At 40.1% G+C, this 115,197-nt stretch overlaps 3 protein-coding genes across 5 annotated transcripts in view; all 3 read right to left on the bottom strand.

Moving 5' to 3' along the window:
- Positions 1 to 8,754: 8,754 nt before the first annotated feature.
- On the bottom strand, positions 8,755 to 38,410 carry ipo8 (importin 8). 2 transcript variants are annotated; one of them, XM_042511354.1, is made up of 25 exons: positions 37,997 to 38,410; positions 35,523 to 35,604; positions 33,609 to 33,765; positions 33,205 to 33,363; positions 31,023 to 31,179; positions 29,464 to 29,553; positions 28,313 to 28,407; positions 28,132 to 28,216; positions 26,451 to 26,585; positions 23,776 to 23,875; positions 22,987 to 23,063; positions 21,713 to 21,829; positions 21,424 to 21,513; positions 20,412 to 20,577; positions 19,990 to 20,150; positions 19,203 to 19,328; positions 19,011 to 19,086; positions 18,526 to 18,651; positions 16,814 to 16,911; positions 16,614 to 16,709; positions 15,149 to 15,369; positions 12,883 to 13,088; positions 11,756 to 11,980; positions 11,320 to 11,449; positions 8,755 to 9,042 (listed from the first exon to the last, which is right to left on the bottom strand). In XM_042511354.1, coding segments are annotated over exons 1-25 (3,060 nt in total). In that variant the 5' UTR covers positions 38,081 to 38,410; the 3' UTR covers positions 8,755 to 9,041. The 2 variants fall into 2 exon arrangements, with proteins under 2 accessions (XP_042367288.1, XP_042367289.1); XM_042511355.1 differs by having other exon boundaries at positions 19,020 to 19,086.
- Positions 38,411 to 43,199: 4,789 nt separating this feature from the next.
- caprin2 (caprin family member 2) lies at positions 43,200 to 66,384 on the bottom strand. 2 transcript variants are annotated; one of them, XM_042511785.1, is made up of 21 exons: positions 66,300 to 66,384; positions 63,394 to 63,646; positions 63,250 to 63,312; positions 62,946 to 63,032; positions 61,607 to 61,845; positions 60,064 to 60,146; positions 58,519 to 58,623; positions 58,391 to 58,428; positions 58,071 to 58,298; positions 56,384 to 56,425; positions 56,070 to 56,198; positions 55,876 to 55,960; positions 52,333 to 52,382; positions 52,132 to 52,239; positions 51,953 to 52,045; positions 51,719 to 51,859; positions 48,432 to 48,576; positions 48,217 to 48,333; positions 47,913 to 47,974; positions 47,192 to 47,246; positions 43,200 to 44,398 (listed from the first exon to the last, which is right to left on the bottom strand). In XM_042511785.1, the coding sequence occupies exons 1-21, from the start codon at positions 66,350 to 66,352 to the stop codon at positions 43,827 to 43,829; spliced, it is 2,748 nt and encodes a 915-aa protein (XP_042367719.1). In that variant the 5' UTR covers positions 66,353 to 66,384; the 3' UTR covers positions 43,200 to 43,826. The 2 variants fall into 2 exon arrangements, with proteins under 2 accessions (XP_042367719.1, XP_042367720.1); XM_042511786.1 differs by having other exon boundaries at positions 58,071 to 58,250.
- A 39,274-nt stretch (positions 66,385 to 105,658) lies between these two features.
- Positions 105,659 to 115,197, bottom strand: part of LOC121961720 (deleted in malignant brain tumors 1 protein-like) — an 18,472-nt gene continuing 8,933 nt past the window's right edge. The window contains exons 6-11 of the mRNA XM_042511780.1: positions 111,256 to 111,564; positions 110,936 to 111,162; positions 109,395 to 109,521; positions 107,693 to 108,022; positions 106,938 to 107,026; positions 105,659 to 106,821 (exon numbers count right to left, since the gene is read on the bottom strand). Coding sequence (XP_042367714.1) covers positions 106,717 to 106,821; positions 106,938 to 107,026; positions 107,693 to 108,022; positions 109,395 to 109,521; positions 110,936 to 111,162; positions 111,256 to 111,564 — 1,187 coding nt within the window. The 3' untranslated portion in view covers positions 105,659 to 106,716. The remainder of the gene's footprint in view (positions 106,822 to 106,937; positions 107,027 to 107,692; positions 108,023 to 109,394; positions 109,522 to 110,935; positions 111,163 to 111,255; positions 111,565 to 115,197) is intronic.

The following is a 115,197-nucleotide window of genomic DNA, read 5'->3' as shown; positions in this document are numbered from 1 at the left end:
TTAATGTATTTACACCCTTTACCCTTTAACAGCCACATGATGAAATGCGTTGTATGTACATTACAGACTGTATAATATATTAACAAAATGCACCAATTTATTAACAACAACAACATAAAAACATTTGCCAGTGTTTTGCATTGTAAAATGTGTAAGAGTCGATGTAATAAAATAGAAATTAATAGAAAATAAAAGTAACTTTATGCAGTAATCAAATAAGATTAAATAAACAAGAATAAATAGATACAAACAAAACTAAATCTGATTAAAAAAGGTAAAATATATATGAAAAAACAAATTGTCAATGCTTTATAATAAATATTCTGTGTAAAATGGACTGTAAAAAATAAAGTCAAAGTCAAGTTTTTAGAAAAGCAATTTGATCGCAAAAAAGTAAACTCTGTGGTGACAATATCTGTTAAAGGGTTAATAAATGAACGAATGAATGAATGAATAAATAAATAAATAAATAAATAAGATAGTTCTTAAATAAATGGTTATAAGTGAATGCTTAATAAATCAATCAAATAAATCAAGATCTATCCTTTGGAATTTAGACCACAAGATATTCTTTGATTGTTTCATTTCTCCTTTTATATTATATGTGGAGTTTAGTCTTTGTAGTCATATTTGAAATTAATTGTTTGATGCTTTGTAATTTAAATAATTTCATAATAAATCATCACTAGAGATAATATAATATTGTGTATACCTTTTAAGAGTATACATCAACAGGAAATACAAAACACAGCGTAACTTCCTGCTAAGCAACAGAGTTCCTAATGATGTGCCATTCATGAAAAGTTCACTTTAGAATCAGCTATCTGATATATTTTTTTTTTTTTTTTTTTTGTGATTTATTGTGTGTGTGCACACAGAGTAGATCATACACTGTATTTTGTGACAGGCATAAACACACTGATAAATGAGGAGAAAGCAGTTAGGATATGCAGGTGGCAGTTACAACAAAGGCTGGCACTTATTTATCTTCAGGAAAGAGGGCTGTGGAATAAACAGACCTAAAGTCTTTCCAAATCAGAGTGGACACTTCTCTTGTGATAAGGGGCTGAAGTGCTCCTAGAAAAACACACAGCGATGTCAGATAAGCTCTCCTCCTCACTGGGAGCCTCGCCTACTTCCTCAGGTTCTCCTGGCTCCTCCTGGTTTCTCTCCCTAGGACCGCTCCTGCTCTCCTCTTCATCCAGCAGCTGCTGATTGCTGATTGTCTTCATCTAGGCTCTCTGCAGCGCTGGCTGAGCTGAAATTCTTCGGATTGATTATCATATGCAGCTGGTGTTGTTTCCACCCTGTTCTCCAGCTCCCTCTGCTGAAGGTCAGGCAACAGGATTGGGGAGTTTACGCCTTATACATGTGTATATTTTTGGCCTTGATCAACTGTTAAGTCATCTGTACCAATCATTGTGAATGTCAATCATACTTACATTTCTTCTGTCTTTACAGTGAAAAAAGCATGGATTCCAAATCTTTATTTATACACATTATTTAAACTCGGGAGCCGTTGAGGGAGACCCTCATTTTCAGTGGCACTGAGTGTACATAGCATTTCATCGACAGGACACACTCATTCAATTTAAAACAGTAGAACAAACACCAATACATATTCAAAATAAAAATACTACTACTACTACCACTACTACTACTACTACTAATAATAATAATAATAATAACAATAAATAAATAAATAAATAAATAGTTCATAAGTAAAAGCCATTGGCAAAAACAACTACATGTTGACGGAGGACGATTATTGCATATTTGAGCTCATATCTGGTTTTACACACACAGACACACACACATATACATATATGTATATACAGCTGTTCCACACTACAGGGACCACGGCAAGGACTAGCAAGGACTACTAGCAGAATAGCTGGTCCCGTTACATAAAACAGCAACATACAGCACAACAATAACACTATCTGCATAATAATGGAGTGTACTTATTAGAAAAAGTGATCTCTGACGTTTCTTCGGTTAACAGCATTGCTGACACAACAAGAAAAGGCACAATGTGGATTAGGACCACAGAGACCACAGACAACTTAATAACTGGTCCGGACCATGAGTGTTAGCACCCCTGTTAGTCTAGCCTCTGTGCTAGTGGTGCATGGTCAGTGGACAGACCCCTGACTTGGCTACAACCCCTGCTGACTGGCATCCTAGCATCCCAGTCAGCAGGGGTACCAGCAGGATATCCATCAGGATATCAGGAACTATAAAATCCTTTGATTCACCAAGACTCAACTAAATCCCTGACAGCGTCAACCAGGAGGCTCTTCTCTATATACTGATCTGACAGAGCAGAGGACTGTGGAAGAGAGGGAGAGGAGGAGTGTGCTTTACAGTAATGAAGGACTGGTGTGACAGTGGGAATGTGAGGTGCTGTCCTGTTTCTGCTGTGATCGCTGCTGTACACCACATAATGGTGTCTGCAGAAGATTGTTGTTGCCTGTGTGGCAACGTGGTAGTGGGTACTTTTATATTATAAAGGGGCTGTAACAGAATGATACAAATTGCAAGCCAGACAACGCCACCTAGGGACTTTCACCCAAGGAGTTTTACCCAGTTCTAAGCAGTAAGCCAAACACAGGTTCAAGCACTACAAGACAGAGACATGGTTCAAAAGCAAATCAGAATTTATTTATTACTAATTATTTAAGCAAAAATAATCATTAAAACTGGAAGTGTCTGTGGAGGGAAAAGAAGGAATTAGTAGTGAGCAATGAATGCGGGTCAAAATTACGGTAGGAGGTATGAAAATTTATTACAATTTATGCTCTCAATAACTCTTTTCAATTAATAAAAACACTTCCAAAGTAAATTATTAAAACTATCAAAAAACAAGGGAAAGGGGGAGTGAGTGGAAGCTAGCAAGGGGGAGGCAAACTACCAAAGGAAGTGTCCCAGGAATGCACTTACCCACCACTCGTGAACTCACAGCAAACACACAGCAAACAGGTGCAAACTATCGTGTCCCAGTGCCCTTATCACTACAACAGAAAGGTGCTGGGAACCACCCTGAGTGCCTAGCCTCCACCGCTAGCCAGCAACCACTGCACTGTAAGGGAGAAGAAAGGAAATGTTACTAAAGAAACGGTTAAAACTGTATTAAACCAGTTGGTTCAAGCTAAAAAGGCAAATTGTAATAGCACTTACAAAAACCAAACCTAAGACAAACACTCATCTCAACAGAACAAACAGAACAAAACAAAACAGCCCAAAACAAAACAGCAGCTGATTGTGTCTGAGCAGGTACTACAATTACCCTGATGTCCTTCAATCAGTCTGGAACAATTCACCACTACGAAAGAGGCAAACACGATGTTAACACATTTTGTGTGGTTTGTGGAAGTTAAACATTGTTGAAAAAGTTAACAAACCTCAAATCGTTTTAATGGACACCACGACGACCAGGCCATCAGTGCACAACAGACAGTAAACTATTAAACACAAACACAATGTATGCACACAATGCTTCTGTTAAAATAAAAGTCACTACTCAAGATAAAAGTCTAAAATGACCTCCAGGCCACATTACCCACCTCAGAGACATGACCATGTGGCAGCTACCAGGCACAGACAAAGAGAAAGGCAGCCTTCATGCCACACCTGTGTTGTGTGAGGAGTAACCATGTGTCCTGGAGGCTGGGATGTGATGACAGTTAAATTATTCCACAAACAGAAAGTAAAGTAAAGCAGCAGCAACAATGTAAGAAGAAGCAAAAAAAGACTAAATTACAGAGAACAAGTTAAAGGTGCTGTTGGGATCACATGTGACTGGAGTTGTGTGTTGTATGATGCCACGTGACTAATTATTGATTGACCGATTGATTGATAGATTGATTGATTGAGTGCTTCAACACCAAGAACATACAGGGGAAGGGTGCTTCTGTGGAACCCTCTCCTGTTGAAGAAGACATTGACAGATGGAAGGCCACAGAACCAAGACACTTTGCCTTCTACCAGGAAACAAATGCTTTATTTTATGGTTTATTACTTCAGCACAGCTTCTTCTTCTTCTAACTTCTTGGCTTTTAGAGTAGCATAATCCATCCGTGTTTGTCCAAGACTAGCAAAACAGCACAATCAGTATGCAGAGGAGTTGTTGGTATAATTTGTTGTATGAGGATGAGTTCCTTGTCTACAGTGTCCACAGTTTGCTACACCTTGCAATCGATACAAACTTTCATGGCAGTCTTAATAAGTGCAGTGCTTTCTCTATCAAGAATGACTTGCATCAGCTGAAAAGACTGGTGTGTTCTGGGCAAAGTCTCAGAATGAAGAGGCCTGAGAATACAGGCAAAGTGAAGAGGATAGATCAGCCCGTTCTGATCACCAAGTTATGAAATAACACAACTTTTCAGTGATTATGGTGTAAAACCCCGATGCCAAAAGCACCTTTTGAGTGTGCATGATACGCTGCTGAATGGCGTCAGCTGAGAATTGAGTCAGACAGAACTATTCATATTGTGTTATTTTATGCTAGCAGACAGCCGGACGGCACCTGCAGCAGCAGCATGATTCGGGGAGCACTGAGACGGCAGCATCGGCTGAGACTGTGGTCGGATAGGACCTGTCATGTCCGTGTGATATGCTGCTGAAAGATGTTAAGTTGAAAAGCTCCCAGTAACGACATAACACAAATGTAGTTTAAAATATTATAAAAAAAGAAAGAAAATGTTGAACATTTTTGCAGACGGTTACAGTAAAGCTTAACTCTGTGTTGTTGCTGTTTAGGCATGTGAGGGTCAAGTTTTGTCAAGTCAACATTATAGAACAAGTTCTGACCAAGAAATCTGATCAGCAAGGTCAGCAAGACCTTTTGAACGTGCTCAAAGCAGCATGACAGCATGCCTTCCTCATCACTGCAAATATCTCTCCGCCATTTCCACAGCAACGTCGTAGCAGAACTGCCAAAGCTGGATCAAGACACGACTGAAATACTGATACAAAATGGATCGATTTGTTGTTCATTTTCATTTATTTGATGGTCTCAGTTTTGATGAAGAGGATGAGAGGAACCAAAAAATGAGATCTGCGGCAGATTAGATAAAAGAGCTCAATACACTTGAAATGTCCAGGAATGCACAGAGTACATCAACAAGCTGTCAGATGTCTCCAGAACTTTCTGAAAAACACTAAACAGGATGTGGATTCTGCAGCTGTGACAAAAAAAGAGCTCAACGGGATTCTTCAGTGAATTTTATGGCTCAGTAAGAAAAAACTAGGGTCAGCACTACTCCATCAGTGGCTACATCGGGTTGAGGTGAGGCATCAACGTTTTCACAGCGACCCTCATCTCATGGTGTCTCATGCAAGACACTGAGCTCACAACATCAATGTTTTTAGAGGAGTCATTAAGTTTCTCAGGAAAATCCCTCATGGTTTTCTTGAGATATTGCATTCACAAGTATGAAACAGACAAGGTGAGCCAAAGTGGACGTTTGTGCTAAATTTGGAGAAATTCCCTAAAGGTGAATGGGCAGACAACCTGGAAACACAATGCTCCTGGCCTCTGCTATCGCCAGCATGTATGCATAATAAAATATGGAGTGTATTTACAATAGTTACATGTTTAAATAAGTAAACAGTCCCAGTGCTGCAAATCAAAGCCATGCTGACAGTGCAGAGGATCTGCTGTTTATTCTCTGATTCTTCCTTTCCCCTCTGCAGCTCTCTCCTTGATATCATCTCGTGTTTCTTCTTCCAGTGTGGGAATGCCTGTTACCACATTCTCACTTGGCCCAGATACGTCAGCCAAAAACCATCTTCCACCTACCCGAGTCATTCGCATGCAGGACAAATGGTCTCAGAGACAGCAGGGGAGAGATCCTGAGGCAGAGACAGACAGCTAATCATGGAGGAGTGGATTCCACCACAGCACAGCCAATTTCCCACAATGCTTCATGAGCAAGGAGCACATCTGTCCATCCCAGGACATCTGTTCACCCCGGGACAGCTCCTCTGTACTCAGCTGCTCTCTGCTGTCCTGCACATCGACTCAATGAGGAAAAGAAGCATTACGACACAAAAGCTGCAACAGAACACAGGAGGAATACCAAATCAGAGGGAACAAGACTGAGTTCACAGTGAGCAATGAGGGGAACCAAGGAACAACTGCCCACTGGACATCACCTTCTGTTTTTTGTGTGGCTTCAATCATCACTAAAATCCTCCAAATTAAAATTGGGATTATAAAATACACCAATGGAAACATGTCAATTTTCGAAAAAACTCCCATTTATTGCAAAAAAAAAAAAAAAAAAAAAAAAAAAATCTGCTTGCCTGAGTGGTATTTCAGGCAATTGGAAAAAGCTCCCTCAGGAAAAACTGGCTCCCTCATGCTGCAGCAGGCACTACAAGAAGTGCTATTGCATCACATAACTATTCAAAAGTTGAGTGGATCATCTGGAAGTTTTGAATCCACAATTCCTCTGTGAAATTGTGGAGTATCACCTCCCAGAAATCCCTCATACGTGGCTGCTCCCTCGTATAAGGACCTCGCCTTTTCATCATGGCTTCATAACACGCCTACATGGCCTTGGATTGGAAATAATGGCGGATAGTGTGGTGGCTGCAACAGAAATAAAGCTGCTAACGTTTTGGACGTCCATCACCATGCTTCTTAGAATGTTATCACCAGAGGAGAAGCCACAGAACATCACTCAGCGGAAACACAGTCATCTCACAGTTGTGTCTTACTGACATTTAGAAAATATCACGTAAGTTTTGAATAAATCTGTAATGGAAACCCGCCTACTGACAGCCTGTCACTCAAGTGTCCCGCTCTTAAATACATGTAACTTTAAGCCTTAATTAAATGTAAAAAGTGAGTTATAAAAAAAGTAACCCCCTGTCCCATTGTCATGAATGCTGTTTTTTTATTATCAGGCTGTAAACATGTTTACTTTAGATGCTGTCGTCGGGCATTTTAACATGGGTCTATGTGATTGACAGTTTTTGGAGCCAGCCTCAAGTGGACATTAGAGGAACTGCAGTGTTTAGCACTTCAGCATTGGCTTCATTTTCAGCCTTAGAGGTTGTAACTTGCTAAATTCCTGCAGAACTTATCACAATCCTTTCAGCCTCAGCTTTAGTTTGTGTTCAGCGCTGATTGAACAAGACAGAAACTCACAAAGTTCCTGATTCACCAATAGCCCTTTGGGAAAAGATTCTTCTTAAAACCCACTGACACAGTTTTTAATGAAGATTCTAACATTTACCAGTGTTTTAGTTTTTGGATTTGTTCTTAGGTGAGAACAGAATCTACGCACACAAATGAGCACTTGTACGCACCTTTTGTTTATTGCATTTTCTTCAGATCTATTAGGTTATAGGGTTTAAAGTACTATCATAGTTTCTCATTAATAAGATATTTTATTCAGTTTACAAAAAAACATTGTGTTCTTTTATAAATCCACATGACGCTCACACGCACACTCAGCTTAGAGAATGCCATGGTGCTTGTCTTTTTCCTGTCTTGCTATTAATGCATAAAATTTGCAGGTCAGGTAGTTGATTAGTGCATATTTTTGGCGTCTTTTTATGTACCTTCCTGACGCTACTAAATATGATTGTTGGTTTGGCATTCACATGTTTGGCATTAATCCCCTTGAATGTTTCTAATCTTGAATGTATGTGTTTACTTATGCTAATGAGGATAAACTCTTTCAACTTATGAGGGCAATAGGCCTTTTTCACCAGACATTTTGACGTGTCACAGTACACTGTAAAATGAAATAAACTGTTTCAAATTAGAAAAGCTAGTGTCTGGGCTGCCTTAAGCTTTTAAGTTTGAATTTGAGATTACAAGTCGAGGTTATTGTGTGATGATTCAAGTTGTCTTCTCAAATTCAGTCAACAGGCAGCACAGACTAACTTTTTTAAGTAAAAACTTGAAAACAGTGTTTTTTTTACAGCGTAGTTACATGAATCTGATGGAGACTTTGATTTCAACGTTTCTTAGAACAAACTATATATCTTTGGGAGATATTGGTGAATGAGGCCCAAAGTTCCTTGGAGCTAAATGCTAACATTAGCATGCTAATATTCTTAAAATGAAAAAGCTCACACACCAATGTTCAGCAGGTACATTTGGAAAATTTGCCCAGACGCACAAACACAGCAAAAACACCAGAGTAATGTTAGCTGAGTAGGATGAAATAACAACTCCAAAAAATGTTACATGAACTTTATGATTTTCTTAAATTAGTTGTGAAAACCCTTACAAATACAAAACCCAGGGAAAAACAGAATGACAAAAAATGCTTCTTTCGAGATGCCTCTACAATTTTACATTTCATGTGCGTGACACACAGCTGGAGGCCACAAGTCTTTGACCCTTGACCTTCTTGTCTGTCTGCTTCCTGTATACAAGGCACCCTGACAGAAATTGGGCTCTTCTTGCCTCATGAGATGATAAAAAGTGTTTGACTAGAGAGAGACGAAGACAAGCGCTTACAGTACAAACTCACACTGATGTCTTTTTATTTATTACAGTTTCTCAGACACACACACACACACACACTCACACACTCACACACAAACACACAAACACAGTTACTTAGTCACAGACCAAAGGACTGCACTGTACAAGAACTTAAAACTTATTTTGCTGGTCAAAGACAATTATAATTATAATGCAGACCTTTCTCTGGAGTCCACACACACACACACCCCTACACACACCTACACATACACACACACACACACACACACCTACACACCTACACACACACACACACACACACACACACACACACACACACACACACAGGCCAGCGGTCCTGTCCTGGTGATAGGAATATTCCAGTCGGGGCTCTTTACAGTGCACCAGGTCCAAAATGATGACATCACCCTGGGACCTGGTTTTGATGGGTTCTAGTAAGTCTGATGTGGTCTGATCTGGACTGAGATAATTCACATTACATTGAAATCCACCTTAGGTCAGGTCAGACCAGCTCCTCTCTTCTTCGTGCCCCCTCTCTGACACTACAGTCCGTCACTCTCCTCAGCACTCTGAAAACACACAAAGATTCACTCTCACTCAAAATCATGTAAAATATCAATAACATTACAAAGATAGACAGTGAATTCACCTGTAACTGTGAACAACCAAAAAAAAATTTTTTAAATAGAAAATTGATGTTTCTCATATTAAAAGAATTAATCTTAAATTTATCGTAATTCATACAAAAAATACAAAAAAGAATAGCTGTAACTTAAATTCAGGTTTAACTCTGTAAATATATCCCTAAAATTAATTACAATTACTGACAATAAAAAGTAAAAGTATTGGTTCTGTAATTTTACAGTATTGTCCTGTATAACTGAGACACATGTACAATTAAAATAAAATTACAAAAACAGACAATCTAATGTCACATGTCTACTGTTAAATAACTTTAACTTTAGATCTTTAGAATGTTCTTATAGAAACAAGTTTTTCTCACATAAAATACTGTTGAAATACATTCTCAAATTGATCATGATTTCACAAATATTTATTTCTTTTAATTGAATACATGCAATGGTTAAATTCAAGGCTTATACTGTAAATACATATCTAACGTGAGAAACAATTACTGACAGTTGTCAGAAAAATAAGTATTGGTTCTTCAATTTTACATAGATTTGTTGGTTAACTGACAGATATTTTGTGGAATTCTGAAAGTTTTCACAAAAATGAATGAACTTTTGATTTTCAGTTGAATGAATAAGTTTATATTTCCATATTTAACAGATGATGACTTAGAGTATAGTTCTGTGATATTTAAAATTTAGATTAACATAAAACAATGACATAAAGTGGTAAATTACACAACAACAACAACAACAATAATAATAACAATAATAATAATAAGAACATTCTAAAGATCTCATAAATTATTCTGGTACTATATATATTTTGTTAACTAACAGGTATTCACAACTTTAAAATTACAGGTTAATGTGATAAAAAAAAATGCCTACAAATTCTTAGTAATTATATACCACCTTAAATCTAGATTAATATTGTAAATTATTAAAAGTTGTAAAATTGAATGATATTTTATTTTGTAAGAATGAAAATAAAATGTGAGAAAGTAAGAAACAGTACAAGGTCAGGCCCACACCAAAAAGAAAAAAAAAAAAAAAAATCCAATCACTTCCTGAAAAAAGTCTAAAATGTTTTTATGAACAAATAGCTTAAATGAATTGAAAGGGTTAAATCAGGAATCTTTCTGGAGCCAATCAGAACAGATGCATAAAGCTATGCAACAAACTGCCATGTCTGCAAAGATGCTGCCAGTTAACGGATGTTACAGAACGAGCTGTGGAAGATTTTCGGAACAAATTTGAGGAGACTCTTCTGTGGAACCTTCTAACAGACAACAGCAACATTTGGAGAGGGATCTACAGAAAGAGTAATGAAGGGAAAGAAGAGGGACGCGATACACATGAGATCTGTTGCATGTCCGTCTGTCCAGTTGCTCTTCCTATGGTTTCTTCCTTTTTTCACCATTATAGGTTTATTTTTGGGGGGTTTTTTCCTTATGCTTATCTGTCTTACAGCAGAGAGGGGCGTGTGCTCACTGTTGTCAAAATACACATTTATTGATACATATCAATTGTGCCTGTTTACAAAAGTGTCAGTCCTCATTTTCCACAGTAAAAATTAGGGCTGTCCCGAATACTGACCTGCAGGGCGGGGCTCACATTTTTGCGCTCTGGTGCTGCTCACACCGACACTGAAATGACTCGACTCAGTTAATAAACCCGTTTACAACTGCCTGAAGCGTTGACTTCAATGAGCACCCAATGCACTGCTCTTTGCACACAGAGGCAGAGCATACTAACTCCAACAAATCCAAGACCTAACATGTTTTTAGGCGTTTTATTTTTTTTTTCTCACAGACATTGCAACAACATTCATCCTCTGCAAAAAAAAAAACAACAAAACAAACAAAAAAATGAATATCCGAATCCTAAATTGAAAAACAAATACCTAACCAATTAACGAATATCTGAATATCCGAATATTTGGGTCCAGCCCTAGTATAAAAACGCTGAGAGCAGCTGGTCTGTCTGGCTCTCTCTTATTGTTCATGTTTCCTACAGTCATTTTGCCGTTTTCTGCTCCTGACCAACAAAGGAAGACTTGTTGTAATAAAACCTGGTTATATTTATCTTTTCATTGAAACTTTACATTTTATACCCTGAATGTCAAATATTCCCTGTGGTATCAAATTTTTTTTCTAAAGTGAGTGCGCGCGTGTGTGTGTGTGTGTGTGTGTGTGTGTGTGTGTGTCTCACCACTGGCCCTTGCTGGCGGTGCTCCCTCTCTGCTGTGAGATGCTGTAGATCTCCTGCAGCTGTTTCCTCTGGTCTTCACTGAGCGGAGCCGTCAAACACTGGTACCAGGCTGTATCACTGCTCTGGACCCCTGAAACAAACAAACAAACAAACAAACAAACACACACACACACACACACACACACACACACACACACACACACACACACACACACACACACACACACACACACACACACACACACACACACACACACACACACACACACACACAGGGTTCGGTTGCAATGATGAGCTGTCGTGCTGATAAGTGGACATCATGTTTCAGATAGATGAGCAGCTCTGGCTGAAATAAAGCAGTGTGTAAATACAGCGCAGAGATGAAAAGATGTGAGGAGTAGTTTGAGGCAACACGTGGACAACAGTGTTGACATACGGAGCAGGGCCGAGGTGAAGAAGCGATACTCGTCCTCTCCGTTGTCGTAGTCTAAAGGCGTGCTGTACTCTTCCAGGGGCGTTCCCTCCAGGCAGTCATCGTCCCAGTAGTCATCGTCATCATCGTCGTCATCATCCTCACCGGCCTGGCTCGTCGGTATGCTGGCCTGCTGCTGCATGGCACTGTGGTTCTCGTTCACCTCGTCTTCATCACTGGGAATCTCCTCTGCACATAGACACATTTAGAAATTATCACTGTAACATTTAATTATGAAATTAAGGCATTTTTTTATAAAGAGAAAGAAACCTTTCCTGGACAAGCACACAGAACCACATCATACAGAGATTTATCTCCTGACTGAAAAAAACAATAGGAATATACGTGATTTTAATCAGTTTTAATCAATTTTATTAGTGAACTGGACTTTTGTGGTCTTCACAATCCAGGTAGATATATATATATATATATATATATATATATATATATGTGTGTGTGTGTGTGTGTGTGTGTGTGTGTGTGTATATATGTAGATATACTCCTCTATAGGGTTATTCCAATGACATTGTAGCTGACAGTCAGGTGACATTATACAGTTAAAGGCCAGAAAAAGTTCCTCTGATGTCCACTTGGCTCATGCATCGCTCACTGTTCAGACTCTGATGACTCACTTCACCTTTTTTTTCTGGGTACAAATTTGGTTGCCATTTGCTTCAAAAGGCCAAAATGCTCAAGAAAACACGGTGTTGGAGTTATAACAGATGACTATGTGGATATGTAAAAAGCTAGATAACTTGGATTTAAACTGGAGATTTTATAGTTTACCAGTTTGAAGAAAACAAAGCTTGGTATGTTGAGATAAAGATCTACTTTATCAGTCTGGTCTACACACAACAGACAAGGTTGAGGAATTCCTTCATTCAGGTCAGGGCTGAATGATGACTCGACTGATGGAAGATCCTTTGGCAGAAATGGACAATCTCATTTTATTATTAAACCTACTTCTTTTCTCTTCTCTGCTTTCTTTCATGTGACATTCGTTTCTCCAAATCCACCCTGCACTCCATTCTCCCAATTTCTATTCTGCTCTTTTAACTTCTCTCAGATCATCCCGCTGTGATCTTCCTCACCATTCTGGTCTTCATCCTGGGCCCCTGCGTGGGTGAGCAGGTCCGGTTTGTTGATGAGGCGTGAGGCGTAGAGGTGTTTGAGGCCCAGGAACAGGAGCAGGATGGAGGGAACGATCTGAGCAGCCACTCCCTCCAGCACCGCCGGCCGACTGGGGACCTCCATCAGCACGCTCAGGCCGATTATACACATCTTACGGTCATGGAGGCTGGAGAGAGGAGCAGAGAGAGGAACAGAGAGAGGAGCAGAGAGAGGAACAGAGAGAGGAGCAGAGAGAGGAGCAGAGAGAGAAGCAGAGAGAGAAGCAGAGAGAGGAGCAGAGAGAGGAGCAGAGAGAGGAACAGAGAGAAGAACAGAGAGAGGAGCAGAGAGAAGAGAAGAGAAGAGAAGAGAAGAGAAGAGAAGAGAAGAGAAGAGAGAGGAGCAGAGAGAGGAGAAGAGAGAGGAGCAGAGAGAGGAACAGAGAGAAGAGAAGAGAGGGGAGCAGAGAGAAGAGAAGAGAAGAGAAGAGAAGAGAGAGGAGAGAGAGAGGAGCAGGAGAGAGGAAGCAGAGAGAGGAGCAGAGAGAGAACAGAGAGAGGAGCAGAGAGAGGAACAGAGAGAAGAGAGAGGAGCAGAGAGAAGAGGAGAAGAGAAGAGAAGAGAAGAGAAGAGAAAGAGAAGAAAGAGAGAGAGAGGAGCAGAGAGAGGAGCAGAGAGAGGAGCAGAGAGAGGAGCAGAGAGAAGAGAAGAGAAGAGAAGAGAAGAGAGAGGAGGCAGAGAGAGAAGCAGAGAGAGGAGCAGAGAGAGAGAGAGAAGAGAGAGGAACAGAGAGAGAAGAAGAGAGAGAGAGGAGCAGAGAGAGGAGCAGAGAGAAGAGAGAGAGAAGAGAAGAGAGAGGAGCAGAGAGGAACAGAGGAGGAACAGAGAGAGAGAAGAGAAGAGAAGAGAAGCAGAGAGAGAGCAGAGAGAGAAGCAGAGAGAGGAAGACAGAGGAGAGAGAGAGAAGAGAGAGGAGCAGAGAGAGAAGCAGAGAGAGGAGCAGAGAGAGAAGCAGAGAGAGGAGCAGAGAGAGGAGCAGAGAGAGGAGCAGAGAGAGGAACAGAGAGAGGAGCAGAGAGAACAGAGAGGAACAGAGAGAGAAGCAGAGAGAGAGAAGCAGAGAGAGGAGCAGAGAGAGGAGCAGAGAGAGGAGCAGCGAGAGACACACTGACTGTATCAATTCCATAATGTCTTTTTAATTTACAAAACGTCGAATGTTGAATGTCAAAATATTTGCAGGTTTTGGGAACTCATGATTAAAAGTATTAAAATGGTTATGTAAAATAATCAATGACTAATAAAAATAACTATTAATTATATTAAATAATGTGGTTTCATTGACATAAAATAACCTTGTGAGACACATTGAAATAGGAAAAAGGTAGCCAATTAAATTAGGGGCCGTTTACATGGCAACGGATCTTGCATGAAGTTTAGTTGCGGTTTGGTCTTTCATCCGAATGACAGCAGGGTTTTGGAGGCCTGAAAATGCAAATTTTTTAAACTGGGTTCCAGAGTGTCATTTTTTGAAAACACATCCCCTTCTGTCGCTGTGTAAACTGGCCATGCGTGGATCTTGTGAGAACAGTGACATTGCAGCTGCTCTTCATGTACGTGCTTTATGTTTCAGACAAACAGCCATGTGCGAGCGACAACGGCCGACTACCGAGCTGTGCTGTTTGTGCTGCTGACTCTACTGAGGTTATTAACACTGTTGGTTCTCGTACTTGCATTCGCCATCATCTTCTTGTTTGTTTAAACTCACCGCTCTGTGGAAGAGCGCCTTTAAGTGCAGGAATGTGGTCTTCTTCTATGGTGTGTCATTACAAAGTTACGACGCCAGCTACTGGCCTGGCATGCATACTACAGCGTTTTCGGCTGTTTTTGTGGATCTGTGTACATGAAGATCGTTCTCACAATGTTATCATATGAATGCAGCGATATCTCGATGTCTTTGCAATGGGACGTACCTATGTACCTCCACACCACATACAAACGGACGGACAACTGGAAAACATAAAGCCTCAGCATAACAAACAAACAATGAATGCAGCTTCACAACTGTTGCTTTGATTTTCATCAAAGTATCAAATTAGTTGTCAGTTACATGTCCTGGTAATTCTGTTTGCCACAAACATCTGTAGGAAATTGATTTTACATCATGAATGACCCGAAACTTGTGGCTTTGATTTGATCCTACATCATTATACACTAACTAGCTGAAAACAACAGAAGCGTCCTTCTCACCCGAGGAAGAACTCGGTGTCGTTCATCCACTGGTTGATGAAGTGTGCGGTGATGGGCTGCGGGTTGTGTTGGAAGTGCATGTTGTCCAGGGTGTGCATGAGCAGGGCGGGGTTGTAGTACAGAGCAGCGATGGCCACCTGCAGGCACATGGTCCTCAGCTCGCTGGACTTCACCCCCCGCATCAAACGCTCCAGGACTGCCTCCACAAACAGAGGGATGCACTGCAGAGGAGGAGGCACAGATAAAGGAGGCTGCTGGTACTCCTACAGCTTAACTTCTTATATTTAATACAACAACTATTAAACATTTCCTTTATGTAATTATACGTTTTTTTTGTGTGTCTGGAAAAGTTTATAAAATTAAAGTTGTCAGCTGCTAAACAAAAAAAAATAATTGCTATTTAAGAAAAAAATGTCACTAGAAGCTTGGCCCATTACAAGGTTTAACCCTTTGAAACCTGAAACAACATCAGTTTTTCTTGTGCTGTATCCAGACACCTTTCACATGCATTTAACCCTTTGAAACCTGAGCACATTGGTTTGATTCCATTTGAAAAAATGGCGAAGTACGCAGTGAGCAACCTGGCAAGAGATGTCTCACAAACTACGATAAATTTTCGACCTGAAAAGACCTGAAAATTAGTTTCAAAAAGGCAGAGAGAGAGAAAGCGAGAGAGATAGGGAGAGATGGAGCGAGAGAGAGAGAGAGAGAGAGAGAGAGAGGTTTTTTGCTCCATTTCAGGTAATTTTCTTGTAACAGGTTTCAGAGGGTTAATAGTCAAGACTTTGATCTTTTAAAGTACATATTCTCCACATAACTGAAGTGCAAAAATATAATCCTCCATCATGTGCTTCTGTTCAAATTCTCAAGAAGGACTGAAATACATATTAATAGTGTTTAAAAAGCATCCAGATTAAAATGCATTCAAATGACTACATTTGGAACATGACATGTCAGTGAAGGGGTCATTAAGATTATACAACAAGACTGTGAGGGTGTGTCCAAAAAAGACAGTTGGGAAGTACTGGGGTGAATGTATGATGATTTGTTTTGGTTAGTGATTCCAAAGAAGTGACTGTGAGGACTGTGGGGACTGTGGGGACTGTGGGGACTGTGGGAACTGTGTGGGGTGTGAGGATTGTGTGGACTGTGAGGACTGTGAGGACTGTGAGGACTGCGTGGACTGCGAGGACTGCGAGGACTACGTGGACTGTGGGGACTGTGGGGACTGTGGGGACTGTGGGGACTTTGAGGACTGTGTGGACTGTGTGGACTGTGTGGACTGTGTGGACTGTGAGGACTGTGGGAACTGTGTGGGGTGTGAGGACTGTGTGGACTGTGTGGACTGTGAGGACTGCGTGGACTGCGAGGACAGCGTGGACAGCGTGGACTGCGAGGACTGTGAGGACTGTGAGGACTGTGTGGACTTTGAGGACTATGTGGACTGTGTGGTGCTGCTTTTGACCTGGTCGATGCCTCTGCCTCTGCACTGCAAGATGATGACCTCCAACAGTTTGGCAGCGTGACACTCTGCATCCTCACCTGCATCTACAGTCAGCACCTACAACAGGTCAGAGGTCAGAACAGTTGCCCAGTTAAGACTCAGCAGCAGCGGTCAGAGAGCAGAGGCTCGCGCTCAGCGGGTGAAGACATTTACAGCCGTACCTTTCTGCACATGCTATAGATGACCTCTAAGTGCTTTGGGTTGGACAGAAGCATGTCTGTATCCACTGTAACATAATTGTGCAAAAGAGGCATCATATCTGTAACACAAACAAAGACCATCATTATCATCAGCTGTGACGCCTGCATCCAGATCCTCCAGCGATACAGAAGTTTGGCACAGCTGTGTTTGTCATAGAGCCAGGCTATCTTTCACTGTTTTTCAAGGCTAACTATGGTAGCTTTACAGTCATCTGACCAGAGAGAAAACGACTTCATTTTTCATTTTTATTAAACACATGTTTAACCTTTAGGGACTGTTTGGCACATTTTACACACTTTTCATTCTTCATTTTTAATAATTTTGGCTGTGTTCATGCATATGGCATACATTTTGGCAAGATTGTGTATTTTTGTTGAATCTGTGAATTTCCAGCTCAGCTCCTACAATAAGTCTAAAATAAACTGTGGAAACCAAATAGTTACATTCAGACTGTTAAGGGCAAAAAATGCTCCATTGAAGTCCATTCAAACTGACATTTTTGATCCCCCAGCCATCAAAGCATAAAAACATGCATTGTATTATTTCTGGGTGTCATTCTGGGCTTTTGACTTGGAATTTGTCATTTTGACTATTTTCCACCTGATTACATCATTTTTACCATATTTGGCATATGGAGAAAATAAATGATACTTCCACCAGGTGTACTGTCACAATGTTGCTGCTAATCATTGACATATCCCAGACTGTCATTATCAAAGAAAAAAACAACAACTTTGCATGCAGGATCAGGAAACGAGAAAAACAAACAAAACAAAACAAAACAAAAACAAGCAAACAAAAAAAAACAAAAACAAAAAAAAACAACAAATATATATATATATTTATACTACCTCATGCACAGTGGTTTTTGCACTAAACTGTTCATACTGTATATTTTTGAATTACATACTGTACATTTTGTATATATTCTCTATCTCTTCCTTTTGTGAATACAATTACATGTCTATGTCTGTCTTTTTTTCTATTTTTCTTATCCCTAACTTATTTCCCTCCCCTGTACTGTGAGCATTGCCAACCCGGAAAAAATTCCTTGTTCCTCATTTGTTGAACTTGGCCAATAAACGTGATTCTGATTCTGATTCTGATTCTGTAGTATATTGAAAAAAAAAATACTTTTTGTGTTTTTTTTCATCGAAAAACATAGTGGCATCATAAAAAAAAACTGGCATTTAAAGGGTTAAAGGAGGAGCAAGGACTTCAAAAATAAGGGGCATTAATCCAAATAGCAAGACACCACATGTATCTCTACAAATCTTTCTTGTTATTTTACTAGAGTGCATTTTCTTAATTGATGAGAAGAATATTTCAAAGTCATTTATAAACCAAATGAAGGAGGGCTTTTTCCATTTGCTGCAATGAATATATTGACCCAGAGAAAGGATCACTTCTATCATGCCAGAGAAAGAGGAGTTTAAATTATCCACATAATAGAGAACATGAAAAATGTCAAGTGTTAGAATCTTGTGCTATGCAACCAAAATCTTTTGGACACAGAGCATTAGAAACAAAACAAACATGCGATGTCATGTTTTGTCTGTCACACTACAGAAGGTGCAGGTGAATTGTCCACTTCAAACTCAAACTTAAAAAAAAAAGAAATTCTGCAACCCAGTCAACATTTTTCGTGGGTGCATGTTCACATGAGACGTACCAGTGAAGTAGTTGAAGCAGTCGTGCTGGAAGACCTCGTACAAGACGCCCAGAAGCTGCCACATCTGGGGGGAGATGGTCTGACAGGTGAGGCCAAATGCCAGTGACAAGATCTCCTCGTAGAACTCTGCAGAGGACAGAACAGCACTGGTCATCTATCTCACACACACACACCCTGAATAACTTCATCTATGTGAGCCACCATGTGCTGACTTCTGATGAGGCTGCACACTACCACACACCAATAAAAAACAGCTTCACATGATACCAAGCCTGAGGTGCATGTCAGCACCACTTCAAGATGACTTGAAAAAAAAAGTGGGACAATATGACACTGCAGGGTGTCACTGAGCAGGAAAAGATACATGTCAACTGTATTGATAAAGCCCAACATCATAATTGATGCATTGGCATTATAGGAAACTGATTGAAAGTATGTGTGTGTAAGTGGGTTTGGACATGTAAAAACCGCCTGTGCACACACACCTGCCATACCTATGATGGGCTTCTGCAAGACCAGACCGATCACCTGCAAACAGATCCCCTCCAGCTGCTGAGTGATCTGAGAGGGAGGATGGAAAAAATGTATCAAATATCACACACAATACTCTACCATGTTCTGAGGATTTTCTGTGATGACTGTGTGTGTGTCTGTGTGTGTGTGAGTGAGAGGGAGACCTCCTTGTGGTCCTCCATGACGGTGAGGATGGTGTCGATGGTGCTGAGAATGCCCAGGGCCATGACGGTCTTGTCCTCGTTCTCCTCGTACTCCTCACTCTGAAGGACCCTGGTGAAAATCTCTGCCTGCCAAACGCATGCACACACACACACACACACACACACACACACACACACACACACACACACACACACACACACACACACACAGTTTTAAGATTAGTGTCACCAATTCAGCATCTGACCAAAAGTCTTTCCTTCTGTTGCTGAGTTATGATGCAGAGTAATAGACAGAAAAGTTGTTTTTGCAGAACACTGAAATGTCAAAGTGAGGATGACCTTTGAACTTTAGACATGATTTACACATGAATTCTTGAGTAATGACTAAAGTGTGCTTTGACCTTTGACCACTAAATCCTGAATAGTTTTTTCTTGAGTCCAAGTGGATGTTTGTGTTAAATTTGAGCAAATTTCATAAAAGTGTTCTTGAGATTTTGTGTTCACAAAATGAGATGGACACAAGATCACAGAGACTGTGACCACTGCAATCTAATCGAGTTCTTCGTTGTGTCCTAGTGGACAACTGTGCCAAATTTGAACAAAAAAAAAAAATCCCCAAAAAGCAATTTTGAGATATTGCCTTTGTGAGAATGAGACTGACAAGGTCACAGTGACCTTGACCTTTGACCACCAAAATCTGAACAGAGTTGGTGTAAAATCCTGAATAGTGTACCTTTAAAGCTTGGTCATACTGAAAATTAAAGAAAAGTGTGTGTTGTGCTCTTACCAGGTTCTGCGTCATATCAACAGCAATGACAGCCACCTCCTGGTTGTACTCGCAGATCATCTTCTGAATGACATTAGTCAGGTCGTCATTCTCCGTCTCTTTCACCACGTGCAGCAGCTCTTGCATGACTGGCCGGATGTATGGCCTGATGTACAGCTTAGCTACACACACACACGCACGCACGCACGCACGCACGCACGCACACACACACACACACACACACACACAATGTGTATAACATCCTCCATTACAGTATGTGTTTTTTTATATGATGTTTTTCAATATTTTGAAATAAAACATTTATTAGCTTGTTTAATGTCCTCTGAAAGTTTTTCTTACAGCAGTATCAGTTAACTGAAATTGTAAAATAAAGCTCTCAACTTCAAAATACTGCAAAATAACATCCATATTCCTCCACAGACCTTGTTCCTGGTTGCTGACCAGCGTCTGCAGAGCTATGGCTGCCTCCACCTTGACGGGCATCTCTTTGTCATCAATCAGGTCCTGTTTGACCAACTCGACGGCGTTCCTTAGCACCAGCTCATCATGGAAACGAAGCGGGCTGAAGCTGTGTAACACCCAGCAGGACTGCCAACACACAGTGGAAACACACTGATTAATACACCCAGACACGTTTCATCTTAGTTCATCCACACTGTGTTCACATCTCTGTCGCTACTAACACCAGAGTCACAGGTCAAAAGTGTGATTAACCTGTATCTTACCTGGCCAAGAAGCAAGACGCAAACGCCACGACACTATGTGATGAAATAGTCCCCATTTTTTTTATCTTTGCCAGCACTTTGATTGAAAGGGAGCCTGGAGGGAGAATTTTACTGGGCAGCCTTTTGCAGTCCGCAGCATGCCTTCATACCACACCGGGAGCGTTTCAGAAGCCTAGCATTTGGCCTGCCTAATTTTTGTAGACTTACAGATTTGGCTGATTTGCAATGGCGTGTCCAGACCTTTTTTTTTACTGGAGTGGCCCAGGTGGGGCACTGACCTATGCGGAGAGAGGGGGTGTAGTACGAGCGCTGCTGCAGGCACATGCATCTGCATAGCTTTTATTTACCGGTTTTGTCTCCACTACCCAAACCTACTTTAATTGCTAACATTGCAGTGTCTTATATTCCTTTTCATAGTTTAGTTTAAAAGATAAACAGATAGATCAATCACAACACAACAGAGTGACACCAAACAATTATTATAAAGTAAGTGTTCCTTCAAAAGAAAAAGTACAATAAATGCATAAAGTGGCAACAAAATTTAAGTGCCAAAAAACAGAAATAAGTAAGCCTGTGTGGACAAACCTTTTAACAATAGTATCAATTAACTTGTATGTAAAATTATTCAGGCGAGACACTACTCTGGCACATTGCTGCCTCTAAGGTTTAAGACTGAGACCTGACTTGGGTCTCAGGGGGGGTCACTCACCCTAGCTCGCAAGTAACCAACAGGGGAGTTGAGCAGAGGGAAGACATAGTTCTGCAGCATCAGCTCCATCTGCTCCCGGTACACCCGTTTCTAAAGCATGAGACACACAGACACACAGCACAGCAGGGAAGATTAAAACACGGCGGCAAGAGGACTTAAGTACCTGAAAGCTCCATCCAACACAGAGGTGTGTGTGTGTGTGTGTGTGTGTGTGTGTGTGCGCGCGCGTGCGTGCGTGCGTGCGTGCGTACGTGCGTGTGTGTGTGTGTGTGTGGGCGCGTACGAGTACCTTCAGTAAGAGCTCGGCCAGAGCTCCGATGCAGTGCAGCGCCCCATCCTTCTTTCGAGGGTCAGCTTGGGGGTCCATCAGTATATGGTGGCAAAACTCCATCATCTGAGGAAGAACCTGAAGCCCAAAGGAGACATGTGGAGACGGTTGAGTCTCTGTGTCACATTCACAGGAATGAGACAGATGTGGTCACAGTGACCTGGACCTTTGACCATTAAAATTGAATCACTTCACTGTTGAATCCAAGTGGATGTTTGTGCTAAATGTTCCCTCAAGGCAAAAAAAAGTTTCATGCTCACTGAAATGGGACAGATGGACAGACAACCTGAAAACATAATGTAGCTGCTATCACCAGCACAGAGGAAGGATTTCCCAAACATTAATTCATTTACAACTAAATCATCTGCTGCCACAAATATTTGGAACTAGACTGTTAATTACGAGCACTATTGGAATATGTCTACGTTTAGTATTTATAGCTCACAGACACCAGTCAGCACTGAAAGGTGTGTTCATTCTGCTGGCTGTTAAAGTTTGCTTTCTCTTACAAACAGCTCCCCTCATCCAAAGATGTGATCTGATCAGCTGGATATATTGTTTTTTTTCCCTACATGGTGACAACAGAATAAGCTAAAAACAAAACTTCTGACATATTATAACCTTCTAACAGTGCTGGAACAAAATCATAGTTATGTTCAACACAGGTAAGTCTCAGGTTTTGGCTATTAAGTCCAGAGTCAAGTCAAAGGTTGTCTTTCAAGTCCTAAATGAGTTGAATCATTAAGAATAGTGGTAGCATGAGTTTAGCACTGCCAAGCTGACATGATGATGATGATCTTAAAAGACAGCGTTTAGGATAGCCAATCTTAAATACAAAGATTTTGTTCAAGAACTGACTGTGTTGAGGGTTTACTGATTTTATGTTAACAACATTAACCTGTAGCAGTAACTTAAGCTCGAGCCATCCAAACAGCATTGATGCCAACCTCAACTTCCATGTCTGGCCTGAAATGTCAAACAAAGTTGCATCTTTATTTTTTTTACAGAACATGAACACATCATTCACAGCAAAACACACCTTTCCCTCCTACTTCTGCAATGTAATTGGCAGCTTTAAGACCATAGCTGCTGTCAGGAGTTATTTAGAGCATCATATGCAAGCCAGAAAACTCAAACAAAAGGTCTAAGAGGCTGAAAGCTTCTGTGTATCTCAGAGGAACTTGTAGTTCAGGAAACTCAGTTCCTCTGGAACAGTACTTAGTGCTCCTCCTCACCTCCTTCCTCTTGCGAGCGGCTTTACATAGGACGCTCTGGGCAGCAGTGGCAGGAAGGGTGTGGTCATCATAAAGGTCTGAAACAGAGACAAACCCACACCAACTCACACAAATAATGCATCAAACATGTTTACCAACATGGCGGCCAGCCATCCTCCATCAATAAGAACAACAGCAACCATGCAGCTGATTGGTGAAAAGCCCTCTCAGTTTCTGTGAGTTTTTCTGTGCTCTAATCATGTCATGTACATTAGGCTGTGCATCCTTACTGGTCTCACGATTTGACTCCATTACAACTATCGGGTCAGCAATTCGATTCCATGCATTCCATATATTGTATCCTCAATTTTTTACATTAACGTGTGTGGCTACTTTTGCATCAATAAATGTAAGCAGTCAGCTAGCTTTGTTCTCCCACAATTGAGAACAAAGTTCAATTGGTTGCAGCTGGTTGCTACCATACAGAGCTGATTGCTACTAGGAGTTTCTCCTGAACTGTAAAACCTGAATTTTATTGTCCAGCTGCAGTAGTGTTACGTGGCTATAATCGATTATGTGTTGTCACTGCATTAATGCAAAATTGTTCACATTGTGATGCATCTTAGAAACCATTAATTTCTACAGCCCTAATTTGCAAGGCTACCTGCATCATAATAAAAAAAACAGTATTTACAATATGTTATCAAGACATAGCAATAACATTAGGTAGCAGCTGTGGTGTGTTATCAACCAGATGTGGCAGACTACTTCTGATGGTCAGATTTTTAAAAGTAGTCTTTGAGTACTCACTGAACTTCATGCGGATGTATTCATAAGGGTCTTCCTGCCACAGCTTTTCATCCTCGTCTTTGTAACACATGAGAGGGAAGATGACCTCCTGGCAGATGGTCTGCAAGAGAGGACAGTGTTCAGAAGGTCAGCAGGAAAGCTGGAGTGACTTGAAACATCAATCCACGATAACGGCATTAGCTGACAGTTAAACAGATACCACAGCGCCTTTAACTGTGAGGATTCATTCACTATGAGTGGGCAACAAATTAACAGCTCTCCAGTTCACATTACTAATATTTGCAAGTTGCACTGGTGCTCCGTGGTCACAAAATGTGACTAAATAGTTGCAATTAGAGATCTGCAGATAAAAATATATGCCTTGTCTGCTCACACAGCCGGCGCTACCACTCAAAAGTTAGACTGTTGCTGCAGTGTCATTAAACAAGATGATTTATTCTTTCTAAGCTGGAAACAAACTAATAGCTCTCCAGTTCAGATAGTAATAGTATTTGTTAATTGCAGCGGTGCTTCATGGTTGCGTAATGTAACTAAATAGTTATGGTCTGGAGCTCTGTAAAAGCTCTGCTCTGTGTGTGTCTGTGTGTCTGTGTGTGTGTGTGTGTGTGTGTGTGTGTGTGAGTGTGAGAGAGAGAGAGAGAGAGAGAGAGAGAGAGAGAGAGAGAGAGAGAGAGAGAGAGAGAGGCAGAGAGCTGTAGGAGAGAGTGAGGGAACCAAAACACCAGTGGTTTATTAAAACATGACAATTTATACTTGATGTTTGCGATATATCCCTCCAGCATGTTCTAGAATGCAGAGTGTGCTGGAAGGCCTGGGAACGCAGCAAGCTCCCCCAGGAGGCACTGGAAAGCGTTGCTGGAGAGACGGACGTCTGGAGTATTTTGCTCAGCCTGCTGCCCTTGTGACCCAGCTTCAGATGAGTGGACGAAAGTGGATGGATATTCCCAAGATGGTGATTTTATATATGGCGTGTGGAACAAGCTGCAATATCTCAAGAATATTCTATATATTGCCCACCCCTACTTATGATAAACTGGCTACCTCAACAAGGTCAACGCCGTCTAATTTAGAGAATGGATGAATGTATATTTCCTGCAAATCTAACTTCAACTAACAAGGTCTAAACCTGACCTTAGCCTGAACCAGCAGCTGTGGTGTATTTGACTAATATTAGTGCAATGGAGCAATAAACACCAGCAAATGCAAAACACATCAGTGCTGATGTTTTTATTCGACTGCAATAGCTGCATTTACACTACCTGTTTTAGGCAGGAATATCACACGGCAATGCCGCCTTGCTGTTATGTATATAACGTATGATCACAGAAAGAGGGAACAGATTGGACTCGCCTCTGAGTCGGTAGTAACCGCACCAAAACAAGGTCTGTATAAATCATTAAGCCAAAAAGATGTGATCATGGGCTGCACGGGTGTGATGTTATGACGAAATGTTTATGTGTGCGACCTATGCTGGGAGATTTTAAAAGGAGCTGGTAGCATAGCAGTAATTTCAGAGGAAAAGAACAGCTGCTTTAAATGTCTGCAAAACTGTGAAAACAAACAGGATCTCCTTACTCTGAGCAGAGGATGAGATCAGCTGCCATATAACAAGGAAGGTGAATGATTGTGATTGACAAGTTATGCCTTTGTTATTGTTTAGAAAGCCCTACTGATGCACATTTTATGCCATGCTCATGTGTTAAGCACCACGCCCATTATGCCTCCTTTAATCGTTGGATGCTGCGATGCAGTGTATAATCATACACTGAGGGGGAATGATGCCGCTGTCGGTTGGTTCTGTGTAAACATGCAGGGCTGTATAAAGGGGGGGCTCGTTGCGGCCCCATAGTGCCATCTCTGTGTAAATGCAGCTACCGATTTGTCAGTGCAGCAATACAGCAGAACAGGCAGGAAAAATAGAGTGCCCTCATTCAAGATTTCAGCACCTCTGGTTCCCTCATCTCATAATCAAAGGTTCTTTTGAATGGGTTATTGGTTAGAAGCCTGGTCTGTGGTTAACACAAGCTCAAGAGACTTTAATGTTTTGTTCTACAAAATAAAATATGACAGTAAATACCCCACTGTGACCTTTGAAGCTTTTACATGTCTTCAAAAAGGAGGTTGCCAACAAGTGGCTAAATAAGACTAAAGAACATCATCATGCTGAACACAGCTTTACAGCCTTTCAGTGGTGGTGACGTTAAGACATGCGACCACAGTGTACTTAATTTATAGACTGACATTAGTATTTTAATTATGGTGATTGTATTTAGAATATTACAGCTGCACACAAAAATGAACGGGCTCTCGCATCATTACTCATATCAGGGATAATGGTGGGACGCCAGTTGAGGCAGCAGTGCATTTTGGTGAAAGTTGGACACTGCACACAGAGGTTAAATGGTAGTTCATGCCTGTAGTGCTGACGTTGGAAATGACCCATTACAGATTTTGTGCCACTCCCTGTGAATCATATTAGATTTTAACCATATCCATACTACATGTAATGACAGAAACTGATGGTAAAATATGACAGCTAATAGTTAAAAGCTTGCCAAGGAAAACTGAAAGAAAATGCAAAAATGCCTATGCAAAACAATCTTTTCAATATAATTATCAGGCAAAGCTGCAAATGTTACACGCATCTTCACACTCACTCCACATTAAATTCCTACCTGCATGTGTGGCTTCATCTGTTTCCAGGTCAGTGAGTGTGACAGGCCCTGGTTGAGGTAGTTGAGGCACTGTTGCAGGACGCGAGGAGTAACGTACTGCTTCTGTCTGTACTGGTCTACCACCTTCAGCAGGACCTGGACACACAACAGAGAAACTAAAACCATCAGAGCCTGAGCAATGAATAAACCAAAGTTATGCCACAAACATTACTGAAATATCAGTAAATTCTGCAAACTGTTGCACTCACAAATACATATATGTTTAGTGTGGCCGGGGATGAAAAGTTTGGACACATTCCACATCCACAGTTGGCTGACAACAGACCATTCAGAGACATGTGTTCAGCTAAAACGATCAACAAGCACATCAGAGAAAGGCCATTTCTTACACCAAAGCAGCACACAGCCCAACTGTCACTGCTAGTTTCAGACCAACGCGGTTGTCTATTGTTGCCAGCGCCGATGTTGTGCATGGATTTACAGTCATCTGGGCATATAGATGTTCAAACAAGGTGTGGTCAGACACATTGCTATTTTTTGATAAGATTGTTTTTGGGGCTTTTACCTTTATTTGACAAGACAGGTTTTAGTGTCCAGTGAATTTAACCAATGGCCTGGTCTGATCTGGAGCACACAGCGAATAGCTTTGTGGTTTGTTTACATAAAGTAACAGAAGAGCATATTTAATGGATTATATGTGGACAGAGAGCTCTGGTGTAATGTGATGCTATGTGATAGATAGACGCTTGTTTTCTTTTGGGACATGGTGTCATTATGTTCCACTGATGACTGACTGCTGAGCCAAGTGGGACACCTAGAAAAATTGGGTCAGGTCTGGTATTTGGCTTAATATTAAACCGGTTTGAAATTTTTTTTCACAATGGCCCAACCAGTGTAAGCCAGGTGATGCTGATAGTTCTCCCTGTCAGTGTGTGAAACACTGTCCAAGGCACAGCAGTGGTCTCATGATAAAGAGAGGGAGAGAAAGATGGGTCACCCATGGCTTGGTTGGCAGAGCGGGCGCTCCACAGAGGCTATGTCCTCACCACAGGCTGCAGGCTCCAGTCTGGTCTCGGGCCCTTTGCTGCATGTCATCCCCTGTCTCTCTCCCCCTTTCACGCTACATCTGTCCTATTAATAGGCAATAAAAAGCCCCCAAAAATATCTTTAAAAAAAAACAAAGGGGGGAGAGAGGCTGAGTGGATCAATACACTGAGGGCAGCTCACCTGAAATTAGATTTTACCTGTTTTAAACAGTTAAATTTGCCTTAATTGTTACAATCACAACATTACAGAACACTGTAGGGACCAACTAAAATAGGGTCCATAGAGACAGTGTGCAGTGAAAGATAGCGACAGGGATTGTACTAACTGGTAACTTTAGTTCACATTGACTTATTAGTATCCTACATCACAAAATTGTGTTGTATGTGTGGATGAGTAACTGAGAGAGGGGATCCTGCACAAAATAACAGGCCTGCAATTCTGTCATGATTATAAATAAAGTCAATCTGCCAGTAATAATGTACCATACCATCAGTGAATAAATAAAAATCAGTGGAAATAAATGATGGGAGCATTCAAAAATGCCCCTGGCAGGCTGCTCATCTTCATCTTTGTAAACAGACTTTCTGACATCCCAGACAAGGTTGTTGATCCTCGATCTGAACTACCATCTAACCTGCTGTATGCCCAGTGCATATGTCTTCAGAAAAAAGTCTGCAAACTCGTAGTACTCCTTCGTCACGTTGCCGGGGCTTCCATACCTGTAATTCAGAGCAGAAGTGTGTGAATGGCTGCAGATGTTCTTCTGCTCCATACAAACGTGCTTTCTGGTGACGTGAGAACAGCTCTGTACTCACCGTTCAAACAGCCTGGTGATGATGCGCAGCGCCCACTTCTTACATTTCCACCATGCCAACTCAGGACGGTCGTCTTCATCAACCTCCAATGTCTCCTAACATACACATACTTGATGTTCAGCTTTTGGATTATGAACTCAGCATGAGAACAGAAAAACACAGCAGATTTTACTTTGTTTCAATTCAATTTAAGTGTCCATTACACACATAACAACTAATTAACTGACAGCTGTGACTGCTGTGGTGAATTGTTGCTACCTGCCATATAAAAAAAAATACTTTAATTCTTTTTAAAAAAAATTTTTTTTAAAATTTATTTGGCAATCCACCCAATCAAGACAATTGTCAGCTGAAACACAGACGTTTGAAGACCCGGCCTTGTGCGGCCTTCAGATGCCTTTCACTAGCATTTAAACCTATGAACCCTGAGCAAATTGTTACAATTTCTTTCAGCCACATGGGATTTAGAAAGTTATGTTAAAAAGCTAGGGAAAAAATATATTAATAATTATCATAATTACATATTTAAATAATGTTTCTGAATTATTGTAAGTTTTAAGAATTTTTCTGGGTCATTTCCTTGTCTTCCTATCTATCTATCTATCTATCTATCTAGCTTTCATTTGTATTTCGTTAATTTTTTTAAACAAATTTTCAGGCAATATTTTTGTACTTTTTTAAAAACTTTTTTCTTACTATTATTTGGGTCATTTTTTCTTTTATTGCTCATTGCCAATGTTTTTAAGAGAAATTAAGCCTATTTGCTTGTGTTTCAAAGGGTTAATTCAGTTGTTCAAATTTAAATTTGGGGAAGTTGAATTGAGTGCAGTGTTTTTCTCTGTTTGTAACCTGTGATATTGTCACTATTAACCTGATCCAGATCGAGGCAACTGTCAGCTGAAATGATGTAGGTGTGGAGGTTTCCAATTATCTCTGTCAGCTTTGCTAAACTGGTGCTAAATTTAGTCTTTTGTGTCTATTTTACAAGTCATGGAGATGCTTTTTGAGGTTGGCGGTAGTGGCGTATGGCTGACAGTCATCATCAGGATGTGGAAATCAACTCACCAGTCTGAACTCTCTGACCTCTAGCTAGCTAGTGCTGTCTGCATTTGGGGTGCATATATGTGTGTGTGTTTCCGTGTGTGTCTTACAGCTGGGACGTCTCGATCCATTACAGCTCGGAAGATTTCCATCCACTGAGTCATCACTGTGTTGTTGATCAGCTGTAAGGGCAGCGAGTACTGCAGGACGATAAGGTTAATGCTGTCATCATCATTATCATCAACATGCGTGATTTGATCACAGCTGGATAGTGGTAAATACAGGTGTACACTGCCACCAAGAGGCCTTTCTGACCCAATCACTGACCACACTTTGACCACATATGTTTTGTAGTATAAACACAAATGACATCCTGATGTGCTTCTGACAAGGACTACGTCATCAACGCAGAACGCGGTGGTTGTTTTGGTGACAATTCGCTCATGTTCTGTAACTCACACATTTTATATCAGGTTGGATGAAGTGTTGCATGACTGTCCCTCATTTTGCCTTGTGGAAGGAGACCTGTTGAGATCTGCTGGCAGTGAGATCTCCAGCTGTACTGACACAACTGCTAACTGCTGTAGCAAGCATGCAACAGAGCAGCTCGCAAAAGTTTGGACATAGTAACTGCTGGTGGGGCGTTAGACGCATGATAGGCACAGGTATTAATGGCAATTTGTCTCTGCTGTCCACTTGCATGGTATGCTTATACCAGGTCTATACAGGCTACGGCACAGGCGACAGCCAGTTACAGGCATGAATATGTACCACTGCTGTCTGTGTCACACACACAGGGATATCAGAAGAAGAAAGGTATTTTCTGTTCTTCCACAGGCTACAAGAGTGATGGGTTTTAAAACATACTTTTCCATGAAAATGGAGGTAATAAATGTTCATCATGATTGTAAGGGACCCAATGAAAACCCTAAAAACATGTTCTTTTAAGTTTTGTGTTCATTAGGACTTATCTGTGGGCTATATATATTTATACAGGTAACTAATGAAGGCATCTTAATACTTCACGTGTGGTTGGGATTTTGAAACTAACTTTGTCTCATAGTGTTGAACAGTGCACAAGGATAGACAAGACATTTCAAATTTCAAAAACTGAAAAAAAATGAGGGGAGTGGGGGAAAGGCTACTAATGTAATGGTCAAAACAGATGGACTTAAACACAAAGGGAAAATCCTTTTTTTACCTGAACTACCATTACAGTTCAAAATCTGCACATCTTAAAAGTGTGAAACCAGCATGAAGAGTGTTTCCTGATTTATTGTTGATTAATTAGTGATTTATTTTTCATAATTTAGGAGCTCAAGCTGGAAGGGCTGAATCCCGGTTGTTTTTTTTTGCCTGTGTTTTAGGGCCCAAGCATGAAAGTCGTCAATAATGCAGCCAGATTGTCATAAAAAATGGTTATTTTTTGTACAGGTGTGGGATTTTGCCTAAGGTCTTGATCCTTTGTAATTTTCACATTTTAAAGGTCTGTGCAGCCTTGGCTTGCAGCTATAGTGTGAACATCAGATCTCTTCTTCAGAAAATGGTCCAAAGACAGCAGCTTTCTGCCTACAGTTCTGCAATGAGATTTCTGAAACCAGGCATGCACACTCGCGCACGCACACTCTCTCTCTCTCACACACAAACACACACACACACACACACACACCTGTACGAGAGCATGGAAGATCTTGAGGATCTGTTTCTGGATGAGGACAGAGAAGATGGTGGCGTCAGCCAGCAGCTGGCTGATAAGCTGCTGAATCCTCGGCAGAAAGATCTGCATGGCTGCCAGCAAGGGCTCCCTCTCGTCTGCCTTCTTGTACCTGAAGCGCACACACAAACACACCATGAGGTGAAGTGAAAAAAAATCTTCCTGCTAGCTGCTGGTTCTATTGAGATCCTGAGGGAAGTAAGTATTAGAGCTTCCTTCCTGGATTCTAATCTAAGAACAGGCTCAGGGCTACACCTACCAAAGTATCTAAGGTTTACCCATTAATCCATCGGATCTTGTTTTATTCATTCTATACACAGCCTAAAAGTTTAACTTTATATTACAGCCTAACTTACTCTCATATTATGTATTGTAATACTGCCACATGTCCAACTTATCTTGATAAGATTTTTCTGCATAAAAAAAAATTACTGAGTGATTAGCTTTGCTGAAAGAACTCATCTGCGTCTCTTTTTAGAAAAAATGAACTTCTATACATTTTTAAAGTGAACAGACCAGACCTGTGTATTCAAGTGTAAACATGTACACCTAACTCATGGCCTGCCAAGTGTTTTCCAGAACTTCTTTAAGTCTTTTCTTTAGACATTCACTCATATCCCAAAAATCACCCAAAGTAATTTGATCTTCCACATTGTCAGACATAAGCTCTTATGATCTTGTAAAATACATAAGATCATCTCTTTGGAACAACTACTTCCATCACTACAATCAATTTTTACATTATCCTTACATAAAAAACATCTGAAAAGGACTCTAACTTGCAAAGTCTCATGTCACATTATTGATACATTTGTAATGCATTTCACTTTTTGTCATGTATTAATTTTTATTAACTTTGTATTCCTGCTTAGTCTTGAAATTTTGAGTTGCAATCTTTGTTTTATCTTTTTCTTTTTATGAATGATTACAGCTATTTAATAATGGAGGTATCTCCATATGCCCTTTTGGCTTCTAATCTCACCTGTACAGTGTTTAAATTTTTTAAATTTTCTTTTTCTGTCTTTTCTTTTTTTTTTTTAAAAGCTTTTTTGGGGTTTGCCTGTATTGCTTACAGTACAGCTTAAGCATGACAGGGGGAAGGAGAGAGGGGATGACGTGCAGCAAAGGGCCGCAGGTTGGAGTCAAACCCGTGGCCGCTGTGGCAAGGACACAGCCTCTGTGAGCTCTACCCGGTGAGCTACTGAGAGTCCACTATTTCTGTCTTTTCTATTCATATGTGTGTCTAAACTAAACTAAACTAAACTAAATGTAAATATTGACAATTTGTGATTTTTGTAGGTTACCTGCTTGAACTATTGCATGTTATTTTCTGTTGATTAACAACAGATACAGTCAGCGAGCAAAGAAAATTGGTTTCGCCATGGAATAGTTTGAACACATAACTTCACCTAAAACTACAACCTGTCAATCTGTCATAAGTTGGATAAAACCAAGCTACCTGTTTCTCCATTTCCAATCTTAATGCTGAACTAGGCTAAACATGTCCTGATGCACAAAATGTTGAAGTATTCCTTTAGCAGCAACCCTAGCCACAGTCTGTTCATCCTGCTGCATTCTGGGAAAAGATACAGAAGTACCTGCTGCTGAACCACCAGACTACAGAGCAGCTTCTTTCCCCAGGCTGTGAGACTCCTCAACTCCTCCTTTGACGCCAAAAAGATGCAGCAGGATTTAGGATCAACTTTAATTTAATTTTGTCTTAAACCACATTTCAGAAAAATGACAAATAAATCTACCTTGTACCTTAGTGCTTCAGTTATTTTGCAAAACACATTTCATGCTGTAATCTCAAGTGAAATACTCTCCATCTTTTATGATCGACCTGGGTCCTGTTTCCCAAACCTATCTTAAGGCTACAAAACTTACAATGTGACAAAGATAATCTTATCTTAAAGATTTAGTTTTGGGAAACTGTGCTCTAGACAGCAGGCTTGGGTGGTGTGTAATATTTCATACCTTCCTTTAATTTCACCAGGTTTACGGTATATGACGGTGTAAGTTTATTACTGACCCTCCTTCCTTTTAACCTGCAATCGTGATGTGAGGGCTAATGTCTTCCCAGGTAAGCTGTTCAGAGTGGCGAGGTGAAATTGAGGAACATGAACATCTTACTCACTCGTATGTTTTGACAAGCTGGTAGAGAGCCAGCAGGCTGCCGTACCAGCTGCCGCTGTTGTGAGACTGCAGGTAGAGGCCGATCTTGTCCACTACAGTGGTCCAGCGGCCAGGGAAGTCGTGCTTGATGATGGCTCTCAGACACATGGTCAGCTGGGCCCTACAGACAGTGCAACAACAGACCGAGTTATTTATCCTGTCTGTAGGCGAGCATATTGATGCTGTGTCTGCATACCAGTCAGGACACAGCTGAGGTCAGTCTACAGATTTCTAAAGAGACTAATGTGTTACAAAAAATCACACTGCCTACTTTGTCAAAACAGGCACAGAAATAAAGAGTGATAAGAGATGAAAACGGACCTGTATATGTATGTGCGCATGTGCATGTGTGTTGAGTGTGTGTACCGTATGGACTCTGGACAGCGGATGATGCCCTCCACTATGTGGTCTCTGATCTGCTGCCGGTCATTCTCATGGATGTTGAAGGGAAAGACGACTTCACCCAGAGACGGTTCCCTGTCCTGCCAGTACTGACTCACCATGTTCTTCAGGTAGATGGCGGCTGCACACAGTCAGGGAGCACATACAGATGACATTTTGCACTGTATTCATTAAGATGATCGCATGAGTCAGAGAGACTGAATTTAAAGGATAAATCTGGTGATTCTATGTGCTATATCATAGACAAGTGGACGAGTCTCGGGTGGTATTACAGCTTAGCAGGTTATTTAGAAATCCCCAAAGTATGTTCTCAATTCTGTCAAAAATACAGGTGCTCCTCTTTCCATTACACTCATTGAATGTAGTGCACAGCAGGCACCACCAGAGCTCAGTCTCTACTTGTGGAACAGGCAGCTGAAAGACACAGGGACACCTAGTGGTAGAGGAAGAAGTTACAGGACTGTAAACAGCCAGCGGCCAGCAGGCAGAGAGAGACTGTGGGGAACAGCATGTTGTTTACATCTAACTTGGTGAATTAAGGATTTATTTGGACCAAACGGAAGCTGGTGATTGTTGGAACAGTGGACTTACTAACTAGATTACTAGCAAGAGTAACCAAGACGGTTTTGGTGAGTTTGATTTTGTTCTAGTCTGAAAGAAGAGTGTTTCATGATGAGTTAATGAGGCAATTAAGCCTTGTCAGTCTTCCACGAAAGTGAAACTTGAATTCAAATGGTGCACAGTTGTATTTCTCTGTTTAATAAGGAAAGAGGTGTAAGAATAATACTTTTCTTAAAGTTTAGTGAGTTAAACTGTCATATACGGTATACCCTGGTGAAATTTCAGGATGGTATTATGGTATGAAATATTACATACCGCCCAAGACTAAACTGGACTTGCTTAAATTTCTTGAGGACATTTTTCCTCGCATCCACATGGCTTCCTTGGAACTGAATGAGTTGAGTCTGAATGAATGTTTGTGCCAAATTTTACTAAAATTCCCTCAAGCTGACATCGCCTTCACAAAAATAAGTTAGCTGAGGTCATGGTGACCTTGACCTCTGAAACCCAAAATCTAATCAGTTCATTGTTGAGTACTATTGGACATTTGCACAAGTATTCTTAGAAATACCTTCAAGGCGTTCTTGAGCTACTGCATTCATGAATATGGGACAAACAGACAACCTGAAAATGTGACGCCCCTGACCATGGCTATTGCTAATGTGGAGGTAGAATAGCAGTAGATCTCTGTATTGGTAAGGTAAAAATAGGAGATTTCCCCGATGCATGAATGTGCATCTATGGCATGAAACAAACTTCGTCTATTGGTCTTCGTGTAACTGTCATGCAAGAAAGTAAAGGAAGTGTGCAACCTCCTCATTGTGCTAAATGTTGTATTTTGTAACATTAAACCATACAAACTGATACAGAAGTGAAACATTTACTGAAGCCTTAAATTGTTTAAAATTTCTGTCAGCATTACTTTCTCCAATCCTGTATCTCCGAACAGAGTGTGAGCTAGACCATTCTATAAAATTATTGTAGTATTGGTGTCATCTTTGTAGTATTTCCCATGGTTTGTTAGCATTCATCAAAATAATGTAAGGGACAAAAAATGTAGTCATGATATATAAATGCAAAAAACCCTTTCAACCTTCCTTCAGAACAGGACCAATGAGCCATTTCTTTGTTAACCTTTCTCTGTATCATTATTACAGAGAAATAGCCTTGGCTAAAATGATGGCAGTGTTATCTTCACAACTTCTGAATCAAGACATAAATTAACATACATTGTTTTAACATTATGAGCGAGAGAAACTTTTCAGCAGTGAGATACAGAGAAACAGCAGAGTAGTTTAATGGACTTTTGAGTCTTACCTGCTTGGCGAACAGGAAACTCCACCTGCTCAGACACAATGATTTGAAGCAGGGTTGGGGCAAAGTTGATGATCTTGAATGACTGAAACAAACAGGGCAGACTCAGCATGAAACAAGCAGAACATGGACAGCTTTTAACATTATATTCACAATAAAAAGGAAGTCGTCAAACCAATTACATTATCAACTGAAAATCAATTATATGACAAAATGGAAAATGTATTCTCTCTTCCCTATCTCGTGTGACCAAGACAACAGGTGTTGAGGACCTGTAGAGTTACAACAGTAATGACACTACCTATATTATTTTTATGTAAATAATGAATCTGTCTTTTATTCATATACTTTTTTAGATTAAACTGTCAAATCAGTACACCTGATGTCTAGAAACCAGAGTAATCGCAAAAGCAATGAGAGGGTAAATACACTGTTTTATTTTGTGTGAATACTTGATCCAAAATGTTTTTATTTATTCTTCTGCACTTTTTTTGCTTATCTACTACTTCTGCATAAAGTCAGCTTCAGAAACCATTCCAATATCAAAATGTTCATCGCTTTAAGTACTTGTGAACAGTAACTTTTCTTGTTCCTATTATACCCACCTATAAATATATATAAGTACTGATGTAGTGGTTACATCCCAACAACATACTAGAAAAAATAGAAGAGTAAGAAATAACAATTTAATGAGATATACAAATATAGTATAACTTAAATTAATAAACAAATATTCTTTACTTATCAGAGGATGGGGGTGGCTGTTTGTTCTTTGGGACCCTTCTCAAAGCTACAGATATTTTCTTGAGCCTCCCTGAGTGACTTATGATGCATTCAAGAGCCGTCAGAAATGAGGAAATCCAATGAAAATTTCTGTTTTTAACAGTTAAATGGTGTAATTTTGGCTCTTTTTACTTCTGGGATCTGCAGGTTTGGAAGGCATGTTGTCTGTAAAGGTCACCAAAAAATTTTAAAAGAAAAATGTGTAATTAATGTCATATTAACTTTAATGTTGTGTGAATTTTATTGTGTATTTTAGTGTATTGTATTTTATGATCTTTGTTTCTTTGACTTTTGTTGTGTCTTTGAGTACTTTGAAAAGAGCGCTATAAAATACATGTTTCTTTTCAAAATAATTGCCAAAAAATTGTATAAGAAAACCGCCTAAACTTAGTGTATTCTATTTGATCTTTTTTCTTTGTCTTTTGTAGTGTCTTTGAGTAGCTTTAAAAACGCTCTATAAAGTATATGTATTGTTAACTAACTGCCTAAACTGCCAAAAATGTGTAAAGAAAAAAAAACGAAGAATTGTCAAAAATCTTAAATGATTTTTTTTTTAAATCACCAAAACTTTTGAAAGAAAAAAAGTTGCCAAAAATGTTCAAAGAAAGCATGCCATCCTTAAAATTAGGGGTCAACAGATTAACTGCCTGGCCCATTATGGGGGCCGATATTTAGCATTTTGTTGATTATCTGTTTCAATGTTTTATTTTAATGATTGTTAAAATGAATTAATTAAAAAGTGCTTAAAAAGTGTCAGCATGGGAGGAACATTTACTTTGTATAACCTCAGGGAGCTTTATTTACTTATTCGTTTTTATTTAAATTTTCACTTGACTTCAAAAAAAAGTTGGTGGGAACTTCTTGTATATAATGTTGAATGTTTCAGTTTTGATTAAACAGTTGCTAAAGGCATTTAAACAAAGGTTTGCTTTGGAGTTTGGTACATTCCATATTCTTATGTATTGAAAGAAGGATTTTCATTTTTGTTGTAAATGCATATCGATTCCAAATATCAGTTATCGGTCTCAAAAACTACTAATAATCAGTATCAGCCCTGAAAAACCAACATCAGTCCACCCCGACTTAAAATCAACAGTTGTAAGTTGTATGCCCTTCCCTTAGCCAAAATAAAAGCAGCAGTCCATCCACAGTGCTTAAAGAATTATTTGACATGCCTCCCCCTTTTGGCACTGCCTCCTCCCCTCTCATAGCAAACGAACAGTCCCTAACAATGATAAAAAAAAAAAAAACCCAACAACCTCTGAATACAGAAGTCTGGGCCAAGCTCATAATGTCCTGAGTTCCTAGAAGCGGTCCTGTTGGACTGGTTAGATGTTGTCACAGCAGCAGCAGCAGCAGCAGCACAGTGACAGAGCAGCAGCACTCCGCTCCTGTGTTGACATGACAAAGTTGCTCCTGAAACAATCACATCTGCCTCCTTTTGTCCTCCATCGCAGCTGCCGGACTCAGTGTGGGGAACAGCTGAGTCAAACTGCTGATCCCAGGCCTGAACTAAACCACCAGGATCCAAGCCAACAATCACCAGGCCGGAGCTGAGCCCAGCCACCAAAACACGGCCTCCATTCTCCTCCACCCCCCGCATCATCTGTGGGCCAAACTGCTCCTTCTAATGAGCAGCTCCTGGGACAAACACACACACACAAAACACTTCCCCCTTTCTCTCTCACACACACCTGGTTGAGCTCATTCTCCGCCGCTATCCTCAGGTTGGGGTCGATGGTCCCCTTCAGAGCCTGGACTATCCGGTTGGGATCCATGAGTTCAGTTTCACGGTTCCTTCTGTGTTGTTTCTCTCACATTCATGTAGCGTTAGCTTACGTTTCTGCCTGCTATTCAGCCAAGCGTTATGGATGTGCATCCACCGAAGCTCAAACCGTCCCGTTACACACACCAGGAACCGGTAACCGCAGGCACAATAAGCGTCTCGGCGGCGGAGGACTCGTCACAAATGTCCTCCGAGCAGTGGTGGGAATTTATTCTGAAGGCACATTCGCTTTTCTTTCTCTTAAACTCTCACTAGCTTGACTGAGAAACAGCGAACCCTGCCCCGTTTTACCGACAAGCGGCTGTCGGTGGACGTAAAGCAAAGTAAACAGACAGTTTACGGTTTTCTTTTTCTTCTTCGTCTACACACGGTTTACCGGGAGTGTTGCTGCCACCCTGGGGGCTGGCGGAGGGACACAGCTAGTGTGGCTTTCCTGTCCGCGTGCACCGGCTCTGGCAAAAGTGGCAAACTAAATAAATAACGACTTTATGAGTACTGACACGGCCACAGAAGAATATACAACCATAAAATTGCCAAAAAATTCTATATATTCTCAACTAGAAATAATACCATGTGGGCGTATGCCTCTCCATACCAGGCAAATTGCAGAACAGTTCATCCATCCATGTCTGTGAAAACATGGATACGTCATACATCTTCCCCCCTAGCAGCACAGAAGCAGTGGCGGTTTTACTGGGGGGGCAGGCTGGGGCCAAGACTGGGACCATCTCACAGTAGGTGCGGGGGTTGTATCTGATGACAAGCTAAGATTTGTTTCACTGAAAACAGTGAAATATATTCTCTGTGATATGAGTCAATAAATAAATTTATGTATTTGATTCCATTTAATGGGTAACCAAAGACCCTGTTATGGGTTTCCCCCTTGGCCTTGGTCCGGGGTTATCTATACCCTTAGACCTCCCTGGCAGGGTCCTAGTACCAGACAGTGATGTTCCCCTTCAGGATCTATAATACATCCATGGCCAGGACGCTTTCAATAGAAATTCGTCATTATATTAAAGGACATTCTGAATTTCCTCAGGCATCCCAGGCTGTCTGAGGTGTGATAGGTGGTATGTTCCACATGACAAAGAACTGCTTCTGTTCTAAGGTTCAAACAAACAAAAAAGCTTTAAAGACCTCTCAAATAATTGCTTTATGTATATATATAGTTAAAACAAATAATCTGTATTTATTTCTCCCTCGCACCATACAATATTAAATGATTTACTTTTATCTCGTGTCTTTTTCGTTTGTTTGTTTTCCTTTGTTTTTTCTTGTATGTATATTTGAGATGGTTTCTGATTTAAGAATAAAATTATAATTTTTACAGTTTGTTTTTTTTTTTTTAAAAAAAAAAGCTTTAGTGTTGTGCAATGTATTGTTTATTTTGAAAAATAATCAATATATTTAAAAAAAAAAAAAAAACTGCTTCCGGCTCAGCCCCGGAAGTTGCGCTCATTATTCATGCAATGCATCATGGGAGGTTTTTGTTGTTGTTTATACTTAGAACCTTCAAACTGAACGTTACAAGATCAAAGGGATTTATTGAACGCCCCTGCAGTATGACGTCATACATGACTATAACTTATCCAAGAATGTCGATTCTCAGACTGCGTGTACAGCTCAACAACTCAGTCTGAGACACACACAGGCAGAGGTTTCTGTTAGAGCCACACGTTTGATAGTGAGGCCCACAACCAGAGACAATCTGCAACTGATTGTGATTTTCACCTCTGATATCACCAAGAAGAGCGATGCCAGCAAACACAGATCTCAATGAAATGGATGTCTTCTCAGGTCCAGAGTCATGGTTCCTGATAGCGGAGAAGGAGATTGAGGAACTTAGGATGGAGCAAGAAAGACTATTCGGGGGAAATTATGGCCGCTGCCTCCCAACCACCACCATGGAGGAGGCAGACAAGAAGCCTGCTACTGAGTCCGAGACACCAGGACAGCAAGAGGCTGCAGGGGACTGTCTGGAACTCCCTGATCAGATCTCTACAAATGCATCAGCATGTATTTCGGGAGTGCCTCAGGACAAACTCAAAGCGCCAACCCCTCATCTGCGCCTGCTGGAGGCAACACACCTCCTCCAGCAGGAGACGCAGATGAGGCTCATGGTGCAGTTGGACAGTGCTGCTGGAAACAGATTGCACCTGGAGACAGATATGAAGCTACCGGCGGAGCGCCGCCTGAGACTCCAGTATGAGGAGGAGGCGCAGAGACAGACAAATCTGCCTGCTCATGGTCAGCTCCATGAGTCAACTTATGCCAACGAGTTGATGGAGCAGCTTCAGGCTCAAAGGCTGCAGACTGACCTTCTCAAGCGACAACTAGAGGAAGTTAGTCGTCAGCTGAATGAAAGCCTCTCCAAGGACTCGGAGCCGGTTAAGAGGCTTAGGGGGCAAAATCAAGCCCTGGCACAGGAGTTGGAGGAGGAGAGACACCTGCAGAGACAGCAAGGCGAGGCGACTAGCTCAGCTGGAGGAGGTAAAGAAGGAGCTGCAGGAGAAGACCCGCTGCAGTCTCAAGCTGGCCTCCAGACTAAAAGACCAGAGGAAGGTCCAAGAGGGGATTATTGTCCCAATAACCCCTGTGCCTCTCCCCAAGGACCTCCAGGCCAGAGAGACAACTGTGAGCCTGACAGAAGATAGCATTCCATAGGAGGTTCCCCCCCAAAAGAAGATCTCTCTGTGGAGGTGTTTAAAGAAGTGTATTACACCAAAACGCCTCCGCAAATACAAGGATCGGACCTGAAACATCAGACACACACAGACCAGAACAGGCCGCAGGACAGCACCAAGGACCATATTCAGTGCTGACAGACAGAAGACGTTTGTTTCTGTCTGTCAGGATTTTGTATGTTCTCTCACTACTGTGTGGGTTTTCCCTGGGTGCTCCGGTTACTCCCACTAATTCAAATTTGACTAACTGATACAAAATAACACCTGAAACTTGAACTTGAACTTGAAATATATTTTACTTTCTCTACAGATGTATTCTTCCAGAACATTAACAATTCTTCATAGTGAGATGGAATCGAATAAATCGCAATTGTAATATAGATCTAAGCTGTTTTAACTCAGAGGAAAAAGGTGTGTATTCGTACACAAAAACATAAAGCAGGGTTTTACATGTAAATGTGCCTAAATGTGACATTATTTGCCCAAATTGTGATAACAAATAACAAAAAAGAAAAATGTATTTACATTAGAAAGCACATATTCTTGCAAACTCTTGCAACATAAAAGTATATCTTTTGATCCTTTTGGTTCATGCAAAAACAAAAGTTTTGCAATCATGAACAAAAGTTGGCAGTAATTGTAATGTATATATGAAGGGGGTGGAAGACACATCCAACACAATATTTACATGCTCAAAATGTCGCCACAATTTCCTGGTAGTAAAATTTTTTTCAAACTCAGCATGATTGGGGATCCACATGCAGAATGAGAAAACAGACTGAGGAAACAGTCAGCAAAAGCCAGGTATTTTCCCCCCCAAATCATTTTTTTATGCTACAAAAAAATTTGGTTAAAACTTAATGTAACTCAGAGTGATTGATGTCTGTTCATGTTTATTTTCTTCAGTTTTAGTTATTGAAAAAAATGTTTTTAAATTTTATTCGAAATGCGATTTTGAAAGTATTGGAGTCTAAAAGGTGAGCTGTATCATTTTGTGCTATTTAGTGACATCTAGTGGTGATAATATCATGTTGCAACCAAACATCACTGCAGGAGTTTTCTAGGTTTCTACCAGGAGCTGAATTATCTTCAGAGGACTCCTCCTCTCCTACACAAAATGAACAGGTGGTTTACACCTATTAAAACACTAAATAAAGACACTGATCTTCCCAGAGGGGCTTCTAAGTACGGTGGCAGATGCAAAAACACAGGCTACTGTTGAAACATAATAGCCTGCTCCCTATTTAGATATAAATGGCTGTAAGGTAATACAAACACAACACTATAACAATATCTATAAGTACTGTATATATACAATAGATAAATATACAATAACTACAATTTATATATACACACTAAATAAAGGACTTCATTTATTACAGGGGGTAGCTGTTTTTTTTTTTTACCCTCCCCAAAGCTACATTTTTTTTTTCTTGAGCCTCCCTGATTGACTGTCTGACGATGCATGAAGTGTTTGTCCCACATGATGTGTTCAATGACAGTGAAAAAAATTCTGCTTTTATGGTATATATAAATTGTCTTTTTTTTATTGCGGGCTCACTGGTTTGAAAGGCGTGTTTTCTTTTAAAATCACCAAAAATGGGGGGAAAAAAACAGGTAAGACCCCGGCAAAAGGCTAAAGGGGCCCATTAAAAGGTCTATGGTTACCCATTAAACGGGATTAACTACAAAAATTCATGACTCGTATCAGACAGTATCATTCATTGTTTCCATTATAACACACTGCAGCTTGTCATGTCATGCTCGTCATGCTCAGTGGAGCAGACAAATCAAGCTCCTAATGCAGTTTGGATTGGAATTGATTTAAAGTAGTAGTAATCTGAATTTCTGATTGAAATAGATTTTTTGGCATGCAGGCCTGTTAAAGGATGATGTGGTGAAAGGCCTACAGCCCCAGTGCCTGGAATGTTTCAGCCAAGCGAATGCATTGTGGTGTAGGCAACTGCATCTCTCATTTCCTTTTGAAACCTGGAGCAACATAACCTTCCTTGTGCTGCATTCAGACGCCTTTCAGACATATTTCATGCTTTGAGCAAATTGGCTTGATTTCTTTCAAATACATAAGAATGAGATATCTAAAAGAAACACAAAAAACACTGTTGTACATATTTAAAAAATCTGTTACAGAATTATTATAGTTTAATAGTATGAAGCACTCTTCCCAGGTCATTCTAATAATAATAATAATTTTCGAAGGTAATTTTATTGTATTTTTTTTTTTTTTTTACTAATTTCTTGCCAATTTTTGTGTCATTTCCTCTTTTATTGTTCATTGCCTTCTTCCCCCGTGTTTGAAAGGAATCAAGCCAATTTTCTCAGGTTTAAACAAGGGTTAAACAAGACGACCATCTGTGATTGTAAAAACATTACAAATATGAATATGAAGCACCCAGACATCACTGCTCATCTTTTATTTTAGGCACATACGGGGACCACCTCCGTCTCTCCACGGTTTAGTGCAACAATTTGGCTTCAAGTGTTCAACACCATACCCACCACCAAGAACACAATCTTCAGCTTCACATTCACACGCACAGTTAGGTGAGACTGAATGCATAGCAGCCCAGCTACAAGCCAAGTGCTGAATTCTAATTCATCGGATCAATCAGCCGATCATTCATCCAAAGCCATTCAGAAAACAAAGGCACACATGTAGAAGGTTGCATTGAGTTGTCACTGAATAAGTGAGCTGTGGGCTCAACAGGATATATGCTACGGGTTCCTGTACAGCAAGATGACGTGTTAGCAGCTGAATCACAGACACAGGGAGCACCACTGTCAGCAACACACTGATAGGGAAATCAGTCGCTTTCTGTCAATGGTTACTCTAATCCCCACTTCAGATGTAGATGCTAGCTGTGAGCACACATCATTTGGCCATTGACACACCGTATATGCTATGGTTGGGCTTTATGGTGAAACATCGGCATGCAGCCTGAGCGCAGGACTGAAATGTCAGTTTAATCACCACTGAGTACAAAGTAAACAGTCCACCCACTGGGAGACGCGAGCCCTTTGTTGAACCAAAGTTCAGTCCTGGTACAGCAGGAAGCCGGAGAAGGTGCTGTATTTCCAGGTGCTGCCGTAGATGGCGCCGCGATGCAGCCGCAGCCACACCTGGTCTCCTTGGAACAGAGGCAGGATGGCGTGGTTGCTGGCCGTCTCATGATCCGGGGCTCCGTCGTTAGCGTATGCAGAGACCATGACCTCTTCGTTTCGCATGAGGTTAATATAGAGGGGCACGTTGATGGCGAGCTTCAGGATGTGGAAGATGAAGACGTAGGTTCCGTTGACAGGGCAGGTGAAGCGGCCGATGTGCGTGTCGTACATCTCCCCCAGGTTGCTGTGCAGCTGGTCGAACACGATGGGCTGGTCCAGGTTGCCTGGGGCAAAGTTAGCAGTGCGAGAGGCGTTGAAGGCCACTCGCAGCGGCTGGGAGAGTGGGTAGAGTTGCATGGGCAGCAGGGCGTGATGGTGGCTGTGGGGAGTGAGGGGGACCTCCAGGGTGGAGAGCGACTGGGAGCCCTCATGACCTGAGTCCACGATTGTAAACGTTGCCTCCCGCACCGGGGTGCTCACCGGGGAGGAGTCACTCCAGGCTGCTGCAGAGTCCACAGAGAGCATGTTAGAGAGGCCACAGTGGACTCAGCTACATGTTAGAGCTTTTTCACACTTGTGTCATTCAGACTGGTTAATTGAATAAACTAGTTGTTTACTCACTGGGTTTCACAGACTGTACACAAAGATGGACATCATATCAGTTCCCCTAAAATGATACCAACGCATCATGAACCCCCTTTGGTAGCTGGCTGCAGATGGCTGTTTCTACCTCCCAAAATGATATCACTCTGTTCCCAAGGGACTTATCACACCCAGACAAGTAGGTGGGTTTCCATTAACCCTCAAACTGTGCAAATTGAAACTGCGTGTACAAAACACGCGCAATGGAAAGACGCCAATTTCAAAAACAGTTTATCACAAAAAGTTTTTACACTTCCATGAGGTGGTATTTTAGGCAATTCTAAAAAGCTGTATTTCGTAAAAAAAAGGAAACACTTTTGTTTATATAACTCATCAATACGATCAATATGTGTAACATGAAATTCAAACAAACATGAAATTCTCCAAATCATGGCTCGGTATGTGTTTCATATCAGAGCTAAGCTCTCTTCCTCCGTCCACAAAGAAATGATGGTGATATTAGATTGGCTTTATTGAGTGGCTGCAATAGAAGTAAACCTGCCAATGTTTTAGATATCAATCACTGTGATTATTGCAATGTTATCGTGATTGGAAAGTCACGTAACATCGTGAGAGACGTCGCATGATATCACTCAGTGGAAACACAGTCATCTCGCAATTGTGTTTTATGGAAATTTTCATCATCGCTTAAGTTTTGTGCAAATCTGAAATGAAAATCCACCTCGTATTGAGACATGAATGACATTTTTACTTCCAGAACGCCACTCTCAAGGCTCATTTGTACTCCCCTGATGTACAAAAATAGATACGTCAGTTACAAACATCGTAACTGTCACTCTCCTCATACTTCTGTGTGTCCTTTACGATAGCACAGATACTAGAGGGGGGCGTCAATTTTTCAGACAAAAAACGAAGCCAGGGCGGAGGAGGTTGCACTAATGTACTCAGTTCTTAAATACATTGTGACAGAGAATTCCTTTAAATAAATTGTTGATTTAAATGTTGTCATCATCTACTAAAGTTGTATCTCAATTGCCACACTGTCCATACGATCTGCAGTAGCACTGCTGCATTTTGTCCCCATCTGTAAGCTTTAATGCAGACTTAATGATGGCACAGTATTTACAGAAGGCTTGATACCTGTCCATATACATATCTAATGGCGAGCATAAATGAGCCCTTCATATTCAACCCCAAGTTAGAAGGACAGTCAAGGTCCTGATTGGTGTGATTTCTCTCAAAAACATTGGAAAAAGGCAATGAGTAACTTGGAAAGACATGAGTAAAATGAGATTTTTTTTTTTTTTTTTAAAGCTAGGTAAAAATGTCTACAGACAAGAGAAGAAAGTCATGGAAAAAACTTTATTTCTAATTATCACAATTATATACTTTTTAAAAAATCTTCTGCACTCTTCCCAGGTCATTTCTGTTTGTTTTACTGTTTTTGACTAATTTTCACATTATTTTCTTTTTACCAGTGTCTTGCCAGTTTTTGTCATTTCCTCTTTTGTTGATTTCCTTCTTCCCATGTTTTTGAAAAAAATAAAATAAAATAAATCAAGCAAACATATCTACTGGAGAGCATAAATGAGCCCTTTGTCATAATCAACCCCAAGCTACCAGGATGGTCAGTTTTTTGATACTTAATAAGCAAAGCGTATCCATTTTGTTTCTCCATATGAAACCATAAAAAGTAACAAACCAACTGATTTTAAACAAGTAGGATTAAAAATAAACTAAAAAAATAGACTCATACAAAAGCAATCTTTAATCATTGACTCAATCTCACTTTGTAGTGGTGTGTTTATCTATAGACACTCTGCACTATGTATTTTCATATTTTCGGTTTTGGGGATGTTTATCTGTGTGTACCTCCTCAGAGTACAGGTAGGGCTGGAGCTTTCAAAAAAAAAAAAGGTAGCCTCCAGCTGCCAGACCATACAGTTTATTTAGATTTATATATCTAATCTAGGTCACTCTACATGGACAGCAGTGAACATTAATACCACATTACGCTTTGCATTTCATCAAAAATTTTATAAATGAATTTATCAAAAGTTTCTTATCGTTGACCAAACATTGACTTTCGCCCGTTATGTTTATGCATTTATAACAAAGTCAGCAACTGGTGTTATAAAATAACATTGTAATTAATGTGACTTTACTGGCCTGGCATGCTCCAGAGTTTGCTTGCTACAGCTAATAGATGCAGATACTAAAATGTGCAACATCTAAATCTAAATGATAGCCTTCTATGATAGGAACAAAATAATCAAATCATTTTTTACCATCACCATGACACCGTTTCCTACTTTCCACCATTTCTGCTGCCCTGAAAACGTCACAACTCGGCAAATCGGGTATCATCGAAATTTCCTACTTGTAATTATGACTTTAAAGGGGCTGTTCCTGTCCTTGTAACGCTTAAATACAGTATATAGGATATTTCAGAGGAGCATGTGAAGGCAGCATGAATCTGAGGTTGGCTTTCACTTTCACTGGTGAATGTGTTCACTCACAAAAAGCCACAATCCTTCATAGTACACCTCTGAGCAGAGCTAACATGAGGAACAGTAGCAGAATCAATGACATTCTCAACACCTGTCCCCTCCAGCTGCCGTCTGTCTGAAAGAATTTAAGCAGTTAGCAACAAAAGCTCATCCCTGGGGTACAGATCAGAGTTGTGTCCTTACCGCCTGAGTTATGTCTCCCTCCTCCTCGTCTGTAGCTGTGTTGGTATGCAGAGTCCTGAGGAAACACCACAGATGGACTACACTGTAAAACAGCTTCTTCTGTTTGTTTGTTGACCTGTTTGCGTGATCGCTTGCGGTTGTCTGTTGCGCGCTAATCTACATGACATACTAGTGTTTTACCACTTGTGGTTTCTCTAGTTTACAGATCCAGCTGGGGTCCAAAATCTGTTTTATGATAATTCCGCTCAGTTAACCCTGCTAGTACATGACTGGAATGTGTTTAAACACCACAGAGCTTTTATTTTGAAACTAAGGCTTTTAATTTGTAACTGGGACTGGGAACAACTAGCTCTGGTGCCGATAGATAGAAATTCCGTCAAGGCTTTTTGAGATATAATATTCATGAGAATGTGTTGGACTGACGTCCCAGAAACATAATGCTACAGCTATCACTGGCGGAAAGGCATAAGAAGTCATTTTTCAGCCTTTATTAATATTGTTTGCAGGTCGACATTGTTTTTTTTAATATGGTGCAGCCCTAAAAAGAAGTGTAGCAGTGAAAATAAAGAGCAAAATCAAGACATGAAATCTTGGGTCGTCCCATTGCAAATAGACAAAATGGGACACAGTAAGTACTGCAGGTCACACAAGGACTGAAAGTCTACTGAAGCTGAGCCACTTTACGATCAGCTAACTGATTTCTGACCTCTTTGGAACTTACTCTTGCAGCATAGGGGAGAGAGCCAGAGTCCCTCTGATGGCTCGCGGGGATGTAGGATCCTCCTAAAGGAGTAGAAATCAGTGGTAAGCTTCAGCACTATCCCAGTCAGATTCATTTTAACCCAGGTTTTAGCCAGAAAGTGACAAGATTACCCCACAACACCACACTCTGAACAGATTTCTAGCAAATGAGGAGGGAAACACAGGCGTGATGAAAGAGGAAAAGGAAAGCCGAGGATAGATACCTCGATGCCAACCAGAAGAGCGAAAGGTTTGTGCCAGTCCCTTGCCGCCTCGTGCCATACCTCTCACAGATCCTCTGGTGTAGAACGACTGGCCGGGACGACCCACGCTTCCACCAGACTGGCCAGGGGACAGGAACATCTGTCCGCCGTTACCCACCGTATGATCTGACTGGTACACTAGAGAGACGGTTCGCCACCAATGGGCTCAGATAGTTAGCTGTTGACCATTCAGCCGGTGCCGAATAACAGTTTGGGAACAGTTTCGATCGACATACCTGGTTGTGGATCGTCCTCTGAAGGAGCAAACTCAGGTGGTGTCTGGGTGCTGGCAGTGCTGTACCTGGATTCAGCAAAAACTCCAGAATCTAGTTTGTAGTTCAGTTCTCCGTTCTGAGGTAACGAGGTATTCACCTTGAAGACCTGCAGTCAGAAAAACATCAGAGAAGCTTGCAGATGGTGTGCACGGCTTACAGATTACATCTTGATCTGGAGCAGACAGACTGGAGTTCACACCTGGCATCAGAACAGATCTTGAGTGACCAAACTTGATTTGCTCCGGTGGGGTTAGAGGCATCTGCAACTACTACAGGGGCTTGTTAGTGTTTCCTGTCAGATATGGACTTATTACATGAAAATGTTTGAACACACACATTAACATGAATCCAACAAGATATTATCAAATATAGACACCTTTTGTGTTTTTTTTAAACAGTGATGATGTTTTTTGTGGGCAGAGCCAAACTGGTTACAGAAAGGGACAGTGATGGTGCCAAATAAAACCAACACAAAAATATGGATCACTTGGCTGGCCTCTGATTATTTCAACCCTTAGGGACTGTTTGAAGTTTTTTTTAACACACTTTTCATTCCTCATTTTTTGATCATTTTGGCTGTGTTCAATAAATACGACATACACTTTGGAGAGATTGTGTATTTTTGTTTTAGCTTGGAATTTCCACCCCAGCTCCTACAGTAAGTTTGAAATAATCTGGAAACTAAATTGTTGAATTGTATTGATGGTGTTATTATATGCTTTTGCCTTGAAATTTGTCATTTTTACTATTTTCCACCTGATGATGTAATTTTTATCATATTTGGCATATGGAGAAAGTACATGCTTTTTTATTTTATTTTTCCCCAAACCTGTTTAAAATAGACAGTGCACAACAATAAAAGGCTACACTTCCCACAACGGACAGCAAAAGCAAAGATAAGCCTTTTGTCTTTTCCAGCAACTTTTCGCCCTTGCCTACACCCAAACACCAAATATAGAGGCCTGTACAATGAAGCAGGATTTGGGGTTAGTTATTATAGTTATTTTTAGGAGTCCCTGCTCTGTCTGTCTTTAAGCTAAGGGGCTCTTGATCTGAAAAATGTTGACGCTCTAACTAATATAAAAAGCTAACAAGGAAGCCCTTTGGTGATGGGAACTCATTTACTCTGACATGACAAAACGTAACAATGATGTTAGATCCAGCCGATACTCTGTTTCAACCACTTTTCAATGTGTCAGCTGGGTCACAAACAGTAACAGACTCTTGATTCATATACGATACGTTCTGCCTAGTTGACAGTTTTAAGGTTCTACGGTTCATGAGCAGTAATTGACAGATGCGATACAAACTCCTCAGATATGATTGGTGGTGCTTGTTCATGTGTAGTAATGTCATTAGAAGCACTACATGAGGCAGAAAAACATGATGTTTTCACATACTGTCTCATGTACAACTGTCTGGATATAGAGACAGTTTAAGCAACTATACCAACTACAGCTTTTAAGTAAAACTAGATACAGCAGCAATGAGACTCCTCTGGCCCAAAATTACTGTCAACGTACAGATAGCAAGGTCACTGAAAAAAGACCCTATATCTGTCCTATGACCCATTCCCTGACCAGCCTGTCAGGTCCTCATACCTAATTCAGATATGAAGATCAAACGCTGTCAGTACCTTTACATGATGTTAGAAAAAGTCAAATTATTGTGTTAAGGGCCGTCCACACCAAGAGTGATAACTTTAAAAACGTACTTTTAAATATTGTTCCAACTCAAGTGGATGGCGGAATCCACAGTTCAACTACAACAACAAAGAAAGTGGCGAACGATATTGTTTGGATCACTCCTGGAGTGATTTCACGAACAATAGAAGTACCAACAGCCAGTCTTATTTAAACGTCTCATCCAACGGAGATTCTAACATATAATGTGGACGACAAAATGTATGTTTTTATGTTGAAAACAAGTTTGAAGCTGTGGACTATTTTACTGTTTGGTTTTTGTATGTACTCCTGTGAATTTAGTCATCAATAATTGGTTTGTCTCCCTGATTGTAACAGATTCTGGCCAGTAGATGGAGCTGTTGACTGCTATCAGGAGAAGAAGAGGACAGAAAAAGTCCCTCATGTCACATTAATATGATTTATAGGCTACATAATGAATTTTGAGTTTAGATCCAAATCATCTGAATTTCAAGGGTTCAGTTTGGGTGTCATCTGGACATTTCAGGAACATTTTTTGACAATGTCTCAGGACTGCTGACAATATCGGCTTCTTAATTGCAGCTTATCTTTTTCATTTAGGATTCAGGAGCTACCTTTAAAATGGTATAATCACTCTGTCATGGCTATATGACCTACTATTGGACTGCAGATGACACAAAAAAGTCATGCAGTCAAATGATCACTGGCACTGATGGGGTCTCTGAAGTTGGTTTTGTCTTTAGTGCTGTCCTCTTTTACATTGCTACAATGTCTGCGAACAGATGTTATCTCAGACCAAAGGATGAATAAAACACAGTTTCTGTCATCTTTGAAGAGTTTGGTGAACCCATTGCCTCCTCCCAGCATACAGCAGTAGCAGCTCATCAACATCCATTTTTGTGGAGTGTGTAGCACGTGCTGTGCACTGTCGTTTACAGAATGTTATCGTTCATCAGTGTGGACGCTCACATTATCGTTATAGTGCTTGGTGTGGATGGCCCACAGTCCAACTAAAAGTGGACTTTTCAAACTAAATGTAAACATATTAGTCCACCAGAAATCATACTGAGCTGAATTTCTCAAAGTCAGACTCACACACATTTAGATAATGTGGTTGGGGGGCGATTTACTCTATCATGTATACACCGCAACCAGACCTGAAGCGGCCTTGGTGTTCTGCACATGCTCCAAAGTCCCCACGGCGGGCTTTGATCCAGAAGTCAACCAGTATAAATATGCATAAGATAATAAGTAAAAACAAAAGAAATGAAAAAAAACCAAAACAAGGCAAAGGTCCCAGGTAAGGCATAGAGAATGTAGGCACATCGGTGAAAAGTTATCCATGTTGTCTCTATTTGACATAGAACCTGTTTGTTGCTTGCTAACTTGGTATGTGATGTAACAGGTCAACTGGAAGAAGGTCCAATAACAACCATTTGAAAGGGGGCACATCTTTACCTGCGGTGGAGGAGTCGGACTTACTTCAATCAATAAATGGGAAAGTTGCGTAATCAAGCGCTAACCATAGCTCCACTTAACTGTGCATGGAAACCCACTGAATGATGCACTTGCATTAACACTTACTGACTGAATGTTCTGAAACTGTGCACATGTCACAGTTTGCCTGGTGGGGGGTGTGGAGAAAGTCTGTCCCTGGGGAGGGGTGGAGGTGCAAGATGCCACCCCACTACAGGGGGACTGCTTTCCAGACTCAGGTACTGGCCTCTGTAGAACACCAGAAGAGATTCAAAGTTTCATTAAAAACAAAGGCAACACAAGTACTTGGTCTAATGACATAGACAAAAAAAGCTCACTTACCCGAGGATGGTTATTCTCTTCTAGACTGTCTGAGATGGTCGAGTCCATGTGGTACAGCGGTGGTGAAGGAAACTTCTTTAGTTCCACCAGCTCCTGCAGAGATAAAGACAGTTTCAACAACATCCAAAATGCAGGTTTGTAAATATGCTGCGCCTTATAGCCAATGTGCAGCATCTCACATGAGGTAGGTCCTTAGAGGAAAGCTTCAGGTCACAGGTCTCCAGGCACTGGTCCCCATTCGTCAGACTGCCTTTGCGTTCTGTACGCCTGGCAGGAAGTGGGGTGGACTGGGAGGGTGGGGTGAGGATGAAGTGACGATAAGTCATTTCAATTCTGATCACAACTGACTCATCAAAAGACAGAAAAATTTGAGAACTTACATGCATAGGTTTGGGCAGGACATCAACTGAGCTTCTTAAGTCTGTGTGACCTGGTTAGTAAGAGAAAATGAAATATGATGGATCAAGAGATTACAGAAGTAATTTTTATAGAAATGTCACTGTATGAGTGTGTTTGAAGTCCATGTCTGGTTCCGTTTTTTATAAGCAACTATTATTAGTTGTATGCCTCTGTGCACCAGTCAAGTCAGTCCATGTCTGCCAAGGTGCGCATGGTGAATATTGCTGCAGAAATTTGGAATATTCATGTTTGAAATTAACATTGGCATGTTGGAAATAAAGATCTAACTAACTTAATATCTAAAGCCTCTCAAACAGCAGCACAGAAGGTCTCTATGATTTACAGATTAGTATCGCCGATGTAGTATCTGACCAAATGCCTCCCCTTCTGTTCCGGATATTTAGAGTAATAGACAGCAATGTGTTTTTTTCAAATACTGTTTAAGTGAAGTTGACCTTTGACACTGTGAATATAAAATAAAATGTTGCTTCATAATTATACCTGATTTAACATTTGTTTGAAATGCTGTCAAAACTGTATCAATTCTTGACTCAACCAAAACATATTTTATAATGTCACAGTGACCTTGACCACCGAATCTAAAGCAGTTCAGTCGAGTCAAAATGGACGTTTGCGCCCAATTAAGAAAAAAAAAACTCTTAAGGTGTTCTTGAAATATCACCTTCACGAGTGAGACAGATGAAGTTCACAGTGACCTTTGACCACCAAAATCTAAATGAGTTTATTTTTGTTTTGTGTCAGATTTGAAGAAATTCCCTCAAGGTGTTAATTTTTCGCGTTCAGGGACATCTTATTATATACATTGTATTATAATGTGTTTGTATATAATGTACATTAGCATGCTTGACATCGTTGATATGTTTACCATGTTCAACATCTAAGGCCACGTTTAGAGGAGGGAGCCCCACTAAAAACTGAAAAGTCTTTTCTTTACTTTTTTAAGATTTCTGCCTTCAGGTGATAATATTATGAAAACGATCCTTGTGTACATGGATCTGCAAAAACAACCAAAAATAATGCAGTATACATGCAAGGCCAGTAGTTGGTGGTGCAACTCTTTAATGACAAACCATTAAGAAGACCATGCACCTACACATAAAGGGGTTCTTCTACAGAGTGCCAAGTCTTAAACTAGAAGACAATGGCAAACAAGCACGAGAACCGACAATCTACACTTTGCTGGAGGAGTGTTAATAACCTCAGTAGAGTCAGCAGCGAAAACAAAGCTCGGTAGTCCACCACTGTTGTTATTGTTGCCCTCCTACTCGCGAATAGCTCTTTGTCTCAAATATAATGCCCATGAGTGAAATGAGGCCGTGACGTCAGTATCACAGTAGTCACGTGCAGTGGCAGTTTACACGGCAACATAAGGGGGATGTGTTTTCAAAAGATTATACTCTGGAACCTGATTACAAAAGTTTCCATTTTCAGGCCCCTAAAATGCCATTGTCATGTGAACAAAAGGCCAAACCGCAACAAAAGTTAAATGTTTCATACAAGAACCATTGCCGTGATAACAGCCCTTAAGATGTAAGCATGCTAACATTTGACCTTGGAAATAAAGAGGTTTGACAAAATCCCACCTCAAGGACCTGTACCAGCTGTTTCCCCCCATAAGCTTTGCTTTCAACCATCACAAGGGGCCTTTACCATGAAGCATGATTAGTGGTCAGACCAGGCTTTCTTGTCTCACTTTTACCCAGGACGGATCACTATGTTAACATTCTGCACAGCAAACCTGCTCCAGAGCATTTCAAATTGTGAAACTCATCAAAAACTTTCAACAGTTCAGCTGTTGAGCAATTTAATTCGCTGGTCTCCTGCACACACACAGGGGAATGGAGTCTCATAACACACTATTCTGAGGGGAGAAAATGTTTCAGCTGGGGTTGGCTGCAATGTGTCAGGTGTCACCGCTAACTTTTTTTTTTCTTATATCCTGATGCAGGAGATGGTCCATCTTTGTGGCGTGGCATAGTTTGGCTCATTTAAAACTGTCACTGGGCCTCACGCAGCAACATTCTGTTAATTTTCTGTTCAGAGAAAATGAAAGAAATCACCTTTCAGCACAGGTAATGCCCCCTAAACACCATACAAGGGCAGATTTTTTTTGCCATGTTCAAAGACTCTGAAACATGAACAAGACTGGAGACATGACACCATAAAAAACGTAAGAAGAAAAAGAACTTCTGCAGTAGTAAAATTGACGTAGGCCTACTGTTAAATAAACTTAAAGTAAATATGATTTCAGGGAAATATGAGTTATTAAAAGTAAAAGTACACATGCATAAAGGTGTAAAAAAAAATGAAATAATTTGAAATAATTAAAAAACTTGAAAAGAAAAAGCAGCAAGTCCACATATGTACATTTGAATGAGAAGCTGGAACCATGAAATATGTTTGCATGAAAAAATGGTGATTTGTAAAGAAGTTCTCCAATAAGTACTGGAGTAAAAAGTACAATATTTCCCTCTGAAGTGTAGTGGAACAGAAATGGCAAGTGACATGAGATTAAAGTACTCAAATAAATAAATAATAAATCATCTCAGATTTGTACTCTAGTACAGCACTTGAGTGTACATCCTTCTGTACTACTGTACAGAAGGAGGCACAGTATGTGATATTAAAGTCATTGGGATCAATGCGCCAAGTATAGAAGGATCTCTTTAGCCCTGAAATTTAACAATCCAGTCATTATCATTCCTATAAAACATCATCTAAATGCAATTAAATGATTTTCATGCATTTTTAAAATATTCCTCAAATAGTAAAATTTATTTCTCCTTGCGCTTGGCAACGGATTTGTGGTTTGTAAAAATGAGATGTTTTTCTCTTTCTAGGTCAGAGTGCTCTGGACTTCTTGTAAAATTTTCTCTTACTTGTGGATATGAACAAATATAAGAAAAAAAATCTGTATCGTTTCTTGCATGAGGCCCAATGAATTGCAAATCGGACACCACAGCCTGGACAAAAGTAGCAATAGAAAAGTACCACATGTGACATGGTTTAAAGTAGAGCCTGACTGATACTGGATTTTGGGGGCTGATACCGATATTTGGGAATAAAGAATTTCGATATTTATATATGGGCTGATACTACGTATAGATACAATTATGTGACGCAATTATCCCTCAGATATGGTTATTAAAAGGTTATTATATAACGGTTATGGACATTGCAACAAAGATATGTCATTGAGGCAGGATATTTTACAGTTTAAAAATAACCTTTATTGTCAAAAATGACATCACCGCACTGAAACAGTAAACCGCATTGGGAATTAAATCATTCTTAATTACTCTAGACATCTTTTGCTGCATTATGTTCTGTTAAAAACAAACTTTTCATATCATTCATATTGAACAACATAAAAGCAGAATCCGATTTATGTGTTAGATGAATGTTGGCCGATAAAATCGGCTGACTAAAATATCGGTCAGGCTCTAGTTTTAGGCTAGTGAGTGTCAAACTGATTGTCAGATTGGTGACTCGTTCAGAGTTACCCAGAGGAGATGGAGATCCAGATGGCCGTCTCTTCAGTCTGGGGTGGCCATTAGTGGGGGACATCTCGCTGTCCAGAATAGAGTCCTGGACAGAACAGATCATTTTAAAACCTTCAACTGTCTTCAAGACTTGTAAATACTGAAACCACAGTTTCATCTTATACTGGGTGGTTCATCAAATTTTCAAACTCCACCTGCATAAAACTGAAGGAGCCATGGATCTTGGTCATGAGGTCCTCCAGGTGTTGCTTCCTCAGGACAGGGTCTTTGGGTAAGGCAGATGGAGAGTTGAAGACCTCCACAGGCATATTCATATGAAGAGCCTGTCAGGGGTGGGATGACATAAGTTTGTTTGATGAATGGAACAAAAGCAAAACAAGATGTGCGTCTTTTTTTTCCTTCAGTGTCTCTGAATACCAATACTGTGAATACTGAATACTGTGTGGACACTGCAGGTTATCTACAGTAGAGATGTCTGTACATTTTTAACCACCTGTTTTGTACTCACCGACTTGGTATGCTGCTCTCCTTTGGCTCTCCTCTCTTTCCTCTGGGGGAAACAGCATGCAATAATTATTGTGTGGACACCAGTAACATTCTGGACCTCACACAAATCAGAACAGATTCCCAGTTTGAAGTTTAAATAAGACTCACTGCCTGGCGGTTGTATGCCTTAGTGCACCCGTCAAGTTGTACTCACAGTGAACACATGGATGCTTCACACACAGAAGATCTCTACAATCAGCACAGTTTACAGATCAGTGTCACCAATTCAGTATCTGACCAAATGTCTGTTCCTGAGATATGATGTTGAGTAATAATCATAAAAGTCTTTTTACCAAATATTATGATGTCACAGTGAAGTTGACCTTTGACCCTTTTCAATGTAAAATGTCTTCACTTTAACATTTGTGTGAAATTTTGAGTGGTTAAGTAATGAGTCCTAAAACACAGAAGTCTGTTAGCATTTTTGCACTTAGGTGTCCTCGTCTCAAAATCTATCTCTTTTTTTTTTTTTTTTTTTTTTTTTTTAATGGGTTTAACTCCCGCCGGCGGAGCGACAGACTTCCAGATAAGTGTCTGGGTTAGCTTGAATGGCGGTCTAATAAACGTAATCTTGTGGCTCCTTTAGACTTTCCAAATGTTATTGAACCGGACGGTTTACACCCAGACAGGGATAGAAGACATTTCGTGGGGGTTTTGTATGCTAACAAAAAATTATTTACTGATTAACTGACATCTCTCTCTTAGCAAATGGGGAAAAGTCTCAGGGCAGTGTCATCAAGTTAGCGACTCAATGGTGTAATTCCACTTTCTGCCAACACATGGCGCACTACCCAAGGGCTTGGTTTTTACTGTGTTTGTAGTTGTGATGTTTAAGTCGTGCGATCACAATATAGTTGGTTTATAGTTTACTTCCTGGTTGGCCTACAAAAATGCGTCATTCCTTCACCACTCTATTAGGAAGTGGGCGTCAGAGGGCAGGCCCACAGGAAGGCAACTTAAGCCCTTGCCAATGCCACATAAAGGGGGTGTCACTGGTTGTGGCTGAAGAGTTGAGATCCTGTCTGGACTCCTAAATGACCATCCAGAGGCCAACCAGAAGACACTCACCATGAACAACCTGGGCTGGGCCTGCCTTGACTAGGTTGTCTTGTGATAAAATGCTGAAACACCCAATGACGTCAAGGTCTACAGCTGATAATGTGCTGTACTGGTAAAATGCAGATGGGATGGTGCAGATTGAACAGGCTTTTGCCTCCTCAGACATTGTGCTTTGTGGGGTAGAAACACACAACATTTCTTCTTGCTCCTCAAAATGCCAGGCTTGACCCATTGCTGCAAAGCAGCTATAATTGCAGTGCTGAATCTTCAAGGATTGTAACACAGAGTCCTATCAATGAATCTAAAGAATCAACTACTAAATTCAAAGCTATGATTAATTTTCTTCCCACCTAAAAAAAGGTGTTCTATAGCAACTCTTCTTGGCTCCTACCTCCTATCTCCTACCGTCCTACTGCCACTAGGAGTATCCTCCAGACAGGTGATTTGGGTTTAAATACGTTTGAAGTCAAAATCAGGAATTTGATAGCAATACAATTGGCCACGAAACCGCACACATGTTCAGATACTTTTTGTCCATCAACACAACTGCAATGCTAAGTCCATCACCAAGAAGGTTTAATAGCACTCACATGTTTGCAGTCAGCAGCCTGTTTCTTGGCAGCGCCTGGGACTTTGGGGATAAAGGTGGCAGCTCCTCTCCATTGTTTGTGGACTGCAGCTTTGGGGGACACACATCCATCTGAGAGCTCCATATCCCAGCAGTCAGGAGGCTCCCGCTCCCTCGTGGTCTGGAAGTCCCCCTTCCAGTTCTGGGTAGAAGGAGGCCCCATGTCAGTCCGGTACAGTCTGTTGAAAAACTGCCATATCACCAACACAGCATCAGTGGATCCTGGAGCATGCTGACAGTCATATGCACAGCTCTGAGATACAGCTTGGATACCACTCTTACCTCCTTCGAAACCTCATTTGGTTTGGAATTTGATGGGCCTGACAGGAGGGAGAAAAAATTAATAAATCTGCAAATCTTCATTTTCAGAGATGTCTAACCCCACTTAAATTTAAGCCTGATCATCTTACTGTTGTGTGTGGTTGATCTCTGTAACACCTTGCTGGGTAGAGGTGGAAGACAGCTGAAGTACTTGCAGTTCATCAGCCTGTTGAGCTCTTCTTTCAACAGCTTAACTGAAAAGATGATTAAAGAAAAGTTTATATCAGAAGATCACAAAAGCAGGGCTGAAAGGAGACTGAATTCTTGCAGGTACTACTACCCCAACCTTTATCCCTACATATTGTTCTCCCCCCGGCACTAAACTTCATGCCAGGCTTGCGGTATGTAATATTTCAGACCTTTCTGAAATTTCACTGGGGCATACGGTATATGTGTTTAACATATTCCCATGGTGAGTGCGGTACTCACTTTCAGCTTTTTAAGTCAGTATTTAAGAGAAACCCTCAAAATGTCAAGTAATATTTTTATGAAAACATTGCATAAAGTAGTTGTGGTCTGAAACAAAGGTCTCTGTGACCAAATTTAAAAACTATTCTCCTTAATAAAAAGAAAAATACAACTGTACACCTTCTGAATTCAATTTTCACTTTTACTGAAAACTGACAAGGCTTAATTGCCTCGTTTCTGACTTAAAATAAAACTCAATCAAACCGTCTTGGTTACTCGTTAGTAATCTCGTTAGTAAGTCCACTGTTCCAACAATCACTACCTCCAGTTTGGTCAAAATAAATCCTTAAATTACAAAGTTAGATATAAAAACATGCTGTTATTCCCTGCAGAGTTTAATAGAAAAAGGAGCACTTGTGTTTATGACAGGATTCAAAAACGCACTTTCAGGATTTCTAAATATCCTGGTATACCGTAATGCCACGTGCCGCCTAAACCTACTTCATGCATCCCTGAACACACGTGTGGTGCAGAAATAAAAACAATTGACTTCATGTATAGCAAATGATGTATCTAAATGATGTCAATGCCACATGACTTTTATTTGAATGTTTTGTCAAAAATTGTCAAATTTCCCCCCCAAACTGTACCAGGTTACATGAGCTTCACTCATTCTCACGAATATCAGAATAAATGTTCTTCCAGTTAGTGAGCAGAGATTGTTTTGTACAAATAAAATCCAAATGAGAATCGATTGCAGTATATCCCACTTTAGCCAACGTGTTTTAGATTCCCAAAAGAGCACATAAGAGTAAACAATTCTATGTACCACATCGCATCATATCAGCCAAGGCTACATACACATACACAGCCTCATAAACAACAGAAACAGCAAGCCAATTCATATTTATCAGAGGCATTTCTGAGTTTTTATTGAAGTATTTTTTATAGCTTTGAATAAGATGCTCAACTGCAATGCAAAGGTATTTCTTCTGATGTCAGTACATGATTGGAAACCACAAGTGTTGTCATATATTTTTTCCAATATATCCCATTTTAGGCCAAAATATTGACATCAAGATTGCGAACTACATTTGCCATCTGCCTTTGAAAACCAGGAGCAGCCTGAGGATAAACAAAAGTCATACAAACCTGGAGTTGCAAAATGACAAACTATGTGCCTCAGACATCTAAGCTCAGATATCTATACATGTGTTTATACTCACATGTGGATCCAGCCACCAGTTTGTCTTTTCCCTCTAGCAAGTCCAAGTAGGCCAGAGCTGCCTGCTCCATCTGCTCCTCTAAACTACAACACAAGATGGACAACAGGTCATCCTGAAGTCAAGAACCCATATGTGACCAGCTCTGAGCTCCAGTGTGGAGCTGTACTGTAGAGGTTCTCTTAATACCATCATCTGCCAGAGGGACAGGACTGGTCAACTCATTAACTACAGTTTGCATACACTGTATTATTATTAACTTCAGAGTTTTAGTGTAATGTGCAACAAGAAATACTGCCACGTTAGCTGTATGCCTCTGCGCACCAATCAAGTTGCACTCACAATTTACATCCACAGTCTGAACACTCGGCTCAGCACACATCTTCCAAGGTTGTGTGTCAAGGTGGATACCCAAGGTTATTCTCACCAATTCACCAAATGTCTACACTTCTGTTATTGACTCACTGTTTTTGAGTATTGGCCAGAAAAGTGTTTTTGCTGAACACTGCGTTGTCAGAGTGAAGTTGACCTTTTGGATATCCTATCAGACAATTGTTTAAAAATTAAGTATATGCATTTTTTTGGGTCATAGTCAAAAATATGAACTTTAAACATGAAATGCTAATCAGCTCATTGTTTAGTCCAAGTGGATGATTGTGTCAAAATTTGAGGAAATTCCCTTAAAGAGTTCTTAAGATATCGCTTTCACAAAAATGAGATGAATGCAAGTTCACTGTGACCTTGACCTTTGACCACCACAATCTAATTGGTTCACTCTTGAGTCAAAGTGGATGTTTGTGCCATATTTGAAGAAAATCTTTCTTGGTGTTCTTACGATATAACATTCACAAGAATAGGCCGGACATACCATGGACTGAATATAAAGATAACATTTCAGTTGCCTCAAGGTCTAACATTTCAATCTGGATCGCCCCCTGGTGTCTGTCTGCAGTATAAGTCAAAATGCCCACCCCTCCATGTTAGTAAATAGGATAATGACCAAACTCAAAACTCAAAGAGTTTTTTCCAAAGATGGTTTCTGTCATTGAAGGTAGGTCTCATCACCCTGATCTTTGTTTTTGGTTTATGGTAAGTTTGGTTTTAATTGTTTATTCGATTCAACAAAAAAGGGCTTTTCCACCATGACTGACGGCTGTGACAGTCAATCCATGCACTCTTATTCTATGGGGCTGCTCGCGATTGGTTTGACAGGTGTTTGGGTGGAAACTCTCCCATCGTGGATATCACTACTGCACAGACTCCGGCAACAAATGGCGTTTCTAACATCTGTATCTGGGATATTTAAGCATCAGTTAAGCATAGCGGGGGGAAATGGGGGCCCATTGTCCATCTTTATATATATATATAGTCTATGGGACATACAGGACAATCTGAAAACAAATGACTCGGGCTTCAGCTATTCCCAACACAGAGGATTTTAACACTCTATACAACATACCATTACATCTTTTCATGTTTTTAATTTAAATTTTTGTTATGCCATTTTAAGAATTTTGGCTAGTTTAGTGATAGTCCTAACACTCACCTCAGTCTATTGTCCCTCTCGACTCCCAACAGGACAGCGAGCTCACTAAGGCTTTGCAGCTGTTGGGCTGTCATGTGGGGCGCCTGGTTGTGTCCAGCCAGCAGGTCTCTCATGACATCTTCCTGCTTCAGCCTGTGGAGGAGGTGCTGGACCTGCAGCACAGTGCTCAGACGCCTCCTCTCCTCCTCCATCTTCACCGTCTGCTCCTTCTTCATTGCTTTCCTCTGGGCCCTTAGCAACTGCAGTGGCAGGATGATTCAATGAGCAGTTTGAGAACATGCATTAAATTTGGTCACAGAGACCTTTGTTTCAGACCACAACTAGTTTATGCAATGTTTCCATAGAGCACAACTCTTAAAACCGTTAGTGTCTGAACAGTAGTAAACATTGGAGTGTGAAAAATGTTTTTTAATCAATATATGGCATCTAAATGATAAATATTTTATAATTCTTTAACTTATAGAGGTCACTTGACAATATAAAAGGAAACAGTTCATGAGGGGAAAGTATTTTTGGCACACATCTTCCCCTCTGTAGCATATAAGATCTCAACAATAAGCAGTTTCAAGGTGGACACCCAAAATTAGTGCCACCAATTCAGTATCTGAGCAAATGTCTCCCCTTCTGCTCCTGAGATATGATGTTGAGTAATGGACAAAAAAGTGTTTTTGCAGAACATTATGATGTCACAGTTGACCTTTTGGATATAACATGCCATTACTTCATCATTTTATCCATTAGACATTTTTGTGATTTTTTTTTTTGGTCATAATTAATGCATAAATTCTTGAGCTTCGTGCGATCACAGTCATCTTGAATTTTGTCCTTCGATCACCATGTTCTAATCTGTTCGTTCTTGAGTCCAAGTAGACTCTCAAATTCCTCTCAAATTTGAGGAAATGCCTCTTGAGATATTGCGTTAAAGAGAATGAGTTAGACACATGAGACAACGTTTGTCATTTTTGCTTTAAAAAAATAGCTGTAGTAGTTTCAAAAGTTTGCCAAGTCAGTACTAGATCAACGCAGAGGCTAAATAAGAACAATACACTGCATTCCAAAAATGTAAATTCTTGATGGCAGATTTTCAAATAACCATATCACGCCAAGTAACCTAAACTAGCCATCAGCATCTGTGATGCACCACAGCAAAAAGGTATGCTGGGAGAAGAGCCAGCAATTTAAATTTTAGTTAGCCTTTCATGGCATAAAATGCTATTTTAAAACTGAGCACAATACATCAGAGGTTCCTTGCTGTACTTGACATGCCATTAAAGCCTAACAGTTCTCACTGTAAGAAGCCAGTCCGAAGTGGGTTGTCGTCAGATTGCCAAAGACTTACATTCTGAGTCAAGGAATCCAGGGTTTTGTGCAGCTCCTGCGCAAATGCCAGGTGATGCAGCACTTCCTCATACTTTTCCACAGCTGCCTGGAAAATAAAAACAAATGGACATAGTGTTGATGTAAGGGTATAAGGACAGGGGGATGTCCTACCTGTAAAGCCCTCTGAGTCAAATTGTGATTTGTGATAATGGGCTTAATAAATAAAACTGACTTGATATAAACCCTGAGCACAAGCCCCAAACACATGGCTTTTACATTCAAAAGATCCTTCTCACTGTTACCAATACACTGTCAGGTCTTACCATCTGATCCTTGTTCAGCTGCTCGCCCCAGCTCAGCCTCTTCTTGTAGTCTTCCAGTTTGAGCTGTGGGCACAGTGGACAAGTCACTAAATCCAGGTGCCTGTCTCCACCTATCCATTTCTCTTTATCCCAATACCATCCTACCTTTTTCTTCTCCAAGTTACGGACTTTGTGCTTGAGGCAGATGAGACCATCTTCTATGTAGGTATCGTAGCCGTGGTAGGCGGTGGAGGCCTCCAGGCTGAGCTGCAGGGTGCTCAGACCACCGGGCGAGCCCACCTTTGGGCTACCAGCCATCACCAGGCCCTCTCTCTCCTGCCCCTCCTCTGAGTGCTCAGGTGGAGGGGTGACATCCAGGGTAGGGGAAGGAGTCAGCTGCACCATGTTGAGCTCCACACTGGAAGGTGAGGGAGAATTTTTAGTAAATTAAAAAAAGTAAGTGGTGAGCCATAGCCAGTGGCCGCATTTGCCATAGGCGATATAGGTGGCCACCTGGGGTGCAGTGTTGTTGATGCATTGTTGATGCATGAACAATGCATGATGTGATCTTTGATGTGTAACATTAAAGCTACAGTGGAGTCAAAATTTCAAGTTGAAATCCGCAGAGGAGAGCGAGTCGTCGTAGTTGTTAGCAGCCTGTGACTGCAACTAACAGCTGAGGGTGATTACATTGTTAGGCTTTCTTACCCTCTTCGGTAAAAATTGAGTATTAGGTGAACCAGAGGTGCTGAAATGCAAACTCATTTCCAGGTTTTAGGACTCATTCCTGAAGTACTCTGTTGTTTTGTATTGTGATGCGTTCAAGCTTGGGCAAAGGTAAATTATAAAGTTCTCATGATGTGTTCAATGTACTCTTAAAAAATGTAGATGAGAAACTTAAACAACTACAGCTGTTTGAGGGTGAAATTTGTTGACGTTCTTATAGCAATATAAAACAGATTACGAGGATATTATGACATACATAGTTAAAAGACTTAGAAGTAGAAGTAGAGATGTCCCAATCCAATCTCAAACATTGTACTCAGGGCCAATCAAGTCATTTTTTGACTGATTCGGATCAGCTATATTTAGGTTTTAATTTAATTTAAATTTAATGCATAACAAAATAAAGTGTACCTTTCATTCACTTTCCTGCACTAAGCTGTCTTTTCCCTCTACTAGGTTCTAAAGTATGTATAAGAGCAGCAGCTCAGTCTGGCTCACCGTAAAGCTCCACACACCCTAAATGAAAATGCAGTATTGTTCAGTTACGTTATTTACCATAGTTATGAGAACTCTCGTGTCATTCAGCTCAGTTTTACATTCTCAGGTTTTGCCTACGACTATAGCGCATGGTGTTTCTCAGCCCTGCTTGGAGCAAAGGAGAGAATTGCAGAGCTAACTACAACCTCACTCATCAGACCACTGCAAGAACAATTAAAGCTGTGCGAGCAAAAAGCAAACATGAGGCGTAGTCTGCCCAAAAAATGTTACAACAAGAAAAATTTACACTCAGTGGAGAACAGTTTACTAATGTGACTCAGACACATAGTGCACGGACGCAACACACACAAGCAATTACTCTTTAAGGGACAGACATTCACTCAAGACAGCAATGAGGTCAAAAAAAGATTAAAGGGAGGGTTTGTCACTTTAAACTTGTAAAATACATAAATAAATAAAAATAACAATAACAACAACAACAATAATAATAAATACAGGCTACTGCATTACTTTTATCCATTGGATTATACACTTGATTGATTTCAATAACTTTAAAGAAATCTACTTTTAGTGTGCACTGTGCAGCTCTATTATCTAGAAAAATAGGATAATTGAATCGTAACTCTATCGTAGATCCTTAATATTAAATGACCCGGACGGAGAGCGAAAAAAAAACGGGATTGAGACATCCGTATTTTGAAGCAGATATTTCTTTATTCTTTTTAAAATGCGTTTTAAGTAAAACACTACAAAACACTATAAAACACTACTATAAAAATCTTAGAGTCCTGACGAAAATAAGGCAATTTCTTAAAAAAAAAAACATGGGAAAAAGTTAGTGGGCATCTTGGTAAGAAATGTTCATCTTATTGCAATAAAATAGTAGATTTAGACAATTTAAAAAATAGGGAACATTTTCTAGAGAAAAGCTATATTTATAAATAGCACAATCATATATTTAAAAATATGTTATAGAATTATCATACAAACAGATTTCTTAACTTTCTTATTTCTCATTTTTAAATAGTAATTTTCATTTAATTTAATGTTTTTCGTTTTTTTTTTTTAACTCATTTCTTACTTTAAAAAAACATCTCTTGTTGCTCATTGCCCTCTCCCTGATAAGAAATCAAGCCAATTTGCTTAGGTTACAAAGAGTTAAAGGTTGTTTCATAAATGTGTATCACTGAATTTGTGCTCATTCAAAGGTAGTGTAGTGAAGGGCTTCATTAACTTCAAAACACTTCAGTTATTTTTATAGTGTAGATTTATTTTCCTTGGGAGGGTGGGGGCTTTCCTGGGGCACCAAATGCGCTAGAACCGCCACTATCCACGGCGTTTCTGTGCTCTGCACCTAACAGAGCAAAGACGCTGCTGGTACCAGGCTGAGTGTTTGAATAGAAAGTGATGGACTGAGCCCAGTTTGGTCAGCAGCCAGCCCCGTGACACTGCATATACTGAACCGCGTGCTCATTCTGGATCCATCAGGAAAGCTGCACGAGCAGAAAGCATCAGCTTCAAACAGCATGCAGGAGGAGCAGCTTTTAAATATCCATGGGTGTATACTGCACCATAATATGCAGAACGCCAAATCAGCCAATCCAGCAGGATATAATCAACAATTAAATCTTTGCGATCAATCATGCTGCAATCAAGTCCCGAAGACATGCAGTCGATTCTAAACCCTCAAACGTTGCTGCAAACATGCTTAGACAAGACAAGGCACTGGTTCATGGGAGCACAGTCCAAACTTCCACTCCATGTTTTAATGGTTCCCAGTTTAATCATCACACACGTCAGCATTTTATTAAAAACACACGCCACGCCGACACAAACAGCTGACCCACCTCGTGTCTTTGGCTCGTGCGCGTTGAATTCTGTCCGTGGAGCCTGTGAACATCGGAAAGCCCCGACACAGATCGAGCCTGTCCAGCCTGCTGTTTGTCTGCAGAGGGCCTCACTGCTGTCAGCTCATACCTTTATACACCCTGCTGCCGGACACAGGCACGCCCATAGCATCTACCCGACCACATCCGGTTCTGACACCTGTCACTGTGCACGCACACAGGACTCCGATTGAAAAATAAATAAATAAATAAATAAATAAAACAACGGAAGTGCCTTGCAATACAACAGAACGAAGATTTTTGTAAATGTAAAATTTTAGCTCTCTTAATATTACATTTAAGATTAAGTGGATTATTGAATACTGAATATTATTTAATAATTAAATTATTATTATTAATAATAATGATAATGGTGATAATGATAATAAGTATTAATAATAATAACCAAAATCATAATAATACATTTATTTGTATAGCACAGTTAATACAGCAAGTGAAACTCAAAGTGCAAAACTAAGAATTACAGATAAGGCAATAAGCTATATTAAATAAGATAGGAGTACACAACCACATAGACACTTATACATGCACACATGAAAGAGAGAAAAAAAACATGAACTAGGTATGATAGCAATTAATTAAATAAAACCTACACAAATTCAAGTCTGAAAAGATGGATTTTAAGATTGCATTTGAAACTGTTAACTAAATCAGAGAGTCTGACCTGGCCACCAGTGTGGCTAGATGTTGATATTTGGTTAAAATGAGGTTGTGATGTCAGGTGACCAAAATTAAATGTTAGGACAACGTCTAATGCCAAAACATAGATGACAGTTGACATTTTATCTATCTTCTCATGCCAATATCATCTTGACATGGATCAGTGACATTATAAACATAACCTATGGCCACATATATAGAACAATAAAGAAAATAAGACTATCTTCAAACACCCATGGTCAGTTAGTACTTAAGCACAGTTTTGAGGTACTTGTTCTCTTCTGAAGTATTTCCATTTTATACTACTTTTTGCTTCTACTTCACAAGGCTGCAAAAACCAATATTTTACAATGTCTTCACTATGTTTACTGGATAGCTTTATTTACTTTGTATGAACACAAATTAGAATCAGATTATATCAGCTAATAAAAAAATGCAGGCTGTTTTTTAATATGTTTCTGCATTGAGTACTTAAAGGACATCTTCCTAATAATAATTACTTACTTTTACTTAAGTAATATTATCCATGTATGACTTGGGTTAGGGTTAGGGTTAGGGATAGGGTTATCCTTGTAACAGTTATATATATATGTGTATATATATATATGTATATACATTAAATATAAAAATAAATGAAAACAGATAAAAACAGAAAATTATAGTTTTAAATTTACATATGTACAAGCCCTGGTTAAACAATTTTAGCTAATATATACAATTTAAGTTAAAAAGCAACTTAAATTGTCTGTTTTTATTTTTTTAATTTGTACATTGAAAGCAAAGCTAACTGGTGTCAAATTCCTTGTTTGTGTAAGTACTTGGCCAATAAAGCTGATTCTGGATATATATATATATATATATATATATATATATAGTTCACTAGTGTAATGTTTATGTACTTAGTTTAAATCTCACAAACTTTTGCTCCTGATATGTTTTGTCCTACTGTGTCCTCTGCTGGACAAAGACTGCTACAACATCCTGAAGCTGTTAAACTTCATAAAACATGAACCAAACTGTTGAAGCTAGGGTGACTTCCATAACTGCTACTGTGAGGTCACTAAGAGCTCAAAATCAAAATCATCTCATAGTGCTGTGGGTAATGGTGCAACATTTCTGTCAAACATATTCTAAGTGTGTGCAGATCTTATACTTGGTTGTAAGTAGCAGTGAGTGTTCAAAATCTGATTGAAGTAAAAGTACACAGGTATGAAAAGCCAGCGTATTTAAAAAAAAGTTAAGATTAAAAGCACTCATTATGCAAAATAGCCTCTTTCATGATGTATTGATCACAAAATTATGCCTTAACATGTGAGCAGCGTTTTGGTTGTGATCATTTTGAATAATTTAGTGAGAGGCAGTTTATTCTGTTTATATATTTCAGTTTATTTAAGTATAAATACACACACACACATATATATATATATATGCAGGATAAACTGCCTATTGTTGAGAGCGATATTGATGCTCAAGTGAAATTCAGACAAACTCCAGTTGTAATAGTTCACTACAGTGGTCCTGGATACCTGGGCTCGAGACAGTTAAGTTACACTGCTTTTTATTAGCTGCTGTCCAGTGATCCAACTCAAAGATTGATTGATGATTGATTCTTTATTTATGTGTCATGCATACAATGTGCCCAACCCTCATGGATTTATAAAACACCAAAAGAAAAAAACTCCATTGCAGCAGTCCAAACAATTAATCACATTTCAATTCATCACATTTCATTTCATCGACACAGGGATTTAAGCTTTAATCTTTAACAAGAACATTTGCAACAAAAAAGGTTCCTTTCTTGAAGCATAGGTCAAGTTTTTCATAATCATCCAACGAAAAGAAGTTGGCATAAATTGACTACATTTTAGTGAAAAGTATATTTCTTAAGTCATCAATCACAGTGCAACAAAACAAAAGTGAGCCCCATTCTCAATATTGCCCACATCGCACAACAAACAGAGTCTGTCTTCCTCAGAAGTGGCATTAAATCTGCCGGTCTCCAGAGCTAACGGTAACGTTCCTGAGCGTAACTGTGCACACAGTGATTTTTGCCCTTTACTGAAATTATACTTCATAAGGGTTCTACATTATAACCATTCTTTATAAGACAATAAGTTCTTAATTTTGGCTTATACCATATATCAACAGACCATTTTTCTTTGTAAATATGAAACATCTTGTTCCTTACCTCCTGAATATCACAGAGTAATCTGTTCTGAAAAATATAAGACAAATCATTCAAATAAAATAATGATTTCAACTCTTTTGCCCAGGGGTGACAATGTGAAATGTCCCAAATAACTTTTTTTGTGAGCCTCTGATCAGACATTTTCACCAGTCTGTTTCAAAGCTGAAGCAATTGACAATTATGTCTGATGTTTGGAAGTTCCCATACCATATCCCCATTAATGGCCAAAACTGAATTGAATTTATAAACTCCCGCAAAGGCCCGGATTGCTCTATAATGCATGATGTTTGAACTTGTATATTCACGGAAACCCCAAACACCAGAAGCATGGTCGGACTCCAGGACGGACAGACATGCAATAGATGTCATAAATAACAACTGAATTACAATGAGATGTGCTTGGACAGTTGGCAGATATAACTTGTACACAAACATTCCTCATGAGGGCAGCATTGAGCCTATGTAGCATCTCTTTGAACCTGTGGAATATGCATCAGGAGAATGTCTTTATGAGGCTCACAAAGATCATGTTAGAATCTAACTACTGTAAAACTTCAATTAATATCCAAATAAGCAATCATTTGCTTAAACCACTGAACTCAACAGGCTTATATTTTTGGGACAGTTCGAACATTTATATTTGTATGCATGATCTAGGTAGCTAAATAATGTTAGTTTCTGTAGGGAGCACTATATACATATGTGTGTGTGTGTGTGTGTGTGTGTGTGTGTGTGTGTGTGTATTCTTTTTAAATGTATTAATTATTTTACTGATGATATAGTAAACATGTTAATGTGGTAAATGTGCAGACAAAATACATCAATATACATCATTTCTATATCCTAATTCCCCCAACACTCATCAAACACTCAATGTCTCTCTCTTGCACACGTGCACACGCATGCGCGTGCACACACACACACACACACACACACACACACACTCACAAAACAAAACTCCCTTCTCGCCCTATCCCCTTTGGGTGGTTTCTTCCTTTCGAGCTCGGGTCCTCTACCAGAGGCCAGGGAGCTTGAGGGTTCTGTGCAGTATCTTAGCTGTTCCTAGGACTGCACATTTCTGGACTAGGATCTCAGAAGTTGTTCCTGGTATCTGCTGGAGCCACTGTCCCAGTTTTGGGGATCCTGCCCCGAGTTCTCTGACAACCACTGGTACCACCGCTGCCTTCACCTTCCACACCTTCTCTAGCCCCTCTCCAGCCCTTGGTATTTCTCGAGCTTCTCATGTTCCTTTTTCCTGAAGTTGCTATCGCTCGGGATTGCTACATTTATCACTACTGCCTACTGTTTATCGACCTCAACGATGTCTGGTAGGTTAGCCATCACCAGTTTGTCAGTCTGTATCTGGAGGTCCCACAGGATATTGGCCCTGTCCTTCTCCACCACCTTTGGAGGTGTCCTCCATTTGGAGCTTGGGACTCCCAGTCCAAACTCAGCACAGATGTTCCTGTACACGGTGCCAGCCATTTGGTTATGGTGCTCCATGAACGCTGTGCCTGCCTGCATCTTACACCCTTCTGTCATGTTCTGGACTGCCTCAGGGGTATCTTTGTACAGCCTGCACCTGGGGTCCTGCCTGGTGTGGGAGACCCCGGCCTCTAGTGCTCTTGTACTGAGTGCCTGTTCTTGTAAAGCCATGATCAGTGTCTTGGTGCTGTCCTCCAGACAGCTGTTTCATCCTGGACAGTGGCTCTGACGCTCACTAGTCCTTGGCCCCCCTCCTTCCGCTTAGTGTACAGTCTCAGGGTGCTGGACTTGGGGTGACACCCACCATGGATTATCTTTTGTCTTGACATCTGTGGCCTCTATCTCCTCCTTTGGCCATGTGATTATACCAGCGGGATATCTGATGACTGGCAGTGCGTATGTGTTGATGGCTTTGACCTTGTTCTTTCCATTCAGCTGACCTTTCAGGACTTGCCTTACTCTGTGAAGTTATTTGGTTCTGACTGACTTCCTTGCTGCCTCATTATGGTTACCATTTGCCTGTGGGATTCCAAAGTAACTGTCTTGGACATCTGCTATGTTGACCTCTGGCAGGTCAGCCCCTTCAGTTGTGACTGTCCTGCCTCTCTTAGATACCCTGTGTCTTACCTTACGACTTATCAAGCCCAAATGACATCCTGATGTTGTTGCTGTAGATCCTGGTGATGTGGATCAGTGAGTCAATGTCACGCTCACTCTTAGCGTACAGCTTGATGTCATTCATGTAGAGGCTAAAGGGTTGCTCCACTTTGGAAACGGTCTCACTCTAGTTGATAATCAGGCTCAGGGGGTTCAGACCTATGCAGAACAGCAGTGGGGAAACAGCATCACCTTGGTATATGCCACATTTGATGGTCACTTGGGCAGTTGGCTGTGAGTTGGTCTCAGGGGTTGTCCTCCACAATCCCATTCTTGATGAAGGCTCTCAGTGTCCTGTGGATGTTGTACAGTTCCAGGCATTCCAGGATCCACATATGTGGCATCGAGTCATAGGCTTTCTTAAAGTCAATCCAGGTGGTGCACAGATTGGTCTGTCTGATTTACAGTCTCAGCTGACTACTCTGTCAACCAGGAGTTGACGTTTGGCTCCCTTGGTGTTACTGCCGACTCCTTTCTGGGCCCTGCTCATGTATTGAGCGATATCCCTATTCATTAGCCGCAATAATGCCTGACAGGAGCTTCCATGTTGAGCAGAGGCAGGTTAGCGGACGATAGTTTGAAGGTATCACTGCCTTCTGGAGGTCTACCTTGATTAGAACTGTCCGGCCTTGGGTCATCCACTCTAGGTGGATCCCATCTTACAGCAGTTGCTTCATTTGTGCTGCTAGGTGTCCATGGAGTGCAGTCAACCTCTTTCACGTGACACTCTTTCTTGGATATCTACCAGTGTGATCTGTACTGGGTCTTGCTCTGGGAAGTTGACGTGGTCTGCTCTTAGATCCTCTAGCGGCTGAGCATTGGTGTTAGGTGTGGCTTCTCCAGTACTGTTTGGTCTCAGCTCTGGGTGCTGCTGCTGTTTTACCATTACCCTGCCACTGTGCACACACTTTGGATTGTTTGCTGGAGAACAGTTTGTTAATTCTCCTGCCTTTGACCTCTCTAGTGCATCTCTTCACGTGGGCAGCCAGTGCTGTTAGTCTCTGTTTGGCAGTCTCCAGTGCCTCTGGTATGGACAGTTTGGTGTATTTCTTAAGTAACTCTTTTTTGGTCACACCTTCCTGCAGCTGTGTTAGAAGGCTGACTTTACTCCGTGTTTCCTTGATTTTGGCCTCCAGCTTTCTCTTTCATGGCTGCTCCTGTTTTCGCTCGTGCTGTTCATCTTATAGCCAAGCATCTGTAGGATCACTGCCACTGTGCTGTGTGTCTTATTGGTCCCTGTTATGGTCTCAGTCGGGACAGATTGTAGCGCTGCATTGTAGCGATGCACATAGGCAATGTACAAATACAAAATATGCAATACAAATACAATACAAAACAAAATGGATATACACATGTGGTAACTGACCACAGCAGTGCCAGGTTTCCAGCTTGTTTATAATCATCTTTCTCAGGTCAGCTGCCCTTGTGTTCAGTGTTTCTGAGGCTTGGAACCCAAGTCTCAGAAGTGGTTGACTCTGACCGCTCTAATTCTGGCTCCCCCTTGCTGAGACATTGTTGTAACTGTTCAGTTTCTAATTGTGAAAGCAGCTTGTGATTGTGGATGTTGGAGCACGGAGTTAGTAGTTGTCTCTCAATAAGTGAGGATGATGGGTTTCAGTGTTTCGAAGTATCCATTGTTCCCACATCCTCTGCATATATCTCATCATGCTCGGATTGCTCCTATAGTAGCATTCCAGGCTTGTATTAATGTCTGCTTATGCTTGAGTTCAGCAGGTACCATTAAGGACCTTGCTTAAGGGCCCTCACTCCAGTCTCCCAACTGTCCCGCTGATATATATATATGTATATATGTGTGTGTACAGTCAAGAGAGACAAACAATGACACATAGGCAATGTACAAATACTAAATATGCAATACTAATACAATACAAAACAAAATGGATATAGCACAGGCTTTAACTGATGACATACACACATACACACATATATACATATATATATATGTATATATGTATAGCTCTGAGTCCCAGAGCTTACACACACATACACACACACATATATATATAATATATATATATATATATATATATATATATATATATATATATATAAGGCTGAGGCAGGACTCCAACCTGCAGCTGCTATGGCGAGGGCATAGCCTCTGTACATGGGACACCTGCTCTACCAGCTGAGCTACTGGGCACCCTAATATTTTTATTCATTTTTAAAAGGACTTATTTTCAGTACTGATGAGAACCTAACAGTCTCTGGATCTGACAGAAAATTAGCCACTTCACATTCATGATTTGCCTCATCACAAGAAAAAAAATCGAATGACGGCATCTCTAATGAACCTTAAACTAGATTTGACTAAGTTCTCTCTCGTGTTACCAGCCTTGTTGTGTCTTAGTAAAGAATGGTGCTTGGCAGTAGTGAAAGAAGTATGCAGTTGCTTTACTTAAGTGAAAGTACTAATACTAGTGTACCATGGAAATACTGTTACAAGTAACTGCACTGACATTGTTGCCTAAGTATATTGAAGTAAGTATATTAAGGAAAAACTACATAAAGTATTAAAAGTTTATGTACCCAAGACAGAAAAAATATTCAAAACACCAAATAAACTCAAAAAAGAAGAAAAACAAATCACCCCAAACATCAACACTATTTATAAAATAATAGAAAAACACCAACAAACCTTAAAATTATTCTAAAAAATAGAGAAAACAGCCCCCAAAACTCCAAATTATGATGAAGAAAGAACCCCCCCCACACACACACACCTCAATATTATTATAAAAAGATAACTAAAACAACTCCACTGAAACAATGCAAAATATATGAAAAACACACAAAAAACACACCTAAAAATATTAAAATGACTAAAACACAGATTAAGACTTAAATATTTATCAAATTAATCAATTAATCGTTTCAGCTGTGCCTGTATAAACGGTTTGGTAATTTAATTTATTTAAAAACATCACATTTTATAAAATCGTCTCACGTTTTTTAGAGTAAAACTTTAAAGTTGCATAAAAAGAAAATACTCAAGTAAAAGAACCTCAAATTTGTACTTTGGTGTAGTACTTGTGTAAATGTACTTAGTGTTATTGCAGCTCTGTTCCTTGGTTGGACTGTTGGACAGAGCCAAGTGTTGACATGTGATGGTGGACGGCAGCTTGTGTCAGGATCCTGGAAGAGATTACAGTAATGCATTGATGCTATTGCTCCTCAGAGACACACAAAGAGACAGAGTGGGGCCCTTAGCATTTCCTGTATCTTTCCCCTGGGTAGGGATTATTCATTTTCACTGAGAAGACTGCAGAGTTCCAGCTGAACGTTGAAACCTGACACGTCAGCGTCTCGCACCTCTCCTGACACCCACACATCACCATTTGTGTAATCTGTGGCGGACACCAACACAGACGTCAGGGGCCGTAAATTCTGCCCGGGCTCGTTGAGCAGGGCGGATTGCAGTGTGGCTCGCAGGGCATGCTGTGTGCAGCCGCTTCCCGCTGCGGCAGACTTGCATTGTAATCCCCGTTTGCAAGGTCAGGAGATATTTTAATCTGTGCTGGTCACACTGCAATTCACTGCTCGTCTTTATGAAAGCCTTCCACACCTGTCGTAGAGTAAACAGTGGGGAGTGTCAGCGGAAGAGAAGGCATCACTTTCACACAATAACATTCTGGATGATTCCAACAGCTCATGGGTGTTTATAGGTTTGGAAATGAAGGAACAATGCAGAGCCGCAGGGTTCTCCTTTGTTACCTGATCTGGATTTTTCCTAAAAAGAGTTCTTGTGTCAAAATCTGCTAAGTCCCCGAAAGGTCACAATGAGATCTAATCTTTCAGAGCTACTTTCTCAGTGATGGCCTCTCTCTGATTAATAATGTGTTCTGAATCACATACTTCTTTTCTTACTTTTAGGTACTGCAGCTGCCCTTACACAGTATGTACTGTTACATGCAGTATGTATACAGTCGGACATACTACCTCTTCATAACACTTCACCCTGAACTTTGAACCTCTCTCTCATATACCACGGAGATAAAGTAAATGACTATTTACCAAACTCAGCAGAGATGGAGTATAACCTGGAGAACTCTGCTCGTGTTTCTTAGCAATGTTTGACTTTTAAGTTATGACAGTGTACACTGTGGGTTCTAATGGTGTGATCATAGTGAACGCGAAGCAAGCATTTCATGCCACAAGTTTACATCAAAGTCAATGTAAAAATGTGAATAGATGTGGTGGAAGCAAAAACATGTATTTTGCGTCTTTGCGGCCGTCGTTCAAGTTAAAAATTTTCAACTTAAATGAGAATTTCACGTGATACTGTTGTAACCCAGGTCAGATTTACAGTGTCTTCAGGTGCCTTTACCTGGTAGATCTCGTGTGGAAGAATTGCGAGATTGGGGCAACCACTCAGAGCAACCTCAGGGCTTTAACCGGCAGCAGCAGCCATAGACCGTTGATGACGGGCTGGCATGCTGTTGAAGACGCGGAAGCACAGTGCTGCTACGGGTGGATCGTTTACTTACATTATTCACATTTACCGCTGTCAAACATGCAATGCATAGTGTCTCTTGTTAATCTGTAGTTGTGTACCTGGACCTGGTGCCGTTGCAGAGCGAAATCAAGGGAAACTTGACTTCTGGAACTGGTGAGTTGTGATGGTGTTAACACCGTTAGCACGCTGCTACTGTTGATTTAGCCTTGGTGATGCTCTGAGTAAAGGTTGTCTGTGTTTTTATTTGAGAGAGTTAAGAGCCACACATTGCGAAGAGGTTTGTGTGAATGCTCTGCCTCGTGAATTTTGTTTGTGATAAGAAACGTGTTAGCAACTAACGCTAGCTCCTTCAGCCTAATGGCTGACGCTAGCTTCTTCAGACTGTGGCTAATGCTAGTCTACAAACCTGAATTATGTTATGGATCTGGAAGCAGTGTGTAGTATTTCAGTCGTGGTGATTGTTTAAATAACTGTCCTGTGACAGTCTGACATTTTAATTTTTCAATTGCATCAGTATTTCAATCGTGTTGATTGTTTGAATAACTGTCCTATAACAGTCTGACATTTTAATTGTAGTTATTGATATTTTGGTGCTTGATTATTGGTCTTTTGTTAATGACAACATTGCCATGTATGTTAAAGCTGACCTTGTCTGTTGGACAGGCCTGTTTTCTTTTCTTTGTTGAACGACCAGCCAAGATGGCGAGCTAGATGAACTGGACGAACTGTTGAACAGAGCCAGCTGCAACTCTGCTTCTGCCTGTGTGGTTAGAAGCGGCCCAGCTGAGCCCACGCACACACACATGCACGCACGCACACATGCACGCACGCACACAGGCACGCACACACACACACACACACACACACGCACGCACGCACGCACGCACGCACGCGCGCGCACACACACACACACACACACACACACACACACACACACACACACTACCCCTAGCCCAACTTCTTGCCCCTCTTTTTCTTTGTGGACTGACTGATTTCTTTTATTTTTGGACTGTTTACCCCTGGACTTGGACGGCCGTTTACGGCAACTAGAGGGGAGTTGCACTGAAGAAACGTGATGTGAAATGTCATGATTTTATCCATGAACAAGATATATGGATACATGGCGAGGGCTTAAGCGACTTTCATGTTCACGTCTATGGTGTGTGTGTGTGTGTGTGTGTGTGTGTGTGTGTGTGAGTGAAAGAGAGAGAGAGATACACAAGAACAACAATAATAACATTAACATATGTAACAACAATATATGATTGATAATAATTATAGCACTAAATATAATTGAATAATATTAATAATATTAATGAGAGAAGTAATGTAAAAATTAGAAATATGACTAATGATAACAGCTGAATTTGAGTTAACTAAAGGCCTGTCTCTGTGCAATGAATCAAACATTTTCTTGCACTATATGCTTCGCACCTGCACATCAAGGGTGTGGGACAAAAGAGATAAATACCTCTACATCACAGTACAGAATCCTCCACCCTCACTATGACCAAAAGATTTAGCTGTCAGAGGGCTTTAGAGCTCTTATTGAAGAGAATCACATTAGAGATATTTGTCTAAGAATGGACAGACTGAATAGTCTTTATCCCCAGTGAGACCCCCCCCCCCCGCTCATCTGCTAACATAATACGGATGGTACCAGGGCCCACACGATTTGCAGTGACTCATGTTCAGGATATAAAGTCAGTTCTTTGAGCTGCTGATTCCTGACTCAATTTTATCTGGATATGACCAAACTTGAGGGGAGACGTGTTATCAGTGACCACTGGAAAGAGATGGACATCATGCTTCTGCATGCCTACTTTGGCATCCTCATCCTTGCTGGTGTTTACAGGTCAAGAGGGGAGTCGACTGACAGTCAGTGAGATGCTGAGACAGGGAGAGTGATTTTTTGAACCACAGTGTCTCTGAAGAGCCTCCATGTATTCTCAGATCATCAGATTCATGACCGGTCAGACGGCGGGGAGAGAAGTTTGCAGCAATCTGCACTGTGTGGGACCAGTGGCTGAACTGGCTTCCCCGTCTTTACAACCCTGGGCCCATGTGACTGTGGACGAACGGCTTGTGGGGTTTAGAGGCCGCTGCCCTTTCAGGCAGTATACGCCCTCAAGACCAGCAAGGTATGGCATCAAAATCTGGGCTGCCTGTGATGTTGTTTCATCTTATGCATGGAACATGCACATTTATACAGGTAAGCCAGAAGGAGGAGCTGCTGAAAGAAACCAGGGACGTTAGTGGTGCTGGATATGTCACAAGGCCTCAGTGGCCACAGCATTACCTGCAAACATTTTTTCACGTCGTACAACCTTCTCAAAAGAAAGCTGACAATGGTTGGAACAATACGGAAAAATAGGACGGAGCTCATTACAAAAAAAACAAATCACACTTCCATTTTTTATTGTGTTCTAGTAGAGACTGATTGCAATCATTAAACATATATGTTATCCCTATAGAAAAATAAAACTAGAGATAAAGACAAAATATGTTTATGGTTTATGAAGTAAAATTTTATTTCAGAATTATTTTTAAAATTCCAAATATGTCCTGGGTCAATTTGACCAAAGGGATACCAGAGGGTCCCAAAAGTGAAGACAATACAAGGGTTAAAAGAGTGTTAAGAAAAAGCACACTCAAGTATAGCTGTTGTACAGCAATCGGTCTGGAATGTCTGAAGAGGCAAAAGCACATTTAGTCTACACCAGCTGACACTTGAACTCATGGATGTTAGGTACCAATAGCAAGTTGTTATCAAGTTGAGCAACCTTGTCAGTGTAGAATTTAGAGGTGACTTCATGCTCTGATACAACCAACCACCAGGGAGCAGCACAACAGCTGTACATGTATTTGCAGGCTGATTTCAAACTTCTGTAAAAGAAAAAAAATTAGTAATCAAGACAAAATTCTGAGAATTTTCATACTTCACACAGACATCATAGGAAACATCTGGAATGTATTTTTACAAACTGATTGATCCATAAGTAAAAGAAAAAAGATGCTTAAAGATGCTGTTTTTTCATTGACTACTACGGACTACATGATGGCAGAATTCTAAATGCTGTCAAAAATTCAGTTTTTGACAAACAATTCTGATATCGAATACATTTCATCTATCCTGACAACAAAATATTGTCTTTATTTATGAACACTGGAGCTTTATTTATAGAGAATTCACAGTACATGTATACAGTGATGCATTTTGATGCCCTGCAGGCTCAATTTTTGATCATTTGAAAATGTGTGTGTTGCGTCTGCATAGGATAATCTGAAGATGCTGTGCAGTAAGTTTGGAGTGAATTGAAAAAAAAAAATGTTGGAGGACATTGGTTTAATAAGTAATACAGTTGGTTTGTTTCAATGACATCACCTAGATGTGAGATATTTTTATACAGCACTTTGATAAATGGTCACTGTGTGGGTTGACTCTGCACACAGACAGTGTGGAGCTAACCCAGTGTGTCCAGCACTCTGACAGGCCCACAGTGAGAAGCAGTCAATGATTAAATAATGAGGAGACCTTAATGCTTCTCCTGGCAGGACGTGCCTCTGTTATATGGGCACTTACAGCAGACCATAAGTGTCCTCTTCGCCTGCTTAAAGAGCGCAGACACTAAGAGCAAACAAACACCTCTGGACATAAATATTCACACTATTCAAATCAATAGGCTTGAGTGAATATTGTCAGAGCAGTCAGTGGGCTGAAATATAGTCAGCTAATTTCAGACGCACTTTAATAGGCTTTTCATTCCCTTCATCCTCTTTGTGCTGACAAGAAGGAAAACACATCTTCTTAATTGAAATTCTCATTTCCAGCTACTCTTTATCAGGATGGGTTACCCAGACACACGTCAATATTTCACTGCCAAACGACATGCAGAAGCTTAGTTCAGATATACTTTTTTTAGACTCACAACATTATGATTAATACAAATATGTAGGTCAAACATTCCAGTCAGTCCATACTGCAGTGAAGCAAAGTGAGTATCCCTGCCATACTGTTTACAGAGGTATTATAATTAACTCAGCTGGTGTTAGATTGAGAGCAGAACGTCGTCTGTATTTTTAAAAGCAGATTTGTACACTTCAACACTTCTTGAAAAGATTGACTTCCTCATGCAGTGAAAAGCTACTCCAGAAAATTAGCAACGGTCTGCCAGCTTCTGTAAATTATCCTGAAAAGTGCTCAGTGAAGGGAACTAACCTGGAGTGCAAACTAAAAGAAAAGACAGGAGATTTAAATGTGTTGAGAGTTGTCTATCACTGCAACACCTCTATTAATATGGGAGAATATTTGTCATTATTATTAACTCATAAAACATTATTGTCTCTGATGTAACCTGTCTCTCTCACTGCTATTATTCTGTTATATAAAGCCTCGTTTCATATTAATGACTATTTTCATTTACAACTATATAATGTCTGTCATTCAAATTAGTGATTACTGACGTGCTGATCAGGGTAAGCAGTGATGTGCAGCTTCAAATTGACCACTGGAATGATAGAACACTCATATACAGTACAGTGTCAATTATAGGCAAAAATCACAAATATAAACTTGCTGCAAAATGACATGAAAATCACAATCATTTTTATTAAAATAAATTTCTGTTAAGTCCTCCTCCTTCAATGCCAAAAAGATGTAGCAGGATTTAGGATCAACTTCAATGTAATTTCTTAAACGACATTTAAGAAAAATGACAATAAAACTACCTTATACCTTGTACGTTGTATGTTGTACCTTATATCTGTCCACAAAGTGATTGGGCCTCTGGCCCAAAAATGCTGTAATAAGTTCCTTCTGATGCAAACCCAATGTTTACTACTGCTGCAGCTTCACATTAAAAGGATTCACCTGGTAAAACACTAGTAGGCTTTTATTATGAAGAGGAACCCTAACCCTAACCCCAGGAAATGCAGTGTGTTTGTGTTGGTGAGATCAGCACTAATGCTACTTCTACAGTCCTTTGAAGCATTTATACAGCGGATCAGTTTAAAATGTTGCAGGGAATGATGGAACCGTCAGTTTTTGGCAATATGTCAAAAAGGCCTTGAGGAAGTTTGACACGTCCACTTACTCTCAACAATGAACTGAGTCGAATTTAGTGGACAGTGTTGGGCTCATTCTCATGACGGCAATGTCTGAAAGAAAGCCTTGATGGAGTCTGGTCAAATTTGAAATAGATGTCCACTCAAGAAAAAACTGAATAGGATTTGGTGGTCGAAGGTCAAAAGATCAAGGTCACTGTAACCTCACAAAAAATGCAGACTTGTAGGTAAAAATAGTAAAGGCTGAAAAACAACTTTTTATGCCTTTGTGCTGGTGATAGTCCTTCCCAGAGGCAATATGTTTTTTGAGTTGTCTGTCCATCCCATGCTCATGAACATGATATTGCAAAAACCCCTTGAAGGAATTTCCTTGAATTTGGCACCAACTTCCCCTTGGACTTATGTCGAAATGATTAGAATTTGGTGGTCAGAAGTTAAGGTTACTGTGACCTCCCAAAACATGTTTTTGGCTGTAACTCAAAAATTCATATGCTAATTATGACAAAATTTCACATAGATATCGACTAGGATATAATAATGAAGTGATGGCATTTTATATCCAAAAGTTCAAAGGTCAGCTTCACTGTGACACCATAATGATTTTGCAAAAACACTTTTCTGTCCATTACTCAGCATATATATCTCAGGAACAGAAGGGGAGACATTTGGTCAGATACTGAATTGGCGACACTATGTGTTGTTCTAATTTTGAAACTGCCCAGCTAGCAGGGAACATTCCCACAACATTGGCTAATGTTATCTGCAAGTTGTAATCATGTTTTAAAGAAAAGATATTTAACTTAATGTTCAAAGAATGTTTTAAGGATGATTTCAAATAATGTTCCTCATTTTTTAAAAAAATGTTCCCACAATGTTACATGAGAGCAAAAGAAGAACATTTTCAAAGCAACATCCAGAAAATGTTATTGATGACTGAGATTAAAGACATTTTTTTAAATGAAAATGCAATGTAATGTGATATATTAACAATGCTAATAAAGGCATGTTTTTTTAAATAATGGACAATACATCATGCAATTAAAGTGTCTTATTGTGGCCTTAGATACAGATCTTTAGAACTGTTATTAACTTGAAGCTGACTCCTCTTTTGACATCAAATAACGATGGAGAGGTGTTGGTGTGTAGCTTCCTATTGTCATCAGTGAGCTCATCAGTGGAGAAGCTGTTTTACAGTTACAGCTCTGTTTACCGTCTAGCCTTTAATCCATCATTTACCTCTCAATAAGCTAATAGGTCTAATGTGTCAAAATTGATTCCTAGGGGCCTTCCGCCTCCTCCTCCCACAACTATTTCTCATTCTTTTTCTGTGCTCACCTTCCCATACAGTTGATTTATGGCCTTGTTTGCTACTGGATAAACCACACTGCCTTTTTTCCCATGCAAAAACCTCTGTTTTGTGTGAATATACTGGAAAAACAAAATTCACGCAGATACTTAAATGAGATTGAACAGATGAAGAAAAGTTTCATCATCTTTTTTGCCACTCTGACTCTTACTGATATGAATAGAGGGCAATGGGCCGAAGAAAATCAAAGTACAAATGAAAAAACAAAATGAAAAGGCATGCTTTTTATGCTAAAAAGGGAAGAAAAAGTGTACATTATTATTATTATTATTATTATTATTATTATTATTATTATTATTATTATATTATATTTTATTCATTTATTTGTTTGGACATGATACAATGTTTGTGTCATCTGTACATATGGTCCTGTTAAAATCCTATAGAAATTTCAATTGACTCTATTAGTATATATAGAGGCGCCTCTATTTATTTCCAGCATTATTGAATTTACAATGGCTGATCACCTGGGGGTATTCCAGAAAGCAGGTTATGTGAAAACTCTGAGTATGTTAACCCTGAGATGAGGGAAACTCTGTGCTATCCGTTCCAGAAAGAGAGTTAAGTCAAACTCTGAGGCAATCACCATGGTACCTGACTCTGTGAACATAATCACGCTGCAGAAAAAACTGAGTTTCTACCTATCTCCTCTCATCTGAAACAAGCTGTCAGACACGGATTGTCCAATCCGATCGATATCGAAGCAGAATTAGGCAGTGCCTTACGTCGGGAGAGGATTTTCAGATCTCCATTGGATGTGCTCTCATTCCCCAATGAATATTTGTTATAATGGCATAGTTTTTCATTACACTCAATCATTCATCTTTATAACATAGCCATACATATCCAATCTTACACACCATTTTTCTGTTGTCTGAGTAAAACTCAGATGTTATTTTTTTTCATAATTAGTATTTTATTGAAACAATGAACTCCATGTATGGATAAATTCAATAAAAAACTAATTATGAAAAAAAATAACATCTGAGTTTTACTCAGACAACAGAAAAATGGTGTGTAAGATTGGATATGTATGGCTATGTTATAAAGATGAATGATTGAGTGTAATGAAAAACTATGCCATTATAACAAATATTCATTGGGGAATGAGAGCACATCCAATGGAGATCTGAAAATCCTCTCCCGATGTAAGGCACTGCCTAATTCTGCTTCGATATCGATCGGATTGGACAAAAAGATTATTAATGTGTTCACAGAAGTGTGAGCTACAATCATCTTAGTAATTCTCAGTCCCATGAAGAAAGTTAATAATATGTTCACGGTGTGTGACTTATATCAATATTAAATGATAATCTACTCAGCAGGATATTAGGCGAGATAACATATATGTGTTAAAACAGCATTCTGTTGGGGGTTTAAATGACTACATGTTGAAATAGCAACTGTATGAATATTTACGTTGTTTAACGTCACATATGAATAAAACCAAAGTGATACTGGCCTACAATCATGGCTGAGTGAAATATGCCTTACCTTTCTGACTTATGTTTTTATATTTAATTTTTAGTTGTTTCAAAGTGCATTTTCCCCCTGAGGGATTGCACCTCAATAAAAATCAAAAGTTATTCAATCCACCACTTTTTCACTTGTATGCTGCAATTTTAATGAAGTGCGGTTAATGTTAAATCAGTGGAAGAGTGCATTCAAACTTATGCACTGACACAAATGACACGGTCAGCGATTTTCTCTCTTTAACTGCTGCAGCGGTGTTACTTTTCTTTCTAAATATTCTCCGTTGGCAGCATGAGGACCTCTAGTTCCAGTGGGGTAAAGTAGCTTGGTTTCTGTTTCTCAGCAGTTGCCATGGTGAATCGAGGTATCAAGGCTCCATTAATGATGGCTTTTTATTGAGGTCGTGCACATGATGAACTCAGGGTGAACATACCGAACTAATTCAGATCAGCTGTTCTGGAACCGGATACTCAGAGTTTCCCATCTCGTCAACTCAGAGTTCAGAGTTACACTCAGAGTTTGTTGAACCTCCTTTCTGGAATACCCCCCTGATGTTTGTCAATTATGCTGACATGTATTTTTCTTTTTTTCTACATGTTGATGATATTATATATGCTGTCTTTTTTTCAATTGTATATTCTATGAGAATATTATTTGTGTTGTTGTTGTGTTGGTTTTTTGCATCAGGTGATGTGGTCATGTGAACAAAGCCTTGGGCTTATATAAGATGGTGGCTTTATATTGTTTACCAAGTCTGAAGAAGAGCTGTTAGCTGGAAACTTCACTTGTGAGTTCCTCACTAAATGTTGCATGGGGAGCTAAAGTGTGTAGACCTTTCTCTGTTTTTTTGCTTTTCAGTGTCGTCAAGAATACAGGTGCTCCCCTTTCTATTGAATATATTCTTTCTGTGCAGCAAACATAGAGCCGTTGCTGGTATTTCAACGTTTTAATCTTCAGTCTACACCCTGCTCCAGAGCTGATGGGTACTGTTCATCTTTAGGCCTAAAGAGCAGGTCTGACTGTGTCTGCTTGGTTCCAGAGGGGACCTGAGGAGCTGGGAAATGTGAGGAATGCTTAACATCACCTTGTGAATCCTCTGGTTCAAACCTGCCTCTCACACCTGCAGCCCAGAGGTTATCTCCTACACGACTCGTCTGCATACATGTTCTGAAATAGATGTCTGACTGAGGCGTGTTGGTGTGAATTATGTCCATCAGCCACATCTCAAACAGACATATGGTAAAGTGAGAGCTCTGGCTCCTGCCAGCACCAGGGCAGGGCCAGATTAACCCACCGGTGGACTCTGGGGAAAAATATGTGCATTACGTATATTGTTATGTACAGTTTAAGTTGTTAGTGTCCCAGCTTAAGTTTTTAAATTAAGTGAATTTGAGAAAACAAGTTGAGGTATTTTTGCAACAATTCAGCTTGTCAGTCAACTGAAAAATTTAAAGCATTCTGGATGCTAGCCTTTTAAAGTTAAAACAAATTGTTTATTTTTACTGTGTAGAAAATAACAAAGTTGGCTTGTTTTCATTCAAAAATAAGATAAGAGGGCAAAAAGAAATGACCCATAAATAAATAAAAATTATAACAAAAATGAGCACCAATAAACCCCTGAACAAATAAACAAAAACATAGGGAAGTAAAACAACAACAGCAACAACATAAATAAAATGGCCTGAAAAAGGGTGCTCAAAAATTAGAATAATTCCATAAAATAATTTAAAACATGTAATTATGATAATTACAAATTAAGTTTCATGGTTATTGTTCCCTAGCTTTTGAAAAGTAGTTTTCTAAATCTGCAGATTTCTTGCAATTTGTGAGACATTTCTCACCAAGTTGCTCATTGCCTTTCTCCCCATGTTTTGGAAAAAAAAAAAAGAATAGAAAATAAAAAAAATAATCCAATCACTTTGCTTAGGGTTCAAATGTTGAAATACTTGTGAAGGGTTTCTGAATGCAGCACAAGAAAAGTCGTGTTGTTCCAGGTTTCAAAGGGTTAATTCAGGGTACCTTTACAACAATGAGACTAAAAGTAATGAAATAAGGATTCTATAAGTTACATTTTTTGTAATTTGCTTGCAACATATTTGTCCATTCAGCAGATACATTTACAAAAACTGAAAGAAATGACTATTTTGTTTGCATAATGCTCTCACACTCACAAAAAAAAAAACATGAAACAAAAGCAAATGTGACTTGGTGTCAAATGGATAAATTCATGGATATGAAGCGGTTCGACACTGGTTTGTGCCACATGACTGCGCTCTTTGTTGATACTTTACATCATTATAGTATGTGCCAAAAAAGGCAAGAAAACACACCACGGCATGAACTATATTCTTTTCTCTAAAAAGAAGAAAATAACTCTGCTGCACTTAAAGATGTCCTCTTGAAATACTGTAGAAAAAAAATATAAGAAAGGAAGAGTTATCTCTTTTTTTTTTAAAATTTCATTCATTATTTGCAGCTTTCATCCATACTAGCAAAAAGCAAAACAGAAAAGGCATATTGTATCGAAGGATTGTGCAAAGACATTTTACACAGATGCATTGGAGATGAACAATTATGCCAGTCATTTCTAGCAGCTGTCAGCAGGTGTTTTCCTTTTGTTTAACTCAGTTAATCAAATAGAGTTCTAGGTGTCTCTATGACATCAGTGTTAACTGTTTTGAAAAGGGTGTTTAAAATGTATAAAACCAATGAGAGTGTCAACTTATTTGCAAGAGAAGACTTCTGCTGTGCTAAGAGGGTGATGATGAAGATCAAGTGGATCCCAGTTTCATTTAGGTTGCCTTAGAAATTGAGAAAAACTGTATTTATATCGTCCTCAATTCCTCCAATACTAGAATACAATTCTAATGAATACTTGTAATAATGCAATATGATACTTTTTCTAGTACTGAAAAATGTATGATTGTTTGTAATGGAGGAAATCTCCATCACTTTGTTAGGCTGAATATGATATGAAGGTCAGCCTGATAGAAGCCGCTGCAGTCTGATGGCGACTGGCTGTACTTGACTTTCTCATGGCTCTTCTTGCAGTCTGATCCACCGCTACACATGTGGCCACGTCTCTCTTTACACCTCTGCTCTGCTGTTAAACTACATTCCTCTCACCTCCAAAGCCCAACTGTGTTCACTCGCACTAACTTGTTACCATTAGGCCATTCATCAATGTTCAACTGTCCAAACATGAGAGGTGTTAGGGAGACAGTGCGGCCAGAATGCTTTGGAAACTTTCCAGTGAGGCTGAGGAGAAGATTTAGTCAGAGGTCAGAAGACATTTAGTCTGCAGGAAAACAACAGCGAATTTTTGTAGAGCTTTAAATGTGTAATCATTGAGAAGAGCATACCTTCAGTAGTTACCTAAAGGTAGCAGCCAGCTAACTGTACACCTTCCAGGACTTGATTTTGGTTTTGGTTTTGAACGGCGAAGAAACGAAAATCTCCTTCCAACCTCTCCAGGTAACAGGTGTCATTATTACACAATGTGCTACAAGCACAACATTTAATTATGAGGTATGCAGCTTGAAGATCAAGAAAGTCTGAAATGATCAATAGAGCACAGCTGCGTAGTTGTTGGACCCTTGTTGGAGCTGGCTGATGCTGTACTACGATTGGCCAGTCTGCATGACGAGGGACTTAGCAAAGCGTCAGTTAACCACTTAACTGAAGTCTCATTCCCACTGCACAAAAAAACACTATGACCCGCTAACATCTGGCTTTTTAATGCAATGAGAATGTGTATAGTCAGCATTCACTTCCGGGTCAAATGTCTCTGTAGGAGACGTAGGTTTTTATCGCCTCTGTCTCCAATCGGCATTGATGAGAACACAACATCCAGGTGAACGCAGTAATTTTAGCTCGTTAACATATCTGCACCAAAAAGAAAAAAACACTGAAAAATTTTCAAAGATCTCTGTTCCTGCTGCTGTCTACTGTTTACCTGTTGTCCTGTCTGTCCGTGACACAGACACACCAACAAGCAGACACACACACACACACACACACACACACACACACACTAATATGAGGCTGGTTGAAAGGCAGACTCGTGCGGTGTGTTCACTGGCAGTGGGAATGCAGTAGTTGGTGGGTTTACCCTTATTTAAAAAACCTGCATCCATGCTCTAATTTTGATGCGAAAGTGGTATCAGAAGCCAATTCATTTATAAAGACAGATCCAGCTAAAAACAAGTTATGGGTGGTCGCCATTTTGAAAACCAAAGAAAACATTGGTTTTGGGGTTTTCACATTCTAAACTTTCCAAAAATGTATAGTTGCAGTTAGGACATTGTGAACCTGACTACGTTCATTCTGGTCACTTTTTCCCGTCTATCATAAGTCCGACAGTGTTACCAGACAGCTATGCTAAATTCATGCAATATTCTTTTAATGAAAGAACTCAGGCACTTAACTAAGCAGGGGGTGATATCAGCTCCGGCCTCATGGACTCGATCCCCACACCAAAAACAGACCGTCCAGTAATGTGAAGATTTTACTGGGAGAGTGTGTTACTGGGCAGTGACCCAGTGGAGATCTGTGGCTTTATCCTCAGTGACAGGTTTCACACGCAGCTTGTGGGCCAAACCCTCAGAAAGCAGCCAGGCATCTTGTTTGCCATCATCCTCGGCCTGGTTCAGATTACTGACTTTGAAGCTGGCTGTCTGAGTGGCAGGGTTTTCCCCTGCTTCTCTGCCAGAAAAAGATTAGGTCATCAACGGCTCTGCCACCCATTGCGTATCTTGAATGATCTCTGAATAGGACGTGTGCTTACTTAGGCATTTGATCAGAGAGCTGTCGGGAAGCCCTGACAAAAGGTCCAGTGTGAGGTATTTCCTGATTTCACAGCAAAGTCCTCGCTGAAATACAAACCTCAGCGTGATACTAAAACTGCAGTTATCCCTTCCCATTGTTTCATCAAAGGCCATGACTTACAAGTTGTAACAAGCTATTAATAAATGGACAGTCACTGACACCCGACTTTAAGCACAGTGGCTGCAACTCTTGTACTTTCAAAGCAAAATAAACCAATTTTAGTTGCCATTTTCAGTCATCGATAGTCATTTTTAATGGGGCGGTTGTGGCTCAGAGGTAGAGCGGGTCGTCTTTGAGTACAAGCATGCCACAGTTGTCGGAAGACTAGAGAAGCAACTATACAAATGCAGTACATTTACCAATGCTACTGATGCTGGAATGTCAACAAAAGCACATTGGGGGATTATGCTACAAAAGCCTGTGGTTATGTGTAGGAAGCAAAAGTACATGGCAATCAACACCAGGGCATCAGTACCCACGTAATCCCAGCACATGCTGGGATTATGTGTCAAAGGCACAAAGGGTAAGGTTTTGGCAAAGGGCCCATGGTTAGGTGTAAAAAACATCACATTCAGAAAGGAAGTGAACTCCAGACTCCCACATGAAAGTTCCAGGTTTGTTTGACCAGTGCACTGCCCCTATCACTCTGGTCTGTTCTCATTTCAAACTCATAAAATCTTTGACAGTGCTTTTGGTGTAAGTTTGCAGCACCAAAAGCCACCCCTCGCATGGTTTCTCTGAAGTGCATAGGTTGAATCACTATTATGCACTATTTTCCTGCAGCAAATCAAATATTTTCAGGAACTTTGATTTCAGTAATACCGTTTGCTTAGTTGCTATTAAACATAGAGTTTCCCCTGGGATGTCTCTACTGTCATGGGCCACTGAGCAATAAAAAGACTGTAACAAAAAACCCAGAGCATAATCCAGCTGGAACAAGACGCTGAAGCTCCACAAATCTGCCTCCCTGCAGACTGTCACCATGCAGCACTGCCTGCGAGGAGAGAAAACATCGGTGGAGCTGATCGAACCGCAGGAGGCTGGAATGATGTCAGTGTCTGTAGCACAGTGTTGGGCTGATGGTGCAGTCATGGTGTTCATTACAGTGTTCATGGGGGACCCTCAGATGGGGCGTATGTTGAACTGAGGGGGAAAAAGTTAGAGATGCCTGATTATGTTTTATGTTTTATTAATGTTTGACTGCATATTTACATGTCATTACTGGCTTTTAGTTGCATTACTTTTAAAATAAGTTACTGTATCATTTTACATTAATTTCTTGTAAAAAATTACATTGACATCCCGTAAAATCCTGGATATAATTAACAGTATTCAAAGATGCTGTGATTATTTCCTGGGTTTCTGAGATGTAACTGTACTATTTCAAAATAAATTACTGCAAAAATGATACAATAATACAAATATGAAGATGCTATGATTATTCCCAGGGTTTCACAGGATGTAACAGTATTTTTTTTTACTGTAAAATTATACAGAGATATAGATACACTGTAAAATGATTGATTGTATATTTTACAATAAATTATTGGCTACTAGTTGCACTACTCTTACAGTAAGTTACTGTAAAAATGTCACAGTATTTCTTGTGAAATATTACAGTGACATTGCATAAAATCCTGGAAATAATATACAGTATGCAACAATGCTGTGATTTTTTCATGGGTTTTACAGGATGTAACTAATATTTCCTAATAAATTATTGTATTATGACAAAGTGATATCACAATGCTATGATTTTATTCAGGCTTTCACAGGATGTATATATTTCAAAAGCAAATACTGTAAAAATTATACAATGATATAGATTTGAAGATGCTTTGATTAATCCCAGGGTCCAACAGGATGTAACAGTGATATTTTATAATACATTTCTGAAACCATGATACAGTTATGAGGATGCTCTGATTTTTTCCCCAGGATTTCACAGGATGTAACTGTAATATTTCACAAGACATTATTGTTAAAATGATACAGTGGTATAGTCATGAATATGCAATGATTATTTCCAGGATTACAAAGGATATAACTGTAGTATTTCACAATAATTTACTGTAAACATGATAAAATGCTATATACAGATTTTTGACTGTGTATTTACAATAACTTACGAATTACGAGTTATATTACTTTCACACTAAGTTACTGTATCATTTTCATAGTATTTTTATTGTGAAATATTACAGTAAAATCTTATAAATAATCAACAGTGTGCTTGTAACTCGTTCATGTTTGGTGTGTGGCTTTATGATTAATGTGAAATAAAATCACTGTCACACAGTTAGGCCGCTGAAGAAAGCCGAGGCAGCATTATTCTGGACGCATCAAGTGTTCTAACAGCGAAACTCCACCCACTGCTGGGTGTCACACTCCGGTCCGAACGTGTCAGGGGGCAAAACGGACACATGCAGGCAGGGAGGCAGAGCGCACTGGACAAAACATCCAGAAAAAAGGAAACTAATTATTAAAGCTGCGTCTCAGCGACGTTAAAGTATGCAGGTGGTTGTATCTTGCAGGCACCAAGGTTAAAGTGACGGGAGAAGAAGTTTATTTTTCCTTTGGAGACCATGCGCAGCTTCTCGGAGCCGTGCGTCCCATGCGCGGTGCCACAAGCCTATCCAAAAAGAGTTGGAGACACAGCCCTTCACGGGACTATCCTCGCTGGTCCTTCGGTGTTCTCAGCCGCGGCCTCATCCTCCCGAGTCTCAGTACAACCCGGTCTGTATGGCAGCGCGGACCCGATGATCCCCACGTCGCCCTCAGGGCAGATTTTGCGCAAGCCTCCCGAAATAGTGGAAGGAGGGGGAGTGACAAAGGATGAGCCCAAAGTTTATCTGGAAGCCAACGACCTTTGGAAACTCTTCCACAAATGCGGCACTGAAATGGTTATTACTAAATCTGGGAGGTAGAGTAAACGTCTAGTAATTACGCATGGATGGATAGTCTCACTGAGCTCTAATGACTGCATGTATCAGACCCTTATCTCTTCCCCCCACAGGCGCATGTTCCCGCCGCTGAAGGCCAGGTGCACCGGCATGGACAGAGAGGCCAAATATATTTTTCTGATGGACATCGTGGCGGCGGATGACTGCAGATACAAGTTTCACAATTCCCGCTGGATGGTGGCGGGAAAGTCGGACCCGGAGATGCCGAAACGCATGTACATCCACCCAGACAGTCCGGCCACGGGAGAGCAGTGGATGTCCAAAGTGGTCAACTTCCACAAACTCAAACTGACCAACAACATTTCCGACAAGCATGGATTTGTAAGTTTAGATTTTTAATATCAGCTCCTAATAATAATAATAATGATAGTAATAGTAATAGAAATTATACACTTACCCCTTTAAAACCTGGATGGATGGATGGATGGATGGAGGAAAGTTACCTGAAAGCAAGCCAAAAAAACCCCAAGCAAACACAAAAATTACCTAAAAAGTGCTGAAGAAACTATTTATTTTGCATATTTTGTTGTTTGTTGGTTTGTTATGTTTTTTTCTGTAACATAATTTTAACCTTAATAGGGATGGTTTGGCGCATTTTACGCCCTTCTCAGTGTTTATTTATTCATTTGTTTTTTATTATTTATAATAATAGATAATATATTTATAGAACAGAACTCACAGATCATTGGCAAGTCAGACTAAGTTGTTTTACAAAAGCTGTAACACTTAGAAAGAGCAAGGTCATATCACTTGCCATTTTAAACTTCACTAAATTAAGTGAGTACAGCTAAATACATTAATACATGTATTAAATCATTATAAGCATCAATAATTGATAAGCGATTACTGAAGTATATTATTTGTAGCCTTATTATAAAGTGTTACCTAAAAATCTGTTTAAGATGCACAACACGAGAATGCTGATTGCTTTTGCGGTGATTTGAAATAGATTCACTGTCATGCTGATTTAATTTTTCTAGTTCCTGCTTTTATCCTTGCCATAACTGTTTAATTCATTTAACAAGACAAATGATGTTATTTTCCCAAAAGATGATTTAAACATTATATTGTTTAGTTTTTTTGAATAATTTTTTGCAGACAATTCTCAACTCAATGCACAAATACCAACCACGGTTTCATATAGTGAAGGCCAATGACATCCTGAAATTGCCCTACGGTACCTTTTGGACTTACGTCTTCAGTGAGACAGAGTTCATCGCAGTGACAGCGTACCAAAATGATAAGGTAAGAGGAATTAAAAAAAATATATATTATTATCATTGTAATACAAACATACGCTCAGTGTCCAAAAGAATATTATGCTAATATCATTTACAATTAAGATTTTCATATTTGGTATATTTTATATATTAAGCTGCATTTTAATATTTGAACATGTAAGTATATTTGACCCTTTGAAATCTGGATCAACATCACTTTTCTTGTGGTGCCTTTCAGAAGTATTTAACCCTTTTAACCCTGAGCACACTGATTTGATTTCTTTCAAAAACATGAGAGGGAAATACAGTAATGAGCAAATTGCAAGAAATTAGTACATTAAAAAATTTTTTACAGGTAATTTCCTTATTTTTCTTTTTAGTTATTGTTTTTCATCTTTCCCATTTGTTTGGTTGTTTGTGTTTTTGCTAATCTTCATTTTCTTGCACTTTTTTTCTCACTAATTTCTGTGTCATTTCTTGTTAAGTTGCTCATTTCCTTCTTCCCATGTTTTCTTAAAAAAAACAACCCCCCCCCAAAAAAACGAAAAGCCAATTTGCCCATGTTTCAAAGGGTTAAGTGTGTTTAAGTTAACATAAAGAATTGCTGTACAAATATAGCCAAATTCTGTAAATTAGTACAGTACAGTAATGTACTAATTAAAAAAAAAAACAGAACAGTGAAACACAGATCCGACGCTGTTTGGAGCTAAACAAAAGTTAACATAAACTGTAGCTGCTGTATGATTTAACAACATTATGCTGTATTTTTCATTTGACCAGAATAGACCTAATAGATAATAAAATATAATAATAATAATAATAATAATAATAATAATAATAATAATAATAATAATAATATAATAATAATACATTTCCACTGCAGAATAGTTAAATAAATTTAATGGTAATATACTGCTGAAGTATATTCAGTGGTGTGCTGGTAAAATCAAAGTAGGATGCTGGCAACTACTACTGCTTGTTTAGTGTAATATGTTGCAAATGTTGCTGTAATGTTTTACAGCAACATTTGTCACAGTGATAATCAACCAGGTGACATAAAAGCTGCAGGCTCGGTGCTGCTCTCATGGACATTTTTCTTTTCAGATAACGCAGCTGAAAATAGACAACAATCCTTTTGCGAAGGGATTCAGAGACACGGGCAACGGAAGAAGAGAAAAAAGGCAAGTTATTCATTCATTCATTCAGTCAATAGTTTGCAGAAGGCAGGCTTACTTTGTGTATTTATTCTGAATAACTGTCCATGTGTTCTGAGCAACACATGTGGATGCTGCATTAAAGATTCAGAGCCTTTAAGCAAAAAGCAAAGAAGCAAAAAGTGGCTTGTAAAAATATTCTATTAAGTCAGGTCAAGTCAACTTTATTTATAAAACCCATTATCACAAATCAGAGTTTGTCTCAGAGGGCCTTACAGCATACGACATCCCTCTGCCCTTAGACCCTCACATTGCCGAAGGAAAAGCTCACGACTGAGGAGGGGTCATTCTCCCAGGACAGACAGACGTGCAATAGATGTCATAAATAACAATTAAATTACAATAATGACATAAAGGAAAGAGAAAGAGAGAGAGAAAGAGAGAGAGAGAGAGAGAGAGGAAGGGAGAGGGGGAGAGATGCACAGCGATAATGGTAAAAATAACATATATTACATGTCTATTTGCCTCTGCCTCTGTTCAGTTGAGGTCAAAGTACAAGAGTACAGTCATGCAAAATATACTTGAGTAAAAGTAAGCTGCACATTATGCACAAAGGCCCCTTTCTATGCGTTTCTTTGTTTTTTTTATAGTTATTGTGTGTGATAATAACCCTCTGAAACCTGAGCAATTTTTTCTTGAATTCTTTCAAAAACATGAGAAGGCAATGTTGCTCATTGAAGAAATGACTAAAAATTAGAGACGAGTAAAGAAGTACAAGAAAACCCCCTGAAAAATAGCAAATGAAATAAATATATAAATAAATAATAAATAAAAAACAAATAAACAAGGAAATGACCAAGAAAGGAGGTCAAAATTTAGAATCATTTTGTAATATAATTTTAAATATATAATTATGATTATAATAAATATAGTTTTGCCTACTGTTTTTCCTTTATTCCCTAGACATTTCACCTAGTGCTTTATGAATCATTTTCTAAATCTGCAAATTTCTTGCAATTTGCAGGACATTTCTTGTCAAATTGCTCATTGCCTTTTTTGTAATGTTTTTGAAAGCAATAGAATTGAATTTGCTCAAAGGTTCAAAGGTGTGAATATTTGTTTATCTTAAAGAAAAGTTATGTTACTGAGAGAGAGCTTTCTACAACACACATGTGTACGCATGCATGCACACACACACACACACACACACACACACACACACACAAACTTGTTAAATTAGTTAATTTAGTCCGCTGACCCTTCACCCTCCTTTCGTTCAGGACTTCAGCTTGCATATATGGGTTTCTCATAAACAGAAAATACTGATCTGAATCAGTTTTAAGCAGTTTTTGAGTGTTTTCTATTCTAAATCTTTTCCATTTTTGTTATATCAGGAAACTACAACATTCCTCACAGAAGTCAAAGGAGATGCGGATGACTGACATGAAATCCGAAGCTGAAAAAGATTCATTTGCACAATGTTCAGATAACTCCAAATCGTCAGGTATGGAAAAGGTGCCTTAGCCTGTGTGATGCTAATTCTGTCAGTCACATTTGGCGAGTCTTCAAACACAAACACAAAACTTATTTTCCCATGTATGTTTTTTTTTCAAGATGATTATGAGAGTGACAACAATGTTGAGGATAATCCAGGACCAGAGGTTTGTGAAACAAAAACTGAGCCGAAGGTTTCCATCGCAGAGAGGACAGTACAGACTCCAGCTGGGGCACAGAGAGAAACGAACCCCAGACAAAGCCATGTCATCAGTGTGTTAGCTGATGAAGCGGGTCGACTTGAGCCACGAGACTCAGAGAAGGAACAACTGGGCAGACTGTGTAGCGGTTTTGCACACAACTTTGTTTATCCAGCGGAATTCATCAGACATCTGCGGGATCCGAGTATCTCCAACAGTCTTCTCCACTCTGATCAGGTGAACACCTGGAACAGCTGTGCCGCCACGGACAGACCAGCACCATGTGGACTGGCAGCACCGCTCAGGACTCCAGGAGCTCCAGGGTTTCCGGTACGTCTACACAGACAGCCAGTGCAACTCTTGTTTAAACACACAGACTGCATCATTTTTACACGTCATCTTTACTTAGTAAAGTGGTTGAAACCAGTGGTGGAAGAAGAATTTAGATAATATGTAAAAGAAGCAATACCACTTACTTTAATACACCAATTAAAAGTCCCGATTCAAAATCCAGTATAGCTAGCAGTAAAATGCACTCAACATCTTGGGCTAATTTTGCCTTCATATGCCACTTAAAAAAGGTGGTGATGGGCTGGAAAAAAAAGATTCTGAATATTGGCATTTTTTAAAGATTATATTTTCGGGCTTTTCAGGCTGTATTTAACAGGGCAGCACAAGTGTGAAAGGGGGAGAGAAAAAGGGGGCAACATGCAGCAAAAGGCTGAGGCCAGTATCGAACCCACAGCTTCTGGAGCGAGGAGACAACCTCTGCCCCCCCCATAAAATTAGATTCAGAAAGTAATGATTTCTTTTTACTATAAAAAAACACAAATATGCTCAGTGAAGCATTTTAAAACTTGAAAATGTAAGAACGGGTACCAAAATGAACTTACAAAGACAGAATTATTATAAAATCAAACGATATACGATAACTTGCAACAAAGAGCAGGTGTGATAATGGGCGTTTTTTTCTCTCTCTTTAGCTATATAATTCTTAATGACATTTTATCTACACATTTATATAGGAGTAGAAGTAGTATAGTGAAGTGTTCCTAAATAGTGAACCTATAACATGTAAAAGGTAAAACTGAGATAAAGTCGAATTAAATCCAACTATTTACACCAAAAAGCAGGTTTAACCATGGGTGGGTTTTTTTCTCTTTACCTATAAAATTCTTCAAAGATTTTATGTACAAATTCAAAACAAAAAGCTACAGAGCACGCTACTTAAGAGATTCCTAGTGCTATAAAGTAAAGTGCTAAAGTAGTAAAAAGTAAAATTCATATAAAATAAAACTGTATAATATTATTTACAGTAGGAGCAGATATAGCCAATGCATTTTTTTAAAAATCAATGCCACTGTTCAAAACCGTTTCTGTCAACACTTAGAGGGCTACATCACAGGCCTGCACTTCTCAGGAGTAAGGTTTCCTTTCCTGTCCACTTGCTGGCAGTGTTGGCAGGTGGCCTTCTGTCTGGCATCTGTTGGGATGGCAGAGGCAACAGACACATGGTCGGTGCACCTGTTGATGGGAGCTCCTCTTCAGTCCACTCCACAAAGCTGAGACACCAGTTCCACCATGAAGTCTTTATGACATGAGTGCTGTACCTGCTTAGTGTTGCTGATGTCACAGTACAGAATGTAGGCATTTGTTGTTGCCAAAACACCCGTCCAACCAATTGCAAGTAGCCCTATTAAATGCAAGCCCATAGATTGGCTGTCACAGTTATCAATCTTTGCGCAAAATTCCTTTTTAGTGGAACTGAATAACTTTTTAAAACAGAGCCCAAAACAAAATGTATTTGGTTTGTACTTTAAGTTTTTAATTTGGCCTCTGTCCATTCACTAACATGGAGGGCTGGGCTTTATGACCTGTACTGCAGACAGACACCAGGGGGCAATCCAGATTGAAAAGTTACAATTTGGGGGAGCTGTCATATTGTCTATCTTTATGTACAGTCTGTGGGTGCTTTCCAACATGATAACCCAACTACAAGCATCCAAGCTCCTCTCGTTGTGTCGTAGTCCCTCCCACAGAGGATGCGGGCAGAGGAGTCGAGGAGGAGATGCGAGGAGAGAGTAGGGGAAGCTGTGAATTGGGGATTCCTCGGTCCCACAGCGTCTGTCCAAAGCGACGTCGGTCATGGATGACGTGATGATCAGCTGATCAGCTGTCAGACTGACAGGGAGAGAAGAATCCTTTCAAATCTAATTCATATAGAGATCAGAGTTATAGTTATTTAAACCATTTATTCCCTTACAGTTATACACCACACAGCCTCTCTATGTAAGAGTGTGTGTTAGTGATGACACCCCCCACACACCCCCCACTCACAGGTGAACTTCATCATCAGCTGCTGCGCTGCGTTATTCTGCATCTGAGCAGGAACATCTTTTCAAGTCCTACATATTTAGATTAATTTCTCCGGTCATAATGTCCAGTGGAAATATTTCCCTCTACACATACGAAGGTCTAACAACATGTTTTAATATCAAGGAAGCGCCTCTGTGTCCACACTGAATAGGCAATATTAAATATACACCAACATCACATAAACAAACCTCTGTTGGATATCAGCTGTGCACACGAGATCATACTGGAGATGTAATCACATAAAAGATGGTGATAAATTGTTGTCTTCGTGCAGATGTACTGTGTAGACACACACAGCTTCAGTGTGTGCAGTTCGGGTTCAGGTCATTGATTAATGCACGTGAACAGGTCTGCCGGTGGATTACTTCCAATAAAGGGCGGCCTGACCCTTGCATCATTTATTGCCCTGACAAAAAATGCCTAAGTGACATAAGCTGCTGATTTGTGTGATGCCAAAACACTTGAAAATATCCAAAAACTTCTTTTCTGTTAGTTTTATCACACACAGTTTAACAGCGCATTAAATCAGGCCTACATTTCATCATGTGATGGTGTTCTATGATATTATAGATCTCTTTAGTGACTCAGCAGAATGCGCACTGAGAGAAAAAACTGTGAGAATAAATAAGATGCGTGAGGAGGTGCAGCAAATATATAACACATGCAAATGAGGAATCTCTGTGACCCTCGGGGAGCTCCGTAGTCTTGCCACTCGATGAAAGACTTCCGTGTTGGATACACCAATGTATCCCCTCTCTTCCATCTTCGCCTTCTCCAAGTGCATTTGTGTTGTTGGAAGATCCTTCAAAATGGTGGAGGGGAAACGATTTCTGGGTAACCGGTGGAGGAAGGAAGGGAGGACGCATAAATTGCCATGTTCGAAAGCACCCTGTGTCTCTGGATCTTTGTATACAGGATGTCCCTGGATATGTTGGTTGGACAAGATCCATCACAGTATCATAAGACAGTCCATGATAACTGGGATGCTGTGACTCTCCACTACAAATGTTAAAATTTACAATGTAGCCACTGTTTGACTCACCCAACACAAGTAGCTTGATGTAAAATTTTAGAGGCTTGTCCTTCATATACTGAGTCATGCCAGTGTCTTGCCTTGGTTGCTACCATCCTTTCATCCACTGCTTGTTTCTTCCCTGGATGGTTATGAGCCTGGCAGGTGGTCTGGATGTTGTTATTGAGAGGTCTAACTCTGAGGAGCTCGTTATACTCCGGGGTTCCCTTCTAGTTGTCATTTTTGACATCTTCCCCCAGATCACTGAGATGGATGTAAACACAGTCAACTGACATAGCAGATTCTTGTGTGTACTGTACTTAAAGAGAATTGGATTTTTTTCTTCTTGCACAGCCCTTTTTACAGTCCTACATATATACAGATGCATTGCGTCTGAGCTCCTGATGCTGAACCCACAAATACTCCCCAAACCTGCTCAGAGTGTGTAGGTTTATCTTTGCAATCCTGTTTTGCAGTTTATCTTTGCAATCCTGAAGAAGGTCTCCATTAAGTTTCCAACCAGCCACAGCTAGCTCAAAAACTGTCAATATGTGAAATGCTCCATGGACTGCATTTCCCTACTGTCACTCAGCTGACGGCGAGCAGCAGCTCTCAGTCATAACGGAGACGGGAGCAAAATAACGTTCTCAGCCAATAATCGAATATTTGTCCAGTAGTCAAAGTGTGGAACGAAACTTACACTTATAGTAACAAGCACACATGCACAATCTCTGGTCTCTGTTATCCAGAATGCTGTAAAAGTTGTTTTTGAGTTGAGCTGTTTTTGGGTGCATCTAAAGCATGGCCCCTGGATGCCCAGAGGCGGAGACTAGAAACATAAGCCGAAATAGCTTATAGTTGTCAGTGTGCCATTGATGTCAGCGGATAGCTGAAGTACAGCAGGTTTTGAAGAGGCTCCCAGAGACACAGAAAACACTACAAAAATATGTTGATTCATGTCACATTGCATTCCAAACTTTGGCTACAAGACATGTTATTGCATCACACAACTCTTCAAAAGTTGAGCGGATCATCTGGAAGTTTTGAATCCACAATTCCTCTGTGAAATCAGCTCCCAGAAATCCCTCATGCGTGGCTTCTCCCACGTATAAGGGGCTCGCCTCTCCTATGGCTCCATAACACGCCTACATGGCCTTGGGTTGGAAATAATGACGTCTAGTGTGGTGGCTGCCATAGAAATAAAGCTGCTAATGTTTTGAACATCCATCACCATGCTTCTTAGAATGTTATTACCAGAGCAGAAGTTGCAGAACATCACTCAACGCAGTCATCTTGGGATTGTGTTTTATCAGCATTTTGAAAGTATTGAGTTTTGCACAAACCTGTCATGGAAACCTGGATACTGTTATTCATGAATAAAAAGCCGATAATGTGTTGTGTGTGTTTTTCTCTTGTTAACAGGAGCTGGTGAGCCTCTCACACTTTGGAGGCTTTCTGTTTTATCCCTACTCCAGCTTCTCTGCAGCATCAGCCCCATTCCTCGTCCCACCAGTGCAGTCCAGACTGGATTTCAGAGCCTATCCAAGCGTCCACAGCCGGGACTATTTCACCTCTCCCATGATGCCCTCATTTGTTCCTGTTTTTGGTGGTGATGGTGGATTGAAATATCTCGCCCCTGATTTGCTAATGCCACCCCAAACAGAGCAGAAAGACTCAGTGGACAAAGCTGAAATTGATTGCAGTCAAGAGGAGTCAGAAACAGGGTGAAAATACTGACTTGAAGTCAGTTACTGCTGATTTTAGGTGCATGTGGTCTGCGATCTACTGAATCCAAAGGCTGTTTTCTCATGGGAGTAAGACTGAGTGCATTTTAAAGTGAAAGTAAATTGGTCAAGTGTCATACATGTGCATCTTATTGCCTACATGACTATAGACTAAATCACTGTGGTGCAAAGAGCATTTTATTTCAAATATGTAAATAACAGAAAAAATGAGGCTGAAAAAATGAAGCCAAGCAAAAGTGCCAAAAACTGCAGTTCATCCAATGTCCACTTGAGGCTGGCTCAAGTAGTCAACCCCCATTACAAAGAGCCCCAACTTTACAGCAGACTTTCTTTCTTGTTTTTGTAACTCACCCTTTACGTTTAAATGAGGCCCAAATCTATGCATATTTATGTAAAGGTCCGCTTGAGTGACAGGCTGTCTGCAAGGCGTTTGTGATATATGCTGCAGTCTGTGAGTTAGATCCACCCCTCGCTCCTCCACAGCTCCGCCCTCTCGTCCAAATATGGTTGTTTCTGGATCCAAAGAACCAAGATGGCAACAGCTAGAATAATGAACCCAAGGCTTCAAAACAATACAGGTACCGAAGTACCTGATCTGTGCTGCCTTCCTGATCCGTTTGTGCATGCAGAACCCTAAATGTCGGCAAAAATAACATTCCTCTAAATAAGACTAAAACACCTGTAGGAATGGCCTTAGCAACCACAGAGAACTCTTTTAACAACTCCTCATAATCAATGAGGCCCTAATGATCCTTCTGTGACTTCTGTCATAAAGATAAGTGTGTTATTTTCAAACCAAGTCTGAGAGAACAGCGTTTTCTTTTAAAAAAGAATGTCCCTATTGTTCCACAGAAAATATTTATGTGGAGAGAAATGATGCCTGAAAATCAGTGAGCATGCTGAGAGAGCTTGTCAAAAAGAATAAAGAGTTTGAAAAGCAAAATTTGCACTGAATGTAACTGATTATTGACAGATGAAAAAAAAAAACATGACTTTAAAGATGTGTGATGTGACAATGTATAAGGTGAGATACTTTGAAGTCATCTTTAATCAGCTGCTTGTAAACTCAAATTGAACTTTTGTCTAAGGCCATGTTTACATGGAAACAGTCCACAGAAAACAGTATCGTTTTCTGAAAAAAATCTGCATTTAGACAACAACGTTTTGAAAACAACATTTTGAAAACAATGTTTTGAAAACAAATGCTGTGCACAGGGATCAACAAAATACTAATACTAATATATAAAATAGTATACTAATAGTATACATGCCAAGCCAGTAGTTGGTGGTGTGATTTTGTGATAAGCAAAAACATAAACATACAAAGACTAATGCATCAAAGTGATGGTGTAGTAAATCTTTACTTTGCTGGAGTAGCACTGTTAAATTAAGGAGGATGAGCAGCACAAACAGCACTCGGGAGTCCACCGTTGTTGTTGTTGTCCACCTACTCGCAGTTGGCGATTGACTGAGACTGTAATGTGCACATGCAAAAGGTCCCCTTTGTCAGAGGAAACACCATATTGTCAGTTTTCATGACAACACAAATGGTGGTGTTCTCAAAAGTTTGCACTCTGGACTCTGGTTTTCAGGCACATAAAATGGCGTTGTCGAGTAAATTAAAAGCCATAATGTATCTTAAGGTTGTTGTTTTCTCCTGAAATTGTCTCCCAATAAATGCAACCTAAGAACTCTCAGTATTTTTTCACAGTTAATATCATGATTAATATTATAAATAAGCATTATTGCCTTCAACAAGGTAGGACTGATTTCATGGCTGTTGTATTAGACTGCATTAGTTTTAGTTTGATGCATCTAAGCTAGATCTGAAACTAGAACTCCCAGCATTCTTGAGCTTAGCTGTCATGAGTATTATTTTGCCAGCAGAGCAAAATAATAAGACTGTTTTATTTACAGAAAGTTTCACATAAACATCTTATTCAAAAACAACATATGCTTTTGTAGAAAGTAGAGTTTCAAATTTATGCCATTTCTTTTCATAGACACCACTGTATGACATGAAATAAAGAAATGTTACAATTTTCTTACCTACAAATTTCCAAATTACTCATTTTGTACAGATTGAAGGACTTTTCTTGCCAAATTGCTAACTGCGTTTTCCCCATGTATTTCAAAGAAATTAAACCAGTTTGCTCAGGGCTCATAGGTTTAAATGCTAATGAATGGTGCATAGACGCAGCACAGGAAAAGTTATGACGATCCAGGTTTCAAAGGGTTAAAATAAACTGAAACCCCAGTTGACCAAAAGTTAATATGTTGACATATATTCACACTTGTGAAGACATGACCGCTGTGTCTTGTGTTCTTTATTTTAATGTTGCAGCTGGTAGACAAAAGGTGGAGCTCATTTTAAGGACTTTTGCTGCTGGGTAGTAATAACATAAATAATCTGAATTTGACGTAAGTAACTGGTAAGTTGTCACATAAATCTAGTGGAGTAAAAAGTAGAATATTTTCCTTGGAGATGTAGTGGAGAGAAGTACGAAATGGCAGAAAACTGAAATGCTCAAGAACAAGTACCTCAAATAATTGTACTTAAATAGGCAACAGTACTTGAGGAAATGTGCTTTCACCACTGTTAACATTAATACAAAACTGTTTTGCCAACGACTTTATATCATTTTCTTTTTTAGTGGTAACATCATATTTGATATGGATATTTATGATAGTGCACTTACAGAAAGATTTGATTGTCATCAGCTACTGTGCACTGCCAACAGTACAGAGAATGACTTTAGTTGTGTTCGAAATGTCCCCTATCATGCATGTAGTGCACTATATAGTGTGTTTGCCGTTTTGTAGTGGTGTTCAAAGCCTCGCTTCCAGCTGAGAGGCTTAACCGCATATGCCTTTTGATCTCAAATTTTCTCCTTGTCCCGCATCGTACCAAACATTAGCTCCTTCCCCTCCTGGGCCACCTCAATTTTGCTCTCCGCATTGTTCCCCAGGGGCAGGCCTTCCTTTCTCACCTGTTGTCTGTCGCTTCTTCTGTCCTGTCGCTCATGACCTCCATCTCTCTCGACGTGCCGAGCTGCGCCGAGCTCCGGTTCTGTCTCTATCTCCTTGGCAATTGGAATGGAATCTCCTTCTTTTACGAGGATCACCTGTCTCATCCTCAGGACATCACTGTTCACTGACGTGACTCCATCTGCCAGTTTTGGGGGGGTTTATGACGGAAGATGGTTCGTGGACAAATGGCCTCCAGAGTTGGAAGGAGACTGCCAGGTCACTTCATCTGCTCTCTTTGAGATCTACCCCATCATTGTTGCCGCCATGTTATGGGGCCATGAATGGAGTCGCAAATCTGTCCTCATCTACTCAGAAAATCTTGCAGTAGTTGATATCATAAAGGTCGCTCCAACTCCCCATCTATCATGCCCTTCTTGCGTCTGTTAATCTGGCACTCTTTCAATCACCAGTACATCCTCCGTGCAGCTCATGTCCTGGGCCACTTCAATGCCATAGCTGACTCACTGTCTCATTTCTCTTTTCAGAAGTTCAGAAGCTTGGCTCCTCATGCAGACGCACACCTGACTCCGGTTCCCCCATATTCGGCCTTGACTTTCAACATCTAAACCCAGCTTTCATGCCCCTGACCTTGGAATCTCAGAACACCATCATTAATAGCCTGTCCCCTGCAACTCTCTTTTCATATTGGTCTGCTTGGCATTGTTTCCACAACTTTCACAACATGCATAACATAACTTTTCCTTCATTTGATCTCATCACCATAACCTGCTTTATCATCCACGCCCATTCTGTCTTGGGAATTAAAACCCAGACAATCAAAGTCTACCTCAGCGGCATTTCGTTTATCTCTAAACTCCTAACCCATAGTCCTGGCCCAGCTCATGGTCACCCCCAGATCACCTCACTGCTCAGAGGCCTCATGCCAAGAACCAGTTCAAAATCCTCGTAGACTTCCATTAACCACAGATCTGCTGTCACGCTGCATCCACACCATCCGCTACGGATATAGCTTACCTCACGTCAACCAAACTCTAGAGGCAATGTTCATTCTCACCTTCTTCTGTTTCCTCAGATGCTCAGAATTCACTGCTTCGACCCTTCGATATGATCCACGTCGGCATGCCTGCCTTTTGGACCTTTCTTTTTTCTCCAACAACACCATAGTTTATTATTTGAAAAGAACCAAAACCAACCAATCTAGAAAACCCACTCCCGTCTTCTACTTCAACATTCAATCAGCTATAAACCCTTCCTTATTCTCTCCAACTACTTACATTTCCAGACGTCACAAAGCAAATCCCAAGATGACCCTCTGTTTGCATCTGAATCCGGCCAGGTGGTTACCCGCTTCTGGTTCCACCAACACTTCCGTCAGGTTCTGTCATTGTCAAGCATCTCCCCCATGCATTTCTCTGGACATTCTTTCAGAATCGGAGCCGCCACCTCGAATTCCCGCAGCGGTATACCGGAACACTTTATTCAGATCATGGGCAGATGGTCCTCCCACGCTTAACACCGTTACATCTATTCCGACCTAAGAGATCTCAAATTGGTTTTGTCCTCTCTCATATAATGCACGCTTTTAGGTGTCTGTCGTGCCCGGGAGCCACAGCTGATTCCCACAGAAGCTTCTCCACACCGGACTCAACCATCCATCCCACAATAATTCAACATCATTGTTTATCCCAAATTTACATTCACGTCAATAAATTGTCAAAATGATTTCCTATTGAGGTGTGGTCCTTGCTAGTGAAATAAACAGTATTGTGTATAGACAGAATTGTTTACCGCTATCATTAAATCCAAGAAACTTTCACAAACTGGCTCAGTGAATGTGACAAGGAGGGAGTCCACACAAGAAATTTAGTAAAACTATTAAAATCTATTAAACTAGACATACAAAAATGAACAAACCAATCAAACTAAAACCAACAGTGCAGGGTGGATGTCTGCTGGGGGAAGAGAGCAGTACCTGGGACAGGTTTTATAGCTGGGAAGGCCCAGGTCACCGTAACCAAGCTAGCGAGCCTCCCATGTCAGCCAGTTACCTGATGAGACTGATCATGTCAGCCTCCAAGACAATAGGAGGGGGCATAACACCCCACCTCTTAAAATCATGCTGGCAATGCATCTCCCGGATTTTAATAAAGTAAATTAAGTAAATGATACAATTCAAATCAATACATATAGTGCAATCCAATGGAGTGCGTCTGTCAGTAGGTCAGTATAAATGAAGTGTCTGTGTGAGTAAGTAGTAAGGAGTGGGTAAGTGAGTAAGTTTGCAACAGAAAATGCAAATAAATGTCAATGACAAAGACATTTGTCATATGAAATAAGACAATCTTTACAGTACAAAATAAAGGACAATTCTTGTGGTGTCAGCAAAGTTCTTAATTATAAAAATAAGCAAAACCTTTCAATAACAAATTGAGTAAATTCGCTAACTACAAATTTGAGGACAATGCTTGTGAAATAGGAACATTCTATACCAATTCAGTAAATTACTGAAGTATAAAATTATGTAAGATTCTAATGAAATAAGTATGGAACTGGTGCAAAACATCCTCTGACTTTAAAAGTTGTACTTTGTTTGCTCGCTACATGACTTTGATTCACTGGTTGCATTTTTTAAATCCAACAGATTGTAAAAATGGCAACAGCTGTTATTCAGGAGCTCTGGATGTGACCCAGATCGACTGAGCCAACTGTAGGTGATTCTATTGTCTCTGATTTCAATTATTCAGATGTCACCAAATTTGATTTGCACAGTGGGTATTGTCGCACAGAATTTACAGGATCAGTTTTCAATGTTTTATAGTTATTTAACTTTAGTATGTAACATTATTTGGCCAACATTTTCCTCGGTCTGGGGGTGTGTGTGTCTGGTTTCAAATTGCGCCGGCTGCCTGGACTATATCATAAATTAAACTAGTTCCATCCTTATTGTTTAAAGGGAACATGCATATAAAAATCCATGTGGATGTGAGATGAGCTCTGCGGAGGTGTTACTCAGCTCCCTGAGCTCCTTCCCCTGCAGCTGCAGAAATACCCAGGTTATAATAATCCAGCTCAGAGTTCTCCCGTCTGCCCACCTTCTGCCTCCTCCTGGCCTGCAGAGACATGACAGTACACTGATGAGATTTCCTGCATCTCTCTGAACTTCAATAAACACACACTGAGTGCTTCATTTTACTCAGTGGGCGAAACAACAGACATGTGTTAGTACCTTACAGTAGAAGTAGAGGACAATATTCTCCAACAGCAGAATCAGTGGCAGGACGACTGCTCTGATTATAAAAGGTGTTGGATCTGGTGCTGAAACACATTAACAGTCTTCATATCACATCACTCAAAATCACATCACATCACAGCACATCACTCAAAATCACATCACATCACATCACATCACATCACATCACATCACATCACATCACATAAATTAACATAATATCACCTCAGTCAACATAACACCACATGACATGACATGACATGACATGACATGACATGACATGACATGACATGACATGACATGACATCACATCACATCACATCACATCACATCAACTCAACATCACATCACATCAACTCAACATCACATCACATCACATCACATCACATCACATCAAAAGAAAACACAACACAACACAACACAACACAACACAACACAACACAACACAACACAACACAACACTCACCATCACTGAATTTCACATCATATCACTCGACATCCCATCACATCCCATCATATCATTTAACCTGTCACATCAGTCAACATCACACCACATGGCATCACATCACATCACATCACATTACCAGAATATGTCATTATTTGGGGTTAAAACTGTAGATATACCACTGTTGTTGTGTCACTATATAATGTCTACTGAGACCAAAGATTACCCATCAGATTAACAGAATAGACACTGTGGATGGCTAATCATTTTCATCTTTTCCAAACCTTCATGTAAACAGTCATCTTACATGAGACGGTGACGGAGAGTAGATGGCTGTCAGAGGAGAAGTTATGAGAGAAAACACTGACACGATAAATGCAGCTGTAGGTCCCTTGGTGGGCGGGCTCTGCAGCAGGAAATGGGAAGTTGGCAGAGTGATTGACAGCTGGCTGGGTGTAGTTGTGTGTTGAGTTGGAGGAGGTGAAGCTGAGGTGGAAGGAGCCTCCTGGGTACTGTGGCTGAATGGAGCAGCTGATGTTAAAGGTGGAGCCCCTGGACAGCTGAAACCCGTGCTGCTGGGCCTCGGAGACCCCGTCCATGGAGGAGGACACAGAGATGTTGGGCTGAAGCAGCAGGTCTTTAAACACAGAGAGAGGATGAAAGGTCATAGTCATCCTATGCTCAACAAAATGGATGCCGAAAAAGCAGGTGATGTCACAGGTCTGACAGACAGACAGGTTCCTCCAGGTGTGTCCTTCCAGGTGAAGCTCGGCAGTCTATCGAGAGACATGCTCTCATCCCAAGTCCTCACATGTTGCAGCTCTGCAGTGGACTTCTGTGCTACATATTACGCTTAGCCTTGCTGCTGGCATTCTGGGATGCTACTAACATGACATCAACACAAGCCTAGGTGGGATGACGCAGTTTATACTTAGGCAACAAAAACACAACAAACACTGGGACGTCATCAAACACACATGCTGCCATGGATGGTTAGTGGAAGGAGGCACATGATAAGGTGTAAAAAACTCCCATTACATTCAGACCAACACCGGACACACAAACCTGTTCTCTCTCCGAACTTGTCAAATACATCAGTGCCTAACCAAAAGCCACCTTCCACATCCAAATGGAATGCAGCTGGAGGATGTCTGAGAAGAGCACGGTCAGACAGAGCCTGCATTGTTAGTATATGTTGGCAGATGGCTAGATGGCATCGGATGCATCTACATGCAATGGTACGGGTGGTGTCGCTTGAGAACATGGCTGGACGGAACTGGTCATATTTGCATGAAATGCGTGAGTACAGCGTTAGGTAATATGTCTGCCAGTAAACACGTGGTATAAGGTGTGTGAGTGCACTTACAGAATGGTCCCATAAATAACTGACTGAGTCCAGAGTTTGCCTCCTGTGTGGATGTGTGTTTTTTTTCCTACACCTTACCATGTGCCTCTTTTGCCTAAATCTAACCGTCCGTGACTTTGTTGCCTAATCTTAACCGTTGTGATGGCCTGCATTGGTTTTCATGGGCTGTGTCATTCCACCATGTGAATTTGTTGACACCATGGACAAGGCCTCTTGGAGAGTAAAAAGCTGTCACAGAAGGATAGCTAAATGTCATAAGTAGACAAAAGGTCAGTGACAGAGCGGCACTGTGTGATGAGTTGGGATGAGAACGTGCTGGGCTCCCGCCCCTCCCACCTGCCCTATTTGGATGCTTGTGTTCCTTATATTTTGTTTTTACCAGCAGGATTTCAACCTGAAGCCATACAGTGGCGTATCATGCAGCCACAGCAGGTGCTGTGTGGCTGTCTGAGGCCATCATAACAGGCCTGCGATGTTCTCAGCTGATGCCGCCGGCGTGTATTGTGCAGCTGTAAAACTTGGCTTTTGGCATTAGAATCAAACGCCGAAAGCAATGCCAAAGCGGTATTAGTATTAAATGGCATTGGAATGAGAACAAGACGGAGCAACATAATGGAAACATTACTGTCATAGAACGACGTACCTGAGCAAATGAGATTCCAGATGTTGACAGAGGAATCTGATGTTGCACACTCCCTCAGAGCAAATCCAGACAGAACACAGTTAGGCCTGATCCACCACACAGGTCTGTTTGAGAATAACAGGAACAACTTTGATCATACAGCACCTTTAAAAGCAGACGAAGCAAAGGCAGGACACTCAGAACGCAAGACAAGAGCAAGAAAAAAAAACTTGAATCTTGATAATTTATACAAGTTAAAAAGATTAAAAGTAATGAAAAGACTTCAAAGGTTATAGAAATTTGGGCTGTCAGTGTTATTGCATTAATCAGATGAAACCCTTGTGGCTTGACCTTTCAAAAACATGGAAAGAAAGCAATGAGCAACGAATGAAAAAAATGACCCCAGAAAATTAGCAAGATATTAGTAAAAAAGTGCTTGAAATATACCTGAAAATTAGCCTTTAAGAAAATAAAATAAAGTAATAATGAATAAATTATGATAATTTTAAATATAGTTTATATTCTAGATATTTTCCCCTAGCCTTTTAAAAAAGAATTTTCAAAATTATTTTTTTCCACTTTGTCGAACCTTTTTCGTTTGTTGCCATTTTTCACATTTTTGAAACAAACTGCAATGTGCTCAGGGTTCAGACAGTTAAATATCATTAAAGATGTCTGAAAGCAGCACAAGGAAAATGATGTTCGTTGTAACACATTTTTTAAAAATGTATTTTTTCTGAGGCTGCATGGGGCCGAGTTTTAAAGATAAAAGTGATGATACTGGTATTATGTGAAACTAGATGACCTGAGGAATCCAGCAATACCAACCATGTCATGTTTCTCAGGAGGAGGGCTTAATAGTGCTCCAAGTTTAGGGTACATCTTGGCTCGGCCATTTCACAAGGGTCCGTTGACCTCTGACCTCAAGATATCTAAATGAAAATGGGTTCTGTGGGTACCCATGAGTCTCCCCTTTACAGACATGCACACTTTATGTTAGTCTCAGTAGAGCAGCTTTTTGCATGCAGTATGAGTGTATTATTTTGGCCAATTATATTTGCATATTTCTGCATATTGGGGATTGTCAGTCTTGGAATTGCTACAGTCTCTGAGCTGAGCTCACAGCTGCAGCTCATCAGACTGATGTCAGTGGGAAACTGCATTGCCAAAGCTGTCAACCCAGCTAGCAGGAAACGCTCCCACAGCACTGGCTAAGTTTACCTAAAAGTTGCAATAATGTTTTCAAAAAACGATTTAAAGACATTTCAGATAAAATTCCTTTAAGATTTAAGAGATATAATGTTTTAACTGCAACTTTCTGAGGATGTTTTGGTGATGTTGAGAGGTAACAGATCATAGAATGTTCTTTTACAAAACATTCCCAGAATGTTGCATGAGAATGTCGACTGAAATTATAGTACTACATTATGATGAACTATTGAAACTGAGTGTTTAATCATGGTTTTGAAAAATTATTGTTCGGCACTAATAAAAATACATCGCATAAGGTGAGTTTATCAAAATGCTTTAAAAGAAATGATTTAAAGTCTAATTTACTCAGCCATGCCGTCCCAAAGCCAGGAGCCCCAGGTTGCCACTGTCCGTATTATTGAGTCCCCTCTCAGTTTTACAGAAACAACAGAGCCACAGTTGAGCTCTCTGCAGGCAAAAGCTGCTTTTTTCCAGCTCCATTCACTGATTTCGTTGTCAGTCACTGGTCTCCACTCTCCCCGATTCACCTCCAGTGTTCCTGCACAGCGACTGTCTCCTCCCACCAACCTGACAGGCTCTGAACAGAAAGCAGAGAGTTGTCAGTAAAAGAATAAAGTGAGTTTCATCAGAACAGAAGTGAAGCAAATGAAAGCTGCAGCTCCTCTTCCACCTGAGCAGGTGAGTCCAGCAGCTCTGCCAGCTGAGCAGGTGTTTCTCTCTGAGCTTCTACAGTTCAGGAGAGCAGACTCATGGCCTTCACACTGGAACTCTTTGATCCACATTGGAGCCTCCGCTCCTCCATAGAGCGTCCCCTGGAGGACTGAAGGAGCCCCACAGCCGAGCTCCCTGCAGACCACCTGAGCATCCTGCAGGTCAAAGTCAGCTTCACACACCGAGGACCAACTCTGGGTAGACTGGTTAGACCTCACCTCCAGTCTGCCTGAACACAGACTGGTCCCAGCCACCAGCCTGACAGAGTCTGGAGAGACAGCAGAAGATAAAAAAGAGAGAGATAAAAGACAGCTGACACTAAAGGATAAGGATATCATCAAACAACAATTCAGTGACTCAGTCTAGACTCAGCATAATTTTGAAGAGGTCAAAGCCTTCCACACACTAGGCAGGTTTCCATTAACCCTCAAATTGTGCATATTGAAATTGTGAATATAAAATAAAAACTCCCATTTATCGCAAAAAGTTTTTACGCTGGCATGAGGTGGTATTTCTGGGGATTGGAAAAAGCTATATTTAAAAAAAAAAAACTACAATGAAAACACTTTTTTAGCTTTTCTAGGTCACATGATGCTATGGTTATGTGCTTGTCAGTAGGAACTGGCTCTTTCATGATACAGCAGGTGCTACAAGAGGTGTTATTGCATCACATAACTCTCCCAGGATTCCCTCATACATGGCCGCTCCCACGTATAAGGGGCTTGCCTTTCCATTATGGCTCCATAACATACCACCGTCACCTTTGACTGGAAATAATGATGGCAAGTGTGGTGGCTGCAATAGGAATAAAGCTGCCAATGAGTCGCAGAACATTACTCAATGGAAACACAGTCATCTCACAGTTGTGTCTTTTCAACATTTGAAAAATATCACTCAAATTTTATGCAAATCTATAATGGAAATCTTTCTACAGGCACAGATTGTCTTTGTCAGTTCATGCCTCAAAAAGTGCTATGCCAGTGCAGGTTAAGCAGGATTGTTTTACTTAAGTTAATGTACAACCCCGATTTCCAAATAGTTGGCAATCTGTGTAAAACGTAAATAAAAGCAGTGCAGCAATTTGCAAAACCAGTTATTAATTGCAGACTGTAAATCCTGCCAACCTCTATCATGTCCGAACTCCAAATCCTACAGCCTTTATAACTAATGATATGTTTTAACATTGATACGATGCATGCTATGTTACATGGTTGGCGATTTGATACAAGACCAATATTGGCTCATATAGAGTGATATGATACGATTCAGTGACTAGAAATATATTAACTTATTTTTGCCAAAAATAGAGGCTAAGATAATGCATATTTCTGTGCAGGGGTAATGCAGGTAAAAGCACTATACACTGAACTACACACAGTGCAAGCCTATTCAGTCTGTGTGAAATAATTACCTGGATATGGGATAGTAGAGGTCAAATTTAGCAGTTGTCTTTTTGTTTTTGCAAGGAATTCAGAGGCAAATCAGCATAATAAGTTAACATTTAAATTGCAAAGTGCCGTTGTATTTGTTCTGGTATCTGCATATTCTGCAAACAGTGAACATTTATTGAAGAATGTCTTTTTTGTTTTTACAAAGGCCAAAATGTGTCAATGCAATGCAAATGAGGACTAAAAATCTCTGGCTCTCCGATGACCTGGTGCTTCCCTGCCATGATGCAGCGCTGCTGAGTGCTGACACTATACCCATTCAAAGAACGTTGGAGAACGACAGAATGAACCGGAGGTGCAAAAAATACATCCACATAAAAGAGTTTGAGGCGCTAGATGCAAGGCACATTTAATTTATGTCTTGAAAAATTATTTTAGATTGATACAAGTCACACTAGAAAGAGGACTTTCTGTTTACCTAATAATGTAGTATGATCACAGGAATACAGTAAAACTTAAAATATAAGTCTAGTCCCAATTAGATGCCCAGTCACATTTACTAGCCGGGTGTGGTGACACATTGTGACAAATAAAGGCCCGTCTCAATTTTAAGCCAAGTCTAGTTGCCATGTGGTACATTTTAATAGAAGTGCTTTGGATGTATGAGCTGCTGAGATCACACATACAATATGTTTAAACTTTTGTTAATATGGACATACTACACAAATCATAATCGGTAAGATTCTCTTCAATTCAGATAATTTTATTGAAACCATGAGCACCAAAGCAGATGGTATTGTCAGCATGGTCAACAAGAAAGAAAAAAAAGCAAAAGCAAAAAAAAGAGATTACTAGATGTAGTAGTATTTTTTAAAAAGTGAAGGACAAATATATATATATATACATATATATATAACTTTCTCATTTTATAAAAATGTTTTTTCATTTTCTTGAATAAAATACAGTAAATTTGCACAGGTCTCAATAGGTTAATTAAACAATTTTACTGAATTTCCATCTTCCATCTTCCATCTATCTAACAACTTGTGTGAAAGGAACTAGAAGCCCATTCCACACAGGGTGCTTTCCAACGCAGCAATTAATGCGTCTTCCCTTTCTTCTTCTACCAGTGAACCGGGAATCGTTGCCCCTCCGCCATCTTGAAGGATCTTCCAACAACACAAATGCACCTGGAGGAGGCGAGGATGGAAGAGAGAGGAGGCTTCTGGAGGAGCCCAGAGAGAGGATACACCAGAGTATCCTACACGGAAGTCCTTCATAGAGTGGCGAGACTAAGGAGCTCCCCGAGGGTCACGGAGATTAATCATTTGCGTTGTGTCATATATTTGCTGCACCTCCTCACGCATCTTACTTATTCTCACAGTTTTTTCTCTCAGTGCGCTTTCTGCTGAGTCACTAAAGAGATCTATAATATCATAAAACACCATCACATGATGAAATGTAGGCCTGATTTAATGCGCCATTTAACTGTGTGCGATAAAACTAACCAAAAAGAAGTTTTGGGATATTTTTAAGTGTTCTGGCATCACACAAATCAGCAGCTTATGTCACTTAGGCATTTTTTGTCAGGGCAACAAATGATGCAAGGGTCAGGCCACCCTTTATTGGAAGTAATCCACCGAACTGCACACACTGAAGCTGTGTGTGTCTACACAGTACATCTGCACGAAGACAACAAGTTATCACCATCTTTTATGTGATTACATCTCCAGTATGATCTCGTGTGCACAGTTGATATCCAACAGAGGTTTGTTTATGTGATGTTAGTGTATATTTATTATTGCCTAATCAGTTTGGACACAGAGGCGCTTCCTTGATATTAAAACACGCTGTTAGACCTTCGTATGTGCAGAGGGAAATATTTCTACTGGGCATTACCACAGGAGAAATGACTCTAAATATGTAGGACTTGAAAAGATGTTCCTGCTCAGATGCAGAATAACTCAGCGCAGCAGCTGATGATGAAGCTGCTGCTGGGTGACAGAGAGGAGAGAGAGGAGAGGAGGAGGTGGAGGAGAGAGAGGAGGAGGTGGAGGAGAGAGAGGAGATGTTGGTGGCATAATATTGTTGTTGCATATATAATTATTAATAAATTACTCTGAATCCTGCTCTGTCACTTTATGACCCACCTGCCCAAAATCTGCAATATTTTTTGAGTAAGCTCACCCGGGGGGGTCATCACTAACACACACTCTTACACAGAGAGGGTGTGGTGTATAATTTTGCAGATAAATAACGCAAGGAAATAAATGGCCTGAATAATTATAACTCAGGTCCGTAGCCTATATGAATTAGATTTTAAAGGATTTTTCTCTCTGTGTCAGTCTGACAGCTGATCAGCATCACGTCATCTGTCACTCACATTGTTTCGGAATGACACTGTGGGACCTGTGCTTAGAGTTGGGTTAATATTTTGGAAAGGACCCCTGGTCTCAGCACTACTTAAGCCTCTGCTCTCCAGTTATTTATTAACACCCCTACTTGTTTATAGC

The sequence above is a fragment of the Plectropomus leopardus genome, chromosome 22 (assembly GCF_008729295.1).
Source record: "Plectropomus leopardus isolate mb chromosome 22, YSFRI_Pleo_2.0, whole genome shotgun sequence".
NCBI classification, from domain to species: domain Eukaryota; kingdom Metazoa; phylum Chordata; class Actinopteri; order Perciformes; family Serranidae; genus Plectropomus; species Plectropomus leopardus.
Note: the sequence above shows the minus strand (reverse complement) of the source record. Positions and strands in the feature narration are given on the sequence as shown.

Bases quoted from the DNA above. Each gene is read 5' to 3' on its own strand.
- ipo8 (XM_042511354.1), bottom strand. From the start codon at position 38,080: ATGGATCCCAACCGGATAGTCCAGGCTCTGAAGGGGACCATCGACCCC. The intron at 33,766-35,522 runs GTAAGACTCAAA...GACTGTGTGCAG, and splicing joins GTTTCCTGTTCGCCAAGCAG to CCGCCATCTACCTGAAGAAC. The intron at 23,876-26,450 runs GTAGGAATTTAA...CCTCTCTTGCAG, and splicing joins AGATGAAGCCACACATGCAG to ACCATCTGCCAGGAGGTCAT.
- caprin2 (XM_042511785.1), bottom strand. From the start codon at position 66,352: ATGTTCACAGGCTCCACGGACAGAATTCAACGCGCACGAGCCAAAGAC. The intron at 58,299-58,390 runs GTAAGAGTGGTA...GTGATATGGCAG, and splicing joins CAAATGAGGTTTCGAAGGAG to TTTTTCAACAGACTGTACCG. The intron at 52,240-52,332 runs GTAAGTTCTCAA...CCACCCTCCCAG, and splicing joins TCCTGCCCAAACCTATGCAT to TCCACCCCACTTCCTGCCAG.